The sequence below is a fragment of the Miniopterus natalensis genome, chromosome 15, assembly GCF_054644295.1.
Source record: "Miniopterus natalensis isolate mMinNat1 chromosome 15, mMinNat1.hap1, whole genome shotgun sequence".
Classification (NCBI taxonomy): domain Eukaryota; kingdom Metazoa; phylum Chordata; class Mammalia; order Chiroptera; family Miniopteridae; genus Miniopterus; species Miniopterus natalensis.
Genome location: NC_142095.1, coordinates 26481265 through 26609257, shown reverse-complemented (window position 1 = coordinate 26609257; position 127993 = coordinate 26481265). Strand labels below are relative to the sequence as shown.

The window sequence follows — 127993 nt, the reverse complement described above, 5'->3', positions numbered from 1 at the left end:
CAGGCCTGCCAAGTCGGAGACTCTGGGTGGGGCCTATGCATTGTAGACTCAGCCCCCTCCCCTCCACTCCCTACCCTGGTGTCCTGAGTGCGAGCACCCTGTTCTGCACTGTGCTAGGCTGCCTTGGTCTGCTCCTTGCCTCTGTGCGTCTCTAGCCTGGCACCACCAATGTCAAATCCGCTGTGTCTTTCCTTTGAAGCTGAGAGAGGTCCAGCCAACAGGAAAGAAATGAGCAAGAGGCTAAGTAAGGGAGGTTGTACCTTGAAGGGGCCAGGAACGTTCGTATTTGAGGCAGCCTGGGCTAGCGAAAGACAGCCCAGTGCTCAGATCTCAGGTTACCACATACTCAGGCAAGTCACTTACCAAAGCCTCAGTTCTCTCATCTGTAAAATGGGGATATGAGCATCTATCATGGGAGGCCAGAGTGTCAAGGTTAAGAGATTTCAGAATCACTCTTCTTATTCTTACTGTGTGACCTTGGGCCATGCTTTAATCTCTGCTTCAATTTCCTCATCTGAAAAGTGGGTACTATAATGGGACCTGCCTCAAGTGTTGATGTGAGGATTAAATGAGCATATGTGTATGAAGCACTTAGGACGGTGCTGGACACACAGGAAGTCCTAGCAGTATTAGCATTATCTGATGGGGTTATGGGGGATTAACTCTGCAAACCTATATAAAGCCCTTGGTAGGCTGCCAGCCCCTGGCTGTCATAGCAATAAAATGGCAGATCTGGGCTTACACCACGACTCACACCATTTTTAAACTGGGGCTCATGACAGAGTCTCCCGCCCTGGGCTGTGGCACAAATGAAATGAGAGCATATATGTGAAGCACCCGGCAGTGTGCCCAGAATGCTGCCTCGTCGGGACAGATGTCAGCTATGTCATCCTGGCTGTTGTTCTTGGCATTTCCAACAGAGAGAAAGCATTTCGCAGAAATGCAGCGTGCTCATTGGTAGCCTCTGACCATGTTGCTAGAGAGCAAAACATTTCTTTTGAAATGAAACAATTGTGTCTTGTATGTTTTGCCAATGCTCCCAGTCTCCGCGCTCAGTACGGCACGGAAATTCCCTTCAACGCGGTTCACGGAAGCCGGGACAGAGAGGCCGCCAGCCGAGAACTGGCTTTGCTCTTCCCCAGTTTTAAGTTTTCAGACCAAGCTCCGGAAGCCACTCTGGGTAAGTCATGGAGGCAAGTTTGGTCTTTATTAAATCTTTAGTGAATGTGTGGGGGGATGGATAATCATGTGGTAACCAAGTCCTCACTCTAATGAGGTCCTGTTCAGAAAACAGGAGCATATGTACCTGCAGGAGCAGCCCTGATCTGTTTGTATTTTCACAGAGTAACAGTACTGTTTTTAAATCTCATTACATTTTTTTGGCTGCATTCTTCTTTTTTTAAAAAAAAATTAAAAAATCTTTATTGATTTCAGGGAGAGGGAGAGAGAGAGAAACATCAATGATGAGTCATCGATCAGCTGTCTCCTGCACTCCCCCGACTGGGGATTGAGATTGCAACCCAGGCAGTGCCCTGACCGAGAATTGAACCGGGATCTCCTGGATCCTAGGTCAATGCTCAACCGCTGAGCCACACCAGCCGGGCTTTGGCCACATTCTTCTTATTTTGGAGCCATATTTTTGTTGCAAAGTTACTTTGCATTTTCCTGTGGAAGCTGCTGGGAAAATGTAACTTTCTGGGAGCCCACATCAAAGCCAGTCAGAGGCCAGATATCATTCCCTCACTCCCCTGTGCTCCGCAGGCCCCATGCCAGGCTCTTGGTGGGGTCACTGAGCAGGTTACAAGGGCCCTCTGTCTGGAGCCTGCTGTCACCCTCATTATCCTTAGACCCCACATTTTGGGAAAACCGTGCTGGGTCATTACCTCCAAATCTGGGTGAGAAACCTAAGGAGTCCAGAGTGCATGGGACTTACCCCAGCACACAAGTGGGAGAACCGGACCTGGCCCTGCTCCTGCTGCCGAGGCCTGCGTTTCTGGTTGGAGCCTGAGGTGAGGCTCAGGGGGTGAATATCCTGGGGAAGGCAAAGGTTGTGTGTGGGGGGGATTCTTGGGAGAAGGCTGCATGCAGATCTGAAATGGTGATAACTTGTGTGCGCCCAAATATTTGGGTTTTAACCAATATATTTACCTTAATGTTTGATATGTTCGTGGTTTTCTCAAGATCTGAATCCAGCCGAGTAAGAATAGGTGTTCTGAGGACAAGGTAAGGCGGGACAGGTGCTGGCCCTTGTTTAATCCTCACAACTGCCAGCTCTGAGCAAGCTGAGAGTGCAATGGATTTTAGGGAGTTGAGAAGTTGTGGGAAGTACCAAGTTCACACATCCAAGTGCGTGCTGTGGTTCTCTGAAGCCATGCCCCTGACGGAGCTCTCACGCTGGGGATGGCGGCACTGCGAGGGCCAGCTTTCCTGTAGGCACCTGCCCTCAGAGAGCCCACGATGCATTTCCTTAGGTACCCAGGGTCATGGGACATGTTCATCCTCTTTGGAGGGATGATTGGAAACAAGTAGGTCTAACTCAGGTCCAAGGCTGAAGAATAAAGAAAGCGAATTGGCTGGGGAATTCTCATCAAGGCTGTTGGGAGAGTTGGGGGATCATGAGGCTGACTTTTGGGCCTCGGGTGATAATGAGCACAGGGGACAATTCTAGATGGGTCTGTGCCCAGATCACATCCCGGGAATGAGCGCACAGCCTCCTGAGGGCAAGACTGCAGCAGCCGTGTGGATGTTCTGCCCCCTTGTTTGATGTGTCCTGCCTTCTCAGTTGTCAGGAGCAGTGTGCTTTCAACTTACCCAGCACTTTTTCTGATAAGGGGCAGGGGTCAAGGACACTGGAGACAGGTAATCCTGGGTGTGAATCCTGGCTCCACTATTTACCAGCTAAATAGCCTCTGGGAAGTTATTTACCTTTTTTGGGCTTCATCTATGAAATGGAGATGACAGATCCATTATAGTCCCATAATAATACCTCTGTAATAATGATCTTTCCTGTGGGGCTGTTGTGAAGACGAAAGGAGACAAAGGGTGTCAAGTTCTTAGCCTGGTGCCTGGCACATATTAAGTGTAGAACAACGGACCGGGACAGGGCTGTTTCAGAAATCCTACAGAGCCTGTCGTCCCACAGACCACGAGGAAGAGTGAGCAGTGGGCCCCACCGAGGTGCTGCCCTTCCCTGAGGATGCGGATTGAGGATATGCTGCCTCCAGAGCACAGGACCCAGGGGCGTGGCCGGAAAGTGAAACGTCAGTGCATCGTCGGCCGCGCTTAAGGAAACCTCTAGGACTGGATCTTACTCTTTTTGAGCACCAATGCTTTTTTAGTTCAGCCGTCTTTCACGAATAATAAAACATAGTTTCCTGCCTTATTAAACTGTATATAGAATATATACTTTTGGGGGGCCTATTTTTGGGATTTTACAAAATAAGTGGGCGCCAGTTATTGTCCTCTGCTGTGTCATCTCGGGGAACACAGTTACACAGCACAGTGTTTCCCCAATAATGAATCTACTTTATGAATGAAACAATTTTAGAGTGTCACTTGGTAACTGTGAACTTGAAAACAGTGCAACAGGATTGGCTATGACCCTGCCAGGCATACTAACTTGGAGGCAGAGATGAAGGCTGGCTCTAAATCTTGCTGCCTGTCCACGCCTCACAGGGGCCCTGTGATGCTGCCAGGTCTGCCATCCCGGTCCTTAGTAAATCAGGGTGTGTTCGTGAAGTAAGGATTGGGGTTACGTTTGGAACCAGGTTTATCTAGTTTTCTTGACACTCCCTTCCCTCACTTTTTTGGTTTCTGATTCTGGTTAAAGCCTAACTTGAAAACCAGGTAGCCTCCAGCTTTCACTAAATTGCCCAGTTTTGCTGTCCCTCCATGGTTGTGCCCTTGAGGGATACAGGTTTCAGTAAAAAGCAACTATTATTACCCCATGAATATTAACATGCACAGCCATTCCCTCTTACCAGTTTGCTCTTTGGTTTATTTGTAAATTCATTAAGCCCAGGCATAATCTCTCCAGAGAGCAAAAGGCCGTGTTCTACATCACGAGGCAAATGTCAGCAATTTCCTTCTCATTTGCTGGTTTTCTCCAGAGAACTTTGCTCCGACTTGAAGTTCTTTACATGGGCAGTTAGCCCCCAGGAGACTGCTCTTCATGGGTGCACTACTTTCTGCAGCCTGTAGCATAAGGCGCTCTGTGCTGGCGCTGGAGACAGACGGATGAGTCGGGCTGCGTGAGTGGAGACAGAGCCACTGCATGATGGAAACACGCATGCCCACAGTGCTCATCAGCATCTGCACAGGCCCCGTGCGAAACAGTGGAGCTGTCTCTGGCAGGACATATCAGGAAAGTTGGATCCACTGTTCCAGACCCCCGGACCCCTAGCCCACCATGGGGTTGTGCTCTTCCCTTTGCGAGTGGGCACAAGAGGGGGACTCGATTGTTCTGTGCCCACCTCAGAGCTGGCAAATGCCTTGGAGAATCACTCAAGCCCTATGCCTGGTCTTCCACACCATGGGCGCTGTGTGGCTCTGAATGAGCTGCTTGGGGGTGCACCCAGCTGACAGCTGTCTGATCTCCCCATTAGCTAGGAAGCCAAGGATCTTCCAGCACTGGAGAGAGATGAGAAATGGAGCATGGGAGAGAGAGGAAGTTAGGTGAGAACTGAGCCTGGGGTATGGGGGCAGGTGACGTCTGTTGGTGTCTGTGACCATTGTAAGCCTTCCCAGGAAGTAGCTGGGAGTTGCAGGGCTGGAGGGAGAAAGCAGGGGGCACTAGGTGACAGGGCTAGAGTGGGAGGAGTGTTGACACACCCTTCCTTCCTTTATGTAGTAGGGCATTTTTCTTAGAATCCAGGTTTTTCCTGGCTGGTGTTGCTCAGTGGTTAGAGCTTCGCCCTGTGCACTGAAGGGTCATGGGTTCGATTTCCCACAAGGGCATGTACCTGGGTTGCAGACTCGATCCCTGGCCCCAGTTGGGGAGCATGCAGGAGGCAACCAATTGATGTGTGTCTCACATGGTTCTCTCTCCCCTCCCCATCCCTCCCTCCCCCTTCCACTCTCTCTAAAATATCCTCTGGTGAAGATTAAAAAAAAAGAAAAAGAAAGAATCCAGAAGGTTCATGGCAGAAGGAATGGAGGTGGTGGGGGTTAGGAGAGAGAAGGCTCTGAAGCGTGGCTAAAATGTCAGCCCACTCTCTGATGATGGAACTCCTTGGCAGAGATCCTGGGCCTTGCTTCCTCCAACAGAAGAAAACCAGGGGCTGCAGGATGACCGCTGTTCTGGGTGTTAAAGCCTCCCAGCTCCCAGGGTGAGTCCCTGACAAGCTGGAGGGCAGGCCCAGCCCCACTAAGTCAAGGATGGCTCCTTTCTAAGGAAGGGCTCTGGCCCTCCACTAAGTGAGAGGGTTGACTGCCTGGCAGACAAGGTCAGGAGCCAGGGGCTGCAGAGATAGAGGGGGAAAGAAAGGCAGATGGCTCAAGTAGGTCACATATGGCCCTTGGGGTGTGTGTGTCCCCCTTAGCTTTCTCCGCCGAAGCTAGGTCATGGCCCTCATGCAATTGATATGTGCCTCTGCTCAGTAATCAGGAAAAGTCAGTGCAAAGGGGCAGGGCTGGGGCAACACCAGCCTCTATCCCAGGCCGCAAAGTGTTGGGATTGCTTCCTGTAGGCTCTTCATCAGGATCTGGGGTCAGTCCCCCTTTCCTCTCCTTCTTTCTCAGGCCTCAATTCCACGTTTCCTCTGTGACAGGGTTATTTCCTCCCCTGATAATCATCTCACCATCCTCCCCCAACACACTGGGGGCAGGTGTCCTTGGCTTTCTTTCTGTTTCTAGTGAGACCAAAATAGATGCTTCTCTACATTTTAGAGACAGGACAAGAAGGAGGCACAGTGAGTGAAGTGCCTGTAGGTCCTTGCAGAGGGATGGCAGCGGCTCGTGCACGGTGCAGCTGGTCATTTGCCAGTCTCTGGGACCCAGTCCAGGTGGCAGCGGAGCGTGGCATACTAAGGGGAAGAAGAAAGGACGGAGGGGGGTACACAACATTGGGGGAATCCTGGTGGCTGGGAGTGGCCATCTGTAAAAGGTCTGCTAGCCTTTAGGAGGCCAGGAAGAAAGGGGCCTGAGACTGCTGCAGAGGCCCCTAGAAGCTGTAGTCACCCTCGGGCGCCAGCTGCCCCCTCAAATGCAATCACTTTCCAGTTTCTCATTCACCAAGAATCACAGGTTGCAGAAGCCAGTACACATTACCTTCTAATGTTTCCTAAGGTTCTAGACATTTGGAAACAGACTCCTTTACAGAAGTTGCCATGATCTTTCTTGGCTTTTATTAGCATGTGTTAAAATCATATTATCCAAACACTACCAGGAGAACACGTATCGTTCCGCATAAAGTGCTCAAGGAAAAAAATGCAACTTATTCCATTGGACATTCTTTTCTAGTTCATAAGTTTTGGGTTACAATCAGGGCACAAAAGGAGAAACAGATGCAGTATGAGAGAGAGCGAGAAGCTTAGTTAAGAACTTGGGTGAAGACACAAGATCATGTCCCATTCCTCCCACCTCCTTGCTGACTGCACACTGCACCTGTGTAAAGCAGCAAACAGCTTTGTTTTAATAAATACATTTTCCTTCATTCAAAATCAGAAAAGTTAATTATAGTAAAGCACTTTTTCTTTGATCATCTGTTTATAGCCACAGGCAAGATTTATCCACAGAGTTTAATTGTGAAAGTATTATTTCATTGGGCCGTTAGCTTTCTAATGCTATCTGGGTTCAAGATTGTCACAGCAATTCATTATAGGTTACTGTATATTTACCTGGTACTTTTAAATACCAACTCTATAGTGTTTTGTGTTCCAACTGCCAACCAAGGATGTCCTCACATTAGCACACTGATAGCTGCACAAAACCCAAGTGCCTGTTGTGACAGATTTTTAAATCAATGATGTTCTGAAAAAATAACAACTTGGAAATCTCTGTGTTTGAATCTTGGGTGGTCATGTTGAGAACAGGAAAAACTGCATTAAATACATTTAAAAACATTCATTTGCAATCAAACATATTTGACTCTTCCAAGGAAGGTACAGGTTGGTGACAGGGTGGCTGTGACGCGAGCAACCTCATTGGGAGTGGCTGGTTGGCCTGGGTCCCCGTCAGTGGCACGCGCTCATGGCAAGCTTCTGGGCCGCAGACCTCACTTCCTGGCCACAGTGCCTTTGACCTTCTTTTAACAAAGGGAAAGGAAGGCTGGTTCTACCTTCAAACAGTCAAGAGCAACCTCTGTTGAGTTCACCTTGAAGCTGACCCAGCTGTTGGAGCAGGGGTAAGGGATGCAGAAGGGCGAGGCAGTACCCACTGAAAAGAACCCATCTTCGGTCCTCCTGCAGAGCGTCCCCTTCCTTCTCTCAAACTTCAGTGCTTTTGACTTCTTGCAGGGAAAGATCTTAGCCGCATCTCTCACTAAAATTCCTATTTCATTTTACAAAAGGACACTCAGTAGCAGTCCCAAGTGACTAGTATGGAATTCGCTGTGTATCACTAAGGGAAAAACAGCTTCCCACACTCTTCTGCTTCTTTCCACAGATGGGTCTGAGGAACATTCTCTAGTTTCACAGTGATGTCTGCTGTTTCAGGAAGCACAAGGTGACGGGGCTTTGCTTCCAAGAAGTGATGAGCTACTTTAGCTTGAGCACAAGGTTCTACAACTGGTTCTAAATCCTGCCAGGTGCTGCTACACCAGTGACAGGACTGAGGGCAGTTGGGAGGCGCTCGGTGTCCAGTTCCTGCCGAGGGTAGTCCACCAGTTATGGCTGGGCTTTCACTATCAGTAGTTATATTTCCCTCTGATGTTTCAAAAAAACCTATGGTGAATCTGTCCCCTCACTCTCCTCCACCCTGTCCATCTGACTTGGAAGTCTGAGAGCTTATTGAATTAGGCTGATATTGACGGCAGTAAGATGCTCACTATTTTGCACAGCACCATATATCATGCCTGTTATTCAGGCCAACTATAGCCAAACCTTTTCTTTTTCTTGTTTTTTTTTTTTTTGTTTTTATTCTTTTATAAAGAAAATCTATTTAAGTTGAGGTTCAGAAATGCATATAGCTTTTACTTACAAATATTCATCTGACCAAAATTCAACATAACCTTTATGGAACACTTAACAATTGTTTTGTTTTTAAAATAACATTTCATTCAAACTGTATATAATTCAGTAAAGTTATTTTATACAGCAAGCAATGCTTAAACCCTGGAAAATCTGTAGAAAAGAGATTTTCACACAAAATAAGAAAAGAAAAATTTGAGGTATCCCCCCACACATATCCATTCATCCTGACCCATGTGCGCACACACACACACACGTACACACACGTCTGTGTGTGTACAGACACATTCATTCTCACTCACAAAGTGGCTGCAGCATAGGCAAAAAATTGTAGGTCCAAAGGAAAATGATTGATTGTTCTAATAAAGAGTCCAGGTAGCTCAGAAAAAACAAAACAAAACAAAACAAAACAAAACAAAACAAAACAAAACAAAACACAATAGTCCTCTGAGGAAATGACTACCTCAAAAATATGTTCTCAAGATGAATTTGAGATCTAAGCCTACCAAATTGCTTTTGCAAAACAGCTCCCTGCAGTCCAAGGTGACTTGTGCAAATAGAAGGAATCAAATGAGGCTAGTTCCTGTACTTCCTTTAACAAGGATGTGGGACGCTCGCAGGTGCCCAGGGCGCTTGGTCATGCCAGGTACTGCTGCAGTGCTGTCTTGGCCCTGAAATCACAAAAGAAGAATCCTCTCAGAAGAATAAATAAGGGAAAAAACCCTGTGGCTCAAAGGCAGTAGTGGGGAGAGATTAAACTGTTAGATTCCCCAAATGGAACTGGGGTGAGCCCAGCTGGGCACCTACCCTAAGGGGCAGAAATCTGTAGTGAGAAGATAGTTCCAAACCAGGCTGGCTACATCCTTCTTCCTGTGGTTCTCTTAGATAGGGCCACTCTCGTCCTTACACCCGCTGCAGCCCAGTGAGAGTCTGTAGTTTCCCTTTGTCGTTGGCATAGAGTTGTCACGGATCTGGAATTATGTTCTATTGCCATGCAGGTTTTAGCTAGTGCTATGGGACACTGGGGAGGAAGCCAAGGGTTTGGGAAACTAAAACTGAACCAGGAAGGTGTCTGTGCTGATTAGAAGGTGAATGGAAGGGGCCAAGAGCTCATGGGATGAGGCTGTGTCATGGTTGCAATGCCTCAAAACTGGTTACAATCTCATGTCACTCTTCTGATGACACTGACCAATGTACAATGTGTATTTATTCTGGGGACTGGGAAAGAAGGAAACTAGTTGGAGAGGAAAAGATGTAATGTGGGCAGTGATCTGACTTATCCTGATCCTTGTAAAGGTGTCTTCCTCTGAGCTAGGACTGAGGAGGCCTCCTTTACTGCTCCTGTTATGAGCTTGGTCAAGTTTCTAAAGACACTGCAATTGTGGGAATCAGAAATTCAGGTTTAGCAATGGTCTTCCCTTCTACATTAATGGAGAAAAGGCTAACATTTTCAATTACTACTGGCTGATGCAAGTATACCAAGTAGACTGGGCATGCAATACGCTGGACTCAAGTGCAGTTTCTATCTAGCAAAGTAATAGATATGATCTAGCTTTAAAAGTGGTATACTAAGGAGTATTCTTGCAATTACCTAAGACTCTATAAAGATGATAGTTACAAACAGAACAACCCATCAGAACAGAAAACTCTATACAGACTGGCTCCACATTGAGTGAGTTGGGTTCTACAAGGAAATTTCCCTACAGAAACAAGTTTATGACCGATGCTATATGCTACCCGAGTGACCATCCGCCTCACCCGAAAGACCTGATGCCCTCAGAACCTGGGGCGGAGAGAGCTAGTTAGCAATAGTTTCTCATCTGTAAGTGTCTGAAAGTCAAAGGCTCACAGAACCCTAACAATAGAAGAAACCCGAGAGATGTCTTCTTTAGGTGATAGGCTTCACTGTGTGACGTGGTGGGAATGTACATAAGAGGGTCTTGATTGAAACTGTGTTAGTCTTTTAAAACTGCCAATTCAGACTCCTTCTGGATCTTTCTCTGGTTGGCTGTATTTTAGATTAGACCTGAGACCAGGCCTTATTCACTCTGCCACCTATTATTATCTAATGAGTCCTTCAGATGGCTGGTTTTGGAGGCAAGGTCATCTTTCCTTAGCTGGACTTAGGTAGGTTAGCTCAGACCTTGATTCTTCCAATGAGGTTTAAGTTTAACAACTGCCGAAAACTTAAGTGGCATACAAATATGAATAAACAGCACCAGACTGGGCTGCGCAATGTAGGACAGGCTTGAACCTATCCTCCATCACGCTGGTGAGGCCTCCTGTAGTGTTCCAAAGCATCCCAGAGATGATCTGCAGCAGAACTTTTTTCATTTCTGAGTAAACACGGGAGAAGTACTCAGGGAATAATCTGGCTCTTGGCCAAAAGAAATGGGCTGACAGAGTCATCATTTAAGTCAGCAGTTGTTACTACTGCTGTAGAGGTGGGGGTTCTCAAGGTACAGCTTAAATCCAGCCTTCATCTTGTGGCTGGCTTTGACTTGCCTTTGATGTGACACTCATCTGAGCAGCAGCCATGGGCTATAGTTATTTAGGGATTTCTCTCTCTTTAACTCACTGGACGACAAGCTTCAGGAAGGCATGGGCCCAGCTCTTTCTACACCAGAGTCTGGCACAGACATTAATTTGGGGAGCAGTTACCAAGTGCCTCTTCCCTTCTGTGGAGCAGACAAGCAAGCTGACAGCAGTGACATAGTGTGGTATGTTCAATGGGTGCTATGGGAGCACAGAAGGGGTCCCTGGCATAGGCTGGGGATTAGAGTGGAGACTATCAGGCAACACTTTTTAGAGTTTGAAGGATACATGGCCACTGTCCAGGCATTCTCTTCCCCTGCTTTCAGGAAACCTATGCACCCAGCTCTCTGCCTGCCTCACTGGGCGCTTCTGCTCCTCTGCTGGATCTTTCTCTTCTCCTAAACGTTTGAGGCCCCAGAGCACTGTGCTCAGCCCTCCTCCTCTCCATTCTTATTCTCCCTAGGTGACTTCATCAAGCTCCATGGCTTTATGTACCATCCATACTTATACGCACAGTCCCACTTTCCCGAGTCCCTTGTTTATCTAATAGGCATCCTGAAGTTGGCCTGGCCAAACAAGAACTCCTGATCCTCCCTCCCCCTACCCTCTTCTCTCAGTCTTCATCATCTTGGTAAGTGACAAGCCCCTATTCAGTTGCTCAGGCTAAAAATCTAGGCATTTTCCTCACCTCTCTTTCTTTAACGTCCTTTATTGAATCCCTGAGCAAATCCTGTTGGCTCTACCTTTGGATCAAATCCTGAATCTGACCACTTCTCACTACTTCTACCACTACCACCTTCGTCTCTTATGTACATGACAATAGCCTTTAAGTAGTTTCCCTTTCCAGTCTTGCTCTATTACAGATGATTCTCTACACAGGCACCAGAGTGATCTTCTAAAAATTCAAATCAGATGATGTCTCTTCTGCTCAAAACTCTTCAATGACTTCCTCTTAAACTCTGAATAAAATCCATAGTCCTTACTATTGACTACAATGCTCTTCACTTACTCCCCACCTCGTCCCTGAGCCCACTTCCATCACTCTCCCCTTGTTTCTTTTTCTCCAACCCCAGTGGTCTTCCTGCTATTTCTTGAACACGCCAAGCTCATTACTGCCTCAGGGCCTTGACCTCGCTGCCCTCTCTGCCCGGAACACTCTTCCTTTAAACATCTGCCTGGCAGACTCTCATTTCATCCAGGTCCTGGATCGAATGTCACATCCTCAGAGAGGCCTTTACTGACTAATCTGTATGAAAAGAAATATTCTTACTCTCAAGCCCCTCAACTCGCTGTTTATTCATAGTACGTCTCACTACCTAGCATATTACATATTCGCTTGCTTATTGTCTATCTTCTGTACTAGAATGTAAGTTCCACGAGGACAAGGACTTCATTAATTTTATTCACCATTATATCACTACTTAAGCAGTGCCTTAAACAGTGCCTGGTAGAGGTCAGTATTAAAAAACAAACATCTGTTGAATAAATGAAGATTCAGAGGAAAGGGGACTGAGATGGCAAATCAAGATGTAATATGAAGGTGTGATACTGGAAGGGGGCAGGTAGGGTGGGCACGGGCACGAGGTTGGAGGGGAAACATGAGATGAGAGAGGCAGAGCCAGGCCATGAAGGGCTTCTGAGCCATGCTTATGGGTCTGAGAATGAAAGAGTTGATGTTCGTTGCTGCTGTTATTGCTATGTACGGAAGTGAGCTTAAAAGTGAAAGCTGTCTTATAAGGGAGTGGACATAGCTAGGAAGAACACTTTTGGTGATTTTGAGGTTAGAGGGATCTCTGATTTTACTTTTGCCCCTCCCAGTAAAGGGTGAGCTCTTTGACAACAGGGACTTCTCAGCGGTTACTGCTGCATTCCCAGCAGCCAGGCCAGGCTGGCAAAAGGCAGGTGCTCAGTGAGGTTTTGAGCCAATGTTTTATTAATGAATGCCTTCCTTTCTGCCTTCTGAAAGGCCACATGCATTTCTATTCTGATGATTAAGAGAATGTAAAGCAGTAGCCTCTGGATCCTCTCCAGACACCCACTAAGATGGCCCAGGTCCATGTTAATCAGAGTTAAGATGAGGATCTTTATTAACTTGCTAATTATTAGTTTATCTCTTACTCAAATGTCACACAGTTGGCTAACAGAAAATTAAAAAGGGAATCCAAGAACTAAAAGATTTTAAGTTTGGTCATGTTCATTACTAAGCAAGTCAAATTCTTCATAAAAGAATCCAGTGTACCCCAGAGCAAAGCCCTTTTAATACTCACTTGTCACAAAGGTTTGAATCTGGTGACTGACTCAGTTTGTGTAGAATATCTACAATGCCCATGTCTCGTAATTTATCCTGGCGTTCTTGTGAACCTAAGAGATTAAAGCTGACAGGTTACTGGGCATATGACCCAGGTATACGCTCTCCTTGGTGTACAACTAACAATCTAGAACCTTACTATTGCCCTCGCTACCGACCCCTCCCATCCCCCTTGGCCTCCACTCCCCCTGTGCAGCTGGATCACCTCCTGTTAGGTTTTGCAGCAGCGTTCTAATTGGCTCTGCCTTGACCTTCCTTCCTGCAGTGAATTTCCCCATGCACTAGAGGGTCCAGGTCGGATTCTTCAGCCTGGCACAAGGTCTTCATCACTTCTTCCTGAACACGCCAAGCCAGGCTCTCCCTACCCCCAACAGGTCTTGTTCTCTTCTGTTCTCTTCCACCCTCCACTGACCTCCCCACACTTCCTGCTGCCTCTCGTTACCACGTGGCAGTTCCAACTTCATACGGCTCTGATCTATCTTCCAACTGGACTAGGACCTCCTGAAGGCAGCCTGTTTCCCCGGCACCCGGATGGTACTTGGACTGTACTAGGGCCTATATGTTGAACCCAGTTTCTCCTCCTCCTGCTTTGTTCTGGATACAGCTGCTGAGCAGAGTAATCTGCCTGTTGTCTTTCCTCTTCACTGAAGAACTACTGTGACTCACTCATGCACTGACCCCATCTAGACCCAGTGAACCAGAATATCTAGGGGTGGAGCCCAAAAATCTGCATTTTCAAAAGTTCCCCAAGTGATTTTTATGCAGCCACCCGGCACTTAGACCCAGTGCTCTCCTGTATCTGGGAAGCTGGAATCATATGGGGACTTTTTAAAAACACTTATGCCTGGAGCCCATGCCTACAGGTTCTGATTTAATTGGCCTGGTGCAAAACCCCCCAGGAGATTCAAATATAAAGCCAAGGTGGAGAACTTCTGATCAACAGAGCTCCTGAGAGATGCCTGCTTCACAGTCACACTGTACTTTCTGTTTCTCACTAGTGCACCCTCTTCCGCAGGAAGCTCATTTGCCTGTAGTCCTTAAATGCATTTCCTCCGCACACAGTGAAAGCCTGTCCTCCCACTCCTTCTCCCTCTCGCTAGCCTCAGCTCTCTCAAGGGCAATGACTGTCATTTTCTTCTATAGTGTTGACTCCAAGGTGGGGGCCCAGTGGTAACTGTCCAGCTGACTCAGGCTAGTCCCATAGTTTCTCAAGACGACACTGTTGGGTGCTTGGGGCCTAGTGAGCGGTGCCTCTACCCAGGATCTCAGGGGCTCCTACTGCCTTCCCTGAGTGGGACTTCCTTTCCATAATTTTCGTCAGAAAAAAATTTCACCAAACTCTTACCTTCCTCTTCATTCCATATGAGGTTTGATATACAAAACATAGCGGCAAGCTGCAGTTTGACATGTGAATGACCCTATTTGATGCAGAAAAGGAAAATAAACATGGAGGTAATCTCATTTTAGATCATCTTTTTGTGACACACTATAAGCAATCCCAACAGCCTAAAAGTTTGAAGCCCTGCTTCAAACTCAAATGTCCTGAGGGGACACAAAGTTAGCACTAAAGGGTGAATGGGTTGGACTCAAGACAATAGGAAATGGTGGAGAATCTGGCAAACTGGAGAGTAAAGACTTGCCACACAAAACACCTCTAGGGCCATAGGCACTGTTTGTAATTTTTCATTTGGTCCACACTGCTATATGACAATTCTATAGCTTTCCATTTAAGCTATGCTCTATTTCTATTAGGAAACTTTCAGGTCACTAGCAGCCAATACATTGGATGGATATGCATCTGGTATTTATCTTTTCAGCTATTGATTATCTGATTCAAATTACTCTTATTTCTATAGGAACAAGTCCAAAACTTGACTGAGTCTCCACCTGATTTATCTTGAATGTCTCCTATTGTTAAGGAGCCCCCTATTAATCTGAAACACAATTCTATTTATTTTTCTCTGTGTACTGAAAGTAAAGCCATTTGGATCATTTATCATTTATGCTTTCTCCTAAATGGAAGAGGAGCCAATGGTTAAACAATCTTTACAGGTGGTTTTCCTATTGGTGCAAAAAAAAAAGAAGTCCCCAGTACATTTAAATAATTCATGCATATCTGAGGAATATCAGTGGTATATGCTCAACGGCTTCTGAAAGACTAAGACAAACTTATTTGACCAAGTAGGACTATCTCTCAACTAAGCAGAGACAAAGAAATGGATGTGGTTCCCTCCATTAGGATTCTATGATTGGTAATTATTTTTTCCTTCTACAAGCCAAGACTTTTTAAGAGGTGGCCAACTTGGGCTCCATTAAGATAAACAAAACAAAACTTATCATCTGTTCCTAGCCTCAGACCATCAATGGATATTTGTTGAATAAATGAACTTGTATACAGTTCACCAATAAGCATTTACCATGTATAAGTTCATCTTTCACTCAAATATTTTTTGAGAAATTGTTGTGATAGAGAAAACTGGAAGGTGGAGGGGTACGAAAGTAATTTAGGTGGAGTGCCCAGAAAAGATCTCTTTGAAAGAGGCAACATTTAAGCAGAGGCTTGAAGAAGATGCCAGGTGTGCAAAGAGGGAGGGGCCTAGGGGTTCTGAGCGGAAGAGAAAGATCCTGAAAAAGCCTGAGGTAAGAAGGAGCTGTATAGCTTGTATGTACTAAGAAAGCAAAGTGGAGTAACACTGGTTCAGAGACATGAGCACGGCTAAACTGTGGGCCCTGTAGGCCAGAGTAGGACTTTGGATTTTATCCTGAGTTGATAGGAAGCCCCTGAAAGATTTAAGCAGTGAAGGGGCAAGATCTGATCTACAGTTTTAGAAAATCACTTGGACTGAAGGGACTGGAGTGACAGTGCAGAGATGTCCAGGAAGCTTTACAGTCAATTAAGCATGAAATACTGTGGCTTGGCCTAGGGTGAAAGCAGCGGTGATACAAAGAAGTAAACAGATTCCAGATCAGTTTTGAAAGGAGGGCTGACAGGACCTGCTGATAAACTGGATTAAGAAGGTGAAAGAGTTGGAAAAATCAAGATTGTCTCCCAGGTTTGAACAACAAGGTGGATCACAGAGGCACTATACTGAGATGGAAAAGCCCCAGGAGTGGAGAAATTTAGGTTTAGGGTAGATATTTAAAAATTCATTTTAAAAAATCAACTTTAAGAGGCTTCACACAGCCACATGGAGATGCTGAGTAGGCAGGAGATACACAAGCCCAGAGATCAGAAGAGAGAGTCTAGGCCGGAGGCCTACATGTGGACATCTTCAGCACAGAGACGACAGTGTAACCATAGGAGTGCATGAAATTCCCCTAAACCAGTGGCTCTCAACTCTGCTGTACATAAGAACCATTTGAGGAATTTAAAAAACCCTGAGGCCAGGCTATATAACAGACCTAGTAAATCAGAACCTCGGGAGGAAGGACAGGCAATGGCTGGCCTTTGAAAGCTCCCAACGAGATTCCACTATGCAAACAAGCTTGTGAAGCACTGACCTCAGGACAGCATGCAGGGGAGGAGAGAAGAGGGTCCAGGGCTAAGCAGGGGAGTTTGGTGTCATGGAAGCCAAGAGGAAAGAATGTTTCCAGGAGGAGGGAACAGTCAGCTGTGTGGAAGTCAGCTGTAACTGAGGTAAGATGAGTAAACTATACTTTGAATCTGGCATCATGAAGGTCATTGGTGACCTTAACCAGACAGTTTCAGTAAAGTGATGGGGATGGAGGTCATGAAGTGGGTTAAACAGTGAACTTGGAGGTGAGAAAGAAGATAGCATGTGCACAGATGCTTTTTAAGAAGTCTGGCTTTGAATAGCAGCAGAGCAATAGGCATATCTTGATGGGTATGGGAAATCAAGAGAATCTTTAAAAGATTAGATATTATGTGGACCGGATACTGGAAAGATAGGGGGTTCCTGGTTGAAGCAGTAAGGTTTTCATTCAGTAAATATTTACTGTGCACATACTAAGTGCCAGATGCTGTCTGAGGTAATGGATAGACAATTGTGCACAAAACTGATATAGTCCTTGCCCTCATGGGGCTCATATGCAGTAAGCTCACAAATATCTATCATAATTGAGCTAAGTGCTCTGAAGGGAACAGAATGCAGTAACAAAGAATAACTCACACAGGTTAGAGCCCACAGGAAGCGTCAGTTGAGCTGAAATCAGAGGTGAGAAGGCATGCCGTAAGGAGTGGGGAGAAAAGGGCTCTGGGCAGAGGAGTCAGCATGTGTGAAGGTCCTGAGGCAGGAAAGAACATGGCCATTTGGAGAAACTGAAAGAGGTCAGTGTAGTGAAAAAGGAAAGGAGGGAATGAGATGAACTGGGGAAAGAGATGAGTGAGATCATGCAGGACTTCACAGGCCATCCTACGGAGAGGATGGATTTTATTCAAGGTGTAACAGGGAAGCACTGAAGGATTTTGGCTTCTTTTCTCTTACTAAAACAAAAAGGGAGGTCATCACTAAAAGTGATGAGGGGTAGAAGAGGTGAGGTTTAAAGAATGGAATGCAAGAAGCTATTCTTGTAGAGAATGAGGGTGCCAGCTTGCAGAGAATCACAGGAGGGTACTAGGCAGTGCTGAGGGCCTGTCTGGGTTTTGTAAGAGTGAATTTAATATGAAACTGGTCAGCCAGGTTCTGTGCCATTCTCTACAGCTGTCGGCTCTGACATGGCCAGCAAAGAAAACAGAGGGTCACCCATGGTTAGGGTTTTGCTAGAAGGCATCAAGAGAATGAAAAGAGCAGAAATGTTTGATGTTCACATTTTGGCAATAGGCAGTTTCTGGTGATAAGTTCCAGGGAACTGTCATGAGAGTTGGTGGCTGAAATGCTTGGAAGTAGGTGGCAAATTGTGTTTGAAAGTAAACAAGTCAAAGAACAGGTGCAAGAGAGCTGGAGGATTCATCCACATGATTAAAGCCTTGAGGGAAGACAAAGATTGGGGGATGCTGAGAGAGCGCCAAAGGCCCAAGTCTTCACTGAATAAGAGGGAGGCCATTAGATGACAAGGGTGGGTGGTAACACTGCCATTGGCACAGCTTCCAGGACTTGCTGTTGTTTCTTTTTCTTCAGGATGGAAGAGAGTTCTTTGCATCTGTTAGAAGTCTCTGCCTTCTAAAGTGCAGCTAGTACAGAGCAGTGAAAGAAAACAAAGGCCTACCATGTAATACTTGATTTTCTGCAGGATGTCATCATTGGTCATAATGAGTTCTTTTGCCGTTGTGCCATCTGCGATGTTGGCTAGGATGCAGAGTGTCTGAAAGAACAAAGGGACAGCAATCAGGAAAACTTTGAAGTCCCCAGACTCAGCTCTCAAGAATGTGGGCAATTTCCCAGAGTGGATTCTCACAGGTTCCACTCTAAATGCCTTGATTTCTCACCCCCTGGCCTCACTGCCAACAAGAGCAACTACACCTCAGGAACCCAAACATTTCAGTGGTTTCTTTCTGGGCATAAGCCATCACTGGGCAAAGACAGGCATGTCTTATAGTTCATGCTATCACATGAATGAAAGAGAAAACATAATTTAATATTATTTTCTTAAAAACTCCATTTTAAACATAGTATACATAATAAATCCCAGGAAATAAAGAAAAGTATTTCTCAAACTGTCCTCTGATAAATGCATAGCTTCTGTATTTTTTCTTTTTTTTGCCTACCCTAAACCTGCCCTACTGAAACTCAACAGAAAGTAGGGATATTGGATACAAACAAAAGACAGAGATGTATTAGAGTAAAGAAACGAAAACTGTCTCCAGCATGGGAGTATCTTATCAGGAATTTGAGATCAGAACATGGTGGTAGAGAGGGCTAGAAATGGTGAATCCTGGAGAAAGGATTCATTCTAGAATGATCAAAGGTGGCTCTCCCTGCAGAGACAGGGACAGTGTGTACAGTGCACAACACAGAGGGTGAAACTCTAAACTCTGGTTATGTTCTCTTCTATTTCAGGGAGAGAATTCTTAAAGAGAGTTTAAAGAGTGGTAGAAAATCTTTCTTGGTATCATCAGAAGATATTCCTTAAAAAAAAAAAAAAAGGAACACATACCTGTTCTTTGACTTCGATGTTATGCTCCCCTTCCAGAATAAGAGTGACGGCTTGCATAATCTGCTTTCCATGAGTGCTCATTATTTTATCTATATGCTGCAAAACAATGGGAAAGCCACAGTTATCATCTGGGGAACAAAGAGAAGAACCATAGGAGAGGACGGAAGGCTTCTAAATAACAACTACTTCAAAGAGAACACCACAGCATATAGAACTAGATGCCACAGGACAGTGTTTATTATGCTTTGAAGCTGCATTTTGCCTTCACCATTTTGTTGATGACTTGACGATGAAGAGAGCAAAGACTTGGCTTGATAGAATACAGAATTACAATCACATGGGATCCTCAAGCCCAAATATATTAAAGAAAAAGGCGGCATAAAAATGGGGGAGGGAGATGGGGGAAGCCAGAAATCAGGAAAATATAGTATAGACATACTTGCTATCTTGGGGCATAAATGTACAGACAACTCAAAAACCAAGTGATACATAAATAATACATAATAAATAATATAGAAAATAGATTTTTGTATTAATAAGAAAATTAAGCTCAGAGATACAGAGGCAGTTTGGTGTTTGGTTGCTAGTGGCGGGGGTAAAGGGTAGCATGGGAGAAATAGGTAAAACTGGCTTTCTCCTTTATTTTTCTACTTTAAATAAACAGAATAAAAACAACAGAACAAGCGAAGCACAGGGAAGGGACCACGTATGTTTTTTCACCTACATGAAAGGCCACTGAAAATGCTGCTCAGGGACCATCAGAGAACAATGAGAGGGACCCCACAGCAAGAATTAGCCTCCCATGCTTGAACAGATATCCACTGTTATCCACATTGACATCTTCAGAGGTAAGGCCACTAAATGCGGGCTGGTGTGGGGGGCATATGTCTATGGAATGACACTGAGGGGGATTCTCTAAAGTGAAAGAATCAGAGATAACTGTTTAGAGCGGGAAGAAAATCTGCCTTGGGCAGCAAACCAGGTAAGAATAAAGTAACAAACTAAGACAGGCTCATATACAGCAAGGAGGAAGGATAGGGTGACAGGACAGGGAGTACAGGAATGAAGGGTCAGGTGGCTACAGGGTGAAGCAGCTCCCAGAACACCTATGAAGGTGACAGGTCTGGACATCAACTCTTTGCTTCTCTGGGAAGGAGCAGTTTTTCAATCACATTTGTGGGTAGATGCTGCCTGGAGAAGAGGGGAGGGCAATGTTTACAGTGCATATGCAGGGGTAGCTAACCTGGGAACCTGGGTGACTCTACTTACAGGCCGAGTAGAGAGGAGATTTCTAAGAAGTCCCAATGTCTTCATCAGCACATTCAAATCTGAATCTGATAATAACCGGAACAGCTGTTCAGTACTCAAGCTTCGTAAAATATCTGCTTTTATTTTTTGTTCAGCCTGAAATGCCATATTCTGAAAGGGTTAAAGAAATTTCAAGAATCATGTCTAGATTGGCTTTATTCCATTGTATTTTAATAGTAACTCTGATTTTTTCAAAGTACTAATAGAATCTGCAAAAAATCCTTAAGTGTAAGTCACATTATTTTTCTGATTCCTGTTAATTACCTATAATCCTGCCTGCCAAGAGAAAGACAACTGTCACTTCTATATATACTCCTTTATTAGGGATATGATTACTTTCTGACACAGGCATTAGAGTGTCTTAAGATCTCAAATAAATACAAAACCCATTATTACTTTTGAGAATATTCCTGTCGTTATCAAGTTGCCTTCTGTGTACTTTAATAACAAAACAACTATTAACAACTATACTATGCATTTTGAAAATGACTTAAAAGTACTTGCTTATTAAGCATAACCAATGGACAAAGACAACAGTGTGATAATGGCCTGGGTGGGGCAGGGGCTGGGAGGAGGGGGGTAAAGGAGATCAATATGTTCATGATGAGGAAAATGTGTTTTCCAAAATTAGATAAGTCAAGTTTCAACATCTGTCCACTTTTCTTAATAATAAATAGCAGAACAGAGGCACACAGTGGCCAAGCAACTTGTTTATATTAGAATCCGAAAGCTGAATATGGAGTCTTCTAGGTCCTAGGTCATTAAAAAACTGAGATTAACCAAAGAACTTATATGCATATATGCAGAGCCCATGGACACAGACAATAGTGTGGTGAAGGCCTGGGGTGCTGGGTGAAGGGGGGCAAAGGGGGAAAAAGGGGGATATTTGTAATACGGTCACAAATAAATAAATAAATGGAAACTGAGCTAAAATAGCAAGATTTTTTAAAAAAAGAAAACTCCAAACATTTCAAATAGCACATTCTTTAGTTTTAACTTTGAAAATAGTTCTCTTCTCTTTGTAAATGATGACATACATAAAAGAGTGAAACATACCATAAGAGCCCAAATTCCATTTACTCGTAAAGCAGGATTTTCACTTTGGGTTAAGCCACAAAGCAGCTCTACGGCTCCAGATTCTAAAATTGGCTGCCATTGGAAAGGGAAAAGAAAACATGGCTGTAAGTCAGGTTTGTGAACTAAATGTGTACATACCCTGGCGCTCTGCTTATGATTTTGTTTTGTTTGCACTCTTACCCAATTCCAAGCAAGTTTCACGGAACAGGGACTGAGGTGGCCATAAAAATCCCTTGAGAAGGTCAAGGGCAATTATTCTCTCAAATCTAAAAATACAAATAGCCCGTCATTTCCTGTTTTTCTGGTAGTCCTGAAAGACTCAGATGTCCTAATAATCTGTACGTTTCACACATCCGCCTTATGACCCCAGTATCTAGTTCCACACTCTCATTCTCACCATCCTCTTAGAGTCCATCACTCTTGCTTTGTGTAGGCATGGACTTCACTATCTTGTGTGTTGTATACAAGCTGTGACTATGAAGCAATAGGCTGACCTAGAATGGAACACCTAACTATCCTCCTTCCAAACTGTCAGTCTTACTCCAAACAGAATTCATCCTTTAGAACTACTTTCAGGACTACTTCTCAATGATACAAGCAAACAGTCTTGTGCTTATAGTCATACCATGTTTTATACCTAAAATAGCACAGTGTAGCCTGACCACTTAATTTATGATACTTAGCTGAAAATTTTTTTTTTAAATTTTATAAAAATTCAAATCCTAGAGGACTGATTTACCATCACCAATGAATGCTTAAAAAGCCATTTTTCAAGTGGATTCTAGAAATGTCCTAAGCAATTGAGACTTATATACCAAGAAATAGAGCAGTGCCTCTAATGATGACATTTTCAAAGGACACACATTCCTCTACTTGTACAAATGGCAGTATTTTTTTTTTACTTTTTATTTTCAACTAAGTTCAAACTTATAAAGTAGCAAGGTTAATACGTGGAACTTACATATATTCTTTTCCCAGATTAACCAATTTTTAACAATCTGCCATATCATTTTGCTTAATCATTATCACTTTCATTCTATACACCCATATTTGCACTTATCTTTTCTGAACCATCTGAGTGCACACATCATGCCCCTTACCCTTACTACTTCAACGTGTATTTCCTAAGAACAAGAATATTCTCTTAAATAACCACAGAGCAGTTATGAAATTCAGAGACGTTAACATTAAAACAGTATTTTTATTGAATCTATAGTCCATATTCCAATTTTGTCACCTGGTCCAATAATGTTCTTATTGCACTTCCTTACCTCCCAGTTCAAGATCCAGCTTATTATTTATTGAAATATAATTGACATATAACATTACCTTGGTTTCAGGTGTAAATATAACACATACATATTCAACATAAGTATGTACTGCAAAATGCTCATCACAATAAGTCTAGTTAAAATTCATCATCATACAGTCACAATTTTGTCCCTTGTGATGAGAACTTTTAAGATCTACTCTTAGCAACTTTCAAATATATAATACAGTATTACTAAGTATAGTGGTTTACTTTTAATATGAAAAACCAATTGCATTAATGAGCCCATGCCTGAGCTCATCTACCTTACTGCACAACTAGACCCTAAATATTTTTTTTAAAGATTTTTTATTGATTTTGAGAGAGAGAGGAAGGGAGAGAGAGAGAAACATCAATGAAAGAGAGAAACATTAATCGGCTGCCTCCAGCACACCCCCTACTGGGGATCAAGTCTGCATCCTGGGAATGTGCCCCGACCGGGAATAGAACCAGCAACCTTTCAGTACACAGGGTGATGTTCAACCAACTGAGCCACACCAGCCAGGGCTAGACCCTAAATATTCTGAAGGTAGATCTGAGGAGTCACAACAGCTAGGCAGGATGATTAACGGTGTCACACTGACTGTAACCAGATCATCATCGGACCAAGATCCCCACCACCATGGCAGGGAAGACCAGATAGAAGTTCTGGCATCTTATCTTGCCTTGTCTTCCTTCAGAATAACTGCCAGTCTCTACACTTTTGTTCCAAGATTACTGCTTGCTGAGTAACTGTCGCTGAACCTCCACCTTGTTACTAATGTCTACCTAATAACCAGTCAGAAGTCTGTCGGTATTACAATGCAGAAAAGTTCAACAAAGATGAGACTACTAGATGCACAATAAAGCACAGTGTCTAACCCCAGGTCATGACTGGGCAGACCAGAGACATTTTAACATAATAAAATTAACTGTGTAAGGGTTCCTCCTTCCTTTATTAAAGTTGATTTTAATTTTCCCTATAAAAATAATACATGCTCAAATAATTTATAAAATGCATAAAACACGGGGAAAATATCTCCACATGTACTTCTTCCTCAAACAACTACCATTAACACTCAACATTAAAAAGATTATTTTCTGACGCCAGCAGTTATGTCCTTGAAATTACTTGTAATCCTGGTTTACAAAATTGAGTCTTCATTTATTCTGTAGTAAATATAGTTTGAAAATAGTCTATTATTTGTGTAATTATATCTTATATTTGCTGTTGCAGGCAGTTCAGAGCGGCTATAAACTATAAAACCTTTTAAATAATTTGAATATGCCAGGCAGGATAAAAGGGATGACAAAAATTAGTATAACTGTATTTTAAAATGATTTCTTTTGCTGGCCCCCTCCTTGCAGTGTCAAACAATTCAGAAGTAGTTTTAAAATCAATCTTCAATTTTCAGTGTCAACTACTGTGAAAATTATTTGACTAAGCTTTTGGTAGGACAGGGCAAAGTCTAGGAAGAGAAAATCAATACTAACCTCTTTGCTTGGAGAAAATTCAAGAAGAAGATTACATAGCATGGAAGATGCTACTACTAGGATCTCATCTGGTGCATTTTGTAAAACCTAGGAAATTACAAAAAGGGATACTATTAGTGGTTTGGACCCATGGAGGTGAGATCATAAGAATAAATGAGGGGGGGGGAAACTATGTTCAACCTGATTTCTCGTATTAGAGAGCTGGTTAGGAAAGATCCACTTGATATCGTGAGCCTTTACCTATAATTATGACTAAGGCCTTCACTACTATCTTGCTGGAGAAGATACAGCCCCACTACCAGGGTGGGGGTTGTTGAAGGGAAAAGAAGACAGACACAAGGAAGGGAGGGGGTGCCCTATGTAATTGCTTTGGGGAAAGTAAGCTCATTCTACTTCATCAAATCAGGGCATTTATGAAACCACAAAACTGCCCGAGGGCCCAAAACTTTCTGATGCATCTCTAGAAGGACCTGTTTGACCAGGAGCCCAGAGGGATGAAACTACTGCACAGGCAGGGTAAGGTGGGGAACGGGCTCTCGAGACTGGCATCACATAGCCCTGGTTCCAACCCCAACTCCTCCATTTATGAGATGTGTGCACTTGAGTACATTCCTTACCCTCTGAGCTTTTGGGCTGAGGAATTAAAGAAAACAACACTTCCTTGATAGGACTGTTTACGATAAAATGTAATTTAGTGAACAACAAGGGAAGCACAATGGCACAAAAGTTAAGAGCACAGACTGCCTGAGTGCAAGTTTCAGCCCAGCCACTGAACAGGTGTGTGCATGCCCCGGCTGTCAGATGGGATGACAGTACCTGCTTCATAAGGCTGTGGTGGGAATCTATAAGCGAAAAGATTTTAGGATGGTAACTGGCACATAGTAATGGCTATACAAGTAAGCTTTTTAAAAGGTAATTTATTGCCATAGTTTTTGTTGCTGTTACGAGGCACAGTATCAGGTATAAGGCAGGTCTACAGTAAACTGAATGCCATAGACTCTCACTAAACTCAGAAGACAGCGGCATGAAGACGAGTGTTAGGCGCTATCAGCTATTATCAGAACCTGTTCTTTCTAGATTCTAAGAGAGCAGGCTTCATAAACACTACCGCTTATAGACAATAACCACTCTACCTAAATCCTTTGCATTTGGGACTCAGATTTGGATAAGGTTTACAAGCTTAGCTGTGCAAACTGTAAACGGAGAATCATAACAAAATTTAGTGTTAAATACATTATCTGCTTTCTTTGGCTAAATCAAGTCTGAAGTTCCCAAGTTAAGAATAAGCAAGAATTACACAATAGAAACAGCTCTCCTGAGACAGTGCTTTAACATTCCCGTGAGCTGTGAGCCGGGTGATGAAGATCGAAGCTCCTATATTATGCATGCGGATCTGTGTCCGCCACAAGCCCCTCTAAGGCCCTGTTCACCCTTCGCTTGCCTTTCCATGCCCTTCCTCCATGCCCAGGCACACCCCGTACCCATGCTGTAAGGCCATCTCCTTCCAGACGGCTCCAAAGAGCCCCCCAGTCAGAAGTCATTCTGTCCTCTGAGCAATCACGGCCACTGTCTGTGGCCTCTCACAGGACCCTTATCACTGTCCACACTGTTCAAACTCTGTGTGCAGGCACGCCAACCTCCTTTTCTGGTAACAAATTTAAGCTTCTGAAGGGACAATCTATGTATCTATGGTCTAATTTATCCTGGCCTGTATCAACTGAATGGCACTACACAAAATGGGAGCTGAATGTTCATAAAATAAGGGTAATAATCATTTCCCAAAATTACACTATTTAGAATCACCGGTTTAAATAAGTGCGTGCGTACCAAGGCTTTAAAAGTACCAAAGCTTAAAAAGCTGCTTTGCTTGATATGATTCACTTTTTAAAAATATTTATTGTTTTATAGAGATGTTTTTACCACATTAATTTGAAAAGAAGTTTTATTTTCAAATTAAGTAACACTGAATGATAAACTAAAACAGAAGAGAATCTATGAAATTCTTAAAAACATTTACTCAGTACAGTGTAAGATAAGATATAACATGAAATTCAGAAGTTGACATGTAACACTGACTGAATTTCACCAAAATATTAACAAAAAATAATCACAAATAAAATTTTTAATTAAAATCAAATGGCTACTCTCCTGTGGTTTGCTAACCAACAGTTAACAAAGTGGAAAAGCAAAAGAGGAAAAATCAATAGACATGCAGTCTTTGAAGAGGAACTGAAATATCTAAAATAAATTACTGATCTACTTCTGAGCTTTTAATAGTATTTATACTTTAAATGTGCAACAAAGTAGCAGTTTTATAGTAATTATACCCACATGTACCCAAGTGTGCAAAACCCTTCCGGATTGTTCACCAAACCTTTCCCAGGTAGAAGTAGTCAAAAACCACGCTACTACATTTTTAAAAACTGATTTTAGAGGGAGAGTAAAGGAGAGAGAAAAAGAGAAACATCGACTGGCTGCCTCCTGTACATGCCCTGACCCGGGATTAAACCTGCAACCCAGGTATGTGCCCTGATCAAGAACTGACCCTGCGACCTTCCAGTGCACGGGGGTTGATGCTCCAACCAACTGAGACACACAGGCCAGGGCTCCATTTTTGATTCATATGATAGCGCAATCAGAGAAAATGGCTCCAGAAGAAATATTTGAAAGTTATTTTGGGAAACAGGGAGCACTTAAAGAAAAAATCTTGAATGAACAGATTCAATAAATCAAGATTAAGCTGAACTCTAAGGGTAAGAAAGAGTGGCAGTAGGAAAATAACTCAACTGAAGACAGCACTGGTCCAACTCTTCACCTGGTGCTCCTTCCCACCCCTCTACTGCAGTCCCGAAGGCATCCTTACCCTTCCTGCACACCGTGTGATGAAATGCTGCTATTCTTGCTGCTCCTCTCTCTGGCAAATCCTGCTTTCCTTTTGCCTTCAAAGCCTATTCCATATTCTTCCTGCCTGGAGCCTCCCCTGACTATTTCTACCACATTGATGCCTCTACTGTAACCCGATGCTTTAAGCTGAAGGCAAGAGCTGTACAGTAAAAAAAAAACAGGTAGCCCCAATGTGCCTGGAGGCTTTCTTAGCAGGTAGCAAAAAACAAAACAAAAAATAAAAAACAAACAAAAAATTCTGTTGATTAAATGCAAGGTGTATGTTCACATAAAGAAAAAAAGTAAAGATGGACCAGAGGCCAAGCTGACCTGTGCTTCTGTAATATATCAGGAATAATATTAGCAGCAACTTGACGCATCATCTAAGTGTCAACTCAGATCTAACTGACCTTTACAGTTTTGCCCTCAAGGAAAGACCTAAGACCAAATATTTTGGAGTAGAGAAGCAGGAGGTAACAATTGTATTTAAAAATATCAAGGGAGTGCCAAAAGACTAAGACAGATTACATCTGTAAATGGCTGATTCCTTTTCTTCTATAACTAAAAATTACAAAGATGACTCTGGACGTAAGTCCAAAGTGTAATACGAAACACTTTGAGATCAGATGAGTCACTCAAGTTTTATTTAATAAAAGAAAACCAGGCATGTACTTTCCTGTCACACATGAGATGCTGACCTTAGAAACACATTCTGCAGGTCTAAAGGTGCTTAGGACATGAGATATGAGGAGATAACTGCTCAAAATGCTATACACAAAAATCACACACACTCCTAATCCCGGGAATGCTGTCAGCTACCTCAGCTCACTAAAGGCTCTGGGAATGGGTGTTAACTGCTGATGTTTTCTTTCCTTACCTTCATTAAAGGTTTCCACACGGCGTGATCCTGGAAGCTGGTCCGAAGCTGCTGCACAGATCTAGATAAACTGTGCAAACATCTACAAAGAATAATCAAAATTAGCTTCACGAGAAGCTGAAACTTACACTTTTCAAACACACTGCTTGGCATTTCACAATTACTAATCCACACTTCAAGTATAGCCACAGACATTACTAATTCAGCTACTTCAGAACACTTCATGGGCTTTTCAGGCCAGCTTCTCTGTTTAAATGTTACACACCGAATTCACCTGAGCAGACTTTTGAGCAACACCTGGATTCTGTGCTTACTTGGTGAAGGTCCGGGAAGGAAACAGGTTAAACACATGGCAAGGGATTTTTATTCAGACCATTTAAAGCTCATACCTGACAGCAGCTAACCGCACCTTGACACTAGACTCAGACAAGCCAGTCACAATTCGGTCCATCATATTTTCAGTCTCAATGATCTGGAGAAAAAGGTTAATGCTGCATAAATAACAACACAAAGATGAAAACTTCACTGCTTGTAAATGCAAGTAGGCTAATTTCATTAAAAGTTGAATGTTGTTTTCAGCAAGGGTTTTTACCTCTGGAACCATCATTTTGCGGTGGGGGCAGGCATCTCATCAGAAAGGTTGGGCTACCCCCAAGGACCTGCCAGGCTGAATGACAGGTGTCAGGGGCAGATTATGATTGATTATTTTCAAAAACACTTAAAAAAATAATTACATGGCATGAATAGCACAGAGGTATTGTATAAACAGTCTCAAGAAAGAGTGAAAGATATAACTGAACTACCATTGGACAGGTTCCCGCCACAGCAATATTCTAGGAAAATCATGGTCCACACTCGGCCCTTATAAAGTGAAAACTGTGGATTCCTCACAGAGCCACCCTCTGGCTACTTTCTTAGCAAGCGAATTGAAATTAAGTTAAATATTTAGAAAAGTAACCCAAACCCTGTTACATGTAATCACTATAATCATGGATCTTTTTTTAAAATTTAAAAACAAGATAGCCTATAATTTCCTTTCATTAAGCAATAATGTACAGATACAAAATAAATAGTGTGGGGAAGAAATTAAGTTTTGCTTGTGTGGTCCTATGAAAAAACAGCGTATTATAAAAAATGCTAATGCAATCACAACACAAATGTTAACAAAACTATTATTTGTTGAGTACTTCTTTGTGCCAGGTGTGGTGCGAATCAGTTTGTTACATTATCTGATTTAACCCTTTTGTGGGCATTATTAGGATTATTCCCATCAGCATATAAAGGAATTGAGGATTTAGATAATACAGAGCTTGCCTGGAATCACAGAGCTGAGACCAGAACTCAGGCTCCTTTCAAGTGGCTTGGGAAATTATTTTTACTTAGGAATGAGAAGTGATAAACTTGGGAGAAACAATTGCCTATACTGAGGGTAACTACATTATCAGAGAATAAAATGGTGGTGGTGGTGGGGACCGGGACATGTGATCACTCTCCGAGAACTAAGAAATACTATTAGAATTGGCTCCTGGTGCCTGGGAAAACTGGACATAGGCCAGATTAGAAAGAAGCTTCTGGATATTGTTTACTGGCCACATTCAACCAAAGGCATAAATCTGCCAAGGATCAGGGTAGGTACAGCAGCAATCATGCAGGTATGTAAGATGTGCTCTATAATGCTGAGCAACTCACTTTACCTCCCTGGGCCTTGCGTAAAATGGGAGGACATAGCAACGACTGTTTTACCTCCAATCCTCTGCAATCAGTAGGTAAATAAAAATGAGAGCCTGAGCAAAACTATCACGTTTTTTCAGAAGCAACATGGGAAGAAAGGTATTAGGAGAGACTGGAGATGAGTGCTGTAGCACTTGACCCTTTGTTAGCAAGAACACTTTAGCAATGACAGGTGCCATGGGGCTTACAGCAGATAGTGAAATATCTACAAAGGGTAAGAACAACATCCATTCTCAAGAATGGGAGTTTTACTATCAGTTGGTAAAAAGCCATCAGTGGCCTTACCAAAGAACACTCCTCTCAGGCCAGAGGAGAGTAGAGAACGACGCTAGTAGCCAATCACAGTAACATTAGAGCAGAGCTTTGTGCTTTCAAGTTCTGGGGGTGTGGTGGCTGATGCTGTGGGGATGAAGTATAGCTGCAAGGTGGCTGGTAAACCTTTCCTGTTAGGCTATAGACAGGATTATCTGGAGGTATGTTTCCTTCAGGCACAAGGTAACCCTTCTTAGGTTATAGTCTAACAAAATGTCTACAGCAGGAGGCCTGGACTTGTAACCAACTTGTTATGGAGGGACTCTAGTAACCCTGCTAGGGTTCCAGAAAGCATATTACTTGAGTATCTGGTCCACCTTCTCCATCGAGATATCGGTTTGAGAGCAAGAGAATAAATATATGGAAAAATTAGAATGTGAACCCAAGGTTCCAATCCAAAAGGATATCCCGAGAGGCCATGTAAATGAGCAACAGGAACTAACAGTGGTTGTATATGCTTGAGGACACTGAGAGCATCTGAGCAGGGATAAAAGGAGCATTATAAAGTATATACACTGACCAAAATGAGGATACAAATGTGATTACAAGACAGGGAAAAGCTTGGAACTGAATCCAGAAACAAATTTTTCAGGTCAGCAGGGAAGGAGTAGGCAGTGGCTGCAGTCACAGCCCTCTGACCCACATGAAGGTCTAGCAGAGCACCAGATTGCCTTTCAGATCTGGGATTGGAAAGTCAAGAGCAATATACTAGTCTCCATGGTGCCTTTCAACGACCCCATTGTGCTACACAGCCTTGGTAATGACAGAAAGCCAAGTCCTAGCGCCTGCAGAGGACCTAGGATGTAAGAGCAATGCCAAATGGAGCCAGAAGTTGTTCTGTCTCATTCGTGGTTCTTTTTGAATCTGCTGGGGAGGGGGAGGGAGGAGAGAGAGACCCTATTCCACACAGACACTGTGCTGGGCCACCAGAGGTGTCAGTGGCCAATTGAACCCTTAGAGTGAAGGAGGCCATCGCTCTGCTTTTCTAGGGACCTGGGCTGTACATTTAACTACAGGATTAAATCACATAAAATAAATAAATAAAAAATAAAACCGCACCCTAAACTGACCAAGTTTTAGGTGAATACACCAGATGTTATGCGCCTCTCTGCTGGTGTCTTTAGAATCGTGACTGCATGCTTCTGCTGAGCTTTTTGTCTCTGACATTGCAGCTCTTGCAGGGTAGGTGAGGATAGACTGGGACAGAATCTAAGGCTCCTGTCATTGGGACAGGAGATCCCTAAGGCAGAGGTTCATTGCATACAAGGGAATATTAATGAGACGGCCTTGGCTTATAAGGGATTTCACAACACTCCATGGGCTTTAGTGTACCTGTAACTTAGTGGTGACCAAATCATGCACCATTTTTTCCTCAGAGCATATGAAGAACTAAAGAGTCAGAGATACAGTCTCCCAAAAAATAAACCCAACTATTCTTCCAGCATGACCGAGAATCAAGTATTTTCCAGGTACTAAGGAACTTCAGCTTGGACTTTGAACTGTGATCAAATCAAGTGAAGCAGAGGATGTGAAAACTGAATTCAGGCAGATTCTTAGTGGTGCCACCAAACTTCTCAGAAAATTCAAAGTGGGTGGACACGGAGGCAAGGGAACTGGATGGAAACGCTGGCATTCTCTTAACATCAATTATTTATGCCATCATACACAGTGGACAGGCAAATACCACTTAATTCCAAATTCCAAAAGAGCTTTTGTGAAATGTTCTCAGCAGGAGGATGACATGTAAAGGACAGCAACTCAGAACTGGCCAGAAGGAATGAAGGCTCAGAATCAAACTCTGTTAAGTCAGAAGAGACAGCCATGTAAGACCTAAGTGAGTAAGGTATTATCTAGAAAGTCTAGTTAGGGCAACAGAAACTAAGCAGCCAAGGAGGAAGCAGCACACACAGGTCAGGAAGAAAGGCCAAGTCTGGCAAGAAAAAAGGAGCTACAATAGAGACTGAACCGGGGGCGGGGGGGGGGGGGGCGGGCAATGCTTTAATCTCATGAGTGCCAATGTGGGTGAGTCCCAGGGCACACTGAATCTCCCTGAGGGGCCACTTATATAAGATCCAGCCCCTCATCTAGCTTATCTTTTTTAAAGGAGATGAGCCCTGCTCTTAAACTGGTTCCACTTGGAAACCAATTCCCTTACTGCATTCTTCTGCACACCATTAATGGCAGCAGACATAATTATCTGAAAGAACTGATCATATTTAAGGCGGTTAATTTGGTTGAATAATGTTAAAATCTGAAGGGGGTCTTAGAAATAAACTCATCTGACTTCTTTAGTTATTCAATGAGGTTTCTGAAATTCAGAAAGATTAGATCACTGGTCCAGGTTCCCTTAGGCACATAGGGCAGAGCTAGGGCTCCATTAGTTTTTCTTATATCCAGTGTGACATGAGGTCCTTTCTACTCACTATGCTATAAGAATTAGATTTTTGCTTAGCCTTAATAACTAAACTGAGATACGACTTTTAAAACTGGGAGAGAAGAACTTTAAAAATTTATCAATGTTTTGGACACTACGGACTATATGCTGACGTCCTAGGCCAATTAAGGCTGTATACCATAAGAAGCATGAGAGGTCATCGTTAATAAACTGAACTGACAAGAAAAAAAAAAGATGCTTATCACAGGGCCTCCAAGAGAGAAAGTGACAAATCAGTGGTTCAGCCTGGATTATGGGTACAAAGGCCGAGTCAGAGAGGATGCAAATCAACAACGAAAAGATAAGCCAAGAAAACCCTGTGAGGAAACCATGACAGTGAGTTCCACTGACTTTTCAATTTAAATCCCTGATGATCTCCATTCTAGAATCGGGATCTAGCTTCAGCAGACACTAACCACATGGAACTAATATTCTACTATTCTCAGGCCACAAACCACATCTGTTCTAGATGAGAACTGCAGACTCTCCCCACCACGGCCTACTCTACGGAATATCACCCCATACGCCAGACATAAGATTTTATGACATTTTCCTTGTTTATTTTTTAAATACAGGATAGTTTTTATCAAAGGCTGTCTTTTCTAAAAGATACCCAGCTTCTCTTAGATCACTGATAGGTTATATTCTGAGTTTAAGTAAACATTTTACAAAGTATTTCTTCCCTTTTCTCACTCTTCCATTGCTATCCACATTCACACCAAATTTCTCTAACTCCACAATCTTGGGAGGTAGGGGGTAGGAGAAATAGTGTCTCTTAGCCAGAGAACTAAATGACAAAACCTCGTAAAAAGGTGATCCTCAGGGCCTCCTTTGGTCCATTCTCTTGAAGGCACTGAACTAAATTAACATCAGGTCTCTGCTGGGCCTGGGAGCAGTGCTACTTCCCTTTAGAGAGAACAGAGGAAGGGGTTCTTACGGTGAGATCATTATTAAGTTTTTATATTTCACTCTTGCTTTTAAGCCTCTTTAGGTGGCATTTTCATAATTTCTACATCGGGACCTGTTCATCTTTCTCAATAGCTGGGAAACTTTCACTTATGTTAAATGTGTATAGAAGAAACACTCCAAGTTCTAAACTTTCCTACACTTTGGGAAAAAATGGGCGCTCTCTCTTGGCCTGATTTCTCCTTCCCCTAAAACCAAAAATATAAATTCAGTGTGTCAAAAATATTTACAATGTGTAAAAATATCAATACTTCCCAATCAAAAAAAAAAATTTATCTACATATAAAAGTTCAATTACTAACTTAATGGCAGAACAGTCACTGAATTACACTTTCACTTTAGCACAGAAATAAAAAACTATAAATTATCACTCAAACAACATAACTAAAAACTTCCCCTCCATCTCTTACTATTTTCCAGGGATCTGAATCATGCACTGTGTAAGCCCCTATTCCTCTACCTTACAAGCTGGCTGGCTGAATTTTAACATCCAGACATACACAATTTACTCAATAAATATAAGCTACTGTCTGACAGATACTGCTTCTATGGAACTTCTAATTATGAAAGTTATAGTTTGACAAGGAAAGGATAACTATTAAAAGAAGTTCCAAGGATTTAAAAATGTTGCCTCACGCTTAAATTTATTCCATATAGAGTCTGTCTAAAAATAAAATGCTGAAATAGTACCTCTATGATATCATTAACTCTGGAAGCTTCTTCTCTAGAATATTAATTTACAATGTAATCACATCTAGGCAGGCCCATTAGAAAAATATTTTTAATTGATGCAGAAGTAACACAGATTCTGTGAGTCAAAACTTCCAAAACAACTGATTTTAATATTTTGGAAGGAGAAAGTGAGAATGCTTTCAAATTAACTTCTTTATAGGAGATGGACTCTTCCAGACTTGTTCATATAGGCTTTTTTATTTACGGTCCTATTTTAATCATATCTGGGTGTATCAATCATGGCAAAACTGGCTTTTAGTGTAGACAAGACTCTTTATACACACAAGAGGCCCTGGAATTACTACCTAGCAATTTAGTGTCTCATCTCTTTAGCTACTTTATATTGTAAACTCCTGCAAGGTACACACCAGTCTTCTGCTTCATTCCTGGGCACATAGGAGGTATATCGTAAATGCCAAGTGAAGAAATAGATGTAATTAAAGCATCTCATTACCCACTTTGTACCAAAAAGTATATGAGAGTAAAGATATATTTTTTCTGAAACTGATGTTTTGCAACCAACTAACAAAATAACCAACCTGTACTTCACACTTTAAAAAAGGAACAGGAATTGGAATTCAATGGTTTACGCAACCACAATATCACAATTAATAGTATAATACTCAATTTTATGTCTCCATTTAATGAAACTGAAATCAATATTCATTACTTGATTTTATAAATACCTCTGTTATGTATCTAGCATTATCACTCCCAGGTTTGCTTCTTTCAGTATGCAGAAGGCCAAGGGTTTCAATACTGTGGGCAAGTGGCAAAACCTGGTCCTGTCATGATTAACTCTTTAAAAATACTTACCATCATAAATGAATGTTGCGAAGTTCATTTAAAATTCTTTGGTAGATTAGCTTTAAGATGATAACTAACAATTTTACCACAGATTAAGTCAACGGATTCTGAATTCTGAATGAACCTGTTGTTATTCAGTAACAGAGCCAAGTCCTGAAGGATGCTACTTCTGTGGTACCGTCGAAAACCTTCAAAATGTTCAAGGTGTTTGTTTCAACTTGCAAGCTAAGGCTTAGAAATCATTCCTTGCATCTGCCTGATTTCATGGCAGAGACAAATACAAAAATTTGACACTGTGCCTTTTAAATGACCATTTAGAATTACTGAACTTTTGCAAAATACTAAAAAACATAAATTCATCGTATAATTATACTGTTTACCCAGAAGACTAACAGTAATAAAATCAAAGTATAAAAATCATAAAAATGTTTAAAATGAAATGCTTAGGTTAGCAAGTTTCTGAGATGGCAGAAAGATATTTTTAAAAAATGACTTAATTTAAAAATATACTTTAAAATCTTATAACTTTAGAAATACAGAGAAGAATTTACATTTGTTCAAAATCTGAACTACATTTTTAAGATAGAGCTTCATATGAATAACGACTCTTTGGAGAAATAACATCTATGGCAACTATGGGCAGTGATACTTAGATAATCAAGGTTAGAATTTGGCTTCCATACTTTTCCTAACACATTTATTACCTATGAATTCAACCAATTATTGATTTATATTGTATATTCTATTTAACTGGAAAAAAAAAATCCAAAATTTAATTTGGTGCTTTGAAGGGCATGCTATAGCAAACAAAAAGCTTTGAAAATCAGAATTTTAAATATTCTAAAATATAAGAGAGTAAGAAGACAGCTTGTCATTAATAAGAGCAAAGCTAAAGGAAGAGCCTATGCTTCTGAAATACAAATATTCTTTTTACTAGAAAGAATAACAGAACTGGAATTTTATAGAATAAAGTCACTGCCTCCATTGCAAACCTTTTTTATTTATGCCCCAACATTGTTCAGCTTTTCTAATACACTTGAAAATATATATTTATTTTAAAACTTCCAATGAAATAATTTAAGATATTCTAATAAATGCTTCCATTTGTTAAACACTTAGAGGCACCATGCTAGATACTTTAAATATATTGTATTTCCATCCTCACAATGACCCTGCAGATATAATTTCTTTGCTAGGAAAAAGAAGGTAGAAGACAAATTCTCATTCTTGTTTTTTTTCCTTTCGCTTTTCTGCGCCTATATTTCTTTAAAAAAAAAAAGGTTCAGTTTAAAAGGAAAAGGTATCCCACACTTGGCTACTTTCTTCAAATGTCATATAAAACCAGTGTGATTGGATGGCCCCCCTCCCTGCCACAAGGAACAAAAACTTAGGATTCATGTTTTCAATTCTTGAAAATTTAAAATAAAAGGCAGTTAGAAAACATTAAAAATGACAAAAAAATATTAAATTATTAATTTCCAAATTGATTCAAGGAAAACCCACTGAAATCACCATGTCCATTTTAATTGCTTCCAAATGATTCCTTAAGCCCCTAGCAAATTCTTACTGGCCATTCCTTACTTTTCTCTGACTTATTGAGGTTTTATTATAAATGCTGAGTTTTAAAGCTGTGTCTTATGGTTCTTCATCTCACAACACTGCTTTCTCTCCTCCTTCCACCCATCAGACATTGTTTACACAATGTAGGCAGTGCAATTAATCTATGTAGAATTGAATTAAATTACTGACCTTAAAAATCTGACATTCATTAATTGGAAACATAATTATTTTATACAGGTATATATCACTTTACAGAATAGGTTGATTCCTGAATCAGGCTAATTTCTATAATCCAAATTACACATTTATCCCTAGAAAAAAATGGGTCCACATTCACACTTGTGAATAATATACATTATTTCACAATCACACATTTAGAAAGGAAAAAAACCTAAGGAGTAATGGTAAAAATTATTCCAAAATTAAACAAGTACCATACCATAAAACATGTTCTCTTTGATCTATATCAAAGTGAGTAGAAGACACATCCTTGGGATTGTATGCCTCTTGAAAAATGGGGATTTCCTGCATTTCTTTATGCTAAGTATAGTAAAACCCCCTGCTTATATGATCAGATTTTTATTTCCCCTATTTTAAATTTCCTCTCTTCACATACCCATAGAATTGCTACTAAAATTATAAAAGTTCTTAATGTAGGGAGGCCCATATATAATTTGATTAAGGGTGCTTAACAATGTAATTTTGCAATATGATTCGTCCATCTATTTGTCCATTCACTCATTGTTTTCATTCATTCATTCATTCTTCAAATATTTATTGAGTGCAGGCTATGCACCTGGCAGTGTTGTAGATGCTGGGAATGCAGTGATGAACAAACATTAGAAAAATCCCTGCCCTCATGGAGCTTACATTCTAGTTCCTCAAAAGGGATCTCCAGCTAAAATATAAGTACTCAGAATCCAAGAGGAAAGCTTTCTGAAAGTCTCCATTAGTTAGATACCTCAAAGGAGCAAAGGCTACACTAAGTACTACCTTTAAGATTTGTAATGTATTTTATTTTTTATCAAAAATAACAAATAACATCCTGTTAAGTTTATTAATTTCCTTGAATTTTAATTTACTATTTCTAATTTTCCTCAACTTACACTTTCTAACTAATAAATTCTACTAGTTCCTTAAAGATAGTAAAGAGAGACAATCCTTTAAAATTTCCAGCCTAATTTATGATCAACAGGTACCAACCAAGTGATGGTCTTCATAAGAACAATTCCTTGTTATAAAAGAATCAGCTTCACGATTACAGGACTGTTTGCCACTGCTACCTCTGCACGACTGACCACTGACTGGGGTTTGGACTGGAAATGCCAGTGCTTGAAAGAATTTGTTAGGTATCTTAACTTCTTTCTTTATTGTCCCATTAACTGAACCTATGCTTCCTAGTCAGCATTAATATGTGGTAAAGGAGATTATTAAAAACCAGACTTTCCCCATGGCAGAGATTACAGAGAATTTTTACCTTATATTGTGGTCAGTGTAGTTACTACTAATGTGCTCTGGACCCTTCTTCCACTGAGCTCTCAATTCCTGCCTCTCTGCCCCTGCTTATCCTAACCAAAATTTTTGAATTATTGTTATATAGTTGATATCTTTGAATGGGAATACATCGACACTGCTCCCGAGCAGCAGTGGTATATCTCTGACCTAAGGGTCATATCTCAGTGAATGTTCAGCTTAATTCTGTCTGGCCCAGAGAGAAAGTATCAAGAAATGAAATCACAGCAGGCCTTTAGCCTTTAAAAGACGGCATTTAAACTCCGTCAGCATTTAAATTCGGCTAGTGGGACCCACTCCTTGCTAGGAACTAAAGTTCCCTTTCGTTGGATAAAGGTTAGACGTCTTTGGGAGCACTAAGATAGAGAAATAACTCTACGAAGAAAGAAGGCCTGTATCTTTCTCCTTTATAGCTATGTATAGCTCTCATTGTCTCTACCTCTTAATTTTAGTTTTCTCTTCTTCATTCTGCCTCATTTCCTGAAGTGATCATAACAGGACAATGGAATAATGTTACTCCCTATATTTACTGAATTACATTCCCATTTTTAGTTTAAAAGGCAGAACAACTGAACATTTCACATTTTTATCCTGCAACAAAAAGTGTTTTTGTTGCTTTTGTTTGTTTGTTTTTGGGGTGAGGGGGAAGGGAGTAGGATAGGTCTACTATAGTCCTTGAAATTTCTTTGAGAGAGATTCTCCATTCATTAATTCAATAAGCTGAAATTCCATATTGACAATCATAAATATTGCATTAAAAAATAAAACAATAAACACTGTACTTAAAGAAAATAAATATAATCAGTTAATAAGGTGTAAGTGTAAAAGGTAAATATATATTTCATAGAGAAAGTAAATAAAAATCTATCCAAGTAATTAGGTCAACAAAAAATGGAATAAAAATAAAGGCATTCAAAGGAAAAAGATTATCATTTTTTATGCACTGAAAATAAAGATTTGCCACTCCTAAGAACAATTTTCATATAGATTTTATCACAAAATTCCTTATATTTTGCATTTTATAATTTCTCTCTTTGGTAGTTGCTATGAACTGTTAATTATTCAAACAATTTTCCAGATATTAAATATCTTCCTAAAAACTCTATATAATCCCCATTTATATAAGAACATCACATTATCTTTTCTTCATCACACAAAAAAACTATAATAATTATAACTTATTCTTTATTTGTCATCTTTCTACAGAAATTATCAGGATTTAGCCTTACCAGGAAATTATACACATTATAAATACAACTTTTAATAGACTACTGATCATCAGACTGTTATGTTGTCAGTATTTCTAGAACATGATATCACAAATTAAGTCATTAATTCCAAAACAATAGTTTATTAACAAAAAAGTACAAAAAAGTACAAATGGACATCCTATTTCCCCCCCTTTATGGCCCATCTATCTCCCTTTCTGTCCATGGCATGACCTTCTTGAACTAAAAGAATGGGTAAAACACTTTTCCTCTTTCTAATGAGCCCTAATAACCACCCTGAAACAAATCATTATGTATACGTTATACAGTCCATGTCAATTTTTTAAGTGTTTTATCTATATGAGTTGCCATAAAAGCCTCTTCCTTTGCAATATACCATGTACCTAAACTGAACAAAACATATCAGCATCAACATCCAAAAATCATGTTTGTCAGACATAGGGAATACCATATCACTAGTATGTTTGTTTTTAAGTAACAGTTTACAGATGAAAGTTTAGAGGTGTCCAGAAGGATTTTAATAGATATTTACTAAAAACACTTCAAGTCAAAAACATCTTTTTAACTGAACTAAATTGAGGTACACGGAAAACATTCAGCTCAGTTGTTTTTTTTTTGTACTGATTTTAAATCAAAGCTATTCACATTATCTAATCTTACTGCTTATTTCAGTTTTATTCAAGAATGGTTCATTTTCAATTTATTTCATTAAACCTACAGTTATTCCATACTTCTCTATACAAGCCCGAGTACTTCTCTAATCATGGTAAATTCCCAAAACTTTGTGATGTCTCTTAACAAACACCAATATAGATGGAAAGATTTAGTACATTGCCATGTTCAGTAAATAACGCCCAATTTGTTCTTTCTGTTATGGCTCATCAAGACAGAACATGTGGGATTATTTTACTGACATTCCTAAAAGGCTTGTGTAAAATTTATTAGAATTTTTTTTTTTTTTGAGTGGTAGCTCCAGTCTTTTGGTTTAAGGAGGGAGCCAGGTCAGAGCTTGCCACTATATTTTCTGCTTAAAGCTATTATCTTAAAGAACATAAGTTCAGTGTTGGACTAGGCTATAATAACATAAGGTGCTATACCAGTGATACATTTTTTGGGACCTAGAAATTCACATCACCACTCACTAAACATAAAATCATCATTCCACAAAGATTTTATTCACATCAAACTTGCACAGTAGCAAAAAAATCAAAACATAACTAAGCCACATATCAAAGAGCAATATACAATAGATTTAAATTTCTCAATGGCATTGGAAAGTATTTTCATAAATAACATTTACAATTCTAGTGTTAGGTCTTTCAAGGTGTCTGAAGCTTCACAGTGCTAGAATTGATTTTTATCAGAACACATGCAAAAATGTGCAACACAATAATCCATATTAATGACACAAAAAAGCACACGGGTTATTTGTCATTCCAGCACGGCCATGCCACTCTATGTTCTAAAAACAAACAAACAACTCCCCAAATCCGGGTCCCATTCATTCTTCAATTATGCCTTTAGTCACTCTGCTTTATTATATTCAAACAGTCACTGTTAGTGCTCTTCACCACGACTTTCAGGTTGACGTCACTCCCTGCCTGCTGGCTGTCAGGACTGGGGGACGCCCCTCTCCCAGACTCACCTTCTTCCGGATGTCTTCATCATTTGCTCCGAGAGAGGCATAGAGCTTGAATGCAGCCTGGCGGAGTTCGTGAGCATGTTTTAAGTCATGATCAAGCTATGGGAGAGGAGAAAAAGAAATGTTCCAAATCAGTCTACGAATTAAAATTTCAATAAAACCAATTGAGTAGAGTTGAAAAAAAATGTTTAACAACTATTAACATATTAGTGCTCTCACTGAATTCCTGATTATTTTGGGGTTCTGCTTATATGACTGAGACCTAAGCTATGTTTGCAACAGTTAGATCTGGATACACACTATCTGCTTCTGTCTAAAAGTGAATGCCACAATATTTGACACTAGTATATGTGAACCCTTTGTGAAACTTTGACCCCTAAAAATTCAGTGATCCTAGATGTCAGCTTCAGTGGCACTAATGCTTGCTTGTACCTGCTCTTTGAAATGTCCTCCTCAAAAACAAGGCACACTCAGGCCTTGCTAGCCCCAGAATACAGCTGATAACTTGAGTGCTGCTGTCACAATGTCGTTAGCAGGTTTCCAAAAGGTTAAGAGTAGTGCTAGCCTTACTTTAGTATTTAAGAAACTTTTAGAAACAGGAAAAACTTTGTGAGAATCCTTAATGGACATTATACCATGGTAATCATTACTATCTATCTACGAGTTATCTAAGACTTATGTTCAGAGGATTTTTTAAAATAAATTTATTAAAACTACTTATAGGTATGAAATAGTTCTATCTTTCCATATGCATAACTGGCTTCTAAGCTATCAATTTTCCATACAAATTTTCCATAACCAATCTATCATAAGAAAATAGAAGCATCTTCTCAGGACAGTTTCAGTGACTGACTATGAACCAGTAAATATACAAGGCATATCAATAATGTAAATAATTTTATAACTAAGAGATATAACCTCTTCATCCAAGCTACTGCCACTTTCTCCAAATGATGTGCCTTGGAAAGGTTCACCATTATGCAATGATATAGGTGTTGTTCAAAGCATTCTGAGACCCTCTTTTAAAATTTCCTAAAGAGCTAAGTGGCATATTAGCTATAAAATTCTGACTGTAATATATCTATAAACTAAGAGAGTTTGAAGCTAATTGCCAGTGATTGTGATGTGTGAAAAGATGGGGAAATCCAGCTGGGTAACATTTAGAGAAACAAATAAAAATAAAACAAAACACCCTGAAACTCATTTGGGGTGGTTCTGAAGGCAATTCTTAAAAGTAGTTCCACTGATGGATTATTGGGGGAAACCTCCCCATATATAATGAGGAACACTCATTTTGATGTGTAAGTCCTAAAATATTTATTCTTAAAGTTTTAACTACTTTCTAGTCATAACACATATTAGAATACTGATGTGGACTAATATACCATGAAAATTATACATTAACATGTAAGAATTTCTCTCTATGGGTCAATTATTTATATTTATGGTCAGAAACTACTGAATAATCCATCATCAACAATAAAGATGACATGCCCTGGCTGGTGTGATTCAGAGGTTAGAGTGTTGCCCCCGCAGCAAAGGGTTGTGGGTTTGATTCCCAGTCAAGGGCAAGTACCTGGGTTATGGGTTTGATCCCTGTCCCGGTCGGGGTACGTGTGGGAGGCAACCAATCCAATCGATGTGTCTCTCTCACATTGATGTCTCTCCCTCTCTTCCTCCCCCCCTTCCTCCCTCCTTTCCACTCTCTCTAACAACAAAAAATCAATGGAGGAAATATCCTCAGGTGAGGATTAACAACAATAACAAAAGATATAAAAAAAAAAGACGACAAAACAAACTAATATTTGAGTTTGGCATTAGGAGATCATTTTTAAAAATTATTAATATTATAGTTTTACTGTGATGAAAATAAAACAGAAAAACCTTAATAGAAGGGATAATCTACATGCTAAATGATTTGCACATGCATAGGCTAGATGTTCTTGTAACTATATTTCCTCACAATCATGTCCAACAAAGTGTTCTATTTGCCTTGGGATTGTCAACTAAGGGTGTTCATGAGGCCATAGTTAGGACTTATCCATGTACCTCTGTACCAGTGAGACACTGTCAGTGTGAACAAGTAGCCAGAGGGAAAACAGACAAGGCAGATGGTTCAGTATAATCCATCACCTCCACTGGAAAAGCAATCGTACAGATGGAAGAACAGACTTTACATAACTTTAATACATAGAGGGCAGTATATATTATTAATACAAATATCAGTGAAGGAGTTTTAAGCCCTTCCTGAGACAGAGAAAAGATACACCCTCAATAGTTTATTTTATTTTTAATATCAAATGCCAAATGAACAGCTGCCTGCCAGATGAATTTTTTTTTGGAACTCAGGGGCCTGAGAGAGGTCAAGAAAAGAGTTTTAAAAATTTACCATTAGGACCACTGGTATCAAAAATACAGTCATATTCATGAAACAGTACTGGTTACTAATTAGGAGGCAATGCTTTCTCTACCATGACCTTCTTAAATAAACTTTCTCTAACATAATATTTATCTCTTACGTTTAGAGAAATAAGTATGACAAACAGACTTATAAAAACAAAATCAAAGAAATATCTACTTATCCTAAGGAATTTATATTTTGAGAAAAAGTTAGCACAATTTGGACCCTGATGGTCTCAGTCTAGAGGTTAAATGATGCTTTAGCTGTCACTAGCAAACCCAAAGGATAGTTGAAAAGTGCAAAAAGGAAAAAGAAGAAGATGGCAAAAGTTAGAAGAGGCAGCACAGGAAAAAGACGGTGCTGGAGAGTAAGATAAGGCCACTCAGTTACACATAACAAGATATCACCCTTGACCTAAAGAACGAGAACAATGCAACAGAGATGATTCTGGGGACTTGAACGGGATGAAATAATACTGATAGAATGTCAGTAATCAGCTTAGTGACCAGACCCCACTATTTGGGGGTTTTAGTTGGGAATTAGGGGTGCAATTTTCTTCTTTCCTAATTATTTCCTTAATAAAAAATTTCTGACAGTGAACATGAAACAAATTGGACTCAAAAACTTATAAAACAACATCATCTATGTTACCAAAGGTAAAAGATTCCTATATTTAAAAGGGCTTTGAACTGTATTATCAAGTGGTTCAAAGTAGTGAACAGTAAGTAAAACTTTTAAAAATCCCTCTCTTGAGCTGCTAAAAAGGAAAAGAGAACATACCCTTTTAATATCAGTGATGGCACTCACTGAGCTGGGATACTTGAAATAATCAGCAAGCATGGCAATGAGGTGATCAGTAATGCTAGCAATTCTCTGTAGCTCAACATCTGGTTCAATCAAATAGGCGAGTGTCTCAGCTCCTTCAACTCTCTCCTCTAGTAATCTCTCCTTACTGCACATTCGAACCAAACAAGGCAATGTCTGAAAAGTAGTGAAATTAATTATTTGTTTTTTGGGAAAGGCAAAAGCTTGATGGAGAGCATACGGTGTGACTGAATCAACTCAATGGTTTTTATTGGGAGTCATGCTTGAAATCAAATTTTCAATAAAGACAGAGAAAAAGAGTTTTTTTTTAATGTAAAAATATACAAGATTCAGTGCATATTATACATCATTTATGCTGGCACACTAAACTCTAATCATATAATCAAAGTACAATAATACAAACTCTAATTAGGCTTTTGTAATCAATAGGACTAAAACTTTATCGTACAACCTTACAAAAGACATGTCAGAATCCCTAATAAATCATGTCTGATGCTTCTGTACCATGTCTGTATTTATTTACCTAATTGACATCCAGCAGTTGAACCACGAATGATTTTGCATTAGAAAAAATATGCTATTTTTTCCTTAGTGAGTAATATGGCTGGGATGACTTTTATTTTTTTGTTTGGGGATTAATATCTACAGTAGCAAAAAGAAAAAAAAAATAGATACAGCTTTAAAAATTCAGTGATCTTACCATTATTCAGATTCCATCGGTTCTCCTATAATGCAAGTGAAATGCATTAATTACAGTTCCTACACTTTCCAAAGAGCTCCTTGGAAAGACTAGTTATCTAGTCGTCCAATCTGTCTTGAGGTCCTTCAAAAATCTTGGCACTGTCTTGATTGGTTATTTATCTACATTAGATTCTCAATAAAAATATCCCATGTGGATAATGTGGAAGTAAAAACTGAAATATTACAACTGTAGGAAGCCTTCCTCAACTACCACAGTCAGCTGTGCTTTGCTCTTTTCTAAGTCCCTATTATATCTTTACCACAGTTTAGCACTTCATTGTTTACTGATTTCAGGCTCACTCAGGCTTTTCAATACAACTCTAGGCTTCCAAGAGGAAAGCCTTATTCTTATTTTCCTTTGAACAGTTACTAACATTTATCAGTACCATAAATCCATGGATTATTGAATTTCATGTTCACAACTACTACATAAAGAAGAAAGATACTATTAACCTAATTTATCAATGAGGAAGAAAAGGAGGGGTAGAGCAGTTAAGAAAATAAACCAAGGTCCTTGCATGGAAGCCCTTAGCACTCTATGCAGAGTTGTTTACTTAGGGAGTCCTCAGACCTCATTAAATTAACTGACTTGTTTTGCCAAAGACTAAAGCAAACATTAACCTTTTTTTTATCCTTGGGTTGATTTTGAATGCTGACAGTGAGAGATCTCACATTCATAAAATGACACACAATGAATTTATTTATACTTGTTTTGTCTTTTATAGCTAGTAAGACATTTAATGTACTTAATATATTGTTATTCCCACAATAACCCTGTGGGATACATGAGCAGGAATTACTGCCTCCATTTTCATAATTAGAATTCTGAAGCACCAAGAGAATAAGGGGTGTGCCCAAGGTTACCAAGCTAGGTAGTGTTGGCAATGCTAAAATCAGATCCCAGGTCTTGGGGCTCTTAGGGCTAGTCTCTCTTATCTGGGTTTTTCAGACTTCTAGGTGATTTGGGTATCAATGATGATGACTGTTTTCATGTGTTATTTATTTATTCTTTCTCATTATGCCTTCTGATTATCTGCCATGAGGGCAATATAAAGTCTTTATCTGCAGAGCTAGTAAACTGCTTCCTACAAAACTGTTGCAAACAATGAAAATCAAGAATTAAAATATATTTTCTATCACCTGAATTTTACATATTTTTACAGTTTCTACATCCCCCTTATTACCATAAAATAAAAAAGGTATGAGAAGGAAAGAATCATTTCACTTTGACTTTCAAAACACATCTAAAACCAATTTTTAAAAACTACATGGCATTCCACTGAAAAGAAAAGCATGGTGTTTACTATTATTTTATTCTGTGCACATACCATAGTGACAAATGAGTAAAAAACAGGAATATCAATATTTATATTCAACACATGTGATTGGATACTTTTCATATGCCTTTTAGAGAATTAATTAGCTCACCTTCAATACAATACAGTTGTCATCTGTCCGAATTGCTCCAGCTCTACACATGTAAGTTAAACTGGAATAAGATGACAGAAAGTAAGTTTTTGCTTGTGTTTTAAAGCTTTAAAAGGAAAATAACTTGCCTTTAAGATTTTATGGGTAAAAAAAAGACAACTACTCGCATTTATTTTGAGTGACGCTTTGATTCCCTTATCTGAGAACCTGTTAATAGTCAAAGAAAACTAACTGATACCAACAAAGTAAGACAGATATAAAAAACAAAAACAAAAACAAAACACCTACGAAAATGTTTTAAAATAAATGGCCTAATAGGTGGATAAATTTTGAAGATAGGTGCTGAGCACATTAGAGTTCTTTATACTTTTATGTTTTTATGTTTTAAATTTTTCATAATAGAAAGGGAAAAAATTAAATATTAAGTTAACAAAGTATCTAAGTTTAAATGAAGTTAAGTTGAACTATTCCAATTTCAACAGCAGAAGTATCACAGAGGAAGCATTTAACTTCTAACACTTATAGGTATCCATAAGAAATTAACTATTCAGAGGTTATCAGTAGTGGCATTAAGAATTAGGCAATAATTTGGTTTTATTGAAAAACAATTTACCTTCACAATTATATCTGGCTCTAAATAAGAATAAAATTACTTTGCATCCCTAAACAGGTAATGAACATTAAGTACTTCAGAAACTTTAATTAATGAATTTCCTTTTTCAATTAGATTCCTTTAGTAAGATGGATGAATAAACCTGTGTTGTAGCTTCTAGGGAACGCTATAAACAAATCAGTAAAATTCTTTATTTATACTATAGAGGGTTGAATTCTTTACAGCTGTTATCATTATTTTAAGGCTTGTTACCCCACTGTTTTTTTTGTTTGTTTGTTTTTTGTTATTTTTTTAACCCCACTGTTTTTTTAAATCAGTTCTATGACAGGATTACCTTGCTAACAAAGAAGCAAATACTCAGTTTTGAAGTTAAAGACAAAAAGCAAACAAACAAAAAATACAAACAATATAAACAAAAAACAATTCGTGGTTCACGAGTAATTCACTGAAAATTCCTCATTCTCATCAAAATATTAGAGGGCCACAGTTTTTAAATACTGAGACTAAATAATTAATTTACATAGAACCCTATACAACAGGTGTTCAACCTATCAATGTACTGATAATTACAGAATTAGCATGTATGGAAGGCTTATATGAACCAGGAGTTATGCTAATAAGAACTTTATATAGCTATCTTATAAATTGTTACACCTCTATGAAGATTTTTTTGTTTTGTTTTTCCTAAAATGAGGAAACTACATTCTCTGAAACTGTGCCTTGGTTATCAACATCAAGTAATTGTCATCCACATTTCTACATCTTTGTATTTTCCCGGCTTAATACTTTTAATATTTAGCATAATATGTGTTGGTTAACTCTCATCTAATTCTGTATTATTTCAGAGGAAATACAGGAAAGGAATGGAATAAAGTAATTTTCTGTAGATAGTCTTAGATGTCATATGCGAGTTCTTGTTCTGCATGCTCTTGAGTAAATGGAGTAAAAATTCATATCCATTTAAGAAAAAATGAGACAACCCCATGACTTTCAAATTTCAAAATCCCAAAATAAGATTGGGATTGAAACTGACATTGATCTGTCCAAAAATACTCTAAGGTAATGATAAGTGTTATCTTTTTTCCCACATTGTCTTGACTTTTACCATTTTGCTGATGTGAGTTGCATCTCAATAGGCTTATCCCTCTGTAACATCTTCACAAAAATTTGTGGTAACAATTCTCCATCGACCAAAACTAGAAATAAAACAAACAACAAGAATTAAGAAATTCTTTAAATCTACAAAGTTTATAAATTAAATCATATAGGTGCCAATGAAAGTTCCAGCCTACCATTTACCAGGGTCATCGATACCTGGGGGTTTTCAAAAGCTAAAACTGAGAAGCATTTCAGTGCTTGCATTCGAACCTATAAAAATAAATGAACAAACAAACAAAGTATTTATTTAAATTTTACAAATATGGATTTTAATGTCTCAGAATCTAAACTCTTCTGAAGAAATAACTATTTAAATCTGCTAAAGTGTTAAAGGAAGAGCTCAAGGGAACAGAAATAAGACCTGTGTATCTAAAGAGCGCAGTAAGTTAAAATCAATTATAAAAGATTAAAATTAATTTTGAAGTAATGGAAAAGCAAAAATAGCAAAGTAGTAACTAAAATTGATCTAGATAAATCCCTAATCAAATTTAAAAGAACAAAATGTAAAGTTGGTAAGACAAAGGGAACTTAATAACAATTACCAACTGCCTTTCATGTGGGACATTTCTTCTTCCCAAACTACAAAAAACAGAGACCTGAAGGAGGTGGGGGGCGTACTCTACTCTTGTAATTACACATGGGACCCGCATGGGGGAAGAGAGGAGACAAAGTTACAATACAAGTTTGAAAAGGACTAAACTAACTTAACTTTTAAAACATCTATAAATTGTGCTACCATTCCTTAAAACCAGGTAACTGGACTGGGAAGAGACCAAGGGCCCAGGCTCTTGACCACACATACAATATATTTTATAATTTGCAGGAGCTCCTATAAGAGATGTTACTTTTTAGTCCTGTTCAGTTTTCATCAGATATCTAATCCTCACTTCCAAGCCTGAATCCATATTTGATGTTCTTATGTGGAACCTGGAACTGGCAGGATAGGTAGCTGAGGTGTGAGGAAACATGTCCCTCACTTGGGCAATACTCCTATCCTTGTGAGCTCTTCACCAAGAGTGAGTTTGGGCATCTGAGGTAGGGAAACATATGCGTTAGCAGGCTGCAATAAAGCTAAGGACCAAAAGAGCAACTAGGATAAGTACAGGTAGGGAGAAAACAAAATGACGGCTTTTCTGCTGCACAGGAAACTCCTGGTATACCCAGCTCTAATGTAACACAAGGACAATGTCCCAATATTTGCTACAATTTGCTAAATGAACAACAATGAAATGTTTTAGCTAAATGCCTCATAATATATCATGATGCCACTTACCTATATATAAAAGACAGTAAAGAATTTAATCTGAAAACCATTGACTTGTTAACTCAAAATACAAAACAGAATACATTTTAAATGATCATGCGTATGTGAGATATGCTGTTTGAGTCACTGTGGCTAAATAAAGGTCTCAGATATGAAAGCCAAAGTCTTTCCTGATCTAGCAAGCCACTGCTCCTATAATACTTCAAAGCATCAGCTTTGGCACTGACAACTAACTGGAAGAGATCATTAATGGTCACAGGCGAAAATCAAGAGCAACTCATATCACAACCATATCCTGAAAAAAAGGGAAAGGCAACTACAAAAGGTAGTAGTTTTTTGTTTTTTTTTTAAAGCAAATTCTATAGATAAGACAATGCCCCATAACATTTTACTGATCAATTACTAGTCTTCATCACAATATCAAAGAAGGAATAAAAATGTAGGTCTCCTTCTAGAGCAAGACTCTAGAAACCCAAATAAAGTATAAAAACTTGGACATAATTTTTAACATCTTACTTTGTAAGATACTGAGGTTAGTAGGTGAGCAATATTCTGAACTGCACCATGGTTAAACAAAATTGTTTGATGATCTGGACCCTGTAAGAAAATAGAATATAGCAATACATTAAAAAGAGCAACGATTCATTCCAATAAAACATTTACTCAAATGTAGGAAACCACACTCAATACAATGCAGAATTCTCAGTCACTGTTCTCTGGTATAAACTCAATTCCCAAAGAAGCAGGGTAGACACTATTTTTAGTCCTGCAAGGGGCAGCCATATCTTACCTCATCCCAGTTCTGTAGAATTACTGCCTCATTACCTTCCCCAAATAAGGAAAGGGGCACAGAGCTATCCTGGCACAGGGCCTTTGCAACTCTTAAATAGACACTATCACAGCAGCAGAACCACTATGAATTCTACCTCACCCTACACCCACAGGAGAGTAACAGTGGTAGTCATTCTTACAACTTAACTCTAATGAACTAGTGATGAGATCTCTAAAACTAAATAACTGCAAGAGGAACTGGAGCAGAGACTAACCAATCTCAACACATCAGGAAGTTTGAGTAACGGATGAGTGTTGTGGGAAACACAACACTCCATAACTGAGATGTGAACAATGGGTTTTGGTTTCTGTTTGTATCTCATTTATCTTCTTAAAATTACCACTTCTTAGGGTAGGAAGGTGAAGAAAATAGAAAAATTCAGCTATTTTATTTTTCATCAACTGTTTTCTACTAATCGATTACTGAGGGTCTTTAAAGTGGCAGAAGCTAAAGATTAATGCAAGGCTTTAACTTTGCCACAGTTTTTACTCATTGATTTTATGTCCCACCCATTCCACCCACTCAAATAATGAAAAGACAATTAAAGCCAGGATAAGGGTGGTATGTCATGCTTATCATTATTCAGAAAAGCTAGACTATCTGCCTAGGTTTATCACAGAAAACCAGTTACTAGTTTAGAAAAAGAGCTCTCAAACCAATTTATCCAACCCACTATTTAGCCACGTAACAACTATCTTCTAGGTGCTCATTCTTTCTTAGACCAAAATATCCATCATTTGAAGTGGGGAGATTAGAACTCATACTTCTGAATAACAAAACAGTCATACTCTATTTTATAAGTAATAATCCCCTAAATATTTTATATACTATTAAAAGGGTCCTTAAAAAAAAACTTAAGCAATTTCTCTTAATTTCTATACATTTTCTAACTTCTAATTTCTTATTTTTAAATCACTATATGATAGTCCACAGTTTACTCAGACAAACCCTGATTACATATTTTAGGTAGTTTCTAATGTCTCAGTATGATAAACAACGTTTTGTTGAATTTTATTAAAGCTGCATCTCAGTGAAGATCCTTAGGGAATGAGGGTAAATTCCCAGAGTAAAACTGCTTGATGTATTTGTCACTATATATCCACCCAGAATAGTGCGAACTTGCTCTTATAACTGAAAAATAGCGACATTCTCAGGACACAGGCTGAAAGAAAGTGTGCTCTTTCTACCTCACTCTCATTGATGCACCTGCCGTTATAATTAACAGTATTACTTCTTTACCTGCTATGTGCTGGGCACTGCTCTAATGCTTTACTTGAACTAGCTCATTTGAAACACAGGAGTCTCTGGCTGATTCATTATAAACAGAGTGGCAGAGACTGCAATGGGGAAGCCAAGGGAAAGAAGGGTCTCCTAAGAATCTGAGCCATTTTTTTTCTTACCTAGCAACAAATAACTAGAATAAATTGTGAAGCCTAAATTAGCCTTGGCTAACACATCAGCATACTAAGATTTTTTTGCCTTCCTTATAAATTTTAAATCCCAATTTAGATACTGGCAGTGCTTAGCAGAACAGCTAAGTAGACAGGGTGTTGCCTCTGCCCCTGCACCCCTCTGTTTTTCTACCTCTGTATTCAGTTAATCTGTTTCCCGGCTCTGAGGTGACCTAATGCTAACAGGTTTTGTATTTTCGTCAAGATATTTTATACATATACAAACAAATACTTAAGTATATTTTCCCCCATTTTAACACAAATGGTAGACTACTATATGTGTTTATATATACTATGTGTAAGTACTATATAAATTTCATATCCCACATATATTGCCCTAAGCCTTTTATTTCTTTTATAATGCATCTGAGAGCATTCACATCAGGACATAAAGAGCTTCTCATTCCTTTGTTGGCTGTATCCCTCTGTATGAATGCCCCGCTTTAACAAGTTCTCTGCAGTCAGACATCTGATTGTTTCCAGTTTTTTTGCTGTTACAGACATCAGTGACTATCCATGTGCAAGCATCTTTTCCCCAAGAGCCGGATCACTTATGAAACATCTTTACTGATGGAGTTGTTTACTAATGATGACAAGATCAAGCACAGTACAATTCTCTCAACACAACTATTCCCCACTGCTAACAAGATAAACCACACCTTTTCATCCCTCAAATTCTTTGCCCCAAAGATTGTAGCAAGTATTTATCACAAAAGCTCTTCTCTCTGTGGTCATACATAGGATTGTGTAAAAACAACCATGAAGGAAGGAATTCATGGCTGTACCAACTAGAGAGGAGGAACTATCGTCTGATTCTTATCCAGTCCCTCTAGTCTCTCCAAGTCAACCTGCATGAACCTAGGTGTACAGAGGCAGCATCCAGAGTAGGAGGCACACATGCCCTTGTGATCTTGAACTCCAAAATACAGGTCTCAGAAATCTGACTAACTGCTTAAGAAGTGACAACGATTTAGAAGTTAGAGCTCCAATTAATATTATTACTAGCCTTTTTTTTGGTTCTTAATAAATCAGGAAAGAAAATTTCAAAGACATAATTATGATTATAAAACATTTTAGTAATCCCTCCTCTCTGTCTCCTCTCCCCCAAGTATGTATATTTATTTGATACTGATACCAGTATATGCAAATTTGTGAGTCTTAAAATTGTATTATGAATCTTATATGTAAACTGAACAACATGAAAATGAAAGGTTTTTATAATTAGTGACAATACAGAAATCATCAGATCAGTTGTTTTTAAAGATCCATATTGTTAGTGTATCAGTAAAGAAATTAATATTGTATTTTAGGCTACTTCTATGGTCACTGGGTTTATAAACACTATAATGTTTCCTGCGGTCTAGTTTTATCTCAGAACTCTTGAATTTGGTCACTTAATTACAGTGGCAAATGCTCAGTATCAGGCTGAAAGAAAGCTGAGTTAAGATGAATTTCTCTGTTATCTGGCATGAGGGTGCCTGTAAGTTTCTCTCTAGCACAAGAACTAGTGATTTAATGGTATTCCTTTATCTATGATTTCAGCTAAAACAGCACTGAGAAGTTTTACATGAGCAAGCCTAAAAGTGGTGGGAAGTTTCTAATGAATAATAATAAAAGCGATTTGGGTAGCCTCAGGGATAGCATTATTCAAACTTCTCATAATTTAACATAATTTGACATGTAGCAGTTATACACATCAGGTCCAATCCTCAGTGCCCTTTTGGGATTACTGTAGTTATAACTAGTAGATGCTGCGTTCTCGAGCACTCAGTATAGATGTTCAAAGATTTTTAATGATGCATAGAGCTCTGGAGTATCCTTTTCTACCTGCCAGGGCTGGCTACAAGACATCATTTCATTGTTGGAAGATTCTAGACCCTATTAGTTTAGCTCATTTTTAGTAAATGAATTGCAACAAGAGTATTGTTTTCTCAAAGCCATTCTTTGCCCACCTCAAAAGATTAAGGGATCATTTGACATCCCTGGTCCTGTGAGTCAGCTTACACACTGTCAAAGCAATCTGGGAAGAGAAACTTCAGAGATTTTTGACAAAAATCTTAAATTCTAAACATCTTAAATGGAATTAAATAGGCTGTGATATTCCTCTAGGATTTGGTAAGGGTTTTTTGTTTTTTTCTAAATAAATCTTTATTTCAGAGAGAGGAAAGGAGAGGGAGAGAGAGACAGACACAAACATCAATGATGAGAGAGTCATTGGGAATTGAGCCTGCAGCCCAGGCATGTGCCTTGACTGGGAATCGAACCTCGATCTCCTGGATCCTAGGTCGATGCTCAACCGCTGAGCGGTAAGGGGTTTAAACATTTAAATTATAATCAATAGGTAATTTTTATGGAACCACATTATTTAATTTTCAATTATTTGGGAAACTGTTCTAAAATGTGATCTGTGATCTTCCTAGTTTAGTATGTAGGTGTTCACTTCTCTTTCCCACAGTTCCCCAAACTCTTCACTTTGTATTTGTATTATAAATGACAGATGAGTAATGTTGCCCTGAAAACTTACAGAATCATCAAATAATAAATAATTATTGGGTTAGAAATTAGCAAGTGTATAGAAATGATTAAAGATCTCAAATAATCACCCACTGTTATCAAAAGAGTACACTCAATGAGCAAACTATGAAGCAAAATAAGTAGTACTTCACAGCATTCCTCAGGTTAGGCTCAGGCACTTATAGTAGCAGAAATTTCTCTCAATAAAGAGCAAAAGAATCTCTCAGTTCTCCTGGTATGAGATCACTTAAAATAATTTCCAACAATGTGGAAACTGAGGGTGTAGGGAAACAGTCATGATTACACACTGTTGATAGGAGTATAAAACGGTACAACCTCTATATAAGACAATATGATTAAGTTACAAATGCACACACTCTTTGATTCAACAATTCCATTTCTTATAAAATATCTTACATACAAGGTATTTGTTGCAGCATTGTTTTGTAATAATATTAAGACAGAAAACAAGGTAAATGTCCAACAACAGAGGACTGGTTAAATAAATTACTGTACATCTATACAGTAAAATACTATATGGTTGTTTATAAAAAAAAATGAGGGAGCTCCTTATGTACTGATATGGAATAGCCTTCAAATTATGTTAAGTGAAAAATGCAAGGTGTGGAAAGTATGTATGGTACACTTTCATTTATGTCAAAAAAAAGGAGGGGCAGGGGATATAGACATAGGTCTGCTTATATGTACAGATTATCTCTGGAGGATACACAAAGACATATCTCCTGAGGACACATAAGATTTTACATTACAGAGAACATTTATTCTGGTTCTTACTTTACAGCAGTGCGAGAAGATCTGACAGATGTATTCCTGGGTGTAGCGGGACTTGCTCAGCAGCGCCATGAGGTGTGGTATCACCGTAGCATCCTGGAGTTGAAGGGAAGGAGAGCACAGCAACAAGGAACTTAGGCACTGTGGAGTACATCTAACAAGTTACAGCGGTGCCTTGGTTTTCGAATGTCTCCGTTAACGAACATTTTGGTTTACGAACGCCAAAAACCCAAAAGTAAATGCTTCGGTTTTTGAACATGCCTCGGGAGTTGAACATACCACACAGCTTCCGCTGAATGCAAGATCCTGAGGTCCAGCTGTTGGCTGTTTATCCCTCGGTTTTCAAACATTTCAGAACTCAAACAGTCTTCTGGAACGGATCACATTCGAAAACAGAGGTACCACTGTATTTCCATGAGCAGGTACTTATGCAAGCCTCTTAACTTAATGACAGTAAATCAAGTTTGCTTAAGGAGCTTGGGAAAACAAAAGCAACACAGCCATCAAAACTGTCTGGGCAAAGAATAAGGAGAAGGGCTTTAATATTCATCCTCAACAATAAAATACAACAACAGAAAATTCTCAATTTCTTTCCCATAAACAGCCTACACTCCCGCAATAAAACAAAATCAATTAAGTAAGACTTGACAGAAATCTGTCCTGAAACCCAAATGTGAGGTAAAAATATACAATAATAAATAGCTTATAAGGAGGAATTATTGTATAAAAATAAAACTTGGCAATTATGATCTCTGAGATGTTATGGTATCAGTAATCAGTAACAATCTCTCACAATGACTACAGTTAGGTAATTTCAATCTTCACAATAGCAACTTCTCATTTATAGCATACTCTCTACCTATTACTGACACTTAGCAACATACATGACAGTATAGAAGAGAGAAGGATCCATCCAACCTGCTACAGGGCTCTCCAAGAATCTCCAAGGGCTCTCAGAATGGGGAAGGAATTAAAAGTTGAAAGAGAACTTGAAATGAGCCACAGATGGAAAGGAGATTCCATCCTTTTAATGCATCCTTGTCAATGCTGTCATGAATCCTAGAGCTCTGAGTCTCAAGTATGAATGTGTATGCAAACTCCAGAAGATATTCTTTGCGTGCATATTGTGATTCTGTAGGTTTGGAGTAGGACCTAAGATTCTGCATTCTAACTAGTTCCCAAATGACGCCAATGCTGCTGGTCCACAGACTACACTTTGACAAAAGACAACAGAAGGCAAGGAAGACAACTTAAAAGAATAACACTGTTGGGATGAACAAGACTTGGGGTTTCCCTTAGAAAGAAAAGAAGGCCCAAGGTACGTAAAAACTAAGTAAAAAGGAGAAGGCTATTTGTTCCCAAGTAGAATCTTTTCCCCTTGCTTGTTAGTATAACCCTCTGTGTTGTCACAAGCACTTAAAAACAAAATGAAATACTTAGAAAACCTCAAAAAAAAAAAAAAAGTCAGGTACTAAATGCATAGAAAGAGAGAAGATGGAGACTGGAGGGGAAAGGAAAACAGTGGTTCCACTGGCAGAAGACAGGGATGTGGGTAATGGAGAGGAATATTGGAAAAGCCTATATCAGGCTCCTAAAACAACTCCCACCTCCTTTTTCTCCTCCACTGCTCTTATCCCTCCATTTTCCTGCATTTCTTTACACCTGCCCCCCTTTCTGCCAATTCTGTTATATATCTGCAGTTTATTGTTGAGCACTAGGCAAAGAATAGTTACGTAATTTGCTCAATGGATAAGAGGAATTTCAAACTAGATATCCTGCCCTCTTCCAATCTGATTGCTCTGTCTTTAGGTTACTGCCTGAGTTGCCTCGGCAGCTGGCCTCTTCACTATTCAACTCACAGACAGCAGTTAATTACACCACAACACCACTCTCTGTCATTATCCTATCCAACACTTTTCATGGATTCTTCACTCTTTCTGAGGCATAAAACTGAGATGCTTCGTAAGTTACATGTTCTTACTGTGAAAGTCACTCAGTGTCCCTGAGGCTTAATTTTTCTCATGTAAGAAAGTTAAGTTGGCGTCAATCAGTCTTCCAAATTATGCACCACGATTCCATAGTGACTTATGAAATCAGGTTAGAGTGTGAGGAGGAAGGAGTTAAAATGGCTGGCCAGGATCAACTTCTCCCTCTATTACTGATTGGATTGGGGATTGAGGGGAAACTTCCAGGGCAGTGATTTTCAATCTTTTTCATCTCATGCACATATAAACTACTAAAAATTCTGCAGCACACCAAAAATATTTTTTTCTGATCTGACCAAAAAAAAAAAGGTATAACTTCAAGTCATTCACACCAGAAGGCTATTGTGTTGGCTGTTGTCATTTTTTATCTGACAATCTAAGGGAAAAGAGGTCAGTGACCTGACTAGAGTCAGGTATTGCATGTTTTAAAAATCGGTTGAAAATCGCTGTTCTAGAGTAAAGAAGACTAGTGACTGGTTTAACCTCTTTGTAAACGGACAATAGGACCTTAAAACAGACTGATATTTACTAGGAATAGAGTCCTGTGGAATGCTTTGAGGAGAATGTTACTAATTTAGGACTGCTTACAGTACCAGTGGTTCTCAAAGAGTGGTCCAAGGACTAGCAGCATGTAAGTTACCTGGAAACTTGTTGGAAATGCAAATTCTCAGACCCTACTCCAGACTCAGTGAATCAGAAACTAGAGGTAAAGTCCACCAATCAGTTTAACAAGCCCTCCAGACAATTCTCGTGCTTGCTCTTTTGAGAACCACTGTAGTAAACAATTTATAGGATTTGTGAGGCGTGGCTCCCTGAAGAATGCCACACAAATCCCTGAGGTATAAAACTGAGATGTGTCATCATTTAGAGCCTCTCTGCTGTTGGAGGTGGCTCTCAAAGCTCCCTTACAATACTTAAATGTATCATTACCAGGTGGTGGAACATGGATCTGATATGCGAAGGACTGATTATGAAGCTGCATATGTCCCCCCTCCCTGATTGTTTTGCTTATGTCTCTGGATTGCTTATGTTCTTGAAATATTTGTAAAGCAGGATTCTGGGCAAGATCTCTGATTTATGTGTGTCTGACGTGACATCCTGATGCTCTGTGCTGGCTGAGAGAATCACAGCAGCGTTGTTTTCAATGAAAAAGGATGTCCCAGGAATCAGAGGGCGCTGTATGCACGGAGCTGCTCTGTGAAGGCTGCCTCAGGGTTCTCTCTTTCCCTCGCTCACACACAAACTCACACATAGGCACAGTGTGGCAATGGAAAATACATTTCCTACTGTGGATTATGGGTAAGAGTATTTGAAAATACCGGCCTGGATAATTTTCATTAAGAAAGTCCCATGGAGCCCTGGCCGTGTACTTGGTGGTTAGAGCATCAGCCTGTGCACAGAGGGTTGCAGGTTCGACCCCTCGTCCTGGTCAGGGTGCGTGTGGGAGGCAATCAATTCCAATGTCTTTCTCACATTAATCTCTCCCCCCCCCCATCCTCCTCCTCCCTCCCTCCCACTCTCTCTAAAAATCAATGGAAAAAATATCCTTGGGTGAGGAGTAACAACAAAACAACAAGCCCCACGTAGTCCACAGATAAAAACACCCCCTAGTAATCCCTGAGGTTTGTGAAAGCTCCTGAATGATTCCAAAGACCTCTGGATTCTCTCATACGTATTCTCTGTTCTAGGCCAGCAAACAAGCCTCTTGCACGCTGACTCTGCCTCACCTCTCCGACTGAAACTACACCGATGCCCTGCCCTCCTTAGACTGCCCTGCCCACGGCCCTGCATGTTCTCTTACACAGATCTTTCCTAGACTGGCCTCTTTACTCTCTAAGTCTTATCCATTATTCAAGACCAGGGCAATTCTAGCTTCTCTATACAGTCTTCTCTGCTGGAGTTAACCTAGAGTGAGCAGAACTCCCTATCACTCATTTAGCATTAAAAATATTGCCTTAATTTGTATATAGTAAGAGATCAAAATGGGTCTTTAAAAAAACAGCTTATAAATTCCTCAAGGTCTGAGACTGTCTTCACTTCTTTACAAAGCCTAGACCATTTGACATTTGCAAATTAACAAGAACTCCAGTACTTCTTGAGACTTTTTTATAATGTAACACAGTTGAGTCTTGAGATGCTAAGTAAATTAGAAGTATGATGTTAGTAAAATGTAACTGGTGATTCAAAAACATCTAAAACTCACTGTATACAATAACTCCTCTGGAGTGACGGGACTGGTGAAGATGGTGCGTAGGCATCGAAGGCAAGCTTCAATGAACTTCAGGTCTAGGGACAACAGTCCTATTAATAGAAAATAGATTTGAGGCTCATCTTTTCAACCCATATTTAAAACTGTAAACTGATTCTAATTTTTACTTTTATAAATATGACTTCCCTACATACCTTGCAGTAAGGCAGGGATAATATGGCAATCTAGTAGAGACTTGACATTGTTTTCAGTACCCATAGCAAGACTTCCCAATACCACTGCACATTCAGTTTTCAGCTCTGTACTTGAGGTTTCTTGCTGAAGCAAGTACAACAATCTAAAAAGAATAAACTCAATAAACAGAAGAGACTAAAAAACTTAAAAGTAAATTAGCTAAAAGTAATGTGACAGAAAAAGGCTACCAATAAATCACACATACTAAAAATACTGTTGGAAAGCTTTACAGAGGGTAGGAAATGGTCATTTGTTTTATCAGCTGCTAATTTAAAAAAGAAGTATCTGGGGGGAAAAACAGAAGACATTTTCTTCATTTTGAGCTATCACATAATCTCAAGAGTTTATCAGAACTATAAATCTGAAAGTTGTCCAAAGTGGTCTCTTTAGAACCAGCAACATCACAGTCCCATGTTATCTGCCACTTCGGAATGTAGACAGCCAATGCCAAGGGTCTTACAGTCATACAAGAAATGGACCTGGAATAACCAGAGCTATAGTTCAGAGATCACGGGGGTTGAGCCTAGAGGAAATATTCAGAATCCTTGTGCAGCTCTTCAAGCAAGGGAAACTCCCTTCTTTCTCCAATTCTCCCATATGGGGAATGAGGGGATCCTCCCATTTCTACTCCAGCCCAGCTTGCCAAACAACTACTCTCCAAATTTTAATCATCCACCACTTATGACCATCTCCCTTATTCTAAGGTAGAACTCTAATGCTCCCTAAAGCATATTTATATACTGAACACTAATCCACTAAAAAGGCTGAGTGCTTTATGGTTACGAAAGTATATATTGGAAGTTGGTTACGATAAAAACAATACAACCATTGATCCCATATCAAAAGATAAAAAAGAACAGAAAAACCCCCAAAACATTTAAAAGTTCTGCATGAAAAACTTATAGCAACTGCACATAAAACTTAGTTCTGAGTAGGAAAGGCAAACTGAAAGTTATACAACTGTCATTATCTGCCAAAAAGAAGCTTATTAAATCATCAGAAGAAATCAAACTTTGTTAACTTAAAAAACAACAAATTTTAAAAATTTAGAAATAAAGAAAAGTAGAATTAAAGACCAACCAGGTCTCTCTCTTTTTTTAAAAAAAGATTTTGAGAATCCTGAGAAATTGTTATCTAGTCATACAATAAAACTGCCAGGGCTCTGAGTAGACAGAGAAGAATGAAACAGGCTGGTGTACACTGCTGCTCTACCCAACACATTCTTCTATTGCAGGGTCAATGATCTTCCTGAATTTCTAAAAAGTATTCATACATTCACTTCATCGTCCATTCTCTGGTACTTTAATTTGTTTTGCTTTTTTGCAGATGCTCCATATAACTCATGGCATTTATTTAAAAAATTATGAGGCTTTTCAAAAACAGAATAGGCAATACAGAAAAAAGATTAGTCTTATGGTTAAGAATGAGAAAAATATTAGAAATAGAATGAATAGCAGAAAAGGGAATGATAGCAAACATACCTTGGAACAGCTCCTAAAACAATGAGATTGGCTTTCTGCTTGTTGTTTCCAATTACGGCATTTTTCATGTCTCTGAATTCAGGGGAAGAGAAAAGGGTAAGGTATGTTGAAAAGTCATGGAAAAAAATCAAAGATCAATTCATTCCACTTTATATTTATTATGCAACATCTTGAATTGGCAAGTACAGAAGTTAGTGATAAAATCAAAGCATTGACTCTTTCCCCCCTGGAATGCCAAAAAGAAGGAACAGAAATAGGTGCAGAGTAAACCTGGGGGCTGTAAAACAGGACAGTAGAGGAGTGGAGGAAGCAGGATATCCTGAGTACTGGGAAAAGACTTCCAATACAAAAAAACCAAGTTCTTAAACAAAGGCCACCAAACCTTTGAATACAAAGAAATATAGACCACCTTCTCACACACAGATCTGGGAGTAAAAAGTAAAAGCAACCAGCACACAGAACATATCTGACCTTGGTTCAGGGAGAATGACTTTGTTCACTCTTTTTTTCTGTCTTCTTTTGGACTGAGTATTTCTTATTATTCTATTTTATCTCCTTTATTGTCGTATTAACTGTACCTCTTTGGGTTTTGTTCTGTTGTTTTTTGGTGGTTGCTTTACAATCTACAATGTGCATGTTTCAACAATCTTCAAGGGATATTATCCCCCATTTCACGTGTATTGTAAGAGCATTGCAAGTATAATATGCACTTCCATTTCCCCTCCATTCTTTGTGTTGCTACTGTCACACATTTTATTTTTAAATTAATTAGAAACAACAGAATATACTGTTACTATGTTTGCTTAAGGAGCCAATTATTCCTTAAGGAGATTAAAAAAAAAAAAAATCCTTTATATTCCTTACATATTCACCAGTAATTTTTATTCTAGCTACACTAAGATCTTTACTTCACCAGGAATAAAACTTTATTGATAAAGTATTTCTATCATTGCCCAATTGATTTGCAAACATGTGGCTGGTCCCAAAGGACAGGGGAAAAAAAAAAAGCTCAAAATAAACCTAGTACAACTAAAAAATGTTTAATAAAAATACCCTAATTGATCAATAGTCCTATTTTACTACAGAACACTGGAACTATGTGATCTACAGAGCAACAGTTCTCAAAGTGGGGAAAAGAGGGCATTACAGCCCCCTAGGGGCATTTCAAAAGTTTACGAGGCATCTGGAAATTTCTGGCCATAGTTTACAAAGAGAGAGCATTTTTTGCAGTTTTTTAAAAAATTATGGATTTTCAGTATTGTACCTGCCCTGTAAATAAAAGGGAGATTACACTTTTTGTTAAGAGTTAAATCAGATCACTAGCACAGAGGCACTTGTGGTATTTAGTCATCAATACCATACACCTACATCAGCCCACATTTGTAGCCTTGCATTCGCACTGCTTCATTAAGTTTTCTAACATAGTCACATCTAAGCATTTACATATTAAACATTAGAAATTACCTTCTTTTTTATTTCTCCTTTATATTATATGGAGGGAAGGCATCATTTTAGAGTTATGTATGTGAGTAGGTTATATCATGGATTTAATTTCAGCACAGTACAGGGATGTTACAAAATACTTATAAGGGGAAGTCAGGTCTGATAGTGTTAAGGATGCTGCTATAGAGCCTCAAAGTTCTTAGCTCATCCATTTCTTTCCAACTCAAAATAAGCTCCCCTAGATAGGTGGCTAGCATCTCTTCTGACTCCCCCTCTTTTAAGAGGTGGAACTCTACAATATGTAGGAATATTTTGCCAACACTGAAAGTTACAGGCCTGAAAATATTCTATAGTTGGCAAACCACAATCCTGTAGAATGGCAGAATAGAGCCCGGCCGGGTGTGGCTCAGCGGTTGAGCATAGACCTAGGATCCAGGCTATCGGGGTTTGATTCCTGGTCAGGGCACATGCCCGGGTTGCGGGCTCGATCAATGACTCTCTCATCATTAATGTTTCTATCTCTCTCTCTCCCTCTCCTTTCCTCTCTGAAATCAATAAAGATATATTAAAAAAAGAAAAAAAAAAAAGCAGAGTAGAAAACAGATGGGGAAAAAGTTACTTAAAAAAAAAAATCAACAACTAATTGTTACAGTCAGTATATATTTCCAATACCAACCAAATTCACTGGCATTTTAAACCCTGGTAATAATTGTAATACTCTTTTCCTCAATTACCTTCTTCAATTATTGCAGAGCTACTATGGCCTAGTGCTCTGCTGAAAGCTGATTCTCCCAACAAACTATGAATAACATTTTCACAAGCCTTGAGCCAAACACTGTACACTTGCCTAGTCTTCATGCATTAGCTCAGTGCCTGAGGGTAGGTCTGTTTTTCAGGGCCTGATTTGTCTCTCTGTAAACTATCTGTTAGATCTTCCAGATGGTTCACAGAAGAGAGTAGGAGTACTTTCTGTTTATAGGTACTAAACTGAATGAAGCTTACTAAGGTTCTTACCAAATACTGATACATGATTTTAAAATTACGTGATATCAAAGCTTCACTTAAAAAAGCATAGTTGTAAGAGATTGTATATCCAGACTCCTGCCTCCTTACGGATGCCTGCAGTTTTCTTAGAGACTTACTTCCCAATCATCAGTTTATAGAGCCTAACCTAGCAGCTTGTCATGTACTCTCTTCTTCCCTGCCTATACCAATACAGCACATTCATTTACTCAGCAGCTATCTACTGAGGGTCTCTTTTGTGTCAGATGCCATTCTGGATGCTCTCTCTATTCTGGATCTCCCAACCACAACACTTCCCCAGATTTCTCCTCATTCTTCCTAAACTAAGCAGAAATGAGATATCCCCACATGACCATATAAACACATTCTAAGTATCTGAAACCATGCGAGAGTAAATGTTTTTATAGACGAAAGCAAACAAAAACCCTTCCAAGAGCAACTGTCCAGTTCTTTTAACAGTTTGCAAAACGGACATGAAGAAGCCAGCTGGTAGTTATAGAGTAAATCTAGAATAAAAAGAACACAACTAATAAAATGGACCAATGTCTACAGAAAGCAATCCTTGCTCTAGCTCTAAAAAATAAAATATACCGATGCTAGATAAGGAAGAGGAGACGTTAATGCCCAGCAAATGAAGTCTATTCAGCTATTACTATAAAGAGATGCTAGAATATCATTTATATGAAAGAATTAAAACCAAAAAAGATGATAATTATCACATATACCCATCTTTCACAGATCTAAGTAAAGTACAGGATTTCGCTTCAGAGCCAGCCAGATGAGCTTCCCGTTCCCAGCTTCTAGCTACTCTCTTGCCTCCTTGCTCCCGCCCTCAAACCTTTATACCCTCCAGGCTAACTGCTCATCTTTCAGGACTGAACTTTGATGTCAATGTCACTTCCTCCAAGAAGCATGACCTAACAACTCCCAGGTCTAGGTCAGAGGTCCCCCCTAGGTGCCCTCTATCACAACACCTCATTACTTTTTAGGATAGAAATCTGTATCTTAAGAGGCAACAAAGCCAGCCTGATCCGGAGCTATCAAAGTAGTTACCATCAGTGGATCATAAAATGTACCATTATAGAAATCCGTATTTTTGTAAAATGAAAACTCACAACTATCATCCAAGATGGAAGCACAACAAAACTATGCAAGATTTATATACTGCTTTGAAGTTTGCAAAGCATTCCATGGCCATTATTTTATTTAATCTTCATCACAACCTTGAGTAAGATTAACGCCACTTTACAGATGAGGAAGCTAGACTCTGGTTTGGGGCTTTTCTCAGGGCTCCACATTAAATAAGAGAGCTGTTCTCAACCTTTATTTTTTTATGCCAAGCATTTTTCCCATTACCTCTGGCATATAAGGCATTCGGAACAATCTAATCAAAAAGACAAAAGAATTCAGGAAATATGTTTCCCCTTTTCCTCCTGTGTTCCAACTTTACATTTTTATACAAAATAAAAGTATTTCTAACTTTCAGTCAAAGACATCCTTTTCCCCGTAGATCAGAGGAATATAATCTCATGTCTACCAACTTTTAATGTTGGGGGAAAAGGCCCTACTTATATACTACTGAAATTCAACAATTAGTTTTGAACTCAGCAGGTGCTAGGCAATATGAAGGATACAAAAGCATCATATAATGGGATGCCTGATCTAAAGAGTTTTACGATTTCCTTGGAGAGATCAAAATAACACTAACAATGTAAGGCTGTATTATAAATTGAGTGCTTACAGGGCTGAGAAAAACAGATGAAAAGAACAAGCTTAACAGGTTTTGAGGCAATGGTGAGAACCTAAGATGAATCTTAGAAAAGGGGCAGGATTTGGATAAGCAATGGGGAGGGCAAAAGGAAAAGCCATTCATAGAATACCATACTAAAATAAAAATGGCATATTTCTGGGGCAGTACCAGGAGCCTGGATTGAAAGGATGTTCCCTTTAAGATGGCATGGAACATTAAATTAGAAAGTGATAGGGAGAACAGAAACTAAAGGGAGGTATATTAAGGAGCAATCATGCTTATGATCAGAAAACAAACATGAAGGAAACAATAACTAAGGAAGATAAGCTGAATGTGGAATGGATTGGAATGCAGATATTACTAAAGTCAAGAGAGACAACTAAATGGCTAACGCCCTTTCTTTGTGTGATCCCAAGACCCCCTGAACTTATCATCGTCACCGCATTCATAATCAAACTACAGTGACTGTCTCTTTAGTCATTTGCCTCCTCCTTCAGACTTTCAGATCCTCCAGAGCAGTGACTGCGTTACTCATCCTTATGTTCTCCCACACTAGCACAATGTCTAGCACCTGGTAGGTACTCAACAAATGTCTGTTGAAGGAATTAGTCAGTCTATGCAGGTATCTGGTTCTGTGACACTGATTAGGGTGGCAACCATAGGAATTATTAATACAAAGGACTTTTGAGGAAGCACTGAACAAGGTGATTGGATAGGTATAGGAAATGTGATATGTGACATATCTTGAGTGATTACTTCAGGTGTGGGTGCCTGGGTGCAGTGAACACTAGGAAGCTTGGAGAATAAATCCCTTAGCAAGACAGGATTTCTCTTAATTTTGGACACGGTGAATTATCTCTGAGGTAAGATAGTATTCAGATAGAAAAGCTAAAAAGTAAGCCTTGGAGATATACAACTCTTTGAGGATTGGAAAAGAAGAGCCAATATTAAGATGTTACAAACATGTATTTGTAGGGGAACAATTTTAGCTAAAACCTAGCTAGAATCTTAAATTTACCCACTAATAAATGAACTCAAGAGGCACCTAATTTTACATGGAAGCTAACCTTTCTACTTCTTTGCTCTGAACGAGATTAATTTTTAGCATGGTAAAGAGAAAATCTCAAATATTAAAACAACATATATAGTGCCTACAATAGCACATGTCTAAATTAAGAGTATTATGATAGTGATCAAAACCAAGAGAGAAAGTAAACATTGCATAGTGCCATTAAAACAGTAGAAAAAATAAGAAAAGACTGAGATCTAGATCTGCTGGAGAAACAAAGTTTCAGTCCATCAGGTATAAGCATATTTATTCCTAAACAATCAAAATAGCCTAGGTTTTCAGTGAAAACATAATGTTTTCTGGGAGTTTTTTTTTTATTACTGCTTCGATTTCATCAGTTGTTAGTGGCCTATTCAGCTTTTCTGATTCTTCCTGACTCAGTTTTACATGATTTCATTCATACGTGGAATCTAATGAACAAAATAAACTGACGAACAAAATAAATCCAGAAACATAGAAGCATGGAAGAGACTGATGAGACGAATCTGAGGAAAGGCGGGGTGGGGAGAGATTAACCAAAGAACTTATATGCATATATGCACAACCCAAGGACACAGACAATAGTGTGGTGAAGCCTGGGGGGTGGGGGGAGCAGGAGCAGGGTGGAGGGGGTCAATGTGGAAAACAAAAGGGATATATGTAATACTTTCAACGATAAAGTAACTTTAAAAACAAAACAAAACAGAAAATTATGTTTAAAATTATTGAAGGTGGGAGGCTGAAGTTAAAAGATCCACTATGTCACTTTTACTTTTAACCAGTATTCCTGTTCGCTTACCTGAAGAAGCTCTTGTTTGAAATACTGTACAATTCATTCTTGGTCCTAGGTATAAAATAGCCAAAAAATACACTGCGTACTGAAAACTACCATCTGAGTATAAGGTCTGACCTACTAATGAAATCTCACTGTTCATTAGGACATCCATAAAATAAGGAAAAAATTACATATTTATGGACAGTTAGAATAAGGCAACATGATAAACAAGTTAAAAATTATTTGCACTTGGAAAACTACAAACATACTGCTCTGTCCCTGTAATTATAATTATGATGATGTTATTTTTGGAGAAATATCCAAGCATCCAAGTACAGTAAGTTTTCTATTATCCAGCATGGCTAGGAAATTTTATATCCTCCAGTGAGGATTTTTTTAAAAAATACATCTTTATTGATTTCAGAGAGAGGAAGGGAGAGGGAGAGAGAGATAGAAACATCAATGATGAGAGAGTCATTGATCGGCTGCCTCTTGCACGCCCCCAACTGGGGATCGAGCCTGCAACCCGGGCATGTGCCCTGATCAGGAATCAAACCGTGATCTCCTGGATCCTAATGTGACGCTCAACTGCTGAGCCATGTCCAGCAGGGCTGGTTAGGAAATTTTAAGAGTTTGATAATGATGATCAAGAAATAACTAAAATAGCCCAGCTGACATGGCTCAGTGGTTGAGAGTCCTCCTATGAAACACAGGTCAAAGTTGAATTCCAGGCGAGGGCACCTACCAGGGCTGTGGGCTCGATCCCCAATAGGGGGTATGCAGGAGGCAGATGATCAATGACCCTCATCATGGATGTTTCTCTCTCTCCCTTGCCCGTCCTCTCTCTGAAATCAATAAAAACATATTAAAAAAAAACAACAAACTAAAATAGATGATCAAAAATAATAAAGTTATTTTTAACATTCAGGAGGCATTTGAGAAATTCATAGTGAGTTTCAAGTCAACTGAGCCATTTATTGTGCCCCTACTATATGTATAAATTGAACAGAACTGAGAATTGGCAGTAATTTAGTTCATTCTTACAAACAAATTACCCCATGGTGTAGATTTTTGGAATGTACATAGTGTTAGATACAGATCCAATTTGTATAAATACCTGCTCAGAAATTATAAGTTATTGTATTTAACTCTTTATGTTATCAATATATGATTATAAACCACCTGACATCTTCCAATAATGAAGAGTGCAATTTAATAACTGCATTAATGCCAAGTTATTAACAAATATTTTGTATATGTGTAATCCAAAGAACATCAAAATGCATTAGAGCATTGTGGAATAATACGGCAGCATACAGTTAAGTGGTTTAGAAATATGAAAAGATGCATACACATATACAAATATACACACATTCTTGATATGAAAGTTAATACCACATGTACAAAGAGCTTATCTATCTATATGTAAAAACTATGTCAATTTGATCTAATAATTTCTGGAGAATCTTGCGAGCCTTTAAGTCATAATTCTCTGACTGAATTGTCTCAGGATACATAGTTTTAAACAAGTCAAACTAAGAGTCACTTCATTTCATTTGGTATTAAAGTCATCTTTGTTTATGTTTACCTATAAAACTTTAAAAAATAACTGATTAAAAAGTATTAAGGAAATAAATATACATAAACACACACACATATATATATTTCTTACTCCTTTACTAGGATATTCCTTTTGAATTATTCTAAAACTTATCTTTTAAAATTTCTTAAAAACCAAAGGCTTCATTTTATTTTTATTTATTTACTTTTAAAAATATATCTTTATTGATTTCAGAGAGAGGAAAGGAGAGGGAGAGAGAGATAGAAACATCAATGATGAGAGAGTCATTGATCGAGCCCACAACCCGGGCATGTGCCCTGACCGGGAATCGAACCCCGATCACCTGGATCCTAGGTCGACGCTCAACCGCTGAGCCATGCCTGACCAGGCCAAAGGCTTCATTTTATAGGAACTCATATCTTTAGCTCATGTAAGAAAATGGAACCTGTCTGTATCTTACTGAAACCAGAGGTACATAATTACCTGGAAAATCAAGTAGTCATTACCAAAATAAACTTATTTCATCAGTACATTGAAATACTTCAGAAGACACTTTTTAGAAATGGCCACTTGGTGAAAACTAAAGAACAATTCTATAGCATCCACAACTGTCTGCCTGAGTCTACCAGAGAGATCTGGTCTAATTTTCTGTTTCTATTCAACTTGGAAATCACAAAGCCAGCCATATTTGCTTATGTCATCTTTTGCCTTTCAACATAAGGAATATAGACATAGAGCCACACAGGGATATCTGCTGATCTTTTCATGGAGAAAGATTACTGTAAAAACCAGATCAGGAGTTCTAATTTAGATACATGAAAAAACCCCCCAAAAAACCCAGTTTAAGCAGCTTTGACTCACGATCTACAAAAACATTTGAAGAGTTATTCTTTTTCAACTATGGGATTTAACGTGATTAAGTTAATATTATAGTATGTTCACCAAAAAACATCCTGCAATTGTTTTCCTTTAAGTCATATGCAGATCTCCACATTAGAGGAAGCTAAGAATTTACCATGCAGCACAGTTTATCTGATATACCTACTCACCGTTGTAGTTGCAAAGGCTACACAGTTTATGACCTACACAATTGACCTCCCTATTCTCTGCTCATATCTTATCCCTTATCTAACGATCTTCTATTCAGTTATGCATTTGAAACTTTGCTTTTTAAAGACCTGATTCTGTATTTAAACCTTTGATACAATAGGGCAATTCAATCTATGTTAAATATTGTACTACTAACAAAAAAGTTATTTCTAGATAACTCAGTCTTCAATTGAAATTAAGCAGTTCTTATACTTAATAACTTTTTCCAACAAGGACATACTCAGTGAGTAGGTAAATGGTCTTTTTATGATGTTACCTACAAAGAAGTTCCCTACATTTATGGGTAAGGCTATATGCCTGTAACTCAATTGAGTAGATTAGTAATAGACTGTGATGAAAACTCACTATTCACCTTTAACTTCTTCAGTTTCTGTTTTTCCCGATAATATATTTTATATTTTCATAATCTTATTGAAAAAATCAGTTTAATATAGCTAGAAAAATGATAAAAACTCTGGTTGTCTTGCAGCTAAAGCTAATTGTCAATTCTTTTGTATCTTTCCAAAAGGATATTTTGGATTCAAAGCCTATTACTTCAGCCTGTCTTTTCCTTATTTAAAATTAGTAGGCCACCTTTGGTTGTTTACACCCTATGGCCACCTCCCTCCTACCTACCTATTTGGGTCTAGTCATGGTCTCTGGTTGACTCAATAGTGGCTATGTAATGTGTAGAAAAAGAAAAAAATGGTCAACTCTCTTTTCCTAAACCTCATTTTGGTTCCCTCTTTCCTCTCTTAACATTGTATTATTCCAATATTAGACAAGGTTACTTAAAAATATAATTCACTTATTCTCTGGGCTATATATTAATTAATTTTCAGATAATTCCAAAGTTCAGGAAGGAATTAGGTCAGAAAGAATAAATATTTCTCTCTGGGAAAACAAAGCTTTACCAAATCACACTACGCATAGCCCTAAAAGGCCAGCTCTATTCTGACATAACGTGAAATGATTCTGGGTGATCTGTCTCTTTCAAACTATAAACAGATTTTAGTATTGTAAGTAGCAATGACATTTACTGGAATGTGTTATCACTCAAATTCTCTTCTCTGATCAAGAATTCTAGCCCCTCTCCCGCCTCTCCTTCAGTTTGAATTGTTTCATCTGTTTGATAGTTTTTATTTGCATTTTCCTTTCTCTTCTTTGAAGAGAATTAACTTATTTTTTAAGTTATTTTAAATTAGGGCCAATTAACCACTAACCACTTAAGTGCTAATTTCTAATATCCACAACATACCAGGTACTGAATTTTGTACGTCTGACTTAATTCTTACAACTTGGCAAGATGGGAAATAATACACTCACTTTAAAGATGATGAAGTTAAGGCTCAAGGAAATTAAGTAACTTGCCTAAGTACACAGCTAGGATAGGACTCCACTACAAAATGTCTGAACCAGGAACTCAACATACTGTTGTCCAATTCCAAAGTCCACTCTTTCCACTCCAACCATCCCTTCACGAAAACCTTTCCATCTGTCTTAGCTGACAGCTAAATGGCTGAGACTTGATACGTTTTTAAGAGGCACTAAGGCTAGAAAACTACACCTTAACTGGTTGTTATAATGTGCTCTTCCCAATTTTTTATGCTTTGATATTTTATCAACTTTTAAGAAACTACAACGTTCTTTGGAAAATAAAAAATTTCTGAAATTGATAAGTAACACTTGAATTAGTTACTCACATCAGATATAACTCAAGGTACAAGTCTTTTACACAAAATCTTGACTGATAAATTTAGCTCTTTTCTAAAGCTACTATGGTTATAGTAGCTACTATGGTTATAGTAGCAGCAGTGATAAAAATAGTACCATCTTCTATCATTCATTGAGCACTTAATGAGTCTGACATTTTCAACTAAACTATTTATTGAGGAATCTTAAGTGATTCTTAGTCTAGGTGATTAGGTTAAACCACCTGGTGATTTCTAGGATTATCAATATATACTGTCTAGTTGTACGTGTAGAGTGTCTGCTGGTCTAAGGAGAAGTATTACATTAAACCTATCCCCCTCAACCAATTTGTGTATGTAAGTACAACCCAAACTAATTTAACAGATGGATTTAATACCACATTTCCTGGTTATAATCAAACCAGTCTAAAAGGGGCTGATTAAATCATTATAAAATCTCCTAGTTAAGGGGACAAAAACAAATGTTAATATAAAGTTAACAAAAGTTAACATAATGAGAAAACAAGAAATACCATCTCCTATTTCTGTAAACGTGAAGATGTGAAGATAAGTTGTCAAGAATCCCAGGTGGGTCTCCATCCAGCTCCTAAACTTTCCCTTCCAGCTCAATTTAAATAGTCAAGCAGCTTTATTCACTTTTATCTTGCCTCCACTTTACAAATCCACATCTCTATAATGAGTTGGGGGGTTGGGAAGTGAGAGAAGGGAGGTTGGGGTTTGAATAAGAACTGCAGTCAGTAGAAACTTCTCTAGACAAAGCATCCCAGCCTTGCCAAGACTGAGCAAGAGTTAAACTGAAGATACTCATGGCTGGTAACACCAGCAGCGTAAGAGAAGAAAGGGACTCATTTGTGCCTTTGCTGCTGCTGCACCAAATGTATCTCATTCTGACCTTTTTGTGCCTTCCTTTCCTGAAACAGAGTTCAGGCCTGCAGGTGCTAAGTGGTTCCCAACCCTATGAGGAGTCTTAGGCTATAAGAGCATGATAATCTGCTCTTCGGAGAATTCATCTTTCAATCAATTGCAATCTTATCACACTTGTCCCACTTAATTTTTTTAAAGCATAATCACCTCAGGTATGTCACTTAAAAATGTTTCTTCTCATTAAACACAAAGGAATTTGGGAAAAAAGAAGGGCATTTATGTTATCAGGAGTTTATTTAAACTTTCTAAATTCTGATATTTAAAACATCACTAGGATATTCAAACCTTAAAAATTGTGGATGAGTCAACTAAAAGCAAAGCAAACAGAGAGGAAAACCTCTGACCTATTCTCCTAACCCTTTCCAATTATAAAAGATCATCAATTTTGTTCTCTTGCTTTTGCTAGATATTAAAGTTGCAAAAGCATTCTCCATAGGAAACATTCCTTAAAATGTAAAACAAGTATTCTACAAAAAAATGAAGCTAACCATGTTAGTTAACAACTATACAAGAGACAATTCTCTAACAGTACAATATTAAAGTCATGACTGTTAAGGGATCTTTCCAAAATGGCAGAAAAAAATTTGCAACCCTGCATTTTCAGAATTATAATATTTGGCAGATTCAAACATGAAAACAAACAAGACTTTTTGATAGACTCTTAAATACATACTACTTACATGACACCTTGTAGAACTTTCTGGGGATCAGGGTCAAATAGCCTGTCAACATAGTGGCGACTGCTAGCTGTTACTTCCTAGAAAGTGGGGGGAAAAATTATGACATCTGAAGCCATGCAAATCACAAATTCACAGCATCAACCACAACATCAAATAGCTATATATAATCTAACTTAAGGTAGATGCATTAGAATGTCTATAAAATACTTATTATATTAAATCATTCTGAGAAAAGCTTGTGACAAGATAAATAAGATAAGGAAGAAAGAAGATACCTGGTTCTCACTGAAAACATAACTAGACAGTAGGAACTTTGTAGTGAGCCCTGCAAGCATTGCCAATGGAAGAAGTGGGCATAAATGTTAAGAAGCAGTTAAGTTTCTTAACTGTTGGATGTCACCTATGTACAAATAAGAGATAGGAATGTTGCTTCTGTTTAGTACCCACTAAAGGGAAAGAAAACCTGGCTCTCAGCAAGGAAAAGGGGTAAGGACTTCATGAATGGTCTACAAGACATAGTCTAGGTGCAACAGGAAGACCCTCAGACTGATGCAGAGTAGCTGCACTGCTAGGATGCACACATATGTAAAAATAAAAACTAAAATAAAGGAGTTGTCACACTTTCTGTGAGGGGAAAACAATTAAGAATTAGAGTGATTTTTCATGACCAAGACAGTCAGCTAGTCTGAAATGGCTAAGGCTGGGTAGAGGGGGGAGAGTTAGAGCAAAAAGAGCAAGGGGAGACACTTACCTCCTTTTATTTGTGTCATGGGGCTTGCTCTATTATGTTATTTCTTGTAATATTTATTTTTGGGAGGTAACAGTGATTTTTTACATTTAATTCTCACTACTTTACATTATTTAAAACAAAGAGCATTCTTAATTATTAGTTCAAGAACCAGAGAAAAAGCATTTTTGTCCCTTCCTTTGTCCTTCTGATGCCTTTCCATGTACCCATTAGCAAAAAATTATTATAGAGAGGAGGAAATACTTTTCCAATTTACCCAGAACCTGAGTCAGTAAAGAAAATAGCCAAGACACAGTGCCAGCTTAAGCTTCTGAGTCACCAGAAATAACTGAAGAAAAACTACATAAATTCTAATTTCCTGACAATACAGTTAATCCCAAAATCAAAGCATATTTTTATTTCATAAGCTTGTAGCCAAAATATACTCATAGGCAACTCAAATACCCACTTTAAAATGTACTCCATTTATAAAGGACGAAGCCAGCGGCATCACACTACCTGACTTCAATAATCAAAACAACATGGTATTGGCAGAACAGACACATAGATCAATGGAACAGAACTGAGAGCCCAGAAATAAAACCACAGGTATATGGGCAAGTAACTTTTTAATATGTTTTTATTGATTTGAGAGAGAGGGAGGAAAAGGGAGAAATAAACATCAATGATGAGTCATTGATAGGCTGCCTCCTGCACATCCCCTCCTGGGGATCGTGCCCACAACCCTGGTACGTGTCTTCCAGGAAACAAACTGTGACCTCCTGGCTCAACCATTGAGCCACACAGATCAGGCTATGGGCAAATAACTTATGACAAAGGAGCCAAAAACACACAATACAGAAAAGAAAGCCTCTGATGGGAGAATGGTGCTGGGAGAACTGGAAAGCTACATGCAAAAGAATGAAACCAGATTTCAGTTTGCCCCTTGTACAAAAATGAATTTGAAATGGATCAAAGACCTAATTATACGATCTGAAACAATAAAATACATAGAAGAAAACACAGGTACAAAACTTATAGACCTGGGTCGCAGAGGGCATATTATGAATTTGACCCCAAAGGCAAGGGGAAATAAAGGCAAAAAAAATTGAATGGGACCATATCAAACTAAAAAGCTTCTGCACAGCAAAAGAAACCAACAACAAAACTAAAAGGCAACCAACCAAATGGGAGATGACATTTGCAAACAACAGCTCTGACACGGGGATAATATCCAAAATACATAAAGAACTCATAAAACTCAACACCAAACAAACAAATAATCTAATTAAAAGTGGGCAGAGGACCTAAACAGACACCTTTGCCAAGAAGACATGCAAATGGCCATCAGATATATGAAAAGATGTTCAACTTCACTAGATATTAGGGAAATGCAAATCAAAACTACAACGAGATACGTTAGAGTGGCTATTATCAACAAGACAGGTAACAAATGTTGGAGAGGTTGTGAAGAAAAAGGAGCCCACATTCACTGCTGCTGGGAACATAAACTGATACAACCACTATGGAAAACAGTATGGCAGTTCCTCAAAAACTAAAAACAGTTACCATATTGACCCAGCAATCCTTCTTCTGGGTATCCATCCCAAAAACTCGAAAATATATATTGGCAAAGATTTATGCACCGCTATGTTCATTGAAGCATTATTCACGGTGGCCAAGACAGGGAGACAATCAAAGTAACCTTTGGTAGAGGACTGGATAAAGAAGATATGGTAAACATATACTATGGAATACTACTCAGCCATAAGAAAAGATGAAATGCTGCTATTTGTGACAACATGGATGGACCTTGAGAATATTATATGCTGAGCAAAATAAGTCAGTTAGAAAAAACTAAGAACCATGTGATTTCACTCATATGTAGGATATAAAACTGAAAATCATAGACACAGACAAGTGAGACTATGATTGTCACCAGAGGGAAGGTGGTGAGGGGGTAGTAAAGAGGGCCAAATATATGGTGATGGAAGATGATTTGACTTTGGATGGTGGGCACACAATGCAATGTCAAGTCATGTATCATACAAATGTACACTTGAAACCTATATGACCCTATTAACCAATGTCACCTCAATAAATTAAAAAAACAACAAAAAGAACAGTGGCAGCAAAAGCAAGAGCGATGAAAATTCTTGTGCTCCCCAGGGTATCATGAAAGTACCTGCTAACAGGGTCTGGTTTCCTCAAAATAACAGAATCACAGAGTTAAAAGGACTAATCCCTTGGTTAACAAATGAGGGATGATCTTTACCCAGATAACAGATTATCAAATGTTAAGTAGAGATGCAAACACCTGTACAAATATACCAAGAAATAATATATCAAGAGCAAAATCCAGGATTAAAATGAAGATAGCATTCTTGTAACAAAAAATAGATGAGTTTTGTCATTCCATTTGAGCAGATGTGCTTTCTTGGCTTTCTAACATGGTAAGTTCTTCTGAGCACCTCAGACTCTTAGCCTCTCTCCTATTTAAAACTGATCTTTGCCCTGGCCAGAGTGGCTCACTTAGTTAAGCATTGTTCTATGCACCGAAAGGTCACCGGTTCGATTCCCAGTCAGGACACTGCCCAGGTGGTGGGCTCAATCCCCAGTAGGGGGCGTGCAAGAGGCAGCCGATCAATGTTTCTCCTTCACATCTATGTTTCTCCCTCACATCAATGTTTCTCTCTCTCTCCTCCCTCCCTCTCTCTAAAATCAATGAAAAACATACTTTAAACAATTGATCTTTGATTTTACTGCTCCTCTCCACACACTCTCCCACAACTTCTCCATCTGTTGCCTCTCAATGTGGTTTTAAAACGGCAGTTGAGTTTAAGATCTATATCTTAAACAACATAAATTTCATCCATTAACAGAAATTTTCTTTACCATTCTGTGCCTGGTTCATTCAATTTAATAAGCACTGAGTACCTAATATATGTAAGGCACTGAGGAAGTCATTAAAGATTAAAAAAATATTTAATAAGGCTCAGTCTCTGCCCTCAATAATGCATATTCTATTGTAATTGTGTTTATATTTATATTTATATTCCCTACTTGAATACAAAACAGATGTATACAAACATAAAGACAGCACTGAGGAGGGAGTTAAGAGACCAAGAGAGTCAGTGAAGACTTCTTAGAGGAGTTGGTTTTGGGAAATAAGTAAGAATGCATAAGAATGGGCAAAGAAAGAAAGAATCAGTGTCATAATCACTGCTGTAGGGCATGTGAAGCCAACACCCATACACTATCAGCAAGTATGCCAGAAGCTGGCACTGAAAAAGGAGGGAGGGTAGAGAGATGACCACAGAATGTAAAACACAAAAGGCTAACCAACAGGTGACCCATAATTGCAGAGTTCAAACTGGCGTTTGGTTTAAGTTCTATGCAAAGTGCCAAAGAAGGTAGAAGAGAATGCTATGGCAGAAACTTGCATTTAAGGAGCTTACACTCTATAAGGTCAGTCATGTACACAAAAAAATAATCCTCTGAGCTACCTAGGTATTAGCAAGCTAAGGCAATAGTCACTTATTCCCTTTTATTTTACTTGGTGCTTTTGCCTACATTTGTTTGTACGGGACAATTTCTATTAATTCACTGCTTTCCTTGTAGATGAGGTCACCTCTACCCTCCCAGCCCTATTTTTTCTTTTATCAAAAAGCAGCCTGGAAATGTAAGAATTTGAGAGAGAAGGCAATTGGTACAGATATTAAACAGGTTGGTGCAGAAAAGCTTCTCTAAGAAGGTAACACTTGGATCAGTACCTCTCCCTCTCTCTCTTTCTTCCTCCCTCTGTCTCCAAGGGCGCTTTTTTTGCCTTTGTAACTCCTTCCTTAGCCCATTTCTCCTATGGCTCACTTTTAACTGCCTCTGTAACTTTCTAAATAAACTTTCTCTTATAATTTAAAAAAGAAGGTAACATCTGAACAAAGAGCTGAAGAAGGTAGAGGAGTAAGTCATGCAGCTACCTGGAAGGAAAGCTTCCTAGGCAAAGAGAACAGCAAATGCAATGGCTTTGAAATAGGAAGTGTCTGTGTGCTCCAACAACAGGAGGCCATTCATTACAGCTGGAGCAGGATGAGCAAGGAGAAAGCAGTAGGAGACAGGTCAGAGAAGGGGGGCCAGGTGGTAAAGAGCCGTGCCGTCCAATCTAATAACCACTAACCTCACATGACTACTGAGCATTTGAAATGTGCCTAGGAACTGAACTTAAAATTTTTAACTTAAATTAATTAAAATTTAAATTTAAAAACACTGGCTCTTTCCAGGCGGCACCAAGCCATGGGCATCTCTCGGGACAACTGGCACAACCGCTGCAAAACTGGGGGCAAGAGAAAATTCTACCACAAGAAGCAAAAATATGAGCTGGGACGCCCTGCTGCCAACGCTAAAATTGGCCCACGCCACATACATACAGCCTGCATGCAGGGAGGCAACAAGAACCACCGTGCTTTGAGGCTGGATGTGGGCAACCTCTCCTGGGGCTCGGAGGTTGTATGTGCAGAACACGGATATTGATGATGTCTACAAGGCATCCAACAACAAACTGGTCCACACCAAGCCCCGAGTAAAAAACTGCATCATGCTCACTGACAGCACACTGTAAGGACAGTGGGACAAGTCCCACTGTGTACTAACTCTGGGCCCCAAAGAGGACAAGCTGACTCCCGAGGAGGTAGAGATTTTAAACAAAAAATGATGGAAGAAAATTCAGATGAAATATGATGAAAAGAAGAATGCCAAAATCAGCAGTCTTCTCGAGGAGCAGTTCCAGCGGGCAAGCTTCTTGCGTGCATTGATTAAGACCAGGTCAATGTGGCCAAGCAGATGGCTGTGTGCTGGAGCGCGAGGAGCTGGAGCTCTAGCTGAGGCAAATCAAGGCACAAAAAGGAAAATAAATCATCTTCCCTCCTATCTTAGTTCATGTAAAAAGGTGTTTACTGTTCTAAAAAACAACAAACAAACACACAGAAACCAAGACTGCATGCAGTTATTAGAAAACTTTTAAGAGTGTTTAGAACTACTTGGGTATGCAGATCTACTTTTTCAAGTATAAATTTTATGAAACCTAAATACCAAACAAGTATTTATAATCAAAATTCAATATCCAAATTGTGTAAAATACACACGAGATTTTGAAGACTTGCTATAAAAAAGCAAAATAATTCCACCAATAATTACTTACATCAATTACATGCTGAAGTACTATTTTGATATATTGGTTTAAATAAAATACATTAAAATTAATTTCTTCTATTTTTCTTTTTATTTTTACAACATGGCTACTAGAAAATTTTTTATTTTTACAACATGGCTACTAGAAAATTTAAAATTACATGTGCGGCTTGCATTGTTTTTCCACTGCACAGCACTGATATAGAGCCTTGTTGGTCATTGTAAGAATTTTTATTTTTATGGCATGAGTTGGAAAGCAATTAGTTTTGGGAAAATAGAGACATGATCTGAACTTGTTTTAAAAGGATCTCTCCAGCTGTAGTTTTAGGAACAAATGTGTGGAGGGAGTCCGAGGACAAAAAGCAGGGAGACTAGGCAGGAGGCTATTTCAATAACCAGAAACACTGTTATTTCAGAGAGATGATAGTAGCCTGGACTAGGGCAGGAGTTTTGGAGGTAGTAAGATCACTCAGATTCCAGAAAAATGTTGAAGTTGAAATGACAGTCAAATTGGATACGCTGTCAGACTAGAGGTGGGATGTAAAAGAAGAGAGAAACCAAGAACAACACCTAAGGTTTTTGCCTGAGCACCTACACAGACTGAGTTGCCAATTAAGAAGAAGAAGATTGTGGGTGGTGCAGGTCTGAGTGAGAAGACAAATGTTCAGTTTGGGATATGTTAAGACTGAGAATTTTATTAGGCATGGAAGTGAAAAGAATGTCAAGTTGGTAGTTGTATATATAAGTCTAAAGTTTAGGAGAGAGCTGTGGGCTGGAGATACAAAATCAGGGAGTTTCCAGCATATAAATGGGATGAGTTCAATAAGGGAGTGACCATGGATAACGCAACACCTGAAGACTGAACTCTGGAGCATTTCAACAAGCAGCTGGTGTGGTAGAAAGAAATCTAAGAAGCCAAATGAGAGACTGTTTCAAGGAAGGAGTAATCACATAATAAGCCAAATAGTACTGATATCCAGCATAACATGATAACTAAGTCCTGACCACTGGATTTAGAAACAGGGAGGTCATGAGTGATCTTGACAATAGAAGTATGGGCAAAGTGGTGGGGCCAAAGCCTGCTTTGAGAGGGTTTAAGAGAGACTGGGGAAAAGAGGAATTAGAAAAGTAAAAGTAAATACAGATAGCACTTTCAAGGGGTTTCATTATAAAGGAGGGTGAGGAAATAGAAGAGTAGCTAGAAAGAGAAGTGGAGAGCTTTTTTTTTTGGAATAAATTAGAGCATGCTTACTCTTTGATGGAAATATTTTTCCAACAGAGAAGAAAACTGATGACGCAATGGGGAAGGGGAGAACTTCTGGAACAATGTTCATGTATAGTTCAGAGGGAATTTCCCTGGCCGGGTGGCTTGGTTGGTTAAGAATGTTGTCCTATACACCAAAAGGTTGCGGGTTCAATTCCCGGTCAGGTCGAGTACAGGAGGCAACCAATCGATGTTTCCCTCTCACACCCATATTTCTTTCTTTCTCTTTCTCTTTCTTTCTCTTTCTCTTTCTCTTTCCCTCCCTCCCTTCCTCCCTCCCTCCCTTCTTTCCCTCCCTCTCTCTCTCTCTCTCTCTCTCTTTCTTTCTCCCCCCTTCTTTCTCTCAAATCAATTAAAAAAAATCCTCAGGTGAAAAAAAAAGACAGATAAATATTTTTATAATACTAGACACTTGTTTAGTATGTTACAGTTTGCAAAGCATTATCCTGTTTTCTCATTTAATTTATATGCTGTTTAGAAATTAAAATATTATAATTCTCAAGGGGGAACTGTGATCCCTAAGAAATGAAAGTTTAAACTAGTGGTTGGTTGCCAATCAAAATTTAGTATGTCAATTATTCCACAAACTACTAGGAACTTCAAGAGAAAATTGTTCATTTTGTTCATCATTCATCACTGTCAGGGAAAATCTTGGTTGGGGAGAGATGAAAGAAAAACAACCAAAAAGGAGGATGCTTGGACTACTATTAACTACTATAAAGATTCCGTTTAAAACCTATTTCCGGCCCAGCTGGGCGCGGCTCAGCGGTTGAGCATCGACCTAGGATCCAGGTGATCAGGGTTTGGTTCCCGGTCAGGGCACATGCCCGGGTTGCGGGTTAGGTAGCCGATCAATGACTCTCTCATCGCTGATGTTACTATCTCTCTCTCCCTCTTCTTTCCTCTCTCTGAAATCAATAAAGATATATATATATATACACACATATATATATATTTTTAATAAAGATATATTTTAAAAAATAAAGCTGACTTTAAAAACAAACAAACAAACAAACAAACAAAAAAAAAACCCCCTATTTCAGGCTGAAATTCAACATGTGAATTATCTTTATTTTACCAGGTGCTAAGCTAGGTCCTGGTAATAGAGAGATAAGATAGAGTCCCTTACCCTTAAGGCCCTCACAGCACAGAAAGCAGCAGCTATGAAAGCAAGTTACAAATATAACATGTAACACAAGATAAGTGTAACCATAAAAGTAGATACAATATAGAAACTCGACGATAAACTAACTGAAGTACTGAAATTAGAGGTGGAATGGGAGGTGATGTCTAAACAGTGAGAATGAGTAATCTGAAACACTAGTATTAATTTGCCAGGTGAAAAAGGGAGGGGGAAAAAAAAGACAAGGACTCCAGGTAGAGAGCACAACACATGCAGAAGAGAATTCTGAAGCAACATGGTGTGTTTGAGAAATGCAAGCTAGTATTATACTGAAATAGTATGCACTTTAATTCAGTCAGTCAACAAATATTTAAATAGCTATGTGGGCACTGTTCTAAGTAATTAACAAAGACCCTGCTACTCAGGGGAAAAAAGAAAAGCCCACATTTGCAGAGCTTACCTTTCAGCATGGGCAGAAAGATAATCAGAGGGCTATACATGCTATGGGAAAAAATATTTAAGAGCAACATTTTATTTCCATATCCTTATACTATATACACTGTCACAAACTGGGGAAAGGGAGAAATGCAGGACAGAAAGAGGGGTGTACACTAAAATACACACACCACTCAGAAAGTCCCATGCGCTTAGCATCTCAACAGCCGTACAGATGGACAGCACGACCTCCTAACATAGCAGTGGTTTTGGTTGTTAAAGTGACAACAGGTGCTACTGATATCTAGTGGGCAAGGACTAAGGATGCCAGGTGTCTTGCAATGCATGGGAAAACAGGCACATATCCCAAAAAACTTTCCCCTATGCAGTCATGTAGGAAAGAAACCCATTTTAAACTTCATCATTTTGGATAAGAGGCAATTCTGATCTCTCAATAAATAATTAAGAGTGAAAACCAGGCTTCACATGTTAGAACACATTTTTAAATAAATAAATAAATCAGTGCTCATAAAGTTTGAAAATAAAATTCTAAAATATAAGTCTGTGTACATTTTTTTTTTTTTTTTAAATTTAGGTGTTTGGAAATCTGACTCTGACATCTTAATAGGACAGCAGGCAAGTCAACCTCTCTGTTTCTGTTTTCCCCAGTTAAAAAAAAAAATGACAAAATGAACTAGAGACTATCTGCAGGTTTCTTCCAGGCAAATATTCCATAATTTTACACGCACATAGAAGGGAATTTTTTTTTCATAATAGAAAAACTAGGTACAATTAGATTAAAAGAGACATCAAGAGCAGCCTTTACTTTTTCTGTAGTGAGTGTTTAAAAAACTTGCTTTGGTGGTCACAAGAACTGAAAGCAATTTACATTCATGCTTCTTTCTAATCACGTACCGCAGTGGTTGACCCTTTTATAGCATGGTACAAACTACAAAGAGCTATATGTACCTAGGTAACCTGTAAGCTCCCTCTCACTATTAAATTATATTTGTTCACTCTGCAATGTAGACAGGAATGTCTGGAGACTGAGGGCCAAGAAGACAGGTTTACTCTATCTGGAGTAAATATAAACTAAGTAAGAATGTATGGTGCAAAAGAGCATAATGTGGAAGTCTCAGAGAGCAAGAACCATCTCTGGGGCATAAGAGTGACGATGGTTGTGAGGAGTTTTACAAAGATTGAGATACTCTCTGGGTTGGCTGGGGTTCATTTAAATGCGTCCCAAAATGATAAGCTACCTCAGGAAACCCACCAGGATGCATTCAAATGCCTAAGTCTTGATCCTGAGTGACAGAGTGAGGCCATTCAGACATGGGTGTAGTGTTGTCCCGGACCATAGGAGTATTATTATTCAAGATCGCAATCATGTAGTGACTTGAGAGATCCTGGGCACCATCTTTCATGGTATACCTCAGAAGTAGTATTGTCCAGACAGGCTCACTGTCCCCAGATTTATTTAAAAGGCCTTATTTGCTTCAGATTCTCAGAGGCAGTAAGCATGCTTGCCTCGGAGCTATCCATGGTGCTTGATTCAGAGTCAGCCCACCACTTCAGCAACTGGGGCATTAGCTTTCCTATTACAAAAACATCAGGAGCTGTCTGATCCTTCACCCATACTGTGGCCTATGACAACCATGCCAATATTATGAGCCACCTGTGATCTCCATCTAGTCCACTCTGCCTGTGCCCAGACCCAAAAGTGCCTTACTCTGTCCTATCTTGGATCTGCAGCTAACCTAGCTCTGCCTCCCAGGCCTGCTATACCATCTGCTATACAAAGCCCTTTCTGTAGATATAGTACACCTTATGGAAGATCACTGACATACTCTGGGCAACAGATCATGGTTTTGCTGAGTCAAGTATCCCACATGATACCTTACATGAGTTTTAAACCACATAGCTAAAATTTTTGACATTAAATTACTGTAAATTACTTTAAAATTTTGCTATATGTTTTTATGATTGACTTTGAGATGAGTAAAGAACAGGAATTGTTAACTCAAGATTGATGTGTGGGATCCAGGGAATCTTTACTTAGAAATTATGTGATTCTTTAGGCAGATGCATGTATTTCTGGGGAAAGGGTGTTGAGACTGTTATCCTTAAAAGGTTAGGAACCACTGATAAATATGCCAATGACTCCCAAACAATGATCACCCCAGTTTTAAGCACTAGACCTCTATACCTGTGGTGTAATAAATATATTGGGTCTTTGTCCCAGTTCCTGGCACAGAGCTCATAAAACCATTGGAATTTCCTGACTAATATGAGTATCTCTGGTTATTCATAAGGAGCCCCTTTTGAGCACAGAGTTAATGCTAATGAATGATTAAGCTGAAGCCCCTAGATAGCCTCAGGATGGTACTCATTACCAGAAAGACCAAGTGATTAGAGGGTCAGAACTTTCAATCCCACCCACCAACCTCTGGGAAGGGAAAGAGTGAGGGGCTGGAGATTAAAGATCTAAAAAAATTCTTAAAAAAAAATCTTTATTGATTTCAGAGAGATGAGGGGAGAGGGAGAGAGACAGTAACATCAATGATGAGAGAGTCATTGATAGGCTGCCTCCTGCATGCCCCCTACTGGGGATTGAGCCTGCAAACCAGGCATGTGCCCTGACCGGGAATTGAATTGCAATCTCCTGAATCATAGATTGATGCTCAACTGCTAAGCCATGCTAGCCAGGCTATAAGAATTCATGAATAAAATTTAGCAGGCCCCAGTTTCACAAGGACCAAAGCTCCTGAACTTGGGACCCTTCTGGATCTTGCCCTATGTATCTCTACATCTGGCTGTTCATTTGTATTCTTTATAATAAACATAATTAGTTGTTTTCTGGAGCTTTGTGAACTGTTCTAAAAAATGACCAAACCTGAGGAGGGACTTATAGAAACCTCTGATTTATAGCTGGTCAGTTAAAGATACAGAAGAACAACCTGGACTTGCAACTGGTGTCTGAAGCAGAAGTCTGTAAGACTGAACCTTTAACCTGTGGGGTCTGATATGACCTCCAGGTAGATCATGTCAGAACTGAGTTAAATTGTAAAACACCCAGCTGGTGTCCACAGAGAATTGGAGAATTCCTTGGTGGTATTGAAAACACTCCAGGATATCCAACTGCCTATTGGAAATTCTAAATGGATGTCCAGAAAACACTTCAAACTCAGTATGTCCAAAATAAAACTCATTTTTCCTCCTTACTACCGTAACACATTCCTCTCCTAATCCTCAACATCTCAGTATATGATACCACCTAGCTGTAAAGGTAAAGGTCCTGTGAATCATGCTTGATCATGATCATGACTCTTTCCTTTTCCTCATTCCCCTCGGTCCAATCAGTCACCACTTACAACTTTTTGAAAGCCTAACATAGTCTTAAAACACTCCAAAAACAAAACAATCATGTGTTCTATAATCATTCTCCAGGTGGTAAAGACCTCCAAATATTAGTAGATCCTACAGGTTAGAAACTCTTCCCAGTGGACCACAACTTTTCATTTTTAATAGAAAGCATGCCAGCCTTATCATTCCCCCTCTCCTAATAACTGAATTATGAACATACCAGAGAATAAAGCTAACTCTTTATTCTTCTGATTTTATGGAAAGAGGTCAAAACAGTTTTTCTTTATCAAAGAGACAAGTGGTGGCTGTTTCTGCAAAACAGCTCTTAATATGAAATAGCTTTCTAAATGGTCCCAAGGATCATAGTAACACTGTTCAGTGAAGGCAGCTATTCTTCAATTTCCAGAAAGTAACAGCAATATTCCTCTGTCAATAATTCCATATCTTTACCCAAAAGCCAAGACAGATGGCACTGCAAAACTGCCAAATCAGAAATAAAAAAGATGTAAGTCAAAAGCACTGTAATTCTTGGCCCCTGGCACTATGTTAAAATTCTTAATGATAATGTAGAGATAGGAAGGCTAGATCTCCAAGTGAAGCCCAACATGAAGATGTTTCTAATTCTTGGTAAAGCTTAAAAGACTTCTTGAGCACTTATTGTCTAAATTAAGGTGGCAATCTTTCCTTACACAGACAACAAGAGATCCGGAAACACACAATGGGCATCTCCCATTCTTCACACATTGCCAGTAAAGATTAGGAAGCTCATACTGATAAATTTCTTTTAGGACCACCTCCAGGTACACCCTGTGCTTCTTGGTGCTTTGTAGAGTAAAATAATAGCAGACTTTAAAATACACTGACCAGATTTTACTTTGCATTTATTGCTAAAAACCAAGAGAAGCCAAATTCGTGCTTATAGGATAGCTGGGCTTAAAACTTCACAGAAAACTTTTTTCTAACTATTGTCAGTTGTCCATGTAAAGAGCAAATCAATATGCAGCTTGAGGCCAACAAAATACTTATAGTCATCAAGAACAGAACAAAATTAAGGCATATCCAGACCTGGAATACACTACACAGTTCTAATAGCTGCTTGTCAAAAAGGCATAAAGGTACTGGGAAAAGACTGTAAAGAAGGCAATTACAATTACTAAGTGTCTCAGCTGTCTATATCAGCCTACATTGTGATTCAAAAGCATTTTATTACCTCCTTGCCTCTCTCAAATAATTACAAAGTGATCAATGTAAAATGCAATCATCTTCTTAACAGGGTCTTTCACAAAGCATACATTTTCATTTTAAGTCCAATTATTGATTTAAAAAAAATAGGGCATGCCTTTGGTGTTATTTCTAAGAATTCTTCACCAAGCCCAAGGTTCTGCAGATTTTCTCCTGTTTTTATCTTCCCTAAAAACTTTACTTTGTTTTACAATTAAATCTATGATCCATTTTGAATCAGTTTTTATATGAGGTATGAAGTTGAGATCCAAATTCATTTTTTAGCCTATGGTTATAAGGATAAAAAGATAAGTGACAGGCTGGGAGAAAATATTTGCAAAGCACCTGACAAAGGACTTGTACCTAGAATACACAAAGAGCTTTCAAAATTCAACAGGCAAAAAACAGTCCAATTAGAAAGTGAGCAAAAGGACATGAAGAAATATTTCACTGAAATATTTAACTCATAGTTCGATAAAATATGGGTGGCAAATAAGTAATGAAAATATTTTTTACACTACTAATCATTATGAAAATGTAAAGTAAGACCATAATAAGATACCACTACAAATCTATTAAAATAGCTAAAATAAAAAATAACAACAGCCCTGGCAGGTATGGCTCAGTTGGTTGAGTGTCATCTTATGCACCAAGAGGACACAGGTTCAATTCCAGGTTAGGGCACATGCCTACGTTTCGGGCTCCATTCCTAGTAGGGGGCATGCAGGAGGGCAGCAGATTGATGTTTCTCTCTTTCTCTCCCTCTCCCTTCCTCTCTAAAAATCAATTAAAAAAAATTTTTTTTAAATAATGACAATATCAAATGCTGGTAAGGGTACAGAGAAACTGGATCTCTCATACATTACTAGTGGGAATATAAAATGGTATAGCCACTTGAAAAAAAGTTTGTCAGTTTCTTTAAGAACTAAACCATACAATATAGGAATTGAACTCCTGGATTTATCTCAGAGATACCAAGTTATGTCCACACAAAAACCCAAGCATGATCATTCATAGCTGGTTATAATAGCCAATAACTGGAAACCACTAAAGTCTTACTGTGTGCAGTTTCATCCTATCAATAAACAATCTTGTGGTTGAACAGGACTTTGTGGTTCTTATTATGGCTGCAAGATGCCCTTCAGCAATAATCATCAGAAAACTAAATAAGGTTTTATTACTTGCAAGATCACTGGGGGCGGGGGGGGAACCACACATGCACATGGATCTGGGGTTCTGCTTTTATTGGGGTTGAGGCTGGGAGGCTAGGGTTTCAGCGGCTCACTCTTTATTATTGAATTTAAAATACAAAAACCAGAATTTAAAGTTTGGAAAGAGTAAAAACAACTCAAAGAGTTGGTTATTGAAATCAATTAAAATATCTAAAATAAAGACACCTCAGTGGAGGAAGGTGGCATGACTCTTTATCTAGTCCTGTGTCTAGCAATATTTATTGGAGACAGCCATCCTTGACTTGGATGCCTCTTTGAAGTGGATGCCTCAGCAATCAAAGCTTAAGTCAGGCACTTACAAAAAAAAAACAAAACTTGTCAAACTTTACAACAGTTTACCAGGCGAATGGTTAAACAAATCATGCAAATCCATACCAAGAAATACTACTTAGCTATAAAAAGGAACAAATTATTAATACAACAACTTGGGTGGATCGCAAGGGTATTATGTTGAGTGACAAAGCCAACCTCAAAAGGTCACATACTATATGACTCCATTTATGTAACATTATAAAAAATGACAAAGTTATAGACATAAAGAAGAGATTAGTGGTTGCCAGGGGTTAGATAGTAGGGAAGGGGGAATAGGTGGGTGTGACTACAAAGAGGTTGCATGAGGGAGATTTCTGTGATGATAGCCTAGTTCTGTAAGTTGACTGTGGTGGTGATTACATAAATACACACATGTGATAAAATGATAGAGACCTATACATACACATATACCAATATCAATTTCCTGGCTAAATGTAACCAACAGGGAAACTGGGTGACGTGTACACAGGAATCTCTCTATACTATCTTTGCAACTTCCCATGAATCTATAATTATTTCAAAATAAAGTTTTTAAGAATGCAATCAATGTTAAGTCATCCAAAAGTTTGGGAAACATGAGAGAACTTATAAATTTGTTGAAAAGGGTGATGTAATGCTAAGTGAAAACCAGAGTGATACAGGTGATCATGGTGCAGCCTACAAAGAGCTGGAAAGTTTGCGCAACTCCTCAAAACAGATAGTTCAAACATTTATTGAGTACGCTGTTTATGCAAGACAGTGCTATAAATAGTAGTGAAATTAAGAAAAAAATTAATTTACTAAGAAGACAAGATAGAATAACTATTAAAGGCATAGGGCCTCTGCAAAAGCAGTTCCCTTTGCCTGAAATGTTCTTCTGTTTTTCTAGTTTGTTCTTACTCATCCTTGAACTTTCACCTCATTGTCACTTCTTCACAGAAACCTTCCCCAACTCTCCTCATTGCCCCCCCACATTAGATCAGATTCCCCTACTACATGCTTGTAACAGCACCCTATATTTTTCATTCATAACACTAACAGCCATTTACAAACAACGAACTGTGTGACAACTTGACATCTATTGCCCACATTGGGCTAAAATCTCTAAAAGGGCAGAGACAGGTCTGAGTAGCTCACAACTGTGTTCCCAAACCCAACACCATGCCTGGCAAAGGACAAAAGTTCAAAGTATATCACAAGAATAAATCTATACAAAGCTGTAATTCATGTGTACAAATGATCAGGGAGACAATAAGTTACTGGGGCTTAAATGAACCCTAGGTCACTTCTACTTGAGGAAGTCAGTTTATAGGGGATAGAAGGTTCATGTAGAAGGATAAACAATCTCATATCCAAAGCTGAAAATGAAATGTCAGCCCTTCGGCAGTAAAAACCCACTAAAAAAATTGAAGCAGGGACGTGGCGTGATCAACAGAAAAATTAATGTGGAGAATGAACTTGAACTGAGAGGGTAAGACACTAGAGGCAGTAAAGTACTTGAGAGGACACTGTAGTAATGCAGGCACAAAATGAGAAGGTCCTGAATTAGAGGGTGACCAGGCGAACAGAGAGATGTGAGAAACACTAAGAATAAAGAGCCAACAGGACTTAAGAACTAATTAGATATAGGGCATGAAAGGGGAAAGAGTCAGAGATAATTCAAGGGGTTTACATTGAGTGATCAATTAAAGATAGTATCATTAATAGAAATGGGAAGTCATGCCCAAGTCCTCTTAGGAGATGGAATGTACCTTGTTGCAAGTGATGGATAACATCCACACAATTGAAGATGGAGACTAGATGGAGAAAAGTCAAGGCTGGCAATGTACATGGTGTGAGCTGATCACAGTTAAGGTTACAAGAGTGAATAGGATCTCTTGGAGGGGAGAAGGTAAAAGGGGCCTTGAATAAAAACCCTTTAAAACCATCTGATTTGCCCCTTGCTTGAATTATGTTTATCAAGCTATAGAGTCATTCGGACTGAGCTCCCTGAGGGCATATCCCATCTCATCCGTGCATTCTCTAAAGTATACATTACAGGGTGTTGTCCATACCTGGTGCACCATAAGTAGCCTATTACAGGAATCAGTTATTTTAAAGATACTTTCTGATTAACATTTCCTGTTCCACCTGCACTCTTTATTTCAAAAAGTGATATCTTAGGTAGTACTTTGAAAGGAACAGGCTTCACTTTAAATTAGTATAATCAGTGAGTTTAGGCAGTTTAAGTCACTTATGCAAAGATCTGATTACCCAAGGCTCTAGGACTGAAGTACAGAGAAACCAGACTTTGAGACTGTGAAAATCTTAAAAACAAACAAATGAACAAAAGTCCAATGAGACTAGGACTAAAGCAAATCCCCACTAGAAGTAGGAAATGCTCTTCAAGAAGTTTTTGAATAAAATTAATCAGAAAATATTATTTTTACTGGGGAGTGAAACAAATAAAAAATTTCAATTGTATGCACTATACAAGTTGACAATGTACAAAAAGTACAGAAGCATCAGGTGAAATGAAAGATAAACAAGATAATAAAAGGGAACTGAGAACAGTGGAGACCCATACTTTCTCAAAAAACATGAGGGAAAAGTCATTGGCCTGCTCTCCCACAAAACATTCCTGGATATTGCAGCCAAAGGTGGAGTAATGATGGGCTAATCTGATTCAATACTTAGGTGAACAGTACTTCCCAGTTGCAGTTTAAAAATAAGAAGAAGGACTACTAAAATGGATTAGGGGAGCAATTTGTTGACAGCTCCGCCCCTCCAAATTAAATTATCAAGGTTGCAGTATGCCAAAATGCTCTAACCCCGAATCACAGGCCAATGTCCTAGGTGCTTCTGGAGAGCTCAGTGTATTTGTGGGAGAAGTCAGGGAAAAGAAAACTAACCAGCTGCAGTCACAGACTCTAGGAACCTGACAAGTCACATATAATCCAACTACCCTCTCAATATCAGACTGATTTCCACAAGTCTAAAAGATGGTCAACCATTGTATATCTGTTTGTTTCCAGCAACAGCAAATGGACTGTGGATAAACTGACCATTCAGAATTAGACGGATCTCATTTCTTGCAAAAACCCTTCGAAGTTACCGCCCAGTAACTTTCACCTCTGGTACTGGATCTCTCAAAGCGACGTTTTGTTTTGTTTTTTAAGCTTAAAAACAACAGGTATTAACTTCCTGGCACGTCAGTATGCGCCCTTCTTTCAATAATAGGAAAATTTGATCTTTCTTCCCCCCCCCCCCCCCCAGGTCTGACTCCCCTTAAAGGAAAAAGAAATGCCAGGCACAAGTTCCTTTCGACTCTGGGCTGCAACCTCCAGAGTAAAGAAAATGGGCTTAAATAACTACACACCCTAGGCGTTGCAACTGATAGGAAACCCCAGTTGCTAAGAAGCAAGCTGCTCCGGCCAGTGCCCAGGTGCTGGGACGCGATAGAAGGCACACAGACCTGGCTGGCAGCCCTGAGGCTGTGGAGAACCAGCAGCCCGCACCTCTTCTGGCCAAAGCCGCGGGGAGCAGGGTGGGCGCTCCTTCCCGGGCCACCCGCTAGCCCCGCGCCCCCAGGACACAGCCCCCGGCACCGCGGAGCAAGGCTCAGTGCAGCGCCTGGCGAATCCCAAGCCGCGCCGCCGAGCCAGCTACCAGTACGCCAAGCACCCAGCCCGCTGGGTGCCATCCTGAGAACCGGCGCTGGTGGGGGCTCCGGGAGGTGGAGACGTCTCTGGTTCGGCCCGGGTTCCGTCTATCGCAGCCGCCCACCCTCCCTCATCCCCCGCCCAAAGCTGAGTCGGGGGTGACCCCAGGGGGTGGTGCCCAAGAGGCACACCGCGTTTGCGGTGAACGCTGCGGGCCGGGGCCGAGCGCCCGGGCTGGCGGCTGCGGCGGGTCACTCACCGAGAGGACGCTCATGCGGATTGGGGTCTCCAACAGGCACGCCATCTTGAGCCTTCCCACCCGGCTGCAGCGGACGCCGGCGCGGGGGCCCGCACTTTCGACAGCAAGCTATTGGGCCAACCACGGGCACGTACGCGGAAAGGCAGGCAGGTAGGCGAGACCGGACCACGCTCTGCACGCCGCTGAGGCGCCGCCAGGGCCCGCAGAAGGGAGAACAAAGGGAAACCGCGCCAGGGGCCTCCTTACGAATCGTCCGCTGAGAAACAGCAGCTACAGTCAGCCCGGGTTAAAGGTGGGGAGCGGACAGCAGTTTCCGCATGCGCAAAGAGCATCTGCGGGCCCCACCTGCCGCTCGCGGGGGGCGGAGCCTCGGGGGCGGAGCCTCGCTGCGCAGCTGCCAGCTTCACACGCTGATTCGCAGCCACGGAGACTTCGCGCCTTCATACCCCGAAAAGCTAGTACGTGAAGCCGCGTGTGTCATTTGAAGCACGTTTATCTCGCTCCTTGTTTGCGCCAAATGTGTAGCGTCATTATCTCCGTTTTTCAGGTGGAGAAACCGTGATCTCGATTCAGCCACCAGTAAGAGCGTTTCCCAGCCCACCGCTGAAGTGGGACCCGCTTGGCGCCGTCTGCCCCACCCTCTGGCTGCTGCTGCGCTACGAACAGAGGCTCTAGAGTCAGAGCGCCTGGGTTGAAGCCTTGCGACTTCACTTATCAGCTGCATTACCTGGGCAAGTTACCTACCGTCCTTTAAGTCAGTTTCCGCTTCTGTTAAATAAGGGTTGTGAGGATGGAGAGCGTAAAGCTCTTAACACATGCCTGGAACGTAGAAAGCGTTAGACATGTTAGCATTTCTCCCGCCTCTGGGTCAGGTATTTAAAAAATGGCGGCAAATATCTGAATAATTCACAGTGAAACGCTCTGATAACTGAAGCTAAATAAAAACATGCTTCTGATTAACTCACCTCTCCCAATTTGCGTGTGTGTGTGTGTGTACGCGCGTGTGCGCGCTCCTACAAAACTTCCCTGGACTTGTACGGACAGGTTTCACCTTTGTGCTGCTCCTAACCGGTAAGGTTTTCACAGGATGGTTGCAATGAGCCTGTTATGTTACCCGTTCTTCCATTTCTATGAGCCGCTCTCTGTCTCAGGCTATTACTTCTCCCCTGGACTGCAGCAATAGCCTTCCAACTGATCTCATAACCGCTAGCCTCTCCTCCTCTATGCTCCTTACTGCTTTCCTGTCTTCCCCTGTGTTTGGTTTCTAAATTTATTGTAGCATTAATCATCCTTGCTTATGGGTCTACGTGTCCCTGACAAACTTGACTTTCTGGAAAGCAGGAATTTCATTTTCCAAACTTTGGTGATCTGCATACCATCCTCACAATCTTTGCCAATCAGCACCCAGGTATTATTATTCACTCAGTATTTTTCTAAAGCCAATTTCAACTCATTAAATAATTTTAGCCTCATCCCAAACCATAATACTCTGCAAAATCAAGTTTATTGTACTCTTTATTTTATTCTAGTACACATTAACACAATAACTACAAAGAAGATTAAATGTCCACCCATGGATCATCTGAAATTGTGTCATGTACTGCATACCACAACAATGCAAAGCATAAGCATTACACAGAGCATACAGAGGTATCAATTGAATTTTCAGTTGATATTTGTGTGGTATAGAGTCGTTACAGCTGTGTTTGACCCACACTTCATCTGTCAGCTCAAGCCATACATCTTTCAGGAAGCCCCTCCCCCAAGTTTAGGTTAGGTGACCCCTCCCGCATGTCTTCCTTCATCACTCTGTTCATGCCAGTAACACAGTGTTTCTAACAATACATTGTAATTTTAAAATAATTGTTTACTTTTTTGTCTGCCTTTTATACACTTTATGGTAGGCACTAGAGATTTTGTCTTCTATGTCTCTTATCTCACTGTTTACCATAGAATACTCACTTAGTGAATGTTTGTTGAATGACTATTTGGCTTAGTTTAGGCACCTCCAAAAGGCAGATCTTGGGACAATGATTTGGGTACCCATAGTTTATTTGAGAAGAGTTTCCAGAGAACAGAATTGATGGGTCAGGGAGAGTGAGAAAAGAAAGAAGAAAAAGTTAATATAGACATCTATTGAAGTCACTGCTTATTTCTTGAGGACCTCTGAGAAACATGCAGAATGACCCCCTGGATATCCATCTTGAGGTTGGAGCATTTATTTACCACTTTCATCCTATACAACCTGGTTGAGGTTTTCTCTGGGGCTGTTAGAACTCCCTGTCCTCCTGAGCTGTACTTGTACACAGAATAGAGAGGACTTCCTTACCTGATGTAGAAAAGCAGAATCTGTAGGCAGATGTGTTTCACAATGGAGAAGCGAAGATAACTTAGGCAGTGTAAATGTGATCTGTTCACCATTTTCAGTTCAGGAATGGAATCTGAAAGTCATAAAATCTATAAAGGACAGATATTATTATGTGCATGCTGTGTGTTTTCTGATTTCATCAGCAAGCCCAGTGAAAATTTTGACAAATTAAGATTCAGAGGCTAGAAGCACCACACAGAACTCTTATCCTTCTATGATGTTTGCCTCTGTTCAGTTTAATGGCCCCAGACATGGTCTCTAGAGTTTTCCTAAGTGTGCTGCCATCTGGTGGTGGTCGGTGTCATAATCATCTAGTTCAATTATAAGATGCAGATAGCAAGGATGGATGTTTTTCCTGATGTTTGTAATATTTTATAAACTGGCTTGGGAACTCATTGCCCAGAAACCTCCATAGTTCACTCCATTGTTCATGGAGATTTCTGCTCAATATGTCACTATATCAGCATGGCCTCCCAGAACCACCCTATAGTATTCATTAAGCACACTACTGTCCTCACCGCGGCATTTCCTACCCACTTACTCTGCTCTGTTTTCAACCATCCATCTTTTAAACACAATTCTTTCTTTCTGTGTCCTTTATTTTTCTTCAACTCTTGTTTGGCTAAATTTGATTGTCAAGTGTTTTCTTTTTTTTCCAAAAAAGACCCAGCTAGAAGAACTTAGAATGCGGGAGAAAAAGCATTATCATTTCCTAACCCATGCACAGCATTTTTGTGTAATAAGAATTGTCTCTTTCTCCCATTACTTATATATTTGTTTATTTACATCAATATTGAATAATGGATTCTTACTTTTTTCATCACATACAGTCTGAGGGCACCTGCTTGTTCAGTGAGTAGCCCTTTGCATTTGTCAAAAAGAACTCAATTTCTATATTTAAAAAAAAATCCAATACAAAAGGAGAGTAGAATATTAAAAATAAAGCTAGAGAAAGACATGTACCATATGATTTCACTCATATGTGGAATGTAATGAATGAAATGAACTGACATGCAAAATAGTGACAGACTCATAGGAGCAGGCTGATAGCTGTGGGGATGTGGGTGGTGGTGGTGGTGGGAGAATTGAATAAAAAAGAAAAAAAAACATGAATACGGACAACAGTGTGGTGATTTCGGGGACTGGGTGGTGGTGGTGGAGGGAGGTGGAGGGGGTATAAGGGCAATAGAAAAAGAATGTGGAAAAATGAGCAGGGATGGATGAACTATCCTCTGTGCTAATTTTGCTTTTGTTTTTTTAAACGTATCTTTATTGATTTCAGAGGGAGGAAAGGAGGGGGAGACAGAGAGAGGTAGGAACATGGATGATGAGAGAGGCACTGATCTGCTGTCTAGCCCACAACCGGGCATGTGCCCTGACAATGGACTGAACCCTGATCTCCTGGGATCATAGGTCGATGCTCAACCGCTGAGCCACACCCAGCTGGGCCCCCTAGGGTGTCTCGATTGGGTTACTTCTCTTGATTAGATTTGTCAGAGGTGTTTTATTCGTTGGCTTGTGTCCGTCTGGGCCGCTCCGTTGGCGCCTGGCCCCCCTCCTGGAGGCTCTGCCTGCTCGGTGCCCTCCTGAGTCCTCTCTAGTTGTGCAAACGACTGTCTGCTGGGAAGATGAAGAGTCTCTGGCCCCTTAAAAACAACACCCTGATAATTTTAGAAACTCTTCGGGGGATAATTTAAAAATCCTCAGTGAGTTTTTACGTTTGTTTTAAAATTATTTTTATTTTTTGGTTCTTTAACAATCTTTTTTGTTTAATTTCTAGTTTATCTTTGCCGCGAGAGCTTCATACTGGGGTATTAGCCAACTGCACCTGCTCGCTTCTTTCGTTTGGTTTAATTTTATCAAACTAGCCTATTTCTGGGGACTTTTATTTTTATGTTTTTACTACGGTGGTTGTGACTTTTATTACCTATCAGCTGCTAAGACTTAAAGACCCGAGGCCATCTGAAAGCTGCCTGGAATCCTGGGGTTAACCTTGCAGCTCCCATTCTCGCGAGATTTGAAGCCGGAAGTGAATTAGACTGCAGGCGCCGCGAGGAGGTGGCGGCTCGGTTCGTGTTGGCGGGAGCTGAGCCCTCAGCCCAGCGTGTGCTCGCGGAGCTGGGATCGCTGTGCTCGAGGGGGCTGCGGGCAGCACTCCCCGCCTCGGGCGGCAGGATGCGGGTGGCTGTGGCCGGCTGCTGCCACGGGGAGCTGGACAAGATCTACGAGACCCTGGCGCTGGCGGAGCGGCGCGGCCCGGGGCCCATAGACCTTCTGCTGTGCTGCGGCGACTTCCAGGCGGTGCGCAACGAGGCGGACCTGCGCTGCATGGCCGTGCCCTCCAAGTACCGCCACATGCAGACCTTCTACAGGTGAGGTGCGCTGCACTGCCCCCGGGCCCGCGCCGCGAGGTGACTAGAGCCTGGACAGGGTTCGAGCCCCTCTCCCTTAGTTCCCGTCGTTGCTCACGCTGTGTCTGTGGGAACTGGCGTTTAGCACTTGTCTCTTTCTCTCCTGTCCATTCACCTGTCTTACCTGTTTCCGACGGGGTCGCAGCCTGAGGGCAAAGCCTGAAGGTAGAAACTGACAGGTTGATCTACCTTGTACTTGATAGGACTCTGGGACTAGTTCATTTCATGATCCTGGAGGGTTTACTGGACGCTCGCTACATGCTAGTCCCGGTTCTAGAAGCTAAGGTTATAGTAGTGAACAGACATAGTTCTTGACTTAACTGGCTTGCAACACAAGGTGGCAGCCCTTCATTCTTAAGGACAAGGATAGACCATTAAAACAATTCTTTATAATATTTTTCAATTACAGATTACATTAAGTATTATTTTGTATTAGTTTCAGGTGTACAGCATAGTGTAAAGTCATATACTTTACAAAGTTATCCCCCCATATGGGCAGTTTGTTTATAAAGAGCTTTTGAACTTTTCCTGATGAGCTCAGATTTTTCCGTAAGACCTTATTTTGCTTTTTTGCTATGTCTAATTGTATAGGCACACCTAATTTCTTTTCTCTGTGCCTCACTTCTTCTATGCCAACGCACAACTTTACTCTTATGTTCTAGGTATTACTCTGGAGAGAAAAAGGCCCCAGTTCTCACAGTCTTCATTGGGGGAAACCATGAAGCCTCCAATCATTTGCAAGAGTTACCTTATGGTGGCTGGGTGGCCCCAAACATTTATTATTTAGGTATGTGTTTGTGGGTAAGTTCTTGGTTTGATGGGATGGAAGAGCCTTTTAAGATTTGTATACCAGTTGGGCAGCATCTTCAGATATATGGTGTTTTGGGTATTTCTTAATTTGAATAGGTAATCATGAATATAAGTCCATGTTCTAGTGTTTTAAGTAATAGTTAATAAAACTGCAAAGAACTTACACACTATTTGCAATTCCTTTATTTTCCCCCACTCTTTTTATTACATGAAAAAGAAGTAAACTTTTTATAATGGAAATTGTTAAACATACACAAAAATAGAGAATAGTTCAGGTTTTTCCCACTTTTTGAAAGTAGAGCATTTCTATGAAAACTTCATAAGGGGAAATGGTGTAAAGCAAATAAACAATTACTGTTAATTTAAAAATCACCAATGCCTTGGTGACATTTAAAAAATTTTTTTGGCTATTGATTTTAGAGAGAGTGGAAGGGAGAGGAGAAGAGAGGAGAGAGAAAGAGAAATATCTGTTTGTGGTTCTACTTATTTATGCATTTATTGGTTGATTCTTGTATGGGCCCTGATCGGATTGAACCTGCAACCTTGGCTTATTGGGGCTGGTGCTCTAACCAACTGAGCTACCTGGCCAGGGTCCTAACAATTACCATTAATTTACATGCAAAAATTTTGAGTGCTCCCAGACCCAGAAAATAACCTGTCAAATCATAGGAATATGCTTAGTCACATCCAGTTTTATGCTAAGTATAACTCTGTTAGAAGCTCTCTTAGGCTTTTGTACTACCTTAGGACACATCTTGCTAATCGAGATAAAGCACAGATGCTCAGACACAGTTCAAAGCTGTGGTGGCTTGATGCTGAGTGTAGTTCCTAGGGAAGGAGCTGGTGGGCCCACTCTCCCTGCTCTGGATGCATACTGCAAAACAAATGCTGAATGCTGTTTTGGCTTTTTGCCTTTTTTCTTGAAAGCAAAAGTCCTCTTCAGATTTCTCTCAGTTGGAAAAACAGGTACTACTGTAGATCTTTCGTAAAAGTGAAGTGGTGTAACGCAAACTGAATCTCTGTACCTATTAACTAGCTTCAACCACTATTATCATTCTGCCATCCTTATCTCCTAAAGTTTTTTGTGGGAGAAGGTGACTGGAGTATTTTAAAATATGTTTTTATTGATTTCAGCGAGGACAAGGGAGAGGGAGAGAGAGATAGAAACATCAATGAGTCATTGATCGGCTGCCTCCTGCACGCCCCCTGCTGGGGATCGAGCCTGCAAACCGGGCATGTGCCCTGACCGGGAATCGAACCTCCATCTCCTGGATCCTAGGTCGACGCTCAACTGCTGAGCCACGCCTGGCCGGGCTGACTGGAGTATTTTAAAACAAATCCCAGCCATGAGATTATTTCACCTGTAAACACTCAGTACATGTTTTTTGAGTGATAAGGATTTAAAAAAATACAACTACATGCCCGGCCGGGCGTGACTCAGTGGTTGGGTGTCGACCTAGGATCCAGGAGATCAGGGTTCAATTCCCGGTCAGGGCACATGCCCGGGTTGTGGGCTGCAGCCGATCAATGACTCTCTCATCGTTGATGTTTCTGTCTCTCTCTCTCCCTCTCCTCTCCTCTCTCTGAAATCAATAAAGATATATTTAAAAAAAAGAAAAAAGTTTCATTTAAAAAAATAAAAAAATACAACTATAGTACCATTATTATACCTAACTAAAATAACAGTAATTTCCTCTTATCTATTGCCTAATTCATGTTTTAGATTTCTCTGGTTATTGCAAAGATGTCTGTTTTACAATTGACTTGTTGAATAGGACCCAAACAAGGTCCACACATTTTATTGGATTGTTATGATGCTAAAATCTCTTAGGCTATAACTGTTCCTTTTCTCTCCTCCTCACCCCCATGCCATTTATTTGTTGAAGAAAATGGGAAATTTTCTTGTAGAATTTCCTGCATCTGTATTCAGCTATGCGAATTCACAAAGTTGTTTCACGTGTTCCCTTTATCCTCTGCATTGCCTATAGCCTGCATTTACATTTTCAGACCTGATTAGATTTGGGCTCAGTTTTAGTCCCTTTAAACTATATAGTCCTTTTATCTCTTTACTGAAATGTTTATATGTATTTCTGCAAACTACAGAAATTTAACTTCTCTACTTTGTTACCGATTGATCATCTTTTGACAACTGCAACATTATGAAAAGGTGAAATTATCTGAAGAATGATCAGTCAGGTTCTTTATTCCTTATATGTGTTGACTTTCAGATATGAAACATATAAATCCATTATAGGTCACTTTTTTGCCTATTCCCATACTCCATCCTCATATTCGATTAGGTACCAAATTATGCCTATTTCCCTCTTAGCATCTCCTATCCCATTTGTTCTTTTTCCTTTCTGCTTAGTCTCTTGACTGATCTGCTTCTAGGCCTCTCTTCCCTAGTCTACCTTATATATTGTTGGCATGTTACTATGTAAAAGAGTAACCTCATCATGATACTTTATTTTCAAATAATTTTAGGACTGCATGGAATTCTAGGCCTTTAAACTGTTCATTCAGTTAGTAAAGAGATTGCTTTTGCCTATAGTAATCTTATTTAACTGTGTAATTTCTCAGGTTTGGCAGGTGTAGTAAAATACCGAGGTGTAAGGATTGGTGGAATCTCTGGTATCTTCAAATCTCATGACTATCGAAAAGGTATTGTTGTACTGTGTTTAAACTTTAAAACTTGCATGCTCCAGAGTAACTTAAGCATAATATATAGTTTGACTTTTTCATTGGATTTCTTCTATGAACTGAGTAATTTATTCTTAAATTTATATTTTAAAATATTTTATGCTTGTGGAAATATAGAGGACATAGAATGTAGTATCTGTGTATACACCATCAAGTTTTATCAAGTCTTGGTATTCTTGCCATTTTTAGTTTAGATTTTTAAGAAATAACACAGTACAGATACAGTTGAAACTCATTAATGTCAGTCGTCAGTCCTATTCCTCTCCTTTTATCCCTCCCTTTCCTCATCAGGCAGCCACTGTTCTGAATTTGGTGTTTATCATTCACTTGAATATTTTATATCATTAACATATATGTAAAGCTTTAAGGAGTGTATTATATAGCATGTTTTAAACTTCACATAAATGTATAATTTTGCATGTATTTTTCTGCATCTTGCTTTTTTGTTTAATATGTTTTTGAAATTCATATTGAAACAAGTAACTCTAATACATTCACTTTAATTTGTGAATAGTATTCCGATGCATAAGTACAGTTGATCCTTGAACAATGCAGGGGTTAGAGGCACTGACCCCTGCATGGTAAAAAATCCACGTATAAATTTGACTTCCCCAAAACTTAAGTTGTCCCTCGTATTTGTGAGAGATTGGTTCCAGGACACCCCCCTGCCACCACTGATGTGTACACCAAAACCCATGGATGTTCTAGTCCCCTATGTAAAGTGCTGTATATCAATGCATACAGTTTACGCTCCACATTTGCATACTCCCAACTGCATATCAAAAACAGTACAGGCATTGCCGGCCGGCGTGGCTCAGCGGTGGAGCATCAGCCTATGATCCACGAGAGCGTGGCCCAATTCCTGGTCAGGGCACATGCCAGGGTTTCTGGCTCGATCCTCAGCAGGGGGCGTGCAGCAGGCAGCCGATCAATGGCTCTCTTTCATCATTGATGTTTCTATCTCTCTCTCCCTCTCCCTTCCTTTCTCTCAAATCAATAAACTATATTTTAAAAAAACAACAGTACAGGCACTTACTGAAAAAAAATCACTTGTAAGGGATTCAAACCCATGTTGTTCAAGGGTCAACTGCATACCACACTGTACTTATTCACCCTACAACATCTGAATGAATTATACCTTGATTTCAAAATTAAAGGAATAGCTTGGGTTCACATTTGATTTTAAAATTTCTTGAATTAAGTTGGGCAGCTAAAACTTAGATCCTCATTGTAACTGCTAAGTCACAAGTCTGTTCCCTGTGCCTTGCTCTCTACGATCATAAACGATTGGCATGGGCATACAAAAATAAGGTTTCTCCTACCATCGCAGGTGGGTGTGCAAATTGGAACCACTCTTTGGAGGGGCAATTGGTAATATCTGTGAAAATTATAAAAGTACTCTAACCGAGGAGTTCTACTTCCAGGAATGTATGTATAGGTATATTTCACATGTGCAAAATGATATATGTAAATTTATTTCAGTTTTGTTTGTAATCACAAAAGTAGGAACTAGTTAAATATGTCATGATATAACTATACAGTTTAATGCTATGAAGCCATTAAAATAATAAAGAAGGAAAAGAAGCAGTTCTATAGGTAACTAATATGAAAAGAACTCCAAAATAAGTGAAGTGAAAAAACTAGGTACAGAACATGTATAAAGTATACTGCCACTTATGTTTTTAAAAAAGGAAGGGTAAAGAAATAGATGACGTGTTACGTGCATGGATGGTATTCCTAGAACAAAACACTGAAACCTGGTTAACACTGGCTGCTTCTAGGTAGTGTTACTGATGGCTGGGGACAGGCATAGGAGGACCCCTCCCATTGTGTTGGCAGTTTCATTGAGGTAAAATTTATATACCATTGTAAGTATACAATTCAATGGTTTTAGTAAGTTTACAGAGCTATACATCCAGATTTTACCACCTTGCAGATTTAGACCATTTCTATCACCCCTAAAAGTTTTATACCTATTTGCAGTGAATCCCTGCTCCCACCAGCCCTAGGCATCCACTGGTCTACTCTCTAGGAAGAACACTTTTTACTCTATACCTTTCTGTAGGTATTGTTTGAAAACTATGTGAATAAACAGTGTACTTCAAAATTAAATGTAATTTAATTTTAAAAATTACATGCCCTCGAATTTAGATTCAGTTTGTGATCACTTACTAGTCGAACATCAGCACATAAAGAGCAGTGTATTTTTAATAAATTTTTAAGGACCTAAAGCGTTGATAACAGATATTAGTTTTAGGGAAGTATGTGTATCTGTTTATATTTGCAGTATTTAAAGGTGTTAAACACAGCTTATTTCTCTCCTTCAATTTAAGGTCATTTTGAGTGCCCTCCTTATAATTCAGCTACAATAAGGAGTATATATCATGTGAGAAATGTTGAAGTGTATAAGTTGAAACAGGTATGTAAAAAGTACATTATGGAAGGCTTGAAAAAATGTAAAAGTAATTCTGTACCAAAATGTATTTTGATCATTTTGGTGTATTCTTCCAAGGAGAGCATAATTCAGTATTTCTAAAATTCAGATTTGAGTTGTTTTTAGGAGGTTCACAGATGCACATTAGAAAATTCTTATGGTAATAAATTTATTTTAGTGAGTAAAAACAAAACATTTAATCCACGGTTTCAGATATTATTATGGTAGGACTAAAAAATATCTATTGGAATAAAGTAATACTTTAAAGAAAATATTAAAATATTTTATTTTAAATAATGATATTAAGTAGAAAATAAATAATAGTAAAGATGACAGAAGATATGGGAAAATCAGGAAAGTGGTGTCGAAAGCCACTGGCTTAACTGGAGAATAGGTGAAGCTAGATTTTTTCCGAGAGCCCATTCAACGCCTGACACAGGGCTAAGCAGTTTTCACACATGAGACTTCATATTGTCGCCACAGAAATTCTGTCATTAAGAATGAGAGGCCAAGGCTCAGGTAGATAAGCAACCTGCCCAGGATTTCCCAAACAGTCGCATGGTGGAGCCTGTCTGAGTGAACTTGGGCCCGTCCCACCCTACCACACAGCCCCTGTGGGAGCATAAGGATGCTCGCAGGCATTTCTCGAATGCCCTGCTCGTAACAGTTAACCTTGTTTTGAATGCTTTCTCCCTTTCACCAGCCTAAATCCTTCCAGTCCCTGAAGACTCAGCTTAGATACTACTCCCCAGCCAGTGTTCTACTTTAAAGTCATCACGTTTCACTGAATTTTTTTTTAATCCTCACCTGAGAATATATTTTACTGATTTTTTTTTTTTTTTTTTAGAGAGAGTGGGCGGGGTGGGGAGAAAGAACATCGATGTGAGAGGGAAACACCCATCAGTTGCCTCCTGTACGCGCCCTGACTGGGGATAGAACTGGTAACCTTTTGGTGCATTGGATGAAGCTCCAACCAACCCAGCCTCACCAGCCAGGCCTTAACTGAATTTTCATTGCACTTATTGCCTAGTTACTCAGTGGTTAATTATATCTTTCTTATATTTTGTATTGCCTTAAACACTTAAGTTATTTAAATTTAGTTTTCCAAGTATTTGTTTCAGATTACTTGGAGGTGCTGGGATGAGTAAAGTATGGAGTATATTTTATGTCCCCCATGAAGACACTAGCCACCTTAAATACCTCTAATGTGATTTATGTAGTAAACAGAGTATTTTTGGTATATACCATACCATGTGAATCCATTAGAAAAAAAAATGGACTATATCTTTGGTTTACTGTATGTATCATTTACATTAGATGTCTTATGAAATCTGGTGTCTCTGGATCTTAAAACAGCAGTTTCTTTACCAAAAAGGAAAAGAACAATGGTTATTACGTATTTTAGAAGTCCAATGCTAGAGACCATAGCTGATTTCAGTCTATAGAAAGTGTGTCTCTGTTGACCTGCCTTGCTGGAAAATAAGGATGAATGGAGGTGGAGAGGAAGCTGTTTCTTTTTGCCTGCGTGAGTGAGTAGGTTAGCATTGCTGTGACTTCCTTACATAAAGATCCTTAAAATGAATTGCACAAAAATCCAGAGATGTCAGTGGGTAGATGGTTGTGTGGTGGTGGAGAGAAGGAAGGGGGTTTACTAATGGTTAATCTGTTTTTAAAAGTTGTCTTTTTCTGTTAAAGCTGAAGCAGCCTATGGACATATTCTTATCTCATGATTGGCCAAGAAGTATATACCATTATGGAAATAAGAAGCAACTTCTTAAGACTAAATCTTTTTTCCGACAAGAAGTGGAAAATAACACCTTAGGAAGCCCTGCTGCCTCCGAGCTTCTAGAGCACTTAAAGCCTACTTACTGGTTTTCCGCGCACCTTCATGTGAAGTTTGCAGCCTTGATGCAGCATCAGGTAGAAAACACAGTATTTATTCTTTCATTTAACAAACACTTATTGAACATTTATGGGCTACGTACTGTTGACCCAGTTGTAAAGTTAGAGAAAGAAATGAAAGATAACTTTCCTTTTGTGAGTAACTCAGAATCCAGTGGGGGGAAGAGACAAGTCTGCAATGATAAAATAGTGTAATAAGTTTGTGCTGAAAAGGCCTAGGGTACTGTGGGAGCACCTAAGCCAGACTGTGGTGGGATGGAGTTGTGGACAGAGAGATGACGAGAGAAGCTTTTCTGAAGGAATTGATGGTACCAGGAAGAAGGAGATTATGAGGGTAATCTAGGGTGCGAGAGGCCTGAGAACATGCCGCCTTTGGGGAACTGCAGCTAGTTCCCATGGCGGGGGCATGGACACTAGGACAAAACATAAGTGCCTTCTGGGCCATGCTCTGGAGTTTGGGTTTTAACCAGAGGTAATGGGGAAAGTTGGAGAGTGATACAATCATATTTTCATTTTCAAAAGATTAGTTTGGCAGCAGTTTTGCAGACAGATTGGAGTGATATAAAATAAGAGGCACAGGAGGCTATTTAAACAAAAGATGAGATTGTAACCTAAAGCAAAGAGGGAACACAGAGAATGAAGCACGGTCTAGGGAGAGTTTGGAAGTAGAATCACCAGAATTTGGTGATGGAGGGAATTTAGGATGAGTAAGTTTTCCTTGGATAACTGCATGGTGGTAGTGCATGATGGAAGGTAGAGAATAAATATATACCTGTAATTAGGCTTTTGTGGAAATGTGTGGTTCTTTCACCTCCAGTTTGGACTAAACTGACTTTCCCATAAAGTATTTCATTTAGAAGATGCTGGGTTAACAAAGTTAGAGATTTATTCTTGGAGGCTTCTATAGAATTTCTAAGTCTTTAATGTACTGATTAATGGGCATTGCCTTACTCCAAGAGTGGGATGTGCTTCCCCAGCTTACTTAACCAAGCACTTTAACTATGGTAGAGGTCTGCTTTAACTATGTTCCTCGAACACGGTTTGGAAGGTTCTGTCTTGAAACATTCCTATAGGACCTTTCTGTTGTGGGCTTATTTTCCCCAGTTTCACTGGGAGAGGGAGGCAAGGTTACTCCTTTCATTTTCCAAAGTCCAAGTCATCTGTTTTATTTCAGTCGCCTTTTCCACATGTTATTTTCTGTCTCTTAGGGCTCCTGACATGCTTGGATTTTTATTCAAGTATCTAATTTGCTACTTTTCTCCACTGCATATTCTGTTGTCATCTAGGAACTTTCATCTCTGCATTAACAACATATTCGATCCCTTTTTCTTGGCTCCTCAACCTCCTCTGACTTTACCTGTGTTCTCTTTTAGTCCCTTCAGCAGCACCAAAGATCACCTTTCTTCAGAACTGCCCTTCAGCCAAGATCCGTCTGTAACCTCTGTGCCTTCCACCTCTCTTAGTCCCTCATCAGCACTGAATTTTGATACCTGGTCCTCAGTAGGACATCCCATAGCTTGTTCCCTTGTACTTTTTTCCTCCATGTGCCTTACTGTTTTCAGTGAGTCAGTTTTTTACTGCTTTCAGTATGACTTTGATGTTTGTGACCCCTTCCATATTTCTTTCTGACAATTCACTTTTCAGAGGATAGCTTTATTGGTGCCCTGGCCGGTGTCTCCCAGTGGTTAGAGCATCGGTCTGGGCGCTGAAGGTTCACAGGTTTGATTCCTGGTCAAGGGCCCATACCTGGGCTGCAAGTTCGATCCCTGGCCCTGGTTAGGGCATGTGGGGGAAGCGACCAGTCGATCTGTCTGTATAACATCGATGTTTCTCTCTCCCCCCCCTTCCTTCCATTCTCTTTAAAAATCAATGGGAAAAATATCCTTGGGTGAGGATTAACCAAAAAAAAAAAAAAAAAAAAAAGCTTTATTGGTGTAAATTTACATAAAATTAATTCAAGTGTATAATTCAGTGATTTTTTTGGGTTTGCACACATCACATAATCCAGTTTTAGAATATTTCCACCACCTGAAAAGATCCTTTGTGTCTGTGTGATGTCAGTCCTTGTTCCCACCCTCAGCCTCAGGCAACCACTAATCTGCTTTGTGTCTCCATGGGTTTGCCCTTTCTGAACCTTTCATATAAATGTAATCATAAGTATATAGCCTTTGACACCTGGCTTCTATTATTTGCTTGTTTTGGAGGTTCATTTATGTATGTAAGCATGTATCAGTATTTCATTTATTTTTGCTGAATAGAATTTCATTCTACGGATATATCGCATCTACCTTTGATGTTGTATCTAAGAAATCTTTGCTAACCCAAGGAAGTGATGATTTTCTTCTATGATTTCTTCTAAAAATTGTGAACTTTTAACTGTGCCAATTTACTTTTAAGCACTTCTGTTATCTTTAACCCTGTTATATGCTTTGATATATGTGTATTAAATGCTTTGATTTAACATTATCATCATCACTATTGGTTTCTACTTCGACTTGTGTGAGAAATTGAAGCCCAGATAGTTTAAGTGCCCTTGTTGCACAAGTGAGTATAGAACTAACTTGCTTTGGAAAAGGAACAGTTGTTCCTTTGACACACAACTTTGTGTAACAAAGATTGTTTCCATCCTATCCAATGTACGAATTACCTGTGATGTTTTAACATTCTTTCTTAAATCATGGTTCATCTCGTTTAGGCCAAGGATAAAGGAGAGACTGCCAAAGCAACCAAATTTTTAGCCTTGGACAAATGCTTACCACATAGAGACTTTCTTCAGGTAAGAAGAAAATGAAATAACTTTGTAATATAGTTATACTCTTCTAATGATTAAGGAAACATTTTAATTTTTGTTTCTTAAATTATTAATTTGTGCTTTTTGTAATTTATGTAGCCTGAGAATTCTTTGGGAATATTTACATTACATTAATATTTTTAGGTTACTAAATTAAATTCCCTTTAACTTTTATTGTCATATTGAAATCCTTAGAATATTAAAAATAGATATGTATTTGTTAAAATTACTAATTTCTTCCTGTAGGTAATAGAAATAGATCATGACCCCAGTGCTCCTGATTACTTAGAGTATGATATTGAATGGCTCACTATTCTCAGGGCTACAAACAGTCTTATTAATGTAACTGGGCGCCTATGGAATATGCCTGAAAATAATGGTCTGCATAAAAGGTAAGCTTGACTTGCTCTTCGCATGCATGCAAGGTTTTTGCGGCCCCCCCCCTTTTTTGATTAAGAAAAAAACTGTTGAATATGAGAATAATTCAGGGTTTACAAGAAAATGGATTGTTGAGCACCAACCCAAATAAGTATATAAGTGATTAAGTGTGCACAGAACTATAATATGGCAGAGATTTTGGTTCATTAAAGTAATTTATACTTGCTTTAGGGTGTAAAGACATCTTTTTCTATGAATTATTTTTATTTCAAAATGGCCCTTTGCTAAATTCACTGTAATTTTACTAACTGGAATTTAGATTATCATTTATTTTTTATCCTTGCACCTGAAGTTCATAGTTAGATTACATTATTTATCGTCTGCGGCCAATAACATATAAAAGATCATTGTTTTGGACTTTTATAGGTGGGATTATAGTGCAACCGAAGAAGCCATGAATGAAGTACTGGAAACATTGAATCATGACCTCAAAATTCCACTTAACTTTAGTGTGACGGCTGCTTGTTATGACCCAAGCAAGCCACAGACACAGATGCAGTTGGTTCATAGGATCAATCCTCAGACTACTGAATTTTGTGCCAAACTTGGCATCACAGACATTAATGTCAGTCTTCAGAAGGCCAAGGAAGAACATCACTTGTGTGGCGAGTATGAAGAGCAGGATGAAGGGGGCAGTAATGACTCTGGAGAAGATCCCAGTGAATATAACACAGACACATCTGCCGTGTCCTTTGTCAATCCAGATGAAATAATGTTAGATGAAGAAGAGGAAGAGGAAGATAGCTTTGTAAGTGCACATAGTGACATGAATACAACATCCCTAGAACCTTCTTCTGATCAGGCCTCTGACTTTTCGGCCAGCTTCTCTGACATCAGGATCTTGCCAGGTTCCATGTTTGTTTCTCCTGATGACACATTGGGTTCCCCAGCTGTCACAGAGGGGAAACCTGGTGAGGCTGTGGAGTCTGGAGATGGGGAGGACTTCCCCGGAGTGCCATTGAAGAGGCTGAGTGATGAACACGAGCCTGAACAAAGGAAGAAAATGAAGAGGAGGAATCAAGCCATCTATGCTGCAGTGGATGATGATGATGCAGCATAAGACAGCCTACTTGTCTTAGTGTGTGTGCAGATAGGTGATTTTTAAGACCATATTTTTAGAGTTGGGTTTTTGACTCACGACTTAACTTTGTAATAATGAAGTTACACAGAGAATTGACTTTGCCCTTACACCCTTGTATATTTCAGATACAGACATTAAAATTTCATATGTTTGATTGATTGAGTACCCTTTTTTTTGAAGACAGATATGACTCACTGTCATTGTTTTCAACACAAATTTATTGAACACCTACTTTGTGCCAGGCACTCTCCTATAAGATGACACTATAAAGATGAATAAGAGGGATTTTTTGCCTTTCAGGAGTTACTACCACTGTGAATATTTTGCTGAATAAAATATAACATATTTCTATTTTGTTATACAAAGTTCAGTCATTATTGTATAGATAATTATGTTTGGTTTCTTTTCATCTATTATATATTCCCTGGTCAGCTCTTAATGTCTGTCAAATATAGTTGAAATTGAAGATGGTAAATAAGATGTCAGGAAATTCATTACTTTAAATACTAGACATTGGTAAACATAAAATTTTACACTGACTTGCTGAGATTAATATAACTCTCTTGACTTTTCCGTATTACATTTAGCCTTAGCCTTAGTTTTAATGCAAGTATAGTAACTGTATATGTCACAATATATAGGTCATATTTAGCGTACTTCAGCTTAGTGTTAATTATTCGCAGGGATTGAGTTGCACAAATGCTGCCTGTCATGCTGCATAATGGGTTGCTAGTATTGAAGTATTTTTAAAGAGCCATGTGGAAAAACTACACCTCTGCCCTATCTCTGGTTCAACTGCCCAGCCACCTGAGGAGACTGTTGTCCTGCACTTTGGATCAGGAGTTATGGAATTCAAAGGCGATTCCAGCTTCTCATGATCCCACAGCAGTGCAAGTTCAGGAGCCAATCCAGAATGATGTAACAGATGGCTTCCATCTTGTCAGTATTTGACTCAAAATAGGTCTAGGACTTTGGGATTTTTATCTTAATGCCTTCCATTTTTTGTTTACTTTCTTTTTTGAATTGAATAGTTAATTTGTTATCTGTGGGAGCTCTCCTCGTCCCCACTGGTTGCTAGTGGGAGTGGGCCTCTTGCAATGTCACAAGAATAAGAATGTTCTTTTTAAAAAAAATACCTTTATTGATTTCAGATAGAGGAAGGGAAAGGGAGAGAGAGAGTTGAAACATCAATGATGAGACAGTTGTCATTGATCGACTGCGCGCAACCGAAGCATGTGCCCTGATGGAGAATCAAACTGTGATCTCCTGGATCCTAGGTTGACGCTCAGCCGCTGCACCACATCAGTCCAGGCAGAGAATAAGAATTTTCTGAGACTCACATGGGAGGATGATATATTATAGAAAGCATTATTTCTGTGGAATCAAACCCCTGAGTTTCCAAGGAGCTGGCATGAATTCACTGATTATCAGTAAAAAACAAAATTGTTTTCAGGACTTACTGTTGATACTGTCACTCGTCAATGTCCTTCTGTTATTCTCACATGGTTCCCAGGTGCTAGGCTGTGGATTATCCCTCACTCCGCAGTGAACTGCCCCTGCTCATTCATATGAACCCAGGTCTCCACTGTATGTTCCAGCTTGAGAACATGGGGAAAGGAATTGCCAATTTTCTTTTTTAGTTTCTTTTTAGAATTTTTAAAAAAATTATTGATTTTGGAGTTAGAGAAAAAGGAGAGAGAAACAGCAATTTTATGACCCACTTATTTATGCATCGATTGGTTGATTCTTGTATGTGCCCTGACCCGGATCAAACCCACAGCCTTGGGGTATCGGGAGGACACTCTAACCATCTGAGCTACCCCGCCAGGGCAGGATCTGGCGATGGTGATAAGCCATCATTCTGTGTATTGGTTTTGCCCTGTTAATAGCTGAATGCTTTAAAAAGTTTATCAGTCCCACTTACTTGACAGATATGTTAAAAACCGGAACTGTGGTTGCAAGGGCTCCAAAGTCAATAGGATGAGTATTGTTGGTTTGAATATTTGCTTCTTTCAATAAATGAAAGATCAAAGAAGCTACAGAATTAAGAGGTGTGCTTTTCACGTGTAATTCAGTTCAACAAATATTTAGTGTTAAAAATTCCTTTAACTTTTCCTTCTTGATACAGTGAGTCCTTTATATGAGAGGGAGCGTAGGCCCAAACATTGGAGTTTTCCCAGTTGAGTTTATCAGAGGTTATCCTTAGGGCTGGAGGGTTGGGGAAATCTCTGCTCTGGTTGGGGTTTTACCCCCTGCACTGCCTTTTCTTCAGACTAGCTCCGAACATCCAAAGAACAGTATTGTAAAATAAAGAGAATAGTGGAATAATATTGAATGGGAAATAAAGGAGTACAGTGGATTCAGAGGTCTTTCCCCATCCTGTCCATGTACTTCGTTTACTTGTGGCTATATCCCTGCACAGGTCCTTAGGTCTCATGAGGCAGTAGCAGCTGGCCAGGCCCCAAGGTCACTGCATTGACAAGTCTGGCTTAGATTATAATGGAGGAAGCAGGAGCTCTCACAGGGTACAGAAAGTTGTAGGAAAGTAGACAACATCGGGATGCACAGGGGGCTTTCAACAGCATATTCAGACCCACCCATTGCTCGAAGATAAATAACTCTGCACTTCTCAACTCAGAATCTATTCCTAGGGGTTGCTTGGCTGGTGGGAGAAAGCCTGCCATTGTGGCGAAGACATCTGGAGGAATTTTGAACAGAGTTAAGGTCATGGGGGCGTCGAAGAGCAGGGACATTCTTTCCAGCCGGTAACATGGAGATTTTCATCAATGGCACTCATGGTAAAGGGACAAATACAAGCTATGGCTCCAGGGTCCCCAAAGCCCATCCTGGGAGCCTCTAGGGATCTGTGGAGTCATCTTAGGAACTGCTGCTGTGACACCTGCCCCCCCCCACAGAAAGTCAGTGTGATACCGGCCATTTGAGGCAGAAAGGGGAGCAGAAGAAAGGGAAGGCAGTTCTGTTCACACCAGAGGGAAGGCTGAAGGGATGCATCTGGGGGCCTGGGGAGTTCCTGGCAGAGTGGCTCAGATGACAGGTGGCCTCTTCAGAAAGACTCAGGAAGGACATCAGGCTGTGATCCCAAAAAGACCCCGGGGGGATCGGTGCCTAACTGCTGGCCTCTGTGCACATCTCAGCTCCCACACAGGACTGAGGATTCCTTCTTCTTCTGTTTTTTTCTTCTTCTTTAATTTGCAAAGGCTGTACCTTTTAAATTCCATCTTACATTCATTAGGAAATTATGAAACTTACACAGGGACACAAATATGCACAAAACAACTGAGAGTGACATTTTAAAAAGCTGGGCTAGTACCCTATTTTGCCATCATTGTTCCCATTTTATTTCCTCAAATTGAAAGCGTGAATATTAAGGTTGACGAGGCCGTGAAACACCAAAAATTCTGTCGGAGGCCACTCAATACACTGTTAGTGAGTGTACCCTCCACTTATCCCGGGCAATGTATTTGTTCTGCGAAACTAAATAAGTGTATTTACCAGTTGATACAAATAAGCAAATTCTCTGTTTACTAATATGGCCTCAGACCCCAATTTTCAGATCACTTGGGTACCCGGGAGCAAAGAATTTCTTAAAGGCTCTACAATCATAGTTATGTATTGGAGTAATTTGTTTGCCTGTAAGACCCAATATGCAAGGATGTCAAGGTATTACATGTTTCTGCAGGTGATGTTGTCTTAAGGAAGGAAATGCAAGACTGACTCCAATGCCCTAAGACCTAAGATTAGAATTTCTGATGCCTCATTTTTTTTTTAGCTTTTTAATTTTTTTTAAAAAATTCATCTTTATTGTTGAAAGTATTACAGATGTCCCCCTTTTTCCTCCCCATTGATCCCCTCCACCCCGCATCCACCCTACCCCAGGCTTCCCCATAGTATTGTCTTTGTCCATAGGTTTAGGTTATATATGCACATGTGCATTTTTGCATATAAATTCTTTGATTAATCTCTCCCCCCCCCCACTACCCCCCCTTCCCTCTGAGATTCGTCAGTTTGTTCCATGCTTCTAGGTCTCTGGATCTGTTTTGTTCATCAGTTTATTTTGTTGATTATATTCCAAATATGTGTGAGATCACTTTTCTTCCTCTGACTGGCTTAGTTCACTTAGCATAATACTTTCCAGTTCCTCCACCCTTTCCCAAAGGGTAAGAGATCCTTCCTTTTTTTACAGCTGCGGAGTATTCCATGGTGGAAATGTCCCACAGCTTTGTTATCCACTCATCTACTCATAGGCACTTGGGCTGTTTCCATATCTTAGCTACTGTAAATTGTGCTGCTATGAACACAGGGGTGCATAAGTTCTTTCTGATTGGTGTTTCAGGATTCTTAGGATATATTCCTAGAAGTGGGGTCACTGGTTTAAAAGGCAGCTGCATATTTAATGTTTTGAGGAAACCCCATATGTTTTCCATAATGGCTGCACCAGTCTGCATTCCCACCAGCAGTGCACTAGGGCTCCCCTTTCTCTACATCCTCACCAGCACTTGTCCTTTGTTGATTTGGTTCTCAGGGAAATAGATTTCACTCATCTGAAAACAACAACAACAACTTAATGTTTGTCATCAGGGAGTCAAATACCATCTACAGTAATAGTGTAAGATTATCTCCTGTTTTCCTTGGTGAAAAGTGAGTGTTGCTTCTTTGGTTTAGAGCCCTTCCCCTCACTGTGAGTCTGAGGTCACTTATTTCCCACACGGTACAAAGGAGCTGAGGCTCCAAGCAGTTTTGGGACTTCCCTGGTACCCTCAGCCTGCGGCGGGTAGAAGCATGACTCCAAGCTCAGTACTCTTTCTATCATACCCACTACTTGGATCAGAGTCAGACAGGTCCCACTTTTTGTGTTTGGGATGTCACTGCATCACTAATGCTCACTTTCACCCCTGTGACAGAGACCCCCAACTACTTCACTGATCTCTGCCTTGACCATTTCTTCAATGGTTTTGGTCATAATGCAGACAGTTGGAAGGCACTGGCTACATGACCCACCAGAAATGCAGGCACTAGGCATGTATCACTCCACAAATGGAGACCTCTAGTCATCCCAGAGCCAGTAGCAAGAGCTCTGCTCTCCCCTTCACTCCCCTCTGGAAGGTAAAACACAACCCATCCATTCAATGCTAGGGAACTTTGAGAAGATACCAAGGTACCTGAGCTCTACATTGATGACTTCCAGAGAAGAAATTCAGCTCCCAAAGGAATGACCCAAAGAGCTGTTCCTGGGGAGCCTCAGGCACATAGAAAACAAGAGGCCATTGATAAGTGGGACATGTTAAGTCTGTTAATGTGGAACCTGCTATGTCAGAATCCAAAGTCTGCTCAGGAGAGGACCTCTCTGTTCACACGAGAGCATCCAGGGGGAGCTGTGGATTCCTGTTCATGGCCAAGAGAAGGCTCTGAATTGAAAATGATGACTCCCTCAGTGAGGATGGCTTCCAAGAGGATTACTACATACTCACATCAGGAGCACTGGAGGGCAGACCCCAGGAGAAAGATACTGTCTTTGGAGATGTGGGGATTGCCACATCATGGGTGCAGGGTGATGAACTTGGCCTTGTGAGGCCTGGAGGAAGCTCTACCTCACGAAAGGGAACCTCTGCGCAAAGGGTCCTTCTTGAAGCCACTGTAACTGAAACTGGAGAATCAATTCTTGCTCCAAATCAGTAGGACCTTGGACTGTTGGGCTTGTCCATTGCTTATTGGTGGTGATGGATTTTCTTTTCTTTTCTCAGACCTTGTGTTTGTAAAGTTTGGACCAAATTACAGTGATGAAGCAATTGTCAGTGATGAAGCATTTCCAAGTCTGCCCATGGTTTTGATTGGAACTAAACTGCTCAGGCACACTATCTTTTGGATCCAGGGCCATATACAGTTTCTCCAGGCCAAGTCATCACCCTATTGCCCCTCTGAGAAACCCAGAAATAAACAGAATTTCATGTGTGAGTCACCTGAAAAATTGTGCAAACTCCTTATTGCCCCCAAGTCTCTGTGTTTGGGGAACTTAGTAAAGAGAGGATCTTCCTGAGAACTTGCCCTTAGTGTTAATCTTCGGCCAATGATTTACTTCCCCCTGTTGTTGAATTGGAAGATTAAGTGGTGATTTATCAGAAAGTATAGCAGGAAAAGCTTGTGGTCATTGCTGAGACCTCAGGTAGCAGTTGACCGCAAGTCTCAGGCTCGAGGTAAGCTCTGACTCACTGGTTTTGTATTTTCTAAAAGAGACATGTGGCATGGGAAACCTTGACCACAGGAAAAGTGGAATCTGTGGTCCCCTGGAGTTAGCTAGAGTTAGAGCCAATGTTTTCAGAGAGGGAGTTGCTACAAGGAGACAGGGGACCCAAGTAAGGGGCTTGGCTCTGCTAACCGTGTGATCTTGGCAAGTTATTTAATTCTAGCCTTCGGTTTGCTCTCATGGTTAATCTTCTTCTTCGTTCTGTCAGCTTCTTAGTAAATCATCTTGGGTTTTCTAGGTGGGCAATCATATTTTCTACAGCCAGTGATGTTTTGCCTCTTCCTTTCTGAATTCATAGTAGGCAATCTTTTCTCTTGTTTCGTTGCCTTGGTTAGACTTAGCGACGTGATGTTGAATGGTAACAGTGATCATCGCATATCCGTAGCCTTTTCCTGGTCTTCCTGGGGGTCTTTTAAATGCTTCCTATTAAGTATGATGATTGCTGTATGTTCTGCTACACATCGTCAGCTGAAGAAAGTTTCCTTGGGCTTCATCAAAATCATGAGTGGATGTCAAATCTTATCCTGTTCTTGGCACCTTTTCACCAAAATGGTCATACAGCTTCTCTTCTTTAATCTATAAGATAATGCATGTGATTAATAGATTTTCTGTTATGAATGAATTAGAATTACCCTAAATTCCTAAGTTCAACCCCAGTGAATGCCTTTTTCTTTTGCATATAGGATGGCTTAATTTGACCATATTTTATTTGGGATTTAAAAAAATCTAAGCTTAGAAGTGATATGGTTGTGCAGTTGTTTTTGTGTGTGTGCATGCTATTGTTTTCCAGTTTTGTGAATGGAATTTTACCGAATTGTGTTGACTAAAGGGAGCAGTCCAAGAGAGAGAAGTGGACATGCTGAAGGAGCTCCAACTCTCCCTGTTGGTCATCTTGCTGCTTTGCTGTGGCTTCCTCTACCAGCTGACCCTGAAGTCTAGCTGCCTCTTCTCCTGCCTGGCCCCCTACAGTCCCAGCGGGGGCCAGAAGCCCTCCTGGAGACCTCCGAGGGAATGGAGCCATCCCCGCTGGTCGCCTGTGCTGTGGAGTCTGCTGCCAAGGTTTATCCCGACTACCCGGTGGCATTCTTTATGAAGGGCCTCAGCAGTTCCATGCGGCTGCCCCCAAACTCCACTTACCCAGCCTTTTCTCTCCTCTCAGCAATAGACAATGTTTTCCTCTTCCCTTTGGATCTGAAAGGGCTGTTTGAAGACACACCACTGTTTTCACGGTACACTCGAGTAAGTGTCTGAGAATCTTAGAATGCCCATGTTGAGAGGCACCACAGAAAAGGAGCCCAACCTACTCATTTTATAGAGGGGTCAACTGAGGGTAAGGACTCAGTGTCAGAGATGGAACTAGAGCCCAGATCCTTTCACTCTTGCCTGGCCTTCTTTCTATGGGGTTGAGCCCTGATTCAAGTACTTGGGAGAGACTTAGGTTAGACTTGTCTTTTGCCTGCTGTCTTTGGCCTCCAGCTTTCTCTCTTAGTACCTAGGTCATTTTGAGACTAATCATAGGTGAATGAGTGCCCGCATCTTTTCCAGGTGTGTATACTCCTTATTTTCCACTGCCAGTTTTAAACCCATCCACGTTAAACTATCTTTGCACCTGAAGGGGAAACGAGGCAATATTTCACCTGAAAATTATGTAAACAAAAAATTCATAAGGGATGGGTGGAATGGTGCTGAATGTGGTTTATATTAAGATATGAGCAAGAAAGCTCTGGAACTCTTGGGAAGTTTGTAATCTTCATCGTAGTAACATAGCACAATAAGGAAATAATATTTCCTTTAAATATTTCTCTCATGAGGACCCATAATCAGGTAATGTTTAAGGAACTTATAAGCACTCTCTGATTTTATTTTGCAGCTTTGAACTGTGCCTTCTTATGAAGACTACAACATGGGATTAAGTACTCTTCCATTAAAAGTTCACTATAAGTGTTTTAGCTATGCCATGCCCCATCTCCCACCAATTTGGAAGAAAAAGACTTGAAGAAAAAAATACACCACACACAGTGATAGTAGGTGTTTCAGTATGAGCTGGGAGTGAATTCAGTGATGGGAATATGTTAATTTTATAAATAAAATTATTTTTGAAAAATAATCTATTGGCCAGTAGGCATTATTTACTTATGAGATCTTCAGCCATGGTATGTGATGTGATGACCTGAACAACTCCTGGAAGGATTTCTGCACAGTCCAGTTAACATGCTTCATTGCCTTTATGACAGAATTGTAAAGGATGTCTATCTTCTCCAAGCCAGGAGTTGCTGTTAAATCTTTTAATCAACATATTCCAGTGCAGAAAAATCCATTTTTTTTTCTGCATTCAAAATTTTAGCATTCCATTTGGGCACATTGCCATTTACTATGACTTATCTTCATTCTTTTTAAGTTATTTTCTCGGTTGCTCTCCTTGAAGCACATGGAGTCATCCACTCTTTGCCACTCCAATCCATCAAAGTGTGACTGGCTTGATCTTTGGCACGGGTGGGGGACCTGCCCACGTCTCTCACCTCCTTGATTTTCAGCCTCCTTGGCCACCACCTCTTGGCTGGGTTCTTTCAACAGCGCCCTTACTTGCCTCTGCTCCTGCCCTGGTCACCTCCCAACCCCCACCCACCCCTGTCTGTTTTCCACAGAGCAGCCAGTGTGGCCCTTGGAAGACTAATCAGATCACATGACTCCTGTCTTCCAAATCTTCCCAATAACTTCATGCTTTGCTCAGCCCACAGAATGCGCCCTCCTTCTCTGCCCTACCCTTTCTGGTGTCATCTCCTACCCCTCTCCCTTCACTACTTGGCTGTGGCCACACTGCCTTCCTCCTGTTCCTGCCTCGGGTCCCCTGCACTAGCTCTTCCCTCTACCTCGAACCATCTTCTCAGACATTTGGCCATAGCTCACTCCCTCACTTCATTCCAGCTTCTGCTGGAACCCGAGATCCGATTGTGCTCCCCGCCCCCTTCATAGCCTCCCCACCCAGCCCCTTCCCTTGATAGTTGTTATGAATCCCCAGCAGAACATATAGGTTCATTTGTTTGGTGTCCATCTCCTCCCAGCAGAGAGTTTTCTCCTTGCTCACTGGCATATCTTCAGGATCTGTCACAGAGCTTGGCACACAGTAAGTAGGCCCTTATTAAATATTATTAAAGGAACTAGTTATTGAACGAAGGCATACATGCATTTTAAGGTTGTTTTGCAAATTTCTCAAATAGCACGAATACTGATTTTTTCCTATATTTTCTACTCTACCTTTTTCTTTATCAGTTTTTAGGACATTAAAAAAATTCTTTCTTCATGGTTTCATGTTTGCAGATACCGTCCCACCTCCTGAAAATGACTCATAGAGTTCACTGTGAAATCCCTTCTGGTTTCTACTTTACCTTTCCACTTCTTTCATTAAAAAACAAAACAAAACTTCAAGCCCCTGAAGTCTTCCCATGGATACTGATTTGTGTAACCTTTATACTAAAAGGCAACACTTGGGTGAAGGAGGCAATGTTGGTAAATTTGCAAAATTGGTCCCTTGGCAAATAGGTATTTGGGAAGCAGGCTTGCTGGCCCTCCCCGGCAGCCTGGGCCAGGCCTCCTTCTGTGACTCCCCTCCCTCCCCCGCGCTGCTCAGGCTGATTTCCACCTGCTCCTGCAGATCAACACCAGTGCAGAGAGAAGCTGGCTCCATGTCAGCTCAGAGGCGTCCCGCCTGGCCATCACCTGGAAATACGGGGGCGTCTACATGGACACCGATGTCATCTCCATCAGGCCCATCCCTGAGGAGAACTTTTGGGTGGCACAGGCTCCGCAGTCCTCTAGTAACGGGGTGTTTGGATTCCTCCCCCGCCACTCCTTCCTATGGCAGTGCATGGAAAACTTTGTTGAACACTACAATTCACACATTAGGGCCACCAGGGTCCCGTTTGATGACAAGGATGTTGAGAGTGTGGTGCAAACTTGAAGACTTCCAGGAGGTGAGCGACCTCAGGTGTTTGAACTTGTCCTTCCTCCACCCCCAAAGATTTTACCCCATCCCCTATCCAGAGTGGAGGCGCGACTATGAGGTGGGGAACAGGGAGCCAAGCTTCACACTCCTATGCCCTGCATCTGTGGAACTACCTGAACCAGGGAGGGAAGGGCGTGGTTAGAGGCCGCAACACGCTGGTGCAAAATCTCTGTCGTCAGCACTGTCCCAGGACTTACGGGGACATGATTCAAGGCCCAGAGGGGTTGGTGACTGGGGAGTCGGGTCCAGGGATCAAATAGAGCCAGCGCTGGTTTGTTGCTGCTACATCCTGGCACTAAACACTTCCTGCAGTGCCTCGCTTTCCCCTGATCTCCACTGTCTGCAGGGGTGTGGGGGCTTCGTCACATGTCGGTAAGAGTAGCTTCCTCTGTCTGTAGTAGAGAAGTCCCAGACACCTTTGTCCTGTTCCTGTGTCTGGGACTGACCATGGTGCCACAAATCTTGTGTGTGCTGTGGCAGAGGTGGCACAAGAGAGGGTGACAGCTTCCCAGGGTTAAGTGATCTAGTCTCCTATCCACTCTTGGTATCCTCAGGCCCTGGGTCAGAGCCTGACACACAGTAGGCGCTCAAGACCTCTAGGCTGTGTTGGATGTTGAGCTCTGGCCTAGTGAGGGAAGGTGTGGGTGTGTCATGCATGGCAGGTCTTGGTCAGCTGAGGATGGGGTCTTTAGCTTTTAACCTTACTATGGAGGTCAACTGGGGTGCACGTCAAGTCCACTTTCTCACAACAGTCGTGCATAAGAGGGTACCCTGCTTATACATGGGGAAAGGAAAAGCTATGGAAATGGCGAGCACAAACAGGTACCCTCAGAGCTACTTTCTGCACTTCAGGGATACACTGGGACGAGAGCTACAAAACAAATGCTCCAAGACCCCCCAGGTTTCCCACTGGACTTAACTCGGAGGACACCCGCTGACAGCCTAGGGATGCTTTAGGCAGAGTTGATTTTTGCCACTTCACAAGGAGGTGAAGTGGCTTCCCCAGGGTTTCACAGCTTGTGAATGCAGAATGTAAATGAACCTTTGACTCCAAAGCCTAGGCTCTTCCCTCCTCGCAGTGGGCAGGGGAACTCCTGCAAAGAAGAGCGTGCTGACCAGGAGAGGAGGGACAAGGCTCCCGTCAGAGCAGATGCTCACAGACATTCCTTCTTGGGCCTGGTCCCTGCCACAACCATCGTTTTTTCCAACATTTCAAAAATTAGCATAAACTCTACAGACCATAACATTTGCCATGTTTTCCATTTTGAAGTGTCCAGTTCAGGGGCTGTAAGTACAGTCACATTGCTGTGGAACCAACGCCACTGCCCACACTCAGAGCGTTTTCATCTTCCCAACGTGAAACCCTGAACCCACCAAACACTGACTCCTCTCCCTTCCCTCCCCCTCTCTGCCCTGGGAACCACTATTGTATTTTTTGGAATATCTGTATGAATTTGTCTCTTCTAGGTATGATGTGCAAGTGGAATCATGTTCTATTTGTCCTTTTGTGCCTGGCGTATTTTCAAGGTTCATGTTGTAGCATTCTCAGAATTCCATTTCTTTTTAAGGCTAAATAATATTCCTTTGTATGCATGTATGTACCACATTTTTAAATCCATTCATATGTCAATGGACACTTGGGTTGCTTCCCTTTGATGGCTATTGTAAAACATGGTGTTATGTACAAATATTTCAATTTCTGCTTTCAATTCTTTTGAGTATATACCCAGGAGTGGAACTGCTGGACCATATGGCAATTCTATGTGTAATTTTTCAAGGAATCGCCATTCTCTTTTTTACAGCAGCTGTACCATTTATTGAAAAAATTGATTTCGGAGAGAGGAAGAGAGAGAGAGAGAGAGGGAGAGGAACATCAATGGTGACTCACTGATGGGCTGCCTCCTGCACGCCCCCCACTAGGAATCTTGATCACAACCCGGCCACTCGCCCGGATGTGGAATCGAACCATAAACTGGCTCACAGGTGGATGATCAGCAGCTGAGGTGCACTGACCGGGCGGCTGTGCCATTCTCACTCCCACCAGCAGTGCATGGGCTTCCATTTTCTCCGCATCTCTGCCAGCACAGGTCCCATGGGCTTTTGCTTTGGCTGCCCCAAGATACAGAGCTTGGCAGATTGAGGCTGGGGTGAGAGAAAAGCCTTTAAAATCTCCCCAGAAATCTGAGTCTCACTAGAACAGGGGCTTGCTGTGGGAAAGGACCAGGGTCTGATGTCTGATGACAGGAGAGAAAGAGTTCTTTGGTCCTGGGCTTCACAACTACATGCACAGGACAAGCCAGCGGGGGTGGGGGTGGGGGGGTGGGGTGGGGGGCGTATTTGACATCTGAGCAGGCCTGGGAGTCACTCAAAGGATTAGCTTGGGGCCAAATCAGTAACCAGGAGGGTCCCTTTAGTTTAGGGCAGGTGGGCTGTGTGTGTGTGTGTGTGTGTGTGTGTGTGTGTGTGTGTGTGTACAGGGGCACTTCCCGCCTCCCTGGGCTCCCTGGGCTGCCTCTCAGCAAAGCCTGGGACCCATTCACAGGGATCCTGGATTTTCCTAAGGGATTAAACCAGGCAATCCCTCCCTCCCCCTTGTAACAGATCTAGAAATAGCTGGTGCCTGGGGACTGGGGAGAGACTCCACCCCTCTTTATCATGGGCTGGGGCGCTTGTGTGGAGATGGAGATCCTACAGACCTAGGCCTCCATGCTGGGGCAGAGAGGTTCACTGGTGCCCAGCCCTGTAGGTGGCAGCACTGAGGTGGCCAGGGGGGCTCTGTTCCCTCTGAGGAGAGCGCCAGGGTTCCTGAGGCTGGGGTCGCATTCTGGTCTGCAGCACGTGCGCATGCGCTCACCCAGGAGGCTTCTGGCAAAGGCCTGAGGCTGTTGGGGGTGTTTGAAGGAACCTGGAGGCGGGGACAGGAGGAGGAGTAGAGCCGGTGCCTCTGGCAAGTCGGCCCACTCTCCTGGCTCCAGGACCCTTAGGTGAGTCAGGTCCCATGGATAAACTATGCCAGGAATTAGGCCCAGAACAGGCATGGGTGGGAAGTGATCTGTGCCCGTCGTGGCAGTAGGCTAAATATTAGCTGTTCTATACGCCCCACGGGGGGTCCCGACACAGAGCTGGGGAGCTGAACCCTAGATTGGCCTCAGGCTTCCGACACTCCAGCTGGGCCCTTTACTCCAACTATTACGGTTTGCTCTGGACATAGGTACCCAGAGAGGGAAGCAGGAATGACTGAACCTCCAGAACTGGGCTTCCCTGGGAGAACAGAGTTGGATTTTTCCTTTTTGAAAAAAGTAAAACGATTTGGTGGGGGTGGGGGGGGTGGGTGATGCTTTGAGTTCTGTAGGTAAAGGGGTTCTTTTTTGTAATGAGGTGATTTAAAAACAAACTCATTGGATCTCTAGTTCATCCCTCTTGCTCTCCGGGCCTGGACTTTAGCTGGAGGCAGCAAAGGTGTTTTCAGTGAGGTGGCTGCACATGGAAGTCCAGGGGAGACTTGCTTAGTACAGGACAAGGGGCCAGAGGCTGGCAGAGGACAGCTTGTTAGGTCAGGGCAGGGGCCTCATTCACCAAGCAGTCCAAGGGCCCAGGGCCTGCTGCTCCTGCACTGTGTGCTGGAGGAGATTTCTAACTGCACTTTGAAGAGAGGTGTGTTGAGTGTGAGGTGCTCCAGCTGTGGCCTTGACCACCCCCCGCCTGCAGACAAGGCTGCTGGTCTCCCTCCCGTGCCACACAATCTCTAACACCTCCCCCTGGAGCTGAGGAGTGGCCACTGAGAACACCCCCATCTAGAGGAGGCTAGTCCCTCAGTCAGGCTCAGAGCCAGGGCAGGCTTGTCAATGATTGCCTGACAGCTAGCTTGGAAGCCTGGCTCCCTCCATATGCTCTACTTGCCTGCATTCTTTTTTAAAAAATATTTTTATTTCCCAATTACAATTCACATTCAATGTTATTCTGTATTAGTGTCAGATGTACAGGGGAGTGGTTAGAAAATCAAGTTCTTTACAGAGCAGACTCCTGGTGCTTCAAGCTACCACCTGGCCGCATACATATTTTTCATGATATTATTGAATATTGTATTCCCCAGCTCTAACCTTCTTCTCTGTGTCTGTCTGTAACTACCAATTTGGCTGCCTTTTGAGGAAGCAGAAGAGACAGGAAGGTAACAGGGGTGGTTGTGTAGTCTAGCTGTCAATTTATATTAAAAAATCAGCCCCAGTTGCATTTAAATGTTTGGTGAATTTTGTAGGAGTTGCCTTGGACAGAGTACAGGTGGGCAGGTTTCAGAAGAACCATGAAGCCTCCAGGAATTGTTGCACGTGGGATGGGTGCCTTGTGAGGTGCTGAACACCCCACCCCGTCCCTGGGAATGTGCAGCACAAGGGCTTCCTTCCTTGGCTGTGGGATTGTCCCAGGTAGAAACGATCTCGAACAAGGAAGTGAGATTGAAATGCTAGCATAAATATCAGTCTTTGGGTCCCACCAATTCATGACATTGGTCTAGGATTGGGACATTTTCCTGGGACCTGATCTAAACCTCTAGAGGTGGTTAACACAGCTGTGCACTTTCTAATGACAGTGAGTCCTCCCTGCCTGTGTCCCTGTTCCCACATGTGGGATGAGCAGTCTGCTGCTGAGTCAGTGGAGAAAGCAGGTGTTCCATCCCCTCCCCCACAGGCAAGGCGGTTGCCAGGCAACTATGAACATTCTCAACGGACTTTGTCTACTGGACTCAAGGTTGACAGTTGAGTCTGTGGAGAATTGGAGGAGAATTTGAGGCTTCGAGCGTTGATGCTACTGTGATTGGCTATAAAGGTTCGTTCCTTGCAGTTTGGTTTAGAAATCTCAGGTACTGTAATTTCCATACTGGGCAATAACTTACATATCGTCACCACCACCATTGGGAGGCAGTTTGGCATCACTGAAAAGGTTTGGAGTCAGACAGAACTTGATTTGAACCTTGGCTTCGTTACTTACTAGCTCAGTGATCTGGGGAAGGTTCCTTAGCTTTTCTGAGCCTCAGTTTTTCCATTTTGAGTTGAGGTGAATCACAGCTACACGCAAGGCTGTATGAGGGGTAGAAACAGTTCTTGTAAACGCGGGCGCGTTGCCTGAGACATAGATCCTTAATCAATGGTGGCTGCTATCATCATCATAAGCCCCGTGCTGCTCTCCGCAGGGCCACGGTGGGCGTGCTGGAGGCTACAGGCCTTTTTTTTGGAGTCTGTGTGGGGAAGAGTATCTGAGAAAGGGAAGCGTGGGCGCCGAAGTGGCGAAGGTCTGTCAGTGGCATCCTGTGGACAGGCTTCCAGACCAGGCTTCGGGTTTGGACTCGTTACTGTGGCAACACGGACGGACCCTGAGCTCCTGGGTGGGGGGCAGGTGTGTGGTTACTGTCCCTCAGGAGCCTGGCCCAGGGCTTGGCCCAGGAAGGCATGCTATAAATCAGGGGCGGGGGGAGTGAGCGAATGAATGAATGAGTTTGAGGGATGAGGAATGATCCCATCAAAGCAAACTTTTAGGATAGTTTTAAGAACCATGTTGGGCGGTTCAAAGTCCACAGGTTTTGGAGCCAGAGGCACCTCCAACTCACTTCAGTTCTGCCTTTCTACCTGGGGCAAGCCACTTAACCTCTCCAGAAATCAATGTCCTAGTCTGTAAAATGGGAATAGCAATAGTCTGCAGGTTTGTATTTGGACTTGGCATCTGGCTCAGAGGCTGGCACTCCCTGCACTGCGGCCGGTATTAGTCGTGAGTGCAGTCCCTCTGCCTGTCCTCAGTTCCCACGGCACCCTGGGGGGGGGGGCAAGCCTGTCATCCCCTTTCCCAAATGAACACAGGGCCTTTGGGAGGTCGGGCCCTTTCCTGGAGGCGCTTCCCCTCTTTGCAAACCCACCACTACCGTTTCCTCAAGGCCTTTCCCCTTCATGATGTCAGTGACCTTCCTCTTCTCTCTCTATTGCACTTAAAAGTCTGAAAGCTTGATCTAGAAAGAGCTTAAGTAGAGTCATATGTACTTCTTACTGCCCCAGATTCTAAGTTCCTCAAGGACAGAAATTGTATATTTTTCCTTAATAATTATAAAAGTAATAGATAATGATGCAAAACATTCTGAATAGTATCGATGCTAGAAGGTGGGAATAAAGATCCCCTAACTGCCATTCTCATGCCGAGGTAACTACTGCTAACAGCTGGCTTATTTTTCTAGAAATAGTCTATGCTAATGGAATTATATACAGTGAGTCATAAATTCATATATATATATATTTTTTTAAATATATCGTTATTGATTTCAGAGAGAGGAAAGGAGAGGGGGAGAGAGAGAGAAACATCAATGATGAGAGAGTCATTGATCGGCTGCCTCCTGCACGGCCCCGACTGGGGATCGAGCCTGTAAACCGCGCATGTGCCCTGACCAGTAATCGAACCCCAATCTCCTGGATCCTAGGTTGATGCTCAACCGCTGTGCCACACCCAGCCGGGCTAAATTCATATATTTTATTTAATTTTGATTATACAGGAATAACACACATGTATCATTCATATATCATCGTTGGTAGGTGTAGGGCCTGTCTATCTATCTATGTATCTGTTCATCTATCTACCCACCTATTTATCCATCTCCTACCCATGGACGATCCATCTATTCATTTATTTAAATCTTATTTCACACATCCAGTTACCTACCCCCACATAGACAACCATTCTAATACAATATATGTATCTTTTCTAATAGATCTCTCTATATGCAGGTATAGAGATATATACGTGAGAAATACGTATCTATTATTTTTGAAAGTTATTAAATGTGACTATATTAATATAACATTTAAACAGAATCAGAAGTGTACACATGTATGTACACACATATTTTCACGTGTGTGTGTATGTATTTCTATGTTACTGCCTACAATACATGTAAAGCTGCCTCGGTCTCATCGACAGTGGATAGTATTGCATTGTATAGAGATACAATTTATTCCTTTATTGTCTTTGTACTTTGCTTTCTTGTACTTTTTGTTATCCTTTGCTATTACAAACAGCACTGAAATGGCAATTTTTGCACAAGCACCTTTGCACACTTGTATGAGTTTATCTGTAGAATAAATTGTAATTCTTAGTAGTAGAATATTGGGTTAAAATTGCTGTTGTTTTGTCAAATCACTTTTCAAAGAGAGAGAAAATTTCTATGTCTACCAAGAAAGTAGAGAGTAGACTCTGAGTCTTTGACAAAAAACTGGAGCTCCTTTCACTAAACCATTAGATTTGAGACAAAAGGCCATCGTGGACTAAGTACAGTCTGAGCTCAGAAACACGGCCCTGTCTTGAGCACCCCTTCTTCCCACCCCCTCAGTGGTGGGCATCATTTCACTTACACCCCACAGGAGAGAACATAGTCATGTGGTGACACCCTACAGCCCGGAAAACTGGGAAATGCAGCCTACCCCTGTCCGGCATGATCCTATAATGAGAGATGCAGAAGAGGGCAGTGGTGGACCTCAGGTGGCTCTGCCACCCATGGCAAGTTGTTGGACTTTATCCTGAGGCCAATGTAAGGTTGCAGAAGGACCCACTTATACAATTGACAGTTTTCCCCCCAAAAAACCCTGGTAGTGAACTTGGGCATGGGGTATTCACTGAGGACCTACTATGTGCCAGGCACTAGGCTGGGTGCTTCACCTGCCTCAATTCTAACCCCCAACCTGCAAGGTGAGCCCCATGACTCCCAAAACACCTCAGAGGCTTAAAGATGTGAAGGAACTCGCCCAAGGCTGAGGATCGGAATCCACAGCTGAGTGACTGTAAAGCCCACACTCTTGCTTTCCATGGCTCTGGCCACATGAGTGCATAGCACTCACCCTCCAGCTGCTGTTCAGATCCCTCACTTCCCCCACTTAGGCTCCTGGTGGCCAGGTGTATGGCACATGCAGCCCATGTACCTTGCCTAACTTGGACTCTCTTCTCATTTTCCAGGCCCTATCTGAGGTTCTTTGCTACCTACAGGTCCTGGGCTCTGCCCAGGGCTTCGTCAGCCATGAAATTATGCACTGGTGGTGCTCAGGGTAGCCGTGGTCCCCTCTTTGGGACCTATACAGGCCCTCCCTTCAAGTTCCAGCCTCGCCATGAGAGCATGGACTGGAAGCACATCAGGTCCCTGGATGTGGACCGAGTGGCACGGGAGGTGGATGTGGCCACCCTGCAGAAGAACATCAATAACATCACCCTCTGCAAGTTTGACCGGAAGGAATGCAGACACTGTGGGTGGCCTGTGGACCCGGCACTGCTCAAGGCATTGCGCCTTGCCCAGCTAATGATTGAGTACCTGCTGCACTGCCAGGACTGCCTGACAACCAGCGGTGGCCAGCTGGAGGCACAGCTGCGGGCCAGCCTGGACCAGCAGGAGCGTGTTCAGGAGGAGCTGAAACGCCTCGCTGAAGAGCTGAAGGTGGCCCGGGAGCAAAGGCTCTGGGATGAAAAGACAATCACCAACTTAGACGAGATGGTCCATAAGATGAGCATCCAGAGCTATTATGTGGTGAGGAATATCAGCAGGGCAGGGAGAGTGGGCGGGGTGGGTGCCCAGCTATTGGGCCACCTGGACAGCACCACACCCTGGGGCCTGAGGCCACTGTGGCCATAGTCACTAGTTAGGAGCAGATTTTGGAGATGCTGCTCATGGCCAGAGGGCCTGAGGGCCTGAGGGAGCCTGTTCAGGTTCTACAGTGTGTGTGTGTGTGTGCGTGTGTGTGTGTGTGTGTGTGTGTGTGTGTGTGTGATCCATGTGTGGCAAGGGATCCAAATGTGGCAGGTTGATTCTGGAAAAAGATCTCCATTCTTCAACCAAGTGACAACTCATCAGCCACAGCAGCATTTGAGCATTTGCATATATTTCCATGGGAATTGTGGTTTGGTGACAGTTGCCCTGTAATAACTTGTCATGGTGACCAAGCCTGCTTCTAGGCTCTGAGGATGTAGGCACAAGTCCTGCTGGTCCAGGTTTTAAAGAAATTTATAGCTTGAGGGTAGGTGGGACAGAAGGCATCATTTCAATAGCATGGTAATTGATTCAATTGATGTAATGTGAGTTATGATAGGAAGGGTCAGATCCCTTTCAGTAGTGACAATCTAACCTGGATCATTGGCTTAATCCAGGGTCCTGAAAAGTCCAGGGTCCTGCTGGCACCCAGGTGTGGCTTTGGCCCAGGAATCAGATGGCACCAGAATCTAGTTTCTTTCTG

The 127993-nt window shown here is 40.4% G+C and overlaps 2 protein-coding genes and 2 pseudogenes across 4 annotated transcripts; 3 read left to right on the top strand and 1 right to left on the bottom strand.

Annotated features, from left to right (window-relative positions):
• Positions 1-6329: 6329 nt before the first annotated feature.
• ARMC8 (armadillo repeat containing 8) lies at positions 6330-91849 on the bottom strand. 3 transcript variants are annotated; one of them, XM_087824951.1, is made up of 22 exons: positions 91549-91848; positions 72809-72885; positions 60804-60875; positions 59283-59425; positions 59083-59180; positions 54898-54990; positions 49822-49902; positions 48176-48251; positions 47989-48079; positions 46271-46331; positions 44057-44257; positions 40879-40974; positions 28340-28422; positions 27951-28032; positions 24191-24277; positions 21388-21480; positions 20293-20442; positions 19024-19119; positions 18136-18231; positions 14315-14387; positions 12929-13022; positions 6330-8797 (listed from the first exon to the last, which is right to left on the bottom strand). In XM_087824951.1, the coding sequence occupies exons 1-22, from the start codon at positions 91591-91593 to the stop codon at positions 8764-8766; spliced, it is 2022 nt and encodes a 673-aa protein (XP_087681077.1). In that variant the 5' UTR covers positions 91594-91848; the 3' UTR covers positions 6330-8763. The 3 variants fall into 3 exon arrangements, with proteins under 3 accessions (XP_087681077.1, XP_087681078.1, XP_087681079.1); XM_087824952.1 differs by lacking the exon at positions 24191-24277 and having other exon boundaries at positions 91549-91849; XM_087824953.1 differs by lacking the exon at positions 72809-72885 and having other exon boundaries at positions 91549-91613.
• LOC107532615 (small ribosomal subunit protein eS8 pseudogene) lies at positions 77826-78442 on the top strand (annotated as a pseudogene).
• A 4150-nt stretch (positions 91850-95999) lies between the features above and the next one.
• DBR1 (debranching RNA lariats 1) lies at positions 96000-108641 on the top strand. Its single transcript, XM_087824950.1, has 8 exons — positions 96000-96288; positions 96990-97114; positions 99718-99798; positions 102171-102256; positions 103967-104191; positions 106869-106949; positions 107211-107356; positions 107769-108641. Exons 1-8 carry the CDS (start codon positions 96092-96094, stop codon positions 108460-108462), a joined length of 1635 nt encoding a protein of 544 aa, XP_087681076.1. The 5' UTR covers positions 96000-96091; the 3' UTR covers positions 108463-108641.
• A 6960-nt stretch (positions 108642-115601) lies between these two features.
• LOC148091423 (alpha-1,4-N-acetylglucosaminyltransferase-like) lies at positions 115602-119008 on the top strand (annotated as a pseudogene).
• Positions 119009-127993: the final 8985 nt, after the last annotated feature.

What these genes read in the sequence shown, in the direction of transcription:
- ARMC8 (XM_087824951.1), bottom strand. Translation starts at nt 91,593, where the DNA reads ATGGCGTGCCTGTTGGAGACCCCAATCCGCATGAGCGTCCTCTCG. An exon ending in TGTGGAAACCTTTAATGAAG is followed by an intron (nt 24,278 to 27,950) that starts GTAAGGAAAGAA and finishes GTAATTTCCTAG; the next exon opens with GTTTTACAAAATGCACCAGA. An exon ending in ACATCGAAGTCAAAGAACAG is followed by an intron (nt 18,232 to 19,023) that starts GTATGTGTTCCT and finishes TTGTTCTTTCAG; the next exon opens with ACACTCTGCATCCTAGCCAA.
- DBR1 (XM_087824950.1), top strand. Translation starts at nt 96,092, where the DNA reads ATGCGGGTGGCTGTGGCCGGCTGCTGCCACGGGGAGCTGGACAAGATC. An exon ending in CAGCCTTGATGCAGCATCAG is followed by an intron (nt 104,192 to 106,868) that starts GTAGAAAACACA and finishes CATCTCGTTTAG; the next exon opens with GCCAAGGATAAAGGAGAGAC. An exon ending in AATAATGGTCTGCATAAAAG is followed by an intron (nt 107,357 to 107,768) that starts GTAAGCTTGACT and finishes GGACTTTTATAG; the next exon opens with GTGGGATTATAGTGCAACCG.